The sequence below is a fragment of the Delphinus delphis genome, chromosome 4 (assembly GCF_949987515.2).
Source record: "Delphinus delphis chromosome 4, mDelDel1.2, whole genome shotgun sequence".
Lineage (NCBI taxonomy): Eukaryota > Metazoa > Chordata > Mammalia > Artiodactyla > Delphinidae > Delphinus > Delphinus delphis.
In genome coordinates this window covers 15,491,931-15,613,826 of record NC_082686.1, presented here as the reverse complement: position 1 = coordinate 15,613,826, position 121,896 = coordinate 15,491,931, and the positions used below count along the sequence as shown (strand labels likewise).

Below are 121,896 nucleotides of genomic sequence, written 5' to 3'. Positions count from 1 at the left end.
TCTTCCAAGTTTCCTGGAATAGTAGAGTGATGTTAATGTAGATAGTAAGATGTGTGGTTGCAGATGGTTCCTGGGTTCAGGGGTCAAGATCAGACAACCATTCTCCCATGCTTGTCTGCTACCAGCCACAGCCTTCACAGGTGTGTCTTCAGCTCTGCTCTTTGAGGGTCAGTGTTTCTGACTTTTGGTTGCACACAGAGCAATGATGTCACTAAAAGGAATTCTAGGCCAGATTGGAGGGACAGGTTGTCTCACAAAAGACAAATGAAGAATGGATTTGAGGTTGGAGAAGACACTTCCGGAATCCTTACCTGGTCCCTGGTAGTTCTAAGCAGGGAGGCAGGCTGGGAGACCTCCTAAAGGACACTGCTGTTGGTTAATTGACTAAATATTAAAAGTCATAGAGGCTCTGTGCCCTAGAGCCACGAGCCACAACCACTGAGCCCGTGTGCCACAACTACTGAAGCCTGTGCGCCTAGAGCCCATGCTCTGCAACAACAGAAGCTACCGCAGTGAGAAGCCCACACACAGCAACGAAGAGTAGCTCCCACTCGCCGCAACTAGAGAAAGCCCGTGCACAGCAACGAAGACCCAACACAGCCAAAAATAAATAAATAAATTTATTAAAAAAAAAAAATGTCATAGAGGCTCATATCAATTAAGCAGAAAATCATAAAATAGTCTAAGAACTATGGGATTCCATTGCCTTTACCAAATCCAATCAGAAAATAACATGATTGGATTTATTTATTTAATATGGTTTATCAGAGAACGCTAAGGTTCTTCAAAACCATTCGTTTCTTATAAGACTACACCATCAATTTCTGGGTCTGTTCAGTGTTGCTCACACGGTTCTAGTCCACACTGGGCAAGGGCATTTGGCAATGAGGAGTATACTCGGTTTAGGATAGCAGCTTCCGGGCTTCACTCGTGGCGTAGTGGTTGCGAGTCCGCTTCCCGCCGTAGGGGACACGGGTACGTGCCCCGGTTCGGAAAATCCCACATACCGAGCAGCGGCTGGGCCCATGAGCCATGGTCACTGATCCTGCGCGTCCAGAGTCTGTGCTCCGCAACGGGAGAGGCCACAACAGTGAGAGGCCCACGTACCACAGAAAAAAAAAAAAAAAAAAAGTCCTGAGAGGGAACATAGGATAGCAGCTTCAGTGGTTCTCCTTGGAGATATCATTCTTGTCCAAGTCTGGGGGGCTTTTTTTACGACTTGGGGGGCTTTTTTTTTTTACACTAAATTAATTATTTTTTACTTAAAAACTGGGGTGGCTTTTTTTTAGTGGACTATATTTGGAAGTTAGTTTTACAATTAATAAAACAAAAGATTTTTATTTTGATTTAAAAAAACCAGAAGCAGAATGCAGATAGAAAGCTAAACATTAGCAAATGATGATGATGATGATGATAACTTTCAGAGCTTACGTGATATGGGTCAGGCCCTGGACTCATGAGGAATGTCTGCAGTCCATTCCCTTGAGCTCATAGATTTTAGTCAAAGCAAAACACCCACAGTTCCCTTAGATAGAAGATGATGATGGAAAGGGTCAGGCAGGAAACTGAAAGCCCAAGGATGCAAATGCTTCTCTCAACGGGTTACTTGACCTTTGACTCTTTGACTCGGAGCCCTCAGGCAGTCTTGACTCTTTTCTTTAGTATTTGATCCTTAGCTGACGCAAGCCTTTTATTTATGTTTGTCCATTGGACCACAGGGCAGTTAGGCTGTTTTCACCTCTATAAAAGGAAGCGCAGAGTGTTTCCTTTGATCTGACCCACCCCTGCTGTGGCATCGCCATTCTCAGCTAACTTGGTCTTCCCCATGTAGGGCTCTGGATCCCACTCCTAAAAGCTCTAATTTAGGGATCAGAGCTTGAAATAGCCAAAAGGTATCCTGTTTAGCTGGTCATTTAAATAGCTAAGTCCCTGCCATGGCCATTTAAAACCCTCTCACCTTTCATTTAGCTAAGCAGTTCTTTTTTCAAATTAGGCTTTTTTGTGAAGGCAGCATCTCTTTTTCTTTATCCACTGCAATTCTGCATCTATAAAAAGCATTGACTGAAGGAGGAGAGAGTGAAATCAACATTCCTTTCAGTAAATCACTTTGGTTGGAATTGTAGAACTAGCAGGGAACCGAGCATAATGGCTTCCGATGTCACCCCCCTGAGTTCAGAGGCATGTAGGGTATGAATCCTGGCTCCAGTGATGACCAGCTTTTTGACCGCTGGCAAGTTACTTAACCTCTCTTTGTCTCAGTTTCCGGATCTATAAAATGGGAGTGAGAATAGTGTTAATCCTCTAGACAGGACTGGTTATATAACTTGCAGAGCCCCTTGTTCAAATTCCAGTGTTATGAAAATGCTGTGCCCGTTGATCCAATTTCAAGATGGTGGGAACAGAGCATTAAACCAAGTGTGGGGTCCTTTGGAGCATGAGGCCTGGTGTTGCTTCCCAGGGAGCTGGCCCTGCTCTTAGGACTGTTGTGAGGATTAAATGAATTATTGTGTTTAAAGTCCTTAGAGTAGTGTCTGGCACATATGCAATCTATGTAAATCTTAGTTAAATCTAAAAAATGGCAGTGGGTTGATCTGGGAACTGAAGAGCTTGTTACCAGCTCAGGGAAACAGTGAGTTGGTGGTAAAGTGAGGCTTAGCAGGGTCTGTGCTATGGCTCCCTGCCTAGTTTATTTACATATACTCCATGCTTTCTTCAGTGAAATTCAGTCCTTCAATCAGTATTTTTGAATGCTTTTAATGTTCCATGCACAGTGGTAGAAAGTGACAATATGTAGCTCATGAATTTTTAAAATTTATTGGGTATTTGTTCTTTATTGACAGTGCTGCAGAACTCTAGACTAGACCTCAAGCTATTCTAACTCTGTCATTGGACAAGCCATGAGATTCTTACCTCATTATGCCATAAGAATTTAGAAGAGTCAAGGAAATGACATTGGGATCTTGTCATTAAAATATGAACAAAAGTTGTGAGTATAAATTATTTTAAAAATATAAATATAAACTATGGATGAGTTTTCTCATGGGTTAAACCAGGGGGTAATTTAGGCGATCTAAAAGAAATCTTCCAATTGCATGGCGGCCTGGCCCGGACTCGCCGCCTCTCAGAGTCTTGGCGCTCCTGGGTGTGCGTTTCGCCCTTACCTGCCCAGTTGTTGCCGCCTTGCCCCCTCCCCCTTCCAGGTACCTGGAAACCTCGGGCTGGGGAGCCAATTCTTGCCGGGGACGTGGGCCTGGGAGGCCGCGGGAAGCCAAGGATACAGTATTACATTTAGTCTTCAGGTCTCAATAGGCTCCTCTTGGCTGTGACAATTTCTCATACTTTCCTCATTTTTGATGACCTTGACAATGTTGAGGAGTACTGCTCTGTTCTAAAGCCTCAGAGTTTTCTGCTTCAGTTGGCAGAAAGGGAAAGAGACAGTGGAGGAGCCACTTCAGATTCATAAAAACCCAAGCTTGGAGGTAAAGATCAAGATTCTCCTTATGAATAGCCAATTATTTCTCCTCTATTTGTTGAAAAGGCTTTCCTTCCTCCCATTGAATTGATTTTTGCCTTGATCAGAAATCTTTAGAACATATAAGGGAGCTGTCCTTCCTTCTTTATTTCTGGTATGGAACGATGGAGATCTCCTCTAGCACCTAGTGCTAAGGCAACATTTTCAATTTGAATATTCCATTGGTCAGGCTGCTGCTGGCGGCCTGGCTTTAGAAGACTAGCTGGGTGGCTGACAGAGTCTTGGTGCTCCAGCTGGGTGTCAGACCTGAGCCTCTGAGGTGGGAGAGCCAAGTTTAGGACATTGGTCCACCAGAGACCTCTCAGCCCCACGTAATATCAAATGGCAAAAGCTGTCTCAGAGATCTCCATCTCAAGGCTAAGACACAGCTCCAATCAATGACCAGCAAGCTACAGTGCTGGACACCCTATGCCAAACAACTAGCAAGACAGGAACACAGCCCCACCCATTAGCAGACAGGCTGCCTAAAAAATCATAATAAGTTCACAGACACCTGAAACACACCACGAAATGCAGATATGCTCAACAGAGGGACAAGATCCAGCCTCATCCTCCAGAACACAGGCACTGGTCCCCTCCAACAGGAAGCCTACACAACCCACTGAACAAACTTTACCCACTGGGGGAAGACAGCAAAAACAATGGGAACTAATGAGAACTATGAACATGCAGCCTGCAAAAAGGAGACCCCAAACACAGTAAGTTAAGCAAAATGAGAAGACAGAGAAATATGCAGCAGATGAAAGAGCAAGGTAAAAACCCACCAGACCAAACAAATGAAGAGGAAATAGGTGGTCTACCTGAAAAGGTGATAGTAAAGGTGATACAAGACAATAAATGAAATTAAAAATTCTCTAGAAGGAATCAATAGCAGAATAACTGAGGCAGAAGAACAGGTAATTGATCTGGAAGATAAAATAGTGGAAATAACTACTGCAGAGCAGAAGAAAGAAAAAAGAATGAAAAGAATTGAGGACAGTCTCAGAGACCTCTGAGACAAAATTAAACACACCAACATTCAAATTATAGGGGTCCCAGAAGAAGAAGAGAAAAAGAAAGGGACTGAGAAAATAATTGAAGAGATTATAGTTGAAAACTTCCCTAGTATGGGAAAGGAAATAGTCAATTAAGTCCAGGAAGCACAAAGAGAAAATTCAAGGAGAAACATGCCAAGGCATATATTAATCAAACTATCAAAAATTAAATACAAAGAAAAAAAAATAAAGGCAACAAGGGAAAAGCAACAAATAACATACAAGGGAATCCCCATAAGGTTAACAGCTTATCTTTCAGTAGAAACTCTGCAAGCCAGAAAGAAGAGGCAGGACATATTTAAAGTGATGAAAGAGAAAAACCCTGCAACAAAGATTAGTCTACCCAGCAAGGATCTCATTCAGATATGATGGAGAAATTAAAACCTTTACAGACAAGCAGAAGTTAAGAGAATTCAGCACCACCAAACCAGCCTTACAGCAAATCCTAAAGGAACTTCTCTAGGCAGGAAACACAAGAGAAGGAAAAAACTGACAAAAACAAACCCAAAACAATTAAGAAAATGGTAATAGGAAAACATATATTGATAATTACCTTAAATGTAAATGAATTAAATGCTCCAACCAAAAGACATAGACTGGCTGAATGGATACAAAAACAAGACCGATATATATGCTGTCTACAAGAGACCCACATCAGACCTAGGGACACATACAGACTGAAAGTGAAGAGATGGAAAAAGATATTCCATGCAAATGGAACTCAAAAAAAGCTGGAGTAGCAATTCTCACATCAGACAAAATAGACTTTAAAAAAAAGACTATTATAAGAGGCAAAAAAATGACATTACATAATGATCAAGGGATCAGTCCAAGAAGAAGATATAAACATTTAAAATATTTATGCACCCAACATAGGGGCACCTCAATACTTAAGGCAAAGGCTAACAGCCATAAAAGGGGAAATCGACAGTAACACAGTCATAAGAGGGGACTTTAACACCCCACTTTCACCAATGGACCAAAATGAAAATAAATAAGGAAACACAAGCCTTAAATGATACATTAAACAAGATGGATTTAATTGATATTTGTAGGACATTCTATCCAAAAACAACAAAATACACATTCTTCTCAAGTGTTCATGGAACATTCTCCAGGATAGATCATATCTTGAATCACAAATCAAGCCTCGGTAAATTTAAGAAAGTTGAAATTGTATCAAGTATCTTTTCTGGCCACAATGCTATAAGACTAGATATCAATTACAGGAAAAAAAATCTTTAAAAAACGCAAACACACGGAGGCCAAACAGTACACTACTAAATAACCAAGAGATCACTGGAGAAATCAAAGAGGAAATCAAAAAATACCTGGAAACAAATGACAATGTAAACACAACGACCCAAAACCTATGGGATACAGCAAAAGCAGTTCTAGAGGGAAGTTTAGAGCAATAAAATCCTGCCTCAAGAAACAATAAACATCTCAAATAAACAACCTAACCTTACACCTAAATCAATTAGAGAAAGAAGAACAAAAAAACCCCCAAAGTTAGTAGAAGGAAAGAAATCATAAATATCAGATTAGAAATAAATGAAAAAGAAATGAAGGAAATGTTACCAAAGATCAATAAAACTAAAAGCTGGTTCTTTGAGAAGATAAAAATTGATAAGCCAGTAGCCAGACTCATCAAGAAGAGAAGGGAGAAGACTCAAATCAATAGAATTAGAAATGAAAACGGAGAAGTAACAACTGACACTGCAGAAAAAAAAGGATCATGAGAGATCATTACAAGCAACTATATGCCAATAAAATGGACAACCTGGAAGAAATGGACAAATTCTTAGAAAAGCACAACCTTCTGAGACTGAACCAGGAAGAAATAGAAAATATAAACAGACCAATCACCAGCACTGAAATTGATACCGTGATTAAAAATCTTCCAACAAACAAAAGCCCAGGACCAGATGGCTTCACAGGTGAATTCTATCAAACATTTAGAGAAGCGCTAACACCTATCCTTCTCAAACTCTTCCAAAATATAACAGAGGGAGTTCTATGAGACCAATGTGTTCTATGAGACCACCATCACCCTGATACAATAACCAGACAAAGATGTCACAAAAAAAGAAAACTACAGACCAATATCACTGATGAACATAGATGCAAAACTCCTCAACAAAATACTAGCAGACAGAATGCAACAGCATATTAAAATGTTCATACACCACGATCAAGTGGAGTTTATCCTAGGAATGCAAGGATTCTTCAATATACGCAAATCAGTCAATGTGATACACCATATTACCAAATTGAAGGAGAAAAACCACATGATCATCTCAATCGATGCAGAAAAAGCTTTTGACAAAAGTCAACACCCATTTATGATAAAACCCTTCAGAAAGTATGCATAGAGGGAACTTACCTCAACATAATAAAGGCCATATATGACAAACCCACAGCCAACATCATTCTCAATGGTGAAACCATTTCCACTAAGATCAGGAACAGGACACGGTTGCCCACTCTCACCACTATTATTCAACATAGTTTTGGAAGTTTTAGCCACAGCAATCAGAAAAGAAAAAGAAATAAAAGGAATCCAAATCGGAAAAGAAGAAGTAAAATTGTCACTGTTTGCAGATGACATGATACTCTACATAGAGAATCCCAAAGATTCTACCAGAAAACTACTAGAGCTAATCAATGAATTTGGTAAAGTAGCAGGATATAAAATTAATGCACAGAAATCTCTTGCATTCTTATGCATTAACAACAAAAAATCTGAAAGAGAAATTTAGGAAACACTCCCATTTGCAACAAAAAGAATAAATTTCCTAGGAATAAATCTACCTAAGGAGTCAAAAGACCTGTATGCAGAAAACTATAAGACACTGATGAAAGAAATTAAAGGTGATACAAACAGATGGAGAGATATACCATGGTCTTGGATTGGAAGAATCAACATTGTGAAAATGACTATACTACCCAAAGCAATCTACAGATTCAATACAATCCCTGTCAAACTACCAATGGCATTTTTCACAGAACTAGAACAAAAAATTTCACAATTTGTATGGAAACGCAAAAGACCCCAAATAGCCAAAGTAATCTTGAGAAAGATAAATGCAGCTGGAGGAATCAGGGTCCCAGACTTCAGACTAGGCTACAAAGATACAGTAATCAAGACAGTATGGTACTTGGACAAAAAACGAAATATAGATCAATGGAACAGGATAGAAAGCCCAGAGATAAACCCACACACACATGGTCACCTTATCTTTGATAAAGGAAGCAAGAATATACAATGGAGAAAGGACAGCCTCTTCTATAAGTGATGCTGAGAAAACTGGACAGCTACATGTTAAAGAATGAAATTAGAGCACTCCCTAACACCATACACAGAAATAAACTCAAAATGGATTAAAGACCTAAATGTAAGGCCAGACACTATAAAACTCTTAGAGGAAAACACAGGCAGAACACTCTATGACATAAATCACAGCAAGATCCTTTTGACCCACCTCCTAGAGAAATGGAAATAAACACAAAAGTAAACAAATATGACCTAATGAAACTTAAAACCTTTTGCACAGTAAAGGAAACCATAAACAAGACGAAAAGACAACCCTTAGAACGGGAGAAAATATTTGCAAATGAAGCAATGGAGAAAGGATTAATCTCCAAAATATACAGGCAGCTCAAGCAGCTCGATATTAAAAAAACAAACAACCCAATCCAAAAATGGGCAGAAGATCTAAACAGACATTTCTCCAAAGAAGATATACAGATTCCCACAAACGCATGAAAGAATGCTCAACATCACTAATCATTAAAGAAATGCAAATCAAATCTACAATGAGGTATATCACCTCACACCAGTCAGAATGGCCATCACCAAAAAATCTACAAACAATGAATGCTGAGAGGATGTGGAGAAAAGGGAACCTTGCACTGTTGGTGGGAATGTAAATTGATACAGCCACTATGGAGAACAGTATGGAAATTCCTTAGAAAACTAAAAATAGAACTACCATATGACCCAGCAATCCCACTACTGGGCATATATCCTGAGAAAACCATAAAATCATGTACTGCAATGTTCACTGCAGCTCTATTTACAGTAGCCAGGACATGGAAGCAACTTAAGTGTCCATTGAGAGATGAATGGATAAAGAAGATGTGGCACATATATACAATGGAATATTACTTAGCCATAAAAAGAAACGAAATAGAGTTATTTGTAGTGAGGTGGATGGACCTAGAGTCTGTCATACAGAGTGAAGTAAGTCCGAAAGAGAAAAGCTAATACTGTATGCTAACAAATATATATAGGATCTAAAAAAAAAAAAAAAGGTTCTGAAGATCCTAGAGGTAAGACAGGAATAAAGATGCAGATGTAGAAAATGGACTTGAGGACGTGGGGAGGGGGAAGGGTAAGCTGGGTCGAAGTGAGAGAGTGGCGTGGACATATATACACTACCAAACGTAAAATAGATAGCTAGCGGGAAACAGCCACATAGCACAGGGAGATCAGCTCAGCGCTTTGTGACCATCTAGAGGGGTGGAATAGGAAGGGTGGGAGGGAGTTGCAAGAGGGAGGAGATATGGGGATACATGTTTATGTTTAGCTGAATCACTTTGTTATACAGCAGAAACTAACACACCATTGTAAAGCAATTATACTCCAATAAAGATGTTAAAAGAATTTTTTTTAAATAAAAGAAATCTTCTAGTTCTAACATTAGTAATATACTTACATGTACCCTAATTCTTCTTTCTTACTGCCCATGTAGACACAGTGGAAAGGCCTAGTTGAAATTACTCTACTTTTTGTTCTTAATGTGCCCTTCAAGAAAATTATTATAAACAGATCAATGGCAGATAAAATTTTCTTAAAATCTTAGTTTAAAAACTTAAACGAGGGCTTCCCTGGTGGCGCATTGGTTGAGAGTCCGCCTGCCAATGCAGGGGACACGGGTTCGTGCCCCGGTTCGGGAAGATCCCACATGCCGCAGAGCGGCTGGGCCCGTGAGCCATGGCCACTGAGCCTGCGCGTCTGGAGCCTGTGCTCCGCAAGGGGAGAGGCCACAACAGTGACCGGCCTGCGTACCGCAAAAAAAAAAAAAAGAAAGAGAAAAAACCAAGTTAAACGGAGTAAAAATTACTATTCTGTCGATATTCTTATTTATCTTCATTTACTTTTTCTTGGTAAAAAGGGAATATCATTCTTCTTCATTGTGAATTTCAGAATCTAAATTTGGAAATAGAATTCTAAAGGCATGCTAATTAGACTCTGAAGAGAGTTCTTTAAGATTTTGAATATATAAATAATTTGACCATTCAAAGTGTGAATTGGCTATAGTTAGTCTAGCGGGCTTTTTAAAGTAATAGACTTTTTTCATGTTCAGGAGTGTTTTTCTGCCATTTGTGTGGAACTCAGACCATACAGAGCCCTGTAGTACACACTTGTCTAATGTGAATTGTTTGGATTAATTTGGCAGTCTGTGAAGTACCACTTTGATTCTTATCTTGGTTATGCTCACCTTAAGGAAGGCATTTTGTTGGTTAATAATACAAGCTCTCATTTTATCGCAAAAGCATTTGTGAACTCTGTCCTAACTATTGATAGATTTCTTATATTTAATGTATTCTTAAATCTCATAAGGAGGTGATCTCCTGTCGTTCACTGGGATTTTTCTGTTCCAAGAAAATGTCAGTTTCTATTTGTAGACTCTTATAGGAAATCTTCATTCTCCTTTAGCTGGAGCAATGATGGGAAACTGCCCCTTCTCTGACGGACTTAACAATGCTATTTCTGCAACTCATTTGAGAGGCTGGCCAGCCATTCATTTGTGGTTAGTACTGTAATTCTTAAAATGTATTTTTAAGAAGGGGATGGAAATAACTGAAACTCCATTTTAATTTGAATGCTATCACTGCTCAAGCACATACAGAACTGTCAGCAAAATGTTTGTGTTGAGCAACTCCTATGAATTGAAAGTAGCTAAGCTAAAAAAAGGGAAATTGACAGGTGTCTTATTAGGCCTTAGCTATTAGTCATTTTTGTATCTGCACAAGTAATTGACACTCCACTTCTAAACTAGGAGTGTGCATTTGCATGCTTTCAGGAAGAAGTCCTGCTGGGTGATTCTAATCCACTATTTTAGGATGTGATGGTTTAATTTGAAAAATGTTTTGATGAACAAAACATGATCTCTTCCGTGTCACTCTTCTGGAAGTCCTCGGGGTTCACAGTATAATCAGGGACTAAATGGATTTTGTTCGGGTATGAAATATCTGATGACTAAGGGAGTTCAGCAGTAAAATTGGGGGTGGTGTTGGTAACCGGCTTCAACAGGAAAAGGAAGAAGGATTATCTTCATTCTGTTCTTTTCTGGATGATTGCTGTAAATGTATTTTTGGTTTATTACAAACCATTTGACTCTTTACTAAATCAAAACTAGGGAAAGAATTCTGAGGATAATTCCTTTTTCAATTAGGGGCTGTTCCACCTCCTAAAATGAAAGAGTTTAGAACTGTAAAGAATTTCAGAGCATCAGTTTTAAATCTTTTGCTTCCAGATGAGAAACTGTTGTCCAGAGACATAAAGTGACAATCTCGATGGGGCTAAATGAGTTAGAGACAGAACCAAGATGAAAAGATTACTAAACCAGTTTGATGCCATTTATGGATCTAGACTCCTCTTTCTTCTGTCTTTGTGTTTTGTGACTTTTCCCACAAATAGATGAATTGCTAAACCACATCCCACTCTCCACCCACTGCACTTCTGTGTTGTTTTGCTTTTGACCCTACCTCTGAAAACATGGAGTATATCTAAACTGATAATCAAACGGAAAAGTTTGAGTTAGTGATTTGATGAATTAAATACCACTGCCTCAACGATAAAATGTTTCCCTACCAGCAGCTTCTCATTTAGGTGATTGTTGCAACTCACCATGCTATTGGTCTTTGTGACACTATTCAGGAATCGTGTCATACCTAAAAGTGACTGTGCCCTTTGGGTAACCTCTGTTGTCTCCCCACAACCAACCTATAAGGGGGGTGTGGGGAGACAAAAGAGGTTACTCAAAGGGGGGAAAGGGTTCAAACTATAACGAAATCACCAATGCCCTCTAGGACACATTAATACTGTTGAGCTGACTGATGGCCCTGAACCTTTGTGCTGTCATGCTGTGTGAGTTGGCACAGTGGGCAGTGGGGTAATTTTGGTAGGGATTTCTACACTGGCTTGACCAGCAACACACTCTATATTGAGATAGTGAACCACATAAATATATGGACATTAATGTATCCCCAACTCAACTTCCATTTAGCCAAATTCTCACACCTTCTCCATTTTCACCCAGTGCGGGTGTGGAAGTGTGACAGAGGGGAAGTTGGAATGGTAAGAGACAAAAGTCTTAACCCATGCAATGAAAATATCTTACTTTTGCAAAGTTTACAAAGACATATGACCATATGAACCCACTGTAAGGGTCCCACCCAGGGCTTTGGAAGTGGTCTGTGTGAGTGAGGGTCCCTGAAAGCTGCCTCTGCTCAAGAGATGCTTTCCACAGCGAATGATATTGACCCAGTCCTCTCTTTTTAAAGAAAGGTAAACAGTGGTGGCTGTGGGGAGAATGATCGAGAAGAGAGTCAAGGTAGTTTAGTGATGAAGTCATCACGTGGATGTTGTGAAGATCTTTGAGGAAGAATTCACCCCATTTGGTTGCCAATTCTGCATGCAGAGATGATGGAGAGGAAGTCCTGTTTGAGAAGGATTGGTGAGATTAGGAATTTTTCCTACCTCACTTCTACCTTTCTTTCAAAATCTAAATGTTATAAATCCCTGCCTTCTCAGAGTCTCATTCTGCTTTCAAAGGTATTATTTGGATAGTATTACTGTACTTCTGTATAAATTAAGCTAAAAAACGGAGAATGATGCTGCTGCAACAGGCATAAACTTTTAGCACTAATCTCTTTCCTTTTTGTTCTCCAGTTCAAAGGCATAACAGTTTTGCTGGGCCTGTTTCCTCAAGAAGGAGTTGGATTAAGATCCTATTCTATTCTAATATTCTGTGTTTTTCTGATTGCTAATTATATGGACTTCATATTAATTCCTTGCACAAGGAATAACTCATGGTCTTATTCATTGGATGAGGTGATCAGATTTGTACCTACCGGTATTAAATTACTAAAATAAACAAATCTCTTTGTATTTCCTGAGACTTTGCACCTCATTGCTTTTTGAGACTCCCAGTCTGGCAATAGGAAAAGGTATCTCTTACGAAAGCAGTTTTAGCCGTATGCTTTAAACAGATTTTGGTTTGTAGATGAAGAGATTTATTTTGGCAAACAAATTGGCTCCAATGCTTTATTAGCTCTGGAACTCTGGAGAGATTACGAAAACTTTCTGAATCTCAGTTTGTTCTTCTATAAAACAGGAATGACAGTAGCTATTTTAAAGGGATGTTTTCAGAATTAAATGGTATCATATGTATGAAAAGAGCTTAGCTGAGTGTCTGGCCCCATCAAGGTCATTTTTAATCATCATCTTGGAGCTAGAATATTTTCATGGGACACAGACACATCCTACTTATGAGGATATTAGCATAGGATTTTTTTTTTTTTTCTTGCGGTACTCGGGCCTCTCACTGTTGTGGCCTCTCCCGTTGCAGAGCACAGGCTCCGGACGCGCAGGCTCAGCGGCCATGGCTCACGGGCCCAGCCGCTCTGCGGCATGTGGGATCCTCCCGGGCCAGGGCTCGAACCCACGTCCCCTGCATCAGCAGGCGGACTCTCAACCACTGCGCCACCAGGGAAGCCCTAGGATTTTTTTTAATAGATCTTTATTGGAGTATAATTGCTTCACAATACTGTGTTAGTTTCTGTTGCACAACAAGGCAAATCAGCCATATGCATACACATGTCCCCATATCCCCTCCCTCTTGAGCCTCCCTCCCACCCTCCCTATCCCACCCCTCTAGGTCATCGCAAAGCACTGGGCCCATCTCCCTGTGCTATGCTGCTTCTTCCCACAAGCCAACTATTTTACATTCGGTAGTGTATATATGTTGATGCTACTCTCACTTTGCCCCAGCTTCACCCTCCCAGCCCATGTCCTCAAGTCCATTTTCTGTGTCTACCTCTTTATTCCTGCCCTACAACTCGATTCATCAGTACCATTTTTTTTTTAGATTCCATATATATGCGTTAGCATACAGTATTTATTTTTCTCTTTTTGACTTACTTCACTCTGTATGACAGACTCTCTAGGTCCATTCACCTCACTACAAATAACTCAATTTTGTTTCTTTTTATGGCTGAGTAATATTCCATTGTATATATGTGCCACATCTTGTTTATCCATTCATCTGTCGATGGACATTTAGGTTGGTTCCATGTCCTGGGGCATAGGATTTTTAAGTGGCCTTTTCTTTTCTTCCCTCCCTCCTTCTTTCCCTCTTTTCTTCCCCCCTCCCTCCCTCCCTCTCTCTCTCTCTCTCTCTCTCTCTCTCTCTCTTTTTTTCATATGCCCAACATTAATTTATCAATTTGGAGAATTATTCTCTCTCTACTCATGACACTGTCCAAGTGCTCTACTCCTTTTCCACAGCAATGGACATGGCACTCAAGCTTGACCAGTGACTATTCTAACCAAGTGTTCTGAGGGAAATGATATTCTCCTTCTGTTGGGCTTTTGAGCTGGGGGTATGTAAGTTTAGGCAGCTGGTAGCTACCTCATGGGGACACTCCATCTGAGAACGAAGTTAACATAGGAGAAAGCTGACCCAGGAGGTGGAGAAAGACCGATTCCTGATGTCTTTTTGCCTTTGAATAAATCCATTTCTGAAACAAGAAGCCTTCCGGATTTCCTAGTGATGTGAGCCTGTAAATACTCTTTGTTATTCAAGCCAGTGTTGAATTGGCTTTTGACTCTTGCAACTAAAAGAATCCTAAATCAGATCTAAAACTTTTTTCTTTCCTCTCATTCACACGGGAGGTTTGCCTGGCATTTGGTCCTCTCTTGCACAGAAGGTTTTTGAAGTAAAGACCTACACTAAAAGGGCAGAAAGCCACCATATTTAATGGATCATGCAGCTCAGTATTTGGGATTTTTAGAAATAGTTCAATGAGTTTCCTTAATAATTTTAGTAAAAATGTGACCTTAAAGTTGAAGCTCATTTGAGAAATGTCAGAAAGGCATTTGGGATACATCGCTTTAGGCCTTTTGATTTTAACAGGCTTGTGTTCATGCGTTAATATGGTACAAATGAAGCAGTTGTGGTACATGTGGTACAATAAAGGTACAATAAATACATGTGGTACAATAAAGGAGGCCAACGTTTACAGACCCCAGGTGTTCAGCACTTTCCTTAAACGTGTGCTTGTTGTATGAAGGCCAAGAATGTCATGGGTACCACTCAAACATGGGTTTCAAAGCAGGTCACAGAAGAAAAGTCCCACAAGGAACCAGTCATCATGCCCATGTCAGGGTGGAGAGGAGGAGCCCTAATGTATCAGCACTCGAGGAGTCCTATGTTCAAGCTGTGTGTACTTGCTTATTTTCAGGAAAGCATTCTGTCATGTTACATTAATGTGGTCAAATTCTATTTTAGCTTTGGTGCTTTATTTGTATTCAATTTGTAAACTTGGTTTTATAAGAGCCTTATAAAGTTGGTTTTATAAAAGTTTTGTAAGAAGGTTACACATAGTTTTATGCTGTTCTTACTTAAATAACATTATTATCAAAATCACCTAAGGTCTTCATCGCTGTGCGCGGGCTTTCTCTAGCTGCAGCAAGTGGGGGCTACTCTTCGTTGTGGTGCACGGTTTTCTCATTGCGGTGGCTTCTCTTATTGTGGAGCACGGGCTCTAGGTGTGCGGGCTTCAGTAATTGTGGCTCACTGGTTCTAGAGCGCAGGCTCAGTAGTTGTGGCGCACGGGCTTAGTTGCTCCGCAGCCTGTGGGATCTTCCCGGACCAGGGCTCGAACCCGTGTCCCCTGCATTGGCAAGGGGATTCTCAACGACTGTGCCACCAGAGAAGTCCCCTGTTTTCTTTTAAGAATATTATTCACTGCCTATGAAGTTGTCCTGCAAAAAAAAAAAAAAAAAAAAATCAGGCTTGAACCTGATCAAGTTTCTGGATCTCATTGTCAATTTACAGGTAATCTAGAGGACAGAGAGGCATGTTAAATGACATGATGGGGGTGCAATTGTGGGAAACTCTATGGTTTTTAAAACAAATAAATTTCCAAAAACTTAGTTGGAGGTGGTGCCTATAGATTTTTAAAAATGTAAGAATAGTAGGAATCAATTATATATTTGAAACTTGTTTGGGCCTTGATTGACCTAAATGGTAAGGAAATCCAAAAAACAGGGGATACATGTATACATATAGCTGATTCATTTTGCTGTACAGTAGAAACTAAGACAACATTGTAAAGCAACTATACTCCAATAAAAATTAATTAAAAGCAAAAAAAAAAAATACTAAAAACAAAAACGATAACCCAAAAAAATAATTTAAGACATTTGTGAGAAAACTGGAGGTTTGAATGTTGTTTGGATATTCGATGATGTTGGGGAGAGTTATGACTGTGGTAGTTGTTGTTTGGTATGACAGTGTTTTTGGTTGTGTTAAAGACGGGAGTGGTCTCGCCTGTTGGGGTGCACGATGGGAATTTTACAAATAATAAGTTTATGTTTTCCTTAGGATAACATGAAAACAATAAGCTAAATCTATCTGTACTATAGTGACAAGTTATAAAACTTGGTTTTAGTAATCCTTCCAGATTGTATTCTTGGGAAAGATGCAAATGTTGATATATAAGATAAATATGATTTCTCATAGTCAACAATATTAAAGGAAATTTCATTGTCTCTCCAAGAGCCTGATGTCTAAGTTATTTTAGAAATAGGAACATGTGAGTCAAATCTAATCAACTATATATGATATGCTTATAATATAAAACCATACAAATTCTACATAAGGTTAAAAGGCAAAACAATGGCTACACACACACACACACACACACACACACACACACACACACACACTATATTATTCCAATTTGGGAAACCTTAACTTTTCCTTTGCTTGCTTGTTGGCTAATTCTATAGATTAAGGGTCTGAAAACTATGGACCTTGGTTCAGATCTGGCCCACTATCTCTTTTGGTGTGGTCCATGAGCTAAAAATGCTTTTTAAATTTTTAAACCATTGACAAATATTAATAAGAGAATAATATTTGGTGACATTTGGGAATTGTGTGAAATTCTAATTTCAGTGTCTATAAATACAATTTTACTGGAATACAGATGTGCCCATTTATTTACTATTTTTGTAAATGAAGTTTTATTGGCATCCATCCATCCATTTATATATTGTCTATTGCTGCTTTCCACAATAGAAATGGCAGAGATGAGTATAGTCTTATCCCTCAGCAGTGGATTGGTTCTAGGACCAGCCCCCCCATACCCAAATCCATGGATGCTTTAGTCCCTTATATAAAATAGTGTGGTACAGCATCTGTATCCACGGGTTCTGTGTCTCCTTGTTCTGCATCTGAATCCACGTATGTGGAACCCGGAGATATGGAGGGTCCACTGGAAATGCCACAGAGATTGTACCGCTTCCTAAGTCTAAAATATTTACCCTCTGGCCCTTTACAGCAAAAGTTTGCAGACCGCTGGTATAGATGAAAAAACAGGTCCCAGAGATGTAAAGTGTCTGTTCTAAACTCACACAGCTTTTGAAGGCAGAATCATAATTCAAACCTAGATCTTCTAACTCTTCTAATACTGTTGGGTGTGGTTTTCCCTATGTTTTTTGCCCCCATGAATTCATAATTTCTACTTACATAGTGCTTATTGTCTTTCTGGCATTGTTGTAAGTACTTTACTTAGAAATAGAACTCTTCGAGTGGTTTAAAGGTTCTAATCCTACTCACACCTCTCTTGAGCTTTAGGGCAAAAATGATAGAAAGTTGGTCACTCTGCTATCTTAAGGCTGAAGCAAACTTGGACTACGAAAGTGGCTCCCAGTCACCTTTAAAATGAAAGGCTGTGGTAGTGTATGATCAGAAGTTCTTGGAGGAGGGCTACCTTGTTTTTGCTTTGGAGCTTCAGTCCTCGCTTTGTGATCTTTCACTGTATTACCCTGACAAGGAGGTTTGGGAAGGAATGGCAACACCACTGGAAGTAAGAATTGCAAAGAGACTTCTTTGGGACGGTGGGAAATCTTAGCTGAGGCCTGACTGGGGTCAGGAGGAGAGGAAGAGGCCACTTAAAAGAACAGTGGCATGAGACCATCTCACAGCACACAACAGGTCCTCACAATGCTTTCCCGCCCTTCACTTGCAGTCCCGTGAACAAAGGGAAGCATCTCATCGACTGAATCTCCACAGCTTTATTGTGGTGCATCTCATAAAAGTTTGCCTTCCCCTCATTAGTCCAAGGAAACATGCTAAGTCCTTGTACTTATTTGCTTATTTAAGTATTTATTCCCCTGTGTTTGTTTCAAACAGATGTATCTGTGCTTTATAGAACAGCAGGGTTAAGAAAGAACTTTGGGAAAACCACAATTCAAAAAGAGACATGTACCACAATGTTCATTGCAGCTCTATTTACAATAGCCAGGACCTAGAAGCAGCCTAAGTGTCCATCGACAGATGAATGGATAAAGAAGATGTGACACATATATACAATGGAATATTACCCAGCCATAAAAACAATGAAATTGAGTTATTTCTAATGAGGTGGGTGGACCTAGGGTCTGTCATACAGAGTGAGGTAAGTCAGAAAGAGAAAAACAAGTACCAGATGCCAACGCACATATATGGAATCTAAAAAAATGGTTCTCATGAACCTAGGGGCAGGACAGGAATAAAGACACAGATGTAGAGAATGGACTTGAGGACACAGTGGGGGAAGGGTAAGCTGGGACGAAGTGAGAGAGAGGCATGGACATATATACACTACCAAATGTAAAATAGCTAGTGGGAAGCAGCTGTAAAGCACAGGAAGATCAGCTCGGTGCTTTGTGACCACCTAGAGGGGTGGGATAGGGAGGGTGGGAGGGAGGAAGATGCAAGAGGGAGGAGATATGGGGATATATGTATATGTATAGCTGATTCACTTTGTTATACAGCGGAAACTAACACACCATTGTAAAGCAATTATACTCCAATAAAGATGTTAAAAGAAAGAAAGGAAGAACTTTGGGGCTGTTGTGAAGGAAAGTCTGACATGTAAGAGTTTTTCTGTGGGGATGGAGTTGGGAGGGATGAATAGAAGAGAGGCAACTGAGAGCAGCAAAAAATGAAAAGTTAATTTTCTCCAAGGAGACTCTGCCCTGCCCCTCTGGGAGAGGTATGTCCACTGGAGCTTCAGACTGTGGTGAGGTGAGATAGGAGCTGGTAAACTATGGCTGTGGGCCAAATCCAGGATGCTGTCTGTTTCTGTAAATAAAGTTTTATTGGAACACAGACATGTCCATTTGTTTCCCATTTTTGTAAATAAAGTTGGAGCACCTCCATTCAAATACATCTTGTCTGTGGCTGCTTTTGTGCTACAATGGCAGAGATGAGTAATTCTGAGAGAGATTGTAAGAGCTCATTCAGTGTAAAACATTTAGTATCTGATCCTTTACAGAAAAAAAACTGCTGTTTTTTTTTTTATAAAAACTGTTTTTTTTTTTTTTTTTTTATAAAAACTGATGGTTATAAGGGAAAACTCATTACTTCACCATGGTGAAACATTTCTTTTGGAGATTATAGGCTACCTACATCACGCAGCAGTGGAGAGCTAACTTTAAAGTATTGATGAAAATGTCTTCTAAACCATTCTTTAAATGCTGTACACAAATATTAGCACTTCTTGTTTAAATTTATAAAGCCCTGGACCTACCCCAGCCCTACTGAGTCACCCCCATGGCAGAGCCTGGGAATAGGTATTTTTAAAAGGCATGAACCCACAATGAGGCAAATTTGGGAAATGCTAGACTGGCACATACCAAGTCTTCCCAAGATGCTTATTGAATTGTACCAAGAAATTGAGATCACATTAATTGTGATAACAGTCTGTACCATGAGCTGCTGTGTGTATTATAGACCATAATTCAGAAGCAAGTCAAGGATTCATCATTTAAAAAGCTCCTTGAATTCCATTAAAAATAACTTTCCATGTAACAGTAAAAATCCATTTACTGTTGAAAAGGAGAAAATAAAAAGTTTACATATTGCTTCTATCCAGAGACATACTGTTAATCTGTTAATATTTTGATGTACACATACTGTCCTTTCTGGATTGAATTAGTATAATTCTATTGAATTCTTAAAATACCATGTAGTTATTTTGGGTTACATTTGTGGGAAGGGATTTCACTTGAGTTTCAGATTTGTTATCCTCTTGGAAGTGTTTAGATAAAGAGCCAAGAAATACATCACTGCTCCCATGGGAACAGAAGAACTGGTGAATATTATTATTAAAGCCTTGAATTTATGTGATCAGGCTTGGACAGAGCACATTTAGACTATTTAGATGTATTCTTTTTGTTTCTTTCTTGTTGTTGTTGTCATATTATCCTTTAATGACATCTTTTCCTTTGTATCTCTTTACCAACTGGCATCACCATACCACTGTTGATGTCATGAGGATGCAGCCACTGACATTGCAGCCCACACAATGGATGGTCCCCAGGATTGCTGTAAAGGTGCTGGAGAATCCTCTGGATAAAGATCTATGCTGCATCTGTCAGGTGCTTTTGACAATATCATAAGAGGTGATATTTCCATTGTATTTAATATATAACTGTCGTGTTCTATCTCTGGTTGGTTCGCCAAGGGCTTTTATGATCAGGGCAGAGGAGGAAGGTGCTACCTCATTCTGGGCCTTTCCATTCTGAAGGGTCAGTTTCACTGGAATCCAGATGCTTCCAGTTATGGATTTCCTTGGCAATGTCCTTGTCACCACCAGCTTTTCTGAAGTCACACCCATGGGCTGATTTGGGAGCCAGTGCAGAATTGGTATCCACTTCCCCACCAGCACACACAAGATCCACAACTTCGGTTTCCTTGAGGTTGAATTTAGGTGTCACGGTAAAGATAGCTGGTGTCGGATGAACCTGGATGCTAACAGATCATGAAGAAAGTTATAACTTTGTCTCCTTCACTCCAAAAGTTGAGTGTCAGACATCGATAATGAAACAACTCAATTTGATATTTCATACACAGTGCATCCTGGTATAGTGGAAATAGCATGAACTAAAAATTGGAAAACCTGGATCTTATCTGGGTCATTATTCCGTAATGATCATTTATCCTTGAACCTTTTACTTAAATTGTTTGAGTCTCAGTTTCCTCATCTGTTAAATAGGGCTGACAGTATTGGCCATGTTTATTTCATAGGATTATTGGGAAGATGAAGATAAACTCTTTTGAATAAGACTCTTTCTGGGGCTTCCCTGGTGGTGCAGTGGTTAAGAATCCTTCTGCCAATGCAGCAGACACAGGTTTGAGCCCTGGTCCAGGAAGATTCCACATGCCACGGAGCAACTGAGCCCACAAGCCACAACTACTGAAGCCCGTGCACCTAGAGCCCATGCTCCACAACAAGAGAAGCCACCACAATGAGAAGCCTGGGCACCCCAACGAAGAGTAGCTCCCACTCGCCGCAACTACAGAAAGCCTGTGCTCAGCAATGAAGACCCAACACAGCCAAAAATAAATAAATAAAAATAAATAAATTTATTAAAACAAGAGTCTTTTTAATCAATTTTAATGCAATATGTAAGACGATATTATTATCCATAAAATAACATCAAACAGTAATAATAATTCCTGGAAAGATTTGCAGTTAGAAATGCAAATAGGTTTATATGTGAATGTTTTTAATCATCTGAATCTATGCCCCTTATTACTGTGGATAGCATAACAAATTAACCTTTTATTCATTAGACCAAGGAAACCTGCTAAATCGTTTTACTTATTTAACATTGTTTGAGCAGTTTAAGGTTTACAGAAAAAAAAAATGAGTGAAAAGCACAGAGTTCCCTTCTATTCCCTCCCCCCCACTTCTCCTCCCCTATTTCCCCAATTATTAACATCTTGCATTAGCGTGGTACATTTGTTACAATTGATGAGTCAATATAGACACAGTCTTATTAACTAAAGTCTGTAGTTTATAACTCTTGGTGTTGTACATTTTATGGGTTTTGACAAACATATGACATATATTCACCATTATAGTGTCACACAGAATAGTTTCACTGCCCTAAAAATCCTATGCTCCCTATTCATCTCTCTCTCCCTCTCTTTAAACCCCTGGCAACTACTGATCTTTTTCCTGTCTCCATAATGGTGCCTTTTCCAGAATGTTGTATAGTTGGAATCATGCAATATGTAGCCTTTTCACATTGGCTTCTTTCACTTAGTAATATACATGTAAGTTTCCTCCATGTGTTTTATGGCTTGATAGCTCATTTCTTTTTATTATTGAATAATATTTCATTGTCTGGATGTACTACAGTTTGTTTATCCATTCACCTATGAAAGGACCTCTTGTTTGCCTCCAAGTTTTGGCAATCATGAATAAAGCTGCTATAAACATCTGTGTGTAAGTCTTTGTGTGGACATAAGTTTTAGTTCCTTTGGGTAAATACCAAGGAGTGTGATGGCTGGATCATAATGGTAAGTACATATTTAGTTTTGTAGGAAGCTGCCAAACTGTCTTCCAAAGTGGCCACACCATTTTTCACCCTCACCAGTATTTGGTGTTGTTAGTGTTTTGGATTTTGGCCATTCTAAGAGGGATGTAGTGGAATATCAATGTTGTTTTAATTTGCAATTTCCTCATGACGTGTGGTGTTCAGCATTTTTTCATATGATTATTTGCCATCTCTATATCTTCTTTTGTGAGGTGTCTGTTCATATCTTTTGTCCATTTTTTTTTTTTTTTTTTTTTTTTTTTGCGGTACGTGGGCCTCTCACCGCTGTGGCCTCTCCCATTGCGGAGCACAGGCTCCGGACATGCAGGCTCAGCGGCCATGGCCCACGGGCCCAGGCGCTCCACGGCACGCGGGATCCTCCCGGACCGGGGCACGAACCCGTGTCCCCTGCATCGGCAGGCGGACTCCCAACCACTGCGCCACCAGGGGAGCCCTGCCCATTTTTAAATTGGGTTGTTTTCCTACTGTTGAGTTTTAAGAGTTCTGTTTATATCTTGGATAGCCATCCTTTACCTGGTATGTATTTTGCAAAGATTTTCTCCCAGTCTGTGCATTCTCTGGATACTTGTTTATCTTTAATTATTTAACCTCAACGTCAACATCCAACTCTTTTAAAGTTCTACCCATCTTCAGGTTGATAGCTATTAAAAAGTTTGAACAGTTTGAACTTTCCCTTCCTGTTTACCATTGACTCAGTTTGCGGTCGGTTGCATCGTAGATGGGATCAAGTCATCAAGCCCAACAGCAGCTCAACCTCAGACCTCACGTTCTTAAGCCGAATCATCGCTGCCATCATCTGAGAGTCGGCTTGTGGCCTGTCCAAGTTGGCTGGGTCCCGGGGAGCTGACTGGAGCGGCCGACATTTTTGCTGACTGGAGTCATGCTATCTTTGCCAGTTTGCTGGAATAGACACAGACACCGATTGGGTCACGCTGAAGACATTCCTGTCTTGTGAAGCAAGTCTGTTTGTATTTTAGGTTTGCCAGGACTAATGAATTAAAACATTTGGACTCTCCACGACTTGCTGTTTATCAATGCCTCTGACAGGAGGAGGGATTTCTTTTGCTCTTGCTTTTTCTAGAAGCATGACAACATCCTGGCTGTTGGAGAGACAAGGAAAAGAGAGAGGGGTCGTGGAGGGAAGTGCAACAGGGAGGCCCCGTGGGACGCCGGAGTCTGGGGGACAGCAGGTAGCAGCGAGCCGCCCTCCCAGCTGTCACTGCTCCTCAGATTGTCAGCGGCTGCTATGCGGCAGGTGCAGCCTGCTCTGCCACTAGGTCTGTACTCCACAAAGGCAACGACCGGCCAAGGCAGTGGCTGGCCCTCGATTACACAAGTGCAGACACTCAACTAAGTGAGGTAAGGCGACAGGTGTGAAAACCCAACTAAATGCTCAGAGCACCAGCAACTTAACCAAAGCTCTGCTACCGCCGAGAGGAGGAATCAGTGGCCCATTTCCCCAGGCGGTGTGATGAAAAGGCAAGTTGGTTCAGGGGCTCTTGTGGCTGACACCGTGTGGAACTCAAAATCCACCCAACTTTGCCGCCGCCATCCTTTGGGAGGCGGACAGATGTTCTCTGTTGTGTGGAGGGGAGGGACTCTAATTAGCTGTGTTGATTAATTCCATTTCTCGTGGCTGGAAACACTGCCAGAGATCTATTTACAAAATCCCAGGAGGCAAACTTCCACCTCTTCTGGTTTATTTCTCGGTGCAGGAGAGCATTGGGAGATTTAGCCAAAAGAGGAGTGAAGCTTTTCATCCTTAGATGTTATGATAAAATGGTTTGGTGATGGTACAGGGCGTAACAATAAGATTTTTTTCTTTTCGCTACAACTTTAAGGGGTTTTTTATTGTCTGTTTTGTTAAATTTGAGACAGTCTGTTCTATTCCCTAGGAACAGGTGGCTAACAAGATGGTTGATTCTAAGCAGACGAGACTACACAGAAATGTATGTCAGAGCTAAGATAAAACAAATTTTGAGTCAAGTAACAGTGATTTTATATTACCCTTTTCTTGAGTCGAATGTTTCACATTAATACTTCTTTTCTAACTTAGAATGACATGACTTGGAGTGCTTTATGGTTCATTGCTACTTGTAGTGTTCAATGAATGGGCCAAATATGATTCTAACTGGGTGATGAACAGTTGCTGGTTTTTCTCCAAAGCTATACTAGGTGTTTAATATAAGCATGTTCTTTTTTCATATACTGGTGATAAGATGATTCCATATGTATGTATGTCTAAATATATATATTATATGTATATATGCATTCGCTTTGGCTCTATAAATAATTGTAAAAACAAAATTCAGTGTTCTAGACACTATTTTTAGATAGAGAAAAGTTATGGGAAAGAATCAGAAACCTTGCTGTGAGAAAATGTCCTGCTAAAGCAGTTCCCAGAATCTCGCTAAGGATGGTTAAAGAGATGATTTATATTTTGCCATTTTTAGAGACATTTTCTTTAAAACATCATTCAGAGTTTTTGGTTTACTGTCTCCATGAGAAGGAAAGTAGAAGGCTTAGGGGAAAGCATGACTAAAAATAGAAAAGTTAAATATATGGATTTAAATGACAAAGATATCTTGTGTTTATAATTATATCTTTTCCCAGACCCATTGAACAAAAATTATCAAATATCTTGGTTAAATTATTATACAAAGAAATTTTCATGTATTTTCACCCACCCCAACCCGTATTATCTGTAGCATGCTTTTCCATTCATTCTATCTTAGTTTATTAAATGATAAATTAGTAGGTGATGTAGATCATCAATAGGATGTTTTTAGGATGTGTCTTTTGCTCATATCACACAACCTTAGAAATGTTTGGTAGATTAATAGGTAGTTAATCAGATATTTAAAGCGCATACTATTCATAATATAACTGGGGGATATTTTAAAATAGTCTTTGGTATTCTTGAAATAATTCCATGATAGGTATTTGTTACCACTCCCAGATCAATAATTCAGATCCAATTTAGGCTTTTGAGTGTGAAAAGATGTCTGTTGCCTTATTAAGACTTCTTTATCCCCCTCAATTAAAAATAAAATACTATATAAGACCTCAAAGGGCCAGGGTTGGACTGGTCAGTGTAAGGGATACTAAAAAAGTGAAGTGGGTGGAGATTTTGCCCCATCTTTTATATTTTGTTCTAGATGTATTTCCAAAGCAAATGTTTTTATAAGCCAGAAAAAGAATTATAAATGGGACAGGTGTAGGGAAAGCAAGCTAGGAGCTAGGAATATCTTTAGAATAAGAAAGCAGTGCTTACTAACTTTCCCCTCTAAGTTCCAAAGGCCTCTGAGTATTCGAGGGGTAATGTTGGATAAAGTGACAATGGCTCTTTCTTGTCATTACAGCTGGAAGACCAGGAGGAAGGCCAAGGCTCAGGTGCCCACATGATCAGCACAGCCAGGGTACCTGCAGATAAGCCAGTACGCATTGCCTTCAGCCTCGATAATGCCTCAGGTATGCTCTGCTTTGAGGGAAAGTGTTGCCTCCTCAGCCTGCCGCCTTCTTACCATCATGTTTTCTAGTTCCACAAAGGGCATTTAAAAATGCATGCCTGGGGACTTGCCTGGTGGTCCAGTGGTTAGGAGTCCGAGCTTCCACTGCAGGGGGCACGGGTTCGATCCCTGGTCAGGGAACTAAGATCCTGCAGGCTGTGTGGCCAAAAAAATAAAAATGCATGCCTGGCATGAGCCAATGATGGGGAGAGTGATTCTTCATCATGCATCGTTGGAGAGTGGCTTCCAGAAATGCCTCTGGTGACGCTTCCATCTCCAAACCTTTGGTCGTTTGAGCACATTTCTTCTTCTTCTTTTTTAAAAAAGTATTTATTTATATTTATTTAGGCTGTGCTGGGTCTTAGTTGCAGCACTCGGGACCTTCCTTGTGGCATGAGGATTTTTAGTTGCAGCATGTGGACTTCTTAGTTGCAGCATGCATGCGGGATCTAGGTCCCCCACCAGGGATCAAACCTGGGGCCCCTGCGTTGGGAGCACGGAGTCTTACCCACTGGACCACCAGGGAAGTCCCTCTTCTTATTTTTTTACTTTTTCCATTTTAGTTTTCTTTTATTATAAAATTCATGGAGCTATAACAATTTCTAATGAGAACAAATTATGTCATTGTTAAAACTGCACGAGGAAATGTTTATTAAGAGCTGGCAGTTGGCTAGGTAATATAAAAATATCACTGTCCCGGTTCCAGCAGCATTTCCTGAAGCCTAAGTTCCAAATGCTGGTTTCTCACTGGTGCTCCCACACTTCCGGCTAATAAACAGACTTCAGCGGGAGTGATGAATGAGACAGGTGAGGCAGACCTTCTTGAAATAGTATGGTCTGAGGTGAGGCTGTCATACATAGAGCCCTTTGTCATGGCTTCCTTCAATGACCTCTTAACACACATACTCAGTTCCACCGTCTTTGACAGGGGACCTCAGGTGGTGTGAGGTCACAGCAGTGAGGAAGGGAAGGCTTGGATCTCTTCCACTGGTGTCATCTTTTGCTTTCAGTCTAATGTCATCTGTTAAAATCACATAGTCACACGCTTAAACAACATTATCATTTAAACCTTGCATCTTCTGAGCATTGATTCCCTCCTTCCTTCCTTCCCTCCTTCCCTCTCTCCCTCCCTCCCTCCCTTGCTTCCTTCCTTCCTTCCTTCCTTCCCTCCTACAATGCTCCTGTAGGAAGGAATGCTTTAAAAAGTAATGATTGAAAAGGGACAGGTTCCTCCCCCAAATAATGCAAAGTAAGGATCTGGGCTCTGTGAAGTCTGACACTACACAACCCATTTAGACTTTACTATACCAAGTGATTATGGTGGTGACACCTCTGCCCTGGGGTTCCTGGACTATGCAGCCCCCAGTGGAGAATTCGTTCTAGAGTAGGAAGAGGTGAAGCCTTGACTCTTCATCATCTGTTCTTCTAACACTCTTCCCATGGCCGCTGTTATATTATATTCCCAATCAAGGTTGCCTTGCAAGACAATGATGAAGGGGAAACCTCCCAAAAGGCAAACCAATCCGTCTCAACTAAGAAATGACAACTACCACTAATTGCATTTGTCTTTGCATTAGATCTTCACTTATATTATTTCTGATCTTTAAAATAACCATGCAATGTAGGCATTACTATTTCCAATTTGCAGAGACAGAGATCAAGGTCCAGAGACCCCACTGTTAGTGAGTAACTGAGTTATGATTTAAACTCAGGTCCCTAGACTGGACTGTCTGAACTCTTCATTATGCCATCATGCATCTCTAGGAAGAAAAGGAAGCTATGTTTGTAGGGAAAGAGAGTATGTAAGAACTCTCTGTACTTTCTGCTCAATTTATCTGTAAACCTAAAACTGCACTAAAAAATAAAGTCAATAATTAAAAACAAAACAAAAAAGAAAAGCTCCTTCTTTTTTTTTTTTTGCGGTACGTGGGCCTCTCACTGCTGTGACCTCTCCCGTTGCGGAGCACAGGCTCTAGATGCGCAGGCTCAGCGGCCATGGCCCACGGGCCCAGCCACTCCGTGGCATGTGGGATCTTCCCGAACCGGAGCACAAACCCGTGCTCCCTGCATCGGCAGGCGGTCTCCCAACCACTGTGCCACCAGGGAAGCCCGCTCCTTCTGTTTTTACGCATTTCATAAATACAAGATTTTGAGGAATAATCAGTGCTTGAGTGGCTAGCTCTCAAGACAGATACATGTAAACACAAAATCCCAAGGGAGAAAGAAGATGTACAATTTTCTTCCCTGTGCTCGTGTCCCACATGAGCAGGACAAGTCCTGTCGCAATCAACAGTGTTACAGAAAAAATCTAGTATATAAACTTGTTTATTTCAAACAATATTATTATATCATAATTTTGGGCAACACAAATAAACACATTGGTCCCTCATATTCATTTTAACAAAATTTAATTTATGTACAGAAAAGAACCATGGAGAGGTGGATCTTCTCTTTGGGCTACATGAAAGACTCTTCCTTGAAGTACAAGATGTACAACTTGTAATTAATTTGCCACCATCCTTTGAACCCTCTTGGCCCCTGACTGGGAATTCCTGCATGTTTTTCATCAGTCATTTTCGATTGGTTTGTTCCAGTCTCTTTCAAATGTCCCAAGAATGCTCACTTCTGAAATTCACAGTTTTTGATACAGTAGCTTCAAATAAGGGTTGTCATTTATTTCAAGTTAATTCCTGACTTCCAGTTCTACAGAAAGATGCTCATGAAGCCTTATGAAGAACCTTCTAAAACTAAATTTTGTAAAATGATCAGTGTGTCCCCATATCTCTCGAAAGGGCACCTAACTAGAGAATCCAAGACAGGAGCTGGGGTTCTGTGTTTCTCCATCTTTCTTAAAATAATCACCAGAGAGCACTTATCAAAAACATATGTTCCATGGCCCTACTCCTCCTGCAGTAGGCTCGGACTGAAGCCCAGCAATCTGTATTTTCCCATGCACCTGAGCTTACAAGTGCACAGAAAGATGCCTTGCAGATATCTGGGGACACTCCCTCTGAATTCTCGAATAAGGAGTGTGTGGAGTGTCACACCAAGCAACACTTGCCATCATACACACTATGCATGCCTTTTGAATTCCAGTGCATGTGGTCCATAGACCACACACTTAGGGGGAAAAGAAAGGAAAAATCCTAGACTTTTACAATAAATGGGAAAACTAAGGTAAACTTTTAGGGAGTAATTCCTTATTATTGAATTTATTCTTGAGGAGTAAGCAGAGTCCATGATAAAAGGAGATGTCTTTGCCTGTGAACGTTGACTTGTTCATTTCTTATGAGCCTAATACAGTGCTTATTCCTCTGGTCATGTTAGGACCGTTTCTTTTCTTTTCTTTTTTTTATTTTTTTGCATATTTATCTGAGACAATTTAGTGTAGAGGTTAAGGGAATACGGCTTTGAAATCAGTGAGCTGTGGTTTCTAGATCCATTTCCATCACTGTTTGTATGATCTTGGGTAAGTCACTCAACTTTGCTGAACTTCAGTTTCTCATAAGATGTGTATAGTAATAACTCACAGAGTTCTTGTGAGAATTAAATGACACTATATAGATAAAACATGTAGCATAGCACTTGACATAAATTAAGGACTCAGTTAGGCCCTGTGTTTATGATGACTGATTCTGGAAAATAAAGGAAAGTATAAAGCATGAAGCAGCTTTGTGTTTCACCTACATCTCACACTTCTACTTCTTGTCAAGGTAGGGTTTATAGTATAACTGAGCTGTAATTATTTAGGGAGTAATTATCCAGTTGCTGGATTGTCGGTACCTCTCCTTCTGCTCTTAGCAGTTAGCTGAGCTTTACTTAGTTTCTATATTTCTAGCATTCTGCCAAAGGCTGGTGATATGTGCAAAGAGAAGTACAATATGATCTCTCCTGTGGGGAAAAATCTGTCCCCCAGAGCAGATGGGAACAGCTTCTTGGAAGATGTAATAGTCATCCTGGGCTTGAAGGCGGGTAGTGTAGGAAAGGTGCCATTTCTGGATACCACATATAAGAAAAGGAAGCTACACATCTTCTAACAATTCTTCTTCCTTTTCCCTTCAAACAGAAAGTGTGAGCAAATCCTAAGTCAGGAAGAGCACGATTTGTTCAGGAAATACTAAAACTCTCTTCAGCTGGAACAGAGGTCTGAACTGTGGAAGAGTTCCTGCCATTTACTTGGCCCCTCTCTGAGCTGGGCATTGTGCTGGAGTCTTAGGTAGAATGTCTATTTTAGATAGCAGTAGACTAGAGTTACCAAGTCAATCTTAAAAGTTCAGTGAAAGAGTTTGGATTTGATCAGAAGCAATAGAGTTTCAAGAGTCCTTGAGCAAGGGAGTAATATGATGAAAATGATGAGTGTTCAATTGAGATAGTCTAGAATGTGGGGAGATGAGAGAATGCAAGGGGCTTTTTATCATGGTACACAGACAAAGTGATGAAAGCCTGGATTAGAGAATGGAATGGGATGATTGAATTCAGAGTACATTTGGAAGGAAGGGTTGAAAGGACTTGGTGACAGACTGACCTGGGAGATGGGGAATTGATCATTGATCATTGATAGCAGAATGAGCCACAAGTTTTCAGAAAGACTGGGGACCTCTAGGGGCTTAAATAAAGGAAGCAAGTTGTTAGAGGGAAAAAAAGCCTTCTAAAATACAATCACCATTTCTAGCCTACCATTAGAACCCATCCTTAAGTAACACTTAGCTAGCCATACCTCCCAGAGGCAGCAACGCCTGTCTTTCTTTTTTTAAGAATATATTTTATTTAATTAATTAATTTTTTTGGCTGCACCGAGAGGCTTGCGATATCTTGGGATCTTAGTTCCCCAACGAGGGATCAAACCCGGGTTCTCGGCAGTGAAAGCATGGAGTCCCTAACCACTGGACCGCCAGGAAATTCCCAGCAATGCTTGTCTTTAATAAACTATGATATGACTGGTATTACCTCCAAACTGGGAATTCCAAAGAGTTGACTTTCTAAATTGGGACCTTCATGAAGTTACTTTTCTCAATAGAAAATGTGCAGAAGAGAAATAGGAATCCCACTTCTTGGGTTATTAGAGACTCACTGGCCCTTCTCCAATTAGAGAGAATTTAGAGTTAGACAGACGTGAGGATTTGATGTTAATTACTTGAGAATTTTCTTTATCTTCAGCAGAGCCAAAATCTGGCACATTCTTGTGTAAATCTAGACCTTGGATTTTTTTTAAAAAACTTTTGGTTGTTATTTAGAATCAAGGATAGTGGTATCAGCCTTAGCTGGTAGCTTTAAACAATTTGTTAAAAAATTTTTTTTTCAAGCTATTAGAATTTTTCATATCTGGGCATGAATTAATCATAAGACCTTTAGTTTAAAAAAACTAAAGACCCACTCTGCTTAAGTAATACTATTTTGTCCTCACACATCTGGTGTTTTGTGTGGCAGTGGGAACTATGTGGAATAGCTGAAATAGCTATCCTTGAATCTAGTTTAACTGGGTATCGTGTGAATGTCTTTTTGCATACATGTGCAAAACTGGCTCTCAGCAAAATTGTGATGCAGGTGAAATGTCTCTTGTCATTGTCCCCTTCCTTCAACTTTTTCCTCCCTGTGGTACCTTTTGGTGTTATTTCTCTCTCCCTCTTCAGGGCCCAAAAGTTTCTGTACTCTTTTCTCTTCGCAGTCTCAATCCTTGCTTTTGGGAAAGACTCTGGAAAACCTCATTCACGCTAAGCAATAAGTGTCGAGGTTTACCTTTTTATCTCTCTCAGGGTGTATTTTTGTGTATCAGTAGGAGGTCTAGGGATAAAGTTCCCACTGGAATTCTACCAGCCAACTTGGTAAGGATGGCGTTTGGGGACATGGGCTGGGTGAGCCTCTTTGAACTCTCCCAGGTGGCATTCTGTCCCAACTCTGACCCTTCCTTGAGGGCTGCCTCAGCATGTATTGATAACAATAAGTTGAAAACCACTCAAGAGTGGGGTGGGAGTGGGGGGGTCTTCTATATTTACATCCTTTACAGAGTTGAGAACCACAGTAGAACTTAATTATCAAATACTATAAAATCAATAATACAGTATCTATAACCCCTTTGAGTTTGTTATTCTGGTATCGGGTGAAGATTCTTTGAGATACAACTGGATTTATTGGTTGGAATCTGTTGCTTAAGGCTGTAAAGAAAGGTCAAAAAGGAAAAGAATGGTTATGGAGTCCGTAGGTGCTTTTACTTGTACTATCTCATCAATTTAGTATAGGTGATAACTCTGCAGGAAGATGTTATTATACCCATTTTACAGATGTGGAAACATTGGCTAAGGGAGGTTAAATAACTTGCCTCTAATCAAGCAGTTAATAAATAATGGGAAGGGATTCAAAGCCAGGCTCTTGGGGCTGTTTTTACTTTATTGCCCATTTGGAGGCAGGATCCAAGTAATAAGAGAAAAGAATGATTGTTCCTGTCAGCAAATAGCTTCCCCAATGATCCTGGGAAATGATGGAGGAAAGTTAGTTCTGATATGTTTTCATAGAGTAGGAAAGAAGAAAGGGAGAGGTAAATTTTATTTAGTGGTGTCTGACAAATAAATATACTTCCAACGAGTTCATCTTGAAGCAGATGTTTCTGGGTGAGGGAGTATGTTTTTAAGCTGAATAAGTCAAAATATTCTTACAAAAGGATAAATCAATAAGATTCACCAAATTATAGCTACAATAATAGTGACTAGATGAGTGTTTCAAAGAAACAAAAAATCTGTCTTTAAACTGAATCAGGTCTCTCCATGCAGAGAAATATCATTCAGTCTATTTGATGTATGATCTTGTTTGCCTGATCGTTTTAGGTACTGGTTAAGGTAACATGGTGATTTTTATTAATTATAAACAATTGACAATCTGCTAGGTATCATACGAAAGCTCTCCCTTTATCCATATCCATATCTATAGTTTTAAGTTTATGGGCCCTGAAAATTCAATGTGTATTAGCTTCGCATCTCTAATGTTTAACAAGCAGAAAGCAAAGGTTAAAAAAGCTTTTGATGTGTTTCAAAATGATATGATGCTCTAACAAGAACCAAGGTATCCAGAAAGTTTAAAATAGTTTTTTTGATGTATTGGTAATGTGATTTGCAAACTTATGTCACTTATTTTATTTCTAAAAATAAAATGTGAATCTTGATTTAGATTTAAAGGAAAAGTACTCAAAGACCTTTCATGTGTAAGTTAAAAAAATATTTTTTACAATATTTTATATAGAAAGTGCTTTGATAAGGAAGTAAAAGAGAAACACTTTTAAAATTCAGACTTAAATGAAGAGAGCTGAGGTTATGGCCACACCAGGGAAATCTCCCTTAACTTGGCCTGGGGAAAACTCAGTAATTAGAGTCAGTGATCTTGACCCTAGCTTTTCTCTTTGGATTATTCGGATGAGGAAGATACCCTTAACCCCCATCATTAAACACATACATATGCGCATGCGGACACACACACACACACACACACACACACACACGTCTTGCCTCCCCATTACCACTTGATTGAGTTTATGGTGAAAAGGAATTTAAACTCGATTATATTAAGCATTCATTGTTACTACTGATTATTTCCTAGGTGCCAGGCTTTAGGCGAAATGGTTGACATATGCATTCCTTTACTAATAAGTTTCTGAGACAGAGAATGTCACGTCCATTTTGCAGAGGAGAAAACTGAGTCTCAAAGAGATTATGTTGATTGTCCACATTCACCAATTAAAAAGTGGTCAACCCAGGACTTCCCTGGTGGCGCAGTGGTTGAGAGTCTGCCTGCCGATGCAGGGGACACGGGTTCGTGCCCCGGTCCGGGAGGATCCCACATGCCGCGGAGCGGCTGTGCCCATGAGCCATGGCCGCTGAGCCTGCGCGTCCGGAGCCTGTGCTCTACAACGGGAGGGGCCACAACAGTGAGAGGCCCGCGTACCGCAAAAAGAAAAAAAAAAAAAAAAATAGTGGTCAACCCAGAGATTCAAAGGCAGGTTTATCCATCCTACCAAATGGCACCAACCTGCTGTGTCCTTAGTGGTTAGGAGCCTTCACAGGCAAACAGTTACCAGGAAAGGTTTTTCATGAGTCTCTGCAGTGTAGCCACTGCCCAACTCACTTGCCTCTTAAGTGTCAGTTTGCCCCTGGTGCCCTGGACAGTCTCCAGGAGACCAGCACTCAGGGGTTGTCCTGGAGGCAGGACCATAATGTGTAGAGGCACAGTGCAAACATTCTGGGGCTCTTAAAAAATTATTAAAAATTTCAAGACAGAGTACCCGGATCATTAAACCAAGCGCGGACCCGCCTGCGAAGAGCTCCTGCGACTGCGCAGGTGCATTCCCACGAAGCCGGCTTTGACTGCCGGAAGCGTAGACGGGTTGAACGGATTCTGGGCCAGCTGCCTCTCGAAGTTCCTGGTTGGGGAGTGGAGTGAGGTTTGGGGATGTTCTCTGAGCGTGACTTCTCCCTCTCCCGAGGTCTTCTTCTCTGTGTGGAAACCGACACTCATTCTATCAAGGATTCAGAGTTTCCCAGCATAGACCCAGTTGTACAATATTTAGGGTGGAGGGCACAGTGGGATGGGGAGAGAGTTGACTCCAAAGTCCAGTCAAGATGTTGTCTAGGGCAGTTGTTCTCAAATACTGGTTCCCAGACCTGGTCTGGTTCTGATGAAGTTTTCCTCTCTGATGTAAAACAAAAGAAATAAGGACAGCACAGTGAGGTTGTGTGTGTGTGTTTGTCTATAAAGCTAAATTTATCCATTATGATGGATACACTTGCATTCTCAGATTATATTTGTCTTATAATTTTGGTGTTAAAATGTTCTCTGTCATAAAGAGATGTTAAAGATACGTGGTCGTTGTTTTGGAATCTTCACTAGCTGAATAAAAATTTGGACAGTCTAAGGGCATGATTCCCAATGTTTGGGGGAAAATTTTACTGGCTCATGAAATACAAGTGCACGGGAACCCATGAAGCAGAAGGTGAAGAAGCACAGGGCAGCATGAGAAGAGCCCTGGGCGGGGAGACACCCCTTAGTCTTACGAGACTCTTCCTTTCGCGGGGCCCTTGTCCTCAGCTCTGCTCTGAGAGACTGGGACCAGATGACCAGCAGTTCCTTCCAGCTGTAGAGCTCTGGCTGCATAATTACTAAATAACAGTGAGGATTTGGATTACAGACCCAATGGGCCTCCCTTATCTGATTCATGGAGAAGCACAAAGCAGATAATTTAAGGAAACCTGAAGCAGGATAACCACCAAAGCAACCCAACAGCTGCTAAATAGACACTGAGACAAGCCCATCATAAAATGTACTATGGTATGTCATAATGGTTGGGATACCAATCAGAAAGGTCTATATTAAGTACCATTGACTTAGTCACATTGTGTTTGCAAAACAAGCAGTGAACATCTGCTTATTAAAAAAAAAAAAAATTCCTCTTTCATTCTTTCCTTTATCTTTCGTCCTTTAACAAATTCCTGAGGATACATTTTTCTTGGTCCATCAAGCCCACAGTGTCATTTTGGAAAGGAAGCCTATGAATTATTTTCTTAATGCATTAAAAAGTGTGGTAAAGTGATTTGCCGGTTTGGCATAGAACCTCAGTCCCTGCCTTGAATGTAATAGGCATTTAATAAATATTTGATTGATAAATAAATTTTAACAAAAAAGTACTTGCATTCTGATTTTTTATCACATTATAAACATATCTAGCAACTGCTCTCCTTTTTTAAAAAAAGCCAAATTTTCCAAGGGGGTGTCTTGCATAGCTACTGTACAATTTACTTTGTGCTTCTGGAATTGTCAAAACAAACTTAACTGCTCTTAGGAACTCCGATCTGATATCACTGTCAAAATGTTTTACAACGATTTGGCCAAATGTTTGTGGAACAGCTGTGCTACTAGTCTGCCTAAGTCATTTTCCTTCTTTCTTTTTGGCCCAATCCTGTGATTCATCATTCTGCTTTTAGAATATTTGCCTATTTTTAAAACCAGTCAAAGAAGGCAGCCACTGTTTAAAAGTAAACACACCACACATCAACTTGGAGCAGCTTTGTAAGCAGCTTTGCAAGCCCTGAAATTTCTGGCTGGCAGGGATGCCAGCTAAACCAGATGGCATCAAGCAGTGAAATACCGGACTGGCTTTCAAACTCAGTCATCTCCTTACATCTGTCTTTGGTTTTCTTGTTTCCAATGCCATTTCCTGCTTGGATTAAATCAACTTTAACAAAACTCTTGCTTTTATTTTGCCTTTCTAAAATATTTATTATATGTTTATTTCTATGTCAATCAATTAGACTTTTATTTTTTCCAACTCGAGGAATCTAATCTTAAGCCTTTACTTATCTGCAAAATTATCAGCTTGGTCCCATATATATGCCTTTACATGGTGTGACTATCAATAATGACAGATTTTTATAATGGGCTTTATTCTGGGTCATACCAGATATTTGCTATTTACTATAGTAATGCAAATGAATAACTCTTTTCCTTTTTATTTTAAATTTTTTATAATTAAGCAGGAAGGAGCGTGACTTCATGGGGAACAAGGTGGATTAAGTCCCAGGAAGACTTGAGTTCCATTCCTGGCTGTCCTTTAGAATTCTAGAATGTACTATCTGCTCTGTACTTTGTAGAAGTGGTTTCTCCTTCTAAAAAGTGGCTGCTCATCTGTGACTATTAAGGTTGGGGTGCCAAAGTATAATATGTTCCCATTTACCCGTACCAAGTTGTTCCAGCCTTGAACTCAATGAGTGGAAATAATCATGATGTTTGGGTTGTTGATATTTTATTCAAGTAAATTGAAATGTACCTTAGACCAAAGTCCATTTTGTATACAAACTATAGGTTTTATAATAAAGGCTATCTCCAAAGGGTCAGTAGAAACAAATGGTTATTTCTGTCTTTTTAAAAAAATTTTTCTGTTTTTTTGGTGCAATTCTTTGCAAATGATGGGGTGGATTGAAAAAGCCACAGTATTTGGCAGAAGTTGTCACCTCCGAGTAGAAGAAAGCATTCCAAGGGCCAAGGGATTGACTCTCCTTGTTTCCTTGTGAGATGGCACTTCAACCTGCAGCGAGAGTCTTGGGAAGATTTCCCTGTTGCTACTTGCTCTCTGCAGCTACATAACGTCGGTGAACCTGGGGGCATCCATTGTCTGGCAGGTACAGGAACAAATGGATTCACAGTTGGTGCCCCATTGCCATTGTCTGAAGCCACTCAAGTGGGAGTATTATTACACTACTCTTGACTAAATTATAGCAAAGACCCTTAAGGTGTTTGGAAGAGGTGAATACTGTCCTTGTTTGAATGATATTTCTGGTGATTATCTTCGGTGCCTTCGAAGAAACGTAGTCTCTTAGAAGCCAGGAGCTCCTCGTGTGCTGTGTTTTATTATGGATAGTACTGTCAGTGAGTAGGGAGAGGATGCTTACTTCTGCGTTGTGCATGGCCTGTATTACTTCTTCTCGTTCAAAGAGGACTTCAACAGTTTTTATAAATAAATTTGTTTATAGTAGTGAGAACATAAAAAGCATGATCTTTCTTTCTTATAATTTAAAATAGATTTGGTATTGAAATTATTCATGTAGCCTGTATTTCATCATAGTCTCATAGTCATACCTGTGGTACCTGTTGTTGTCAACAAGGAGAGGATTGGAAATCTATGGCCAGTGGACCCACAGAGCCAGATACAGAGGTTCTGCTGACAAGAGGGCTGTCCTCTAGTACCAGGGCTAGGTCAGCAGTATGTTCTTTTTTTTTTTTTAAACTTCCAAGGACAGTCTTTATTAGTGCTAAAATTACTTAGTTAAACTCCAACCTGAACTGCTACACTTCTATCTTTATCTGTAGAAAATAATGGAATAAACACCAATAGCTACTCACTGCTCTAGATCCCATAACTCTTTAAACTTCCTAGTGAGGGTCAAAATGCTCTACTTCAAGATCATATTATTCTTGAGAAGCACTTTATTCTGACTGTATGCACAGCTTTTCTTCCTTTTTTTTTTATTGCAGCATTATTTATTATTACTAAAAATTGGAACTCAATATTCACCAATAGGAAAATGGACAAATACATTCAAATAATAAATGAATGAGTGAATACTGTATATCAGTTAAATGAACAAACTAAAACTAAGTTTATTTAGTTCAATCTCAAACACATAATGTTAATCAAAAAAAAAGAACAAATTTTAGAAGAATATCTACAATGTGATTCAATTTATAGTTTAAAATCATCCATGCATAGTAATACTATATTACCTATATAGTTTGTGGGTGTATACATACATAATAAAAATATAAATACATACATATACATGATAACCTCTAAAATCAGGATAGTGGTTACTTCTGAACATGAAGAGGTAGAAGGGGAATAGAGTTGTCTCCACTCACCTTATTTCTTAAGCTAGTTTCTTACCTTTTCTTACCATATGAATTCAATTGTCATGAATTCCATTAGAAATTCTGCAGTATAAAAACTCTCCTCCTTGCCAAATAATTGAATGGTACGATTCTCAACATCTTTTTAGTCTAAGGAGGTGAGCCTTATGGCTATGGCAAGGATAGCAGAAGTATGTTCTTGAAGAGATTCGGATAAACTTCTCTCAGGTTTCCTCTGATGCTTCTGTGAACCACCTCTTTTGATCCAGCAACACCTGCCTGTTGCCAGTCAGCCAGATGAAGGCAGCTGAGGACAGAGTTGCGGGCTCTCCCGCATCAGGACAGTGTATAGGCCTCGGGTTGGGATTGCTGCCTGGTGCATTGGGAAGAAACGCCCTGATCAGGTTACTGCCTGTCACCCACTGTAACCCAGAGGAAGCTCTGGTCAACTGCCTGTCAGTGGTGGTTTGTGGTAAGAGCAGAGGGCAAACCCATCAAAGCTTGCCACCCTTGGAGTCTTTCAGAGCAGAACTAACACTTTTTTTCACTAACACGTTCTTCTGTCCCAGTGAGGTTGTTCTGGTCACCTCATTATTACCTGGTTAAATAAAGCACTTTCCTGAATATCATATTTTTTGGTTTTGGCTAACGTAGGAGTATTGAAAGATAAGCAGTACTTTTTAATTGGAGAACTACTAGACTGAACATTTGAGGATTCTGATACTTGTTTGCAAAATTTTGGTCAAACCAACTACGCCTTCTGTGCTTCTGTTTGTACCAAAAAATGAGCCAAATTGCCTCTGCATTCTTTCCGTCCCTAACTGATGTATACTGATGGTGCAAGTCCAAAGATGGTAACAGCAAGAAAACTCTCCTGAGAGAAAGGCCTCTAATAGTGAAGAATCTCTTTATTTTCATGTTTTAGATGATACACCTCCTGAAGACGCCATTCCTCTGGTCTTTCCAGAATTAGACCAGCAGCTACAGGTAAGGATTTTTCTGCAGTCTTTACTCTTTCCTCCTTAGTTTCACAAAATACAGTGAGTGGAAAAGTGGTCTAATTGAGAAAGATTGACCTGGAGACAGAGTGGGGGACATTTCACGTCATCAAGGTTTGCATTTCTAGGGTTTCAAGGTCATGAAGCCCTCAGGTAATGCCCCTGTCTGTTTATGTGGCTATAGCATGAGAATAGCAAGAACTTAGGGGACTTCCCTGGTGGCACAGTGGTTAAGAATCCGCCTGCCAATGCAGGGGACACGGGTTCAAGCCCTGGTCTAGGAAGATCCCACATGCTGCGGAGTAGCCAAGCCTGTGTGTCACAACTACTGAGCATGCACTCTAGAGCCCACGAGCCACAACTACTGAGCCCATGTGCCACAACTACTGAAGCCTGCACGCCTAGAGCCCATGCTCCGCAACAAGAGAAGCCACCGCAATGAGAAGCCTGCACACTGCAACGAAGAGTAGCCCCTGCTCACCACAACTAGAGAGAAAAGCCCTCATGTAGCAACGAAGACCCAATGCAGCCAATATTTAATTAATTAATTAAAAAAAAAAGAACTTAGGGTGTAAGCTCCTACTTTTAAGGAGTTTTGGAGCCTGGGGACAGGGCTGGTCCCTGCTCTCCTTAGCTATGGACGTTTCTGGGCTATTGTAGTTTTGGCCCATTTTGGATTAGTGATTTAGTGATAAACTACAAGGGACACTTGTCATGTGTGGTGAGACTTCAGAATAATCTTCCTTTCTCTACTCCATGCTCACCCTCTCCCCAGTTCTCTGACAATTTGTAGTAGAAGGTAATTATTTTAAGTTAAGCCTTCTGAATCCTGTCTGGTTTGACCTATGAGAAAAATATTTTGTATGTGTAGTCTATGGATGACCTATCAAAGATATCTAATTTTAATACACCAGAATTATTTGAAAGAAGATAATTTATGACCCTTTCATTTTCTTTAGGTGATATATGGTGATCCCAGAAAGATGGCTTTAGGAAGAGGCTCTGCTTAAAATACCTGGATACTGGCCTCGGGTCAAACGTTCCCCTGAGTACTTCACTTTGCTGTCACATTTAGACCAGTCTAATAGGGGTTTTGAATCCTGTGCACAGATGTTTGCTTAATCACCACTTTTTTCTCTAAATACTGATTCTGAAAGCCTTTAGGAGGGGTGTGCCACCTCCAGTTCCCAACTGATGTTTCTTCTTGTCTTACACTTGGTAACATTTCCCATGTGTGGGTGTGCTTGGCGTCCTGAAGTCATTTGAGTTTGGGGCCCCTGGACCAGAACAGCCCTTGACAGAGGTGGGAAGAACCAAGAATGAGCCCTTATGCAACCTAAGATAGAATCCTTTTTTTTTGGCTCCAGTTCTTGTCTCTGTGCCCAGTGCACTGAATTAAAACCTGGAAGCAACTAGGTTGGGTCTGAAGAGCTGGTGTTTCACTGCTGGGGTGGTCCCCTGAAGATCTATCCAATACAACTCAGTTGTGACCAGACCTCTTGGAGGAGCTCTTGTCTCATCTCTGTGCAGGCCTGGGCATCGTCACAGCCCTCCGACAGAAAGCTTGCCAACAGAGCAATATCAGTAATGTAGAGATTTCTGAAGACTGTTCAGGAGGTTATACTAATGACCTTGCAGCTGTCAAAAGACAGCTCTGTTCTCCTGTAAAATTTCCTCTGCAGCTATCAGCCATCGTATCTCCTTCCTCTCCTGTCCCCCATGCAGGGTCTTCAGCCCGGCTCTCTGGTTCGTGCTGTCTAACCATATCCCCCAACCTCTCTTCTTCTCACCATGGAGGACAACTCAGCTGTTCCTCTGCTTTTCCGTCTGGTGTGCTTACATGACGTACAACCTTCCTTGCTTGGGTTCTGTCCTCACTGATGGGCTGTATGTGTGCTGCTCATGGTGTAGTTGGGATTGCAAAATAATAACTATATTTTTTTCCCAGTCACAGTTTTTCCCCTTTATTTTACTGTCACCAAAAGCTATTTTATTATCTTAGGAGTCAGCTGAAAATAAGGAGTTAATGCGTTTTGCAAATAAAAGAGGGAAAGCATGTTTAGATTCATATTCCCCCACCACTATTATGGATCATTAATTCTACTTTCTTGTGCTGACAGTTTTTTTCCTTTGGGAACATTAATGGTCTTCCCTGGCTCATGGATCATTCTTCCCAGGATTCATGGCACCTCTGGCAATTATCCAGATAATTTTTCTGTTAAAGCATTGCAAGATCCCTTTGAATTTTATAGCTTTAATTCCATTTGACATATATTAGAAATTAAGTCTACTTAATTATTTTAATCTAATGAGACTATTTCATCTTCATTGATCCTTAATGAATTAGTCAGTTGAGAAGCTGATTTCAGACTCAGGGGTTATGATACCCCCAACTTCCCCACCCTAAAATATGGTATTGCTTTGCCTCTTCATGAACAGAGAGGACCTTCCCAGCACTATAACTAAAAGCATTTCAGTAAGGGCTTGTTTTTCTGGTTGAACGATATGATTGAGTTTGTTATAAACATTTACCAGTGGCCAAGCCATTTGGTTAGGGTTGCCTCTGTCTAGGGCTGTTGTCAGTTACCTTTATTCTACACTCCAGGGTGTGAGTAACTAAAATATAAGATGGAGGGGATTGAGAGGGGAAAGATAACACAGAAAGCTACATCTAAAAGCAGACTCTTGTTTCCATGCTTAGCATAAGCATATAAATTTAAGACATTCTGCAGCAGGAAGTCTCTATTGAAAGCAATGAAGATGCTTTATGTATGAAAGGAACAATCCATTCCATGGAGCAGGCTGTCTTTACAGTCAATCCAGTGTGCTTTTATCACATAATAATGACTCTTGGGATTTAACCAACCATCATAATCCTCTACAGAAAAATAAAAGTTAGGTTACAAAAGCATATGAAGTGCCTTGTGGTTGTTACTATTTGCTTGAGGATGAACTGACTCTTACTTATCTCTGCTAGAGCCTTAGAAACGTGCCCAGTGAAAAATAATTGATGCCAGTTGATTATTGCTGGCCTTCCTCTCTGAATACCCTCAGATTTAAATCCTACCCATGCATATTGAGTACCGCTAGGCAAGGGGGGTTTCCCCACAAATGACCTCATTTGATCCCCGCAACAATTGTGTAAGCTAACTATTATGTCTCCACTTTAGGGATGAGAAATATGAGGTCAAAGTTTGGTCTAAATAAATTTGCTAATTCAGACTAGATCCCTGATTCTGAATCTAGGTAGCCTTCATTTCCTTACAGCTTTGGTGGAACCTATGGCCTGCTTAAATTATGTTGATAGGTGGAGGGTTTTTGGTTTCTGGCTTGCGAAGTTGCCATAATGTGGTTAATAGAACAACCTAGTAAAATCTATTCTGGCTTCCTGATATCCGTTACACGTTCTTTCATAGTTTATAAAATGCAGCTATAAAGTATCTGTTTGGTAGATACGCTATCACCACTTTGACCCCCCCAGAGTTTTCGGTTGCTTTGCCAAGAATGTGGACATGTTTAAGCATGTAATTCGTGGGGCTTCTATTTTCACAGAAGCCAAAAAAAGCCTTGGGCAAGAATAGCAGTGACAAACATTTTTCTCGATGTCTCTATTAAGGCAAAATGTTGGGCAAGAGACCTTGGGCTAAGGTAGGTGTTAAAATGAACCTCTCCTTATAGGCCTCCGCCCAGGGGCAGGTGGTAGGTTGGTTCTATTTTGTGCGGATTCCTTTCCTGGAATTTGGCTTCTAAATCCTTCATGTCCATTAGGGGCCATGTTTGGGTAGAGCTAGTTTAGACCATACAGTCAAAAGAAAGGAGGTTCAATTCTATGTCCATTTGTAAGAATGAATGAAAAATCACTACTTTTCTTTAGGCCTCCGTTTCCTTCTATTTGAAGAAGAGGTAATGATGGACCTCCCTCCCTTTTCTGAAGGATAGCACAATCCTTTAATAGTCTCAAGGTCTGGGTCAGAACCAAATTTGTCTTAAAATTTAACCACATTGTAATGTTTGGGAGGTTGTGGTTTGACCTATAGATGATCCAAAGCTAAGCTTTGTGGTCTTTGTTGCCTCGGAAAGAATATGTTTTATTTGTAATCAGGTGGAGGACATGCTGATAACTAGATTGTAATAAATCTAATGGGAGTGACAGTGACTGGGGCATAGGCACTGGCATTAGGCTGGCATGAATTTGGACCTCAGCTCCGCACCTACTAGTTTTGTGATTTGGGCATGTTATTTACTTTCTGTAAACCTCACTTTTCTGACCTGCAGAGTGGACATAATATCTCACATCGTTGTGTGAATTAAATGTGATAATGAACAGATAGAGCATGGTGCTTGGCAAAATAATTGCTCAATTAATGTCAATTTCCTTCCCTAGTGAAATTGTTTATTGAATGAAATATTTAAGCACTAGTATCTTTATATGTGTAAAATGAAATGAGAGAAACATCTCTGGATTCTTGGGTTAGGAACAGAGATGCTGATGCCCTCTTCTTTAAGCTAAGGTACTTGGAAAACAATACGACTCTTTTTTCAAACCAAATTGAGCAATAGCTTCAATCCCTCCTAAAGTACTCCCATCTAATCTGAGAAGACAGTAACAGGTGTCTCCGTGGTACACATTGAACTTGCTTTTTTCTCAGACAGAGTTTGGTAAGTCCAGAAACTGATGTCACCTCCACAAATAAACAATTTCGTAGCTTTGGTTGTGTACTATAGTATCTTGTTGTCCGAGCAGTCACTCCAGAAACTTCCTTTAGGTCTTGCATCAGTGTATCACTTGCTATCTGGGAAACAAAAATGGTAGAAAATGGAGGAGTCTTAGCATTCTAAGATTCTACTGCACTAGTCTTGAACATCCAGAGAAAACACTGAAAAAATGTCTGCCATTTTCTCTCTGAGGCACACGTTGAAAAGTATCTTACAGTTGTTTTTCTGGCTGCTGGGACCACACAGAAAACATATATAGATATCTTGGAGCTTAATTTGATCCCTTTAATTTTTTTTTTTTTTTTGAGAAGCCCAGTTCATTAGGATATGCATTGTTAGAAGCGTTTGGGGCGCTCGAGTTCTTGCTCCCTTTAATATTGCCTACATTGATAGAAATGACTTAAATACCTTCATTCCGGGGCTTCCCTGGTGGCGCAGTGGTTGAGAGTCCGCCTGCCGATGCAGGGGACACGGGTTCGTGCCCCGGTCCGGGAGGATCCCACATGTGAAGCGGCTGGGCCGCTAAGCCTGCATGTCCGGAGCCTGTGCTCCGCAATGGGAGAGGCCACAACTGTGAGAGGCCCGTATAACGCAAAAAAAAAAAAAAAAAAAAAAACCTTCATTCCAATATTATATAATGTATAAGATATGTAGTATAATTAGTACTAGTGCTGACTTTGACCATAATGTAGATAGTATATTTTAAAAATATTTACAGTTCTTGATAACAGAGTTTTCAAATATTGCAATTAGTCCTGTCTGTGTTTTTCCATTTAGTTTTAGCAAATTATGCTTGTTAATTTGGGGACATTAAAATGCAACATGAATTTAAGCCAGTCACCCCCATTCTGCCTCCAAAATAAAGATAACACTGAGAATCAAGGAATAAATACAAATACAGTCTGCTCAGCAACTGTAGAATATTTAGCTTCCTAAATATATCTTCTGTGTGGGAAGCTGGGAGAGGAAAATTAAATTCTTACATTTTTGAAGTGGATGGGGCCAGTAGTATTTGAAGAAGCCAAGTAGAAAACGGAAACGCTTAAGCTGGCTTTGCCTATTGCGGAGAGATGCTTGGCTGGGTCTTTTCCCACGGGGCTCCTTCCAGAGGACAGAGTCCATTTCGGGAGGAGCTTGCTATAAACCGGTGGATGGGATGGTGTGGCTCAAGCCTGCATTCTTGGAACAGGAGCCTGTGGTTTCTCTCTTACTTCATCTTGTTAAATTGGTCCAGATGACTGGAGTGGATACCAGAGATAGTAGCGGCTCTCTCACACTGCCATGTAATTTAAAGCCCTTGCAAGCTCCATCCTCAGGCAGTAGCAGGATAAGGGGGGATAGAGGAAAGGGGGTGTGGAGGAAGTGCCTCCTCCTGGGCTCTGACCTCATCCAAACCCCAATCTGTATCTTGGGAAAATGTGTTTCAAAGTTGGCTTGAGACACTGTTAAGGGAAGGTCTTAATTTAACCTTCTTTGAACTGGCTGGGTTGTGAGTAGACCAGATACCATGGCATCGAGTGGACCGGAAAATTTGTTTCTGTGACCCTACAGAGTTTGTCCCCTAGTGCCTGAAGAATACTTTTACCTTTTCATTTTCACATGAAATATCTTTGGCTTCCTTTTCTTTGAAATTCAATATTTCATCCTTTAAGCAAGAGCGTGTAATAAATGCATACAAACCATGGGAGGATGTAGGGTAATTGTGGAGAAAATAACAAGGAAACTTTCTCTTCCTGAAGAGAAAAGAAATTCACTATCAACATGGAGTTTATTTATTGCTTGCCCATTCCCAGCACAGGATTATAAGTATGAAAATCTCTTGGATGAAATAGTCAAAATCAAGCAATGAGAACTGAAATAAAAAGTTTTATAGATAAACAAGGATTTACTGTATAGCACAGGGAAATATATTCAATATCTTTAATAAGCTATAATGGAAAAGAATCTAAAAAAGAATATATGTATATATATATATATATATATATATATATACAACCAACCAGACCACTTTGCTTTACATATCTGAAACTAATAAAATATTATAAATCAACTATACTTAAAAAATTTTTTTTAAAACTGTGTTAATTTTTATTCCAAGATGTTAATAGCTGTTTTCATCTGGGTTATCACAGGCATTCTTTTACGTTATTATTATTATTTTTAATGTGAACACATGTTAAATAGTATCTTAAATCCATGTACAGTTGATTAATTCATGGGTGCCAGTGTTTTAAATGTCACATGATGTAAGCCTACTAGTAGTTCCATTTTTAAATTGGAAACCTGATTCTTGTGCTTGAATTTTAGGAATCTATTTCCTCGGGTAAACACTTTATTCAGTGAACCCTGTTGGTCATATATTTTCTCCTGTTTTCAGGGCTTATAAGAAGGTAAGAGAGAGTCACTCTCAGTGAGGACCTTATGATGCTACACACAAACCCACATTATATCATGAAACAATGAGAGTGTTCTATGTCATGCAGGACAATACATTTCATTACTCTGTAGTTCTACTTTTTATATCAGGTAAATTCCTGTTGGGATGAGAACAATATGTGCTTAAAAAATTCTTTGATGAGTTTCCTGAACTGGAGTAAACATCCAATGATGTCAAATGGCTTTCTAAGAACAGTGGGTCCTGCTGACCAGAGGGCACTTTGATTTGTCCAGCAACGTTTGGGTTTAGTGGTACATGGCTCCGAATTATAAAGGGGTGAGAAATTTTAAGTTTCCTGGGGAGAAATTTGGGAAGGAGAGAAAGGTAGGGTGTGAATGAAGTGAGTCTCAGATAGGGAATCCTGGTAGCAATGCTTAGAAGATGGGCTGGGGGCAGCAGAAGGATCTAATGATACTTATTTTTGCATTAAACTTTTTTTTTATTGTGGTAAGAACACATAACACAAATGTTCTCTTCTTAATTTTAAGTGTACAGTTCAGTAGTGGTAAGTATATTCATATTGTTTTTTTTCTTATTCGTATTGTTGTGCAACCAATCTCCAGAACATTTTCATCTTGCAAAACTGAAACTCTATACCCATTAAATAATAATTCCTCATTTACTCACCTCCCCTCCACCCCCAGCCCCTGGCAACTAATTAGATAATTTTACAGTGTTGTGGTGTGTTGTGCAATATAACTTCCCTTCTTGCTTAAAAAATAATTAATTTTGTTCTTTAATGCTTTCATACAAATTGGAAGAACATGTATGTACTGCTGCTGAGTTACATGTCAGGCTGGGTATAGACAGAGCTTTTAGGAGCCGGAAACTGAAGTGACACCTGGCATCCTTTTACTCCCTGAAACACTGAACACTAAGTATTTTTGGCTTTTTTAAAAATTGGCACTACTTCTTAATTGTGGGCAATCTTGAAAATATTGTGACGTATAGCATGATCTTCCTGCTGAGAACATAGGAGGATACTGAATATATCCTGAAATACTCTATATCCTAATGTCCCCTTAGCATGATCATGTTACCTGTACATAAAAACATCTTCAAATTTCCCACAATTAAATAGTGCCAATGAAAAAAGAAGTCATGAAAAACATTTCCCCCTTAGTAAAAAGCATTGCAGGTTGGCAAGCCAAGGGGGAAAAGAGGACTCTCTCTTTTTAAGAAAATTATTATCTGTAATTTTCAGTTTTTCTTTTAAATTATAGCAGCAAAGGGTATTTCTCCCTTTCCATGGCTGCTCTCATCTGTATCCTCTTAGGCATGCAAACACAGACTCCTAAAATCTTCTGGCTGTCGCATAGGTAACTATGCTGAATTCGTGGTTCAGGTACCTCCATGTGGCAAGTTATGGGCTGAACTGGGTGTAGCTTATGAGTGTTCATGAGGACAGGAAATAGGATACGTTGAGTCTTGGGGCTTATCAGTATGCAAGTCCTTTAACAGGGCACAGGTGGTTTAATAGCAGCTTGGTGAGGGTGCCCAGAGTAAATTGCTTTCATTCCCCTTACTATTATACCTGGTCATTTGCCAGTGTAACAGGTGAAAATTGATGAGGGGGTGGTGATTTCTAGAATTGGAGGACTCAGGAGTTCTGAATGCCTTTGGCAATGTCTTTATCTCCTGCGGTGAGTTGTACTGTAATACTCCCGGGCACTACTTTTTAATTTATTTCACTATAGAAAGAGATAATGGCTCCAACAGGCTCAGTTTATGCTGTGAATATGTTCATGGGGCAGTAGGGAAAGATGCTACATAATATAATTATTAGATGAATTTCCATGGATTAGAACACAACAGATGTTCCACATAAAGGTTAATTTCATCCAAGTCTATTTCAAATTTTATTTCCTTTAGAAAATCTCTACTCAGAGGCTTCATGATAAATAGGAAGGGTCATCTTACTTATCAATCAGATTTTATAGAATTTTGTAGAACTTTCTAGAATTTCTTTTGCATCCTGGGTGAGGTCACTAAATATGACACCCAAAGAAATCCGTGTCCTGGAAGAATATATAGTGAGAGGAGCAAGTAGTAAGAAATTCATTAGTATAAATTAATTAATATAAAATTAGTGAGACTATGACCTAGTCAGACACATAGTTTACATATAAAGACTATTGGGAAGAGAGGATTAGACAGAAGAGCCTATTTAACAATTAAGTCATATTTCTCAGATATTATATAACATTTTTCTATAAATAATTGAAAAAGGTGATTAAAACACTCTTTAAAAGACTATTAGCTAATATTTCTCCAAGTAATGCTTTTAATAATGTGCCACTATAGAGCAGAAACTAACACACCATTGTAAAGCAATTATACTCCAATAAAGATGTTTTAAAAAAAGAAATAATGTGCCACTAATTAGAACTAAGGATTACAAACTCAGGGAAAGCTAGTTCTTTAAAAATAATTTCTGGAAAGAAGATTTTCAACATATTTCGGTTAGAAAGGCTTGAATGCTGGCCTCTGTTTCCCTCATGGATGGGAGAGAAGCAAAGACAGGAAGCCTTGTTCTCTTTGGCCACACGCTTTATAAGCATCGTTTTATTTGGGGTTTGGTCTTTCATATGCTTTGTTAATTCTTGCAAGCATTATTTCCAGGCCAGCATCATTTTTTCAGTTTGGATTCCTTTCATTTTTTAAAAATAATTTTTATTGGAGTATAGTTGATTTACAATGTTTTGTTAGTTTCAGGTGTCCAGCAAAGTGAATCAGTTATACTACAAATATATCCACTCTTTTTTAGATTCTTTTCCCATATAGGTCATTACAGAGTATTGAGTAGAGCTCCCTGTGCTATACAGTAGGTCCTTATTAGTTATCGTTTTTTTTTTTTTTGCGGTACGCGGGCCTCTCACTGCTGTGGCCTCTCCTGTTGCGGAGCACAGGCTCCGGACGCGCAGGCTCAGCGGCCATGGCTCACGGGCCCAGCCGCTCCGCGCCGTGTGGGATCTTCCTGGACCGGGGCACGAACCCGTGTCCCCTGCATCGGCAGGTGGACTCTCAGCCACTGTGCCACCAGGGAAGCCCAGTTATCTATTTTATATGTAGTAGTGTGTATATCTCAATCCCAATCTCCCAATTTACCCCCCCCCCCATTCTCCCTTCGTAACTATAAGTTTGTTTTCTATATCTGTGACTATTTTTGTTTTATGAATAAGTTCATTGGATTCCTTTCTTGTAGGGCTCCTCCACTCTACAAGATTTGATAGAGCTACAGGAACAGAAAACAAGGGGGGGATTGAAACAGATGACTGAACTATTTCCCCATCACTAATTCTCTAAAGCAGAGTCTAAGATTTCTGGGGAAAAGTACAGAATTATTAGGGGACTTATTTTTCCTCCAGCGCATGGCAGGTAACTGATCTGTAATGGGTCTTATGGCTCTGGCTTGGGCCTGAGAATGCCCTGGAATAACACAGAAAGATACATGTGGGGAGGATCAGACCACTTCTCTACTTGCAGTCAAGTAGAATCAGCTGAACTCTGTCCAATGAGGGTTGACAGTGCTATTCTCATGCAAAAACTCTCCTTCTAAAGAACATCTGTAGAGCACGATGGTTGGTAATTTATTCTGCTACAAGGAAATGGACTGATTTCTTCTTCTTGTTGTTTGTGAAGCCTCTGCCGCCTTGTCATGACTCCATGGAATCCATGCAGGTGTTCAAACAGCACTGCCAGATAGCAGAAGAATACCGTGAAGTTAAAAAGGAAATCGCCCTGCTTGAGGAAAGAAAGTAAGTACTGTCCCCCTGAGCACCCTCAGCCCTGAATCCTGACTGCTGGTCATGGACCAGGGGTCATGGATTGGGAGTGGCAGGGGAGGAAAAGGCTGAGCATGGGAGCAAGAGGGAGGGAGACATACAGGGAGGAGAACTGACATTCTGTAGTTCAGAGGTTACACGCATGTCATGTTTGATTCTAGAAATGATCCAAATGGAACGGCGCTAGATGAAAGGCTTTACAGAGTAGTGAGGGGAACCACAGGAGTGCTTCCTACTCAAATTTAATTTTTTAATAAGCATTCTTTAGTTCAGGAAATTAAAGATGCCAAAATACCACCTAGAGCCACATTATGTTCCATGTGAATGTGCCCAAAGGCCCCAGAGCACTTTGTCTTGGGGTGAATTTTAATTAATGCTTGAATGGTGGAGTACCCACATGAAGTAAAGAAGTCACTGTGATGGCACTTTGAAATAATGTAAAAGGATTAGTTGCCTAACTACATTTTAAAGCCCAATAGTCCAGTAAGTTTTTATCTTGATAGCTTCTATTACCATTACAGTTCTGCTATAGGGAATTAGGCAGTTCTATTAATTAAAGCGCTATCACTTTACTTACTCATAACTTTATGCTTCAGAATTCTCCTTTTGATTGCACTAAATTCTGCTGATGTCTACCCAGTGATTCCCATTCTTTCACACTTTCAAAACATCATAGCGCTGGTCGGTTTGTACTTACACATTTATTAGGGAGATCTTTTGATGAATATTTGCATCTCCTGCCAAGTGGTAAGTGTCATAAGAGGGAGGATAGTCAGGTGTCTCTCACCATCATATTTCTGAAGCCTAGCACAGTGCATGGCATGTAGATACTGAATAAATTTTTGTTGAATGAGTGACACATAATCCAAACATACTGTGAGTCTGTAAGTTTCTGCTTCTTCCCTTCTTCTTACTGGAGTGATACATAGTATCACTCCATATTTATATCAGTATTTATACTTTGTATTTATATAAAACTTACTTTTTAAATGAATATAGATGAAATATATTTTGTTTTGAGAGATTTATGAAATTCGTGGGACTCTTTGGAAACTCCCCAGAATAGTGGTTGCACAGTATAATATGCTAGGGAGCAGCATGGGTTTTAGGGTCAGACTTCTACATTCACTGTAAGACCACAGTTAGCATGTTATTTTCTTACTTCCTTGCTTCAAACATAAAGTCTTACCTGGACTTTTGGTTATAGGGCACTGAAGGATGCTTATGAGGAAATCAGAAATACAACTTTTCCTTTGTATGTCTGAGACTTTCTTTTTGGTCTAAGAGTTTTCATAAATTGGTTGGAATGCTTAGATTGTCCATTTACACACAGTATGAGCCCTAGAAACAGTTTCATGAAGGAAGAGAGGAAGCTTACTAATAATGTGACCAGTGATTAAGTTAAAGGAGGACTTGTATAATCAGTAGCCTATAAAGGTATCTTCCAGTGGGTGTACGTGTGTGTGTGTGTGTGTGTGTGTGTGTGTGTGAGAACTGTGGTGTTGTGACAGGAAAAAAAGCCTCAGGTAATTATGTATTTATTTGTAAACACTTTAGGCTGGAAGTACAGTGTTATTTAAATTAACCCCATGTGTAGCTTTTTTGGGTGGGGGCAATGCAAGACTTACCCACTAAATTATATATTTTGTAAGTTTATATTTTTGTATATTGCATTAAAAAACACAATAGGATAACAATATGAGAGTGATTCATCTGCTCTTTTATTAAAACATATTCCTGCTGTTTCTGCAAAACTAATCTTACTTCCTCCCTAAACCTCTTTGAACTTTGGAGTTTTCTTGAAACCATGATGTTGTCTTTTTTTTTTCTTTTCTTCCTAGTAATTGACTAGATAAGAGACAAAGACCAAATTCTTTGATTTTTTTTTCCTTTCTTTTTTATAAAGTCTCTCAAGTTCCTTTTCTTCATTCCCACTTCTGCCATTTGGGATCAGGACTTGTTACTTCAAATCTTGATCAATGTAATATTATAACTGCTTTCCCTGCCTATGGTTTCCTATTGCTAGAGAAGGGCACCCAGTGCTTGGCCTGGATTGAAAGATCTACCTTGGGCCTTAGTACCTCTGCAGAATGTTCTAGCTCATCCTTGGTCTTCAGCTATGTTGACCTATTCACTTTGTCCACCTCGGTGCCCTTGCTCACACCAGGCTCTCAGTATAGTCTCCCTCCTTCCTCTTCACCTGTCCAAATGCTATCCTTGAAAAGAGCTTAGCCTGTATCCCTAGCCCAACCACCCCACAGTGATCAGTGCTTTTCCTGGATGAAGGAAAATTCACTGGAATGATTCTTTGGGCACTTTTTGTGGGCTAGTGTTATCAATAGCTATCCACTGAAGTTTCTGTCCTTTCTGACTATGTATAGTTCTCTGCAGACCTGGATAACCTTTAACATCTCTTTGGATCGTAATCACTGAATAGGGAACTGCACGTAGGGTAAAATACGAATAGGGGTGATTTACAGTAGCTGATGATAGGAAACTGTTATATCCTCCATGTATGCATTTTTTAAATTTGTAATTTGTATTGTCTGTATTTAAAATATGGAGTCAATATCAGCAATAAAGAATTGCTAAGATAAATTGTTAAAATTCAAAGTAGGGTGATATTTTATATCTATAAATAAATGAACTTGGTCCTCCAAGGGTTATGGGTGATCCGTGTTTTCATTAACACTTTACTGAAGCAGAAATTCATCTTACAACAGGTATTTTCCTGAACAGTCTTTGTGTTCAAGCAAGATAAATTGGGCCAAATGGATTTGACCCAAGTAAATTCACTCTTCATTTTTTTGATGATTTGGATGAGAATTTCTTCCCCATCATTTAATAAAGTGTGGCTGATTATGTTGCTTCCAGTGATTGGCTAGCATACGCTGGACACACAGAGAGTCACTAAATCAGGTATTTTAAAAGAGAGTTTTTGAATATTGGAGCCATGTGGGCAAGGTTAAGCTGAACTTCTCTCTCATCTCCAGAGGGGGTCTCCCTGGACCTAGTTTGGGAGACTTCGCAGAGGGGAGGGGAGAAGAGTTGATTATAACTATTGTTTTAAATCATGTCTGTTGGGTGGATAAAGACAGTCAAACATTATCTGGGATTACAAATTCAGCATGGGATGAATTTAATTTAAAGAATAGCTTCTGGCTTATTGACCAGTGATATGCAAAAAGCTTGTTCTTACTTTCATTGGAAATTTCTCTCTTCTTAACTGAAAAAAAATGACAATTTTATTGAAAGCTTTAAAAATTTACCAAGAATTCTGACATCTTTACAGAACTCCTACTATCATTTTTGTCTATTTTTTCTAGGCCTTTTGGATGTGAATAGATATTTTTTATATAATTGCTTATATAGTAACATAAAATGTATACATACTTTTTTCAATAAATATTCTAAGCATTTTTATAGAACACATATAGGTTTTGTGTATGTAATGGAAACTCATGGAAGTGAAGTACAGATATTTTATGGCATTTGATATTTATCACTGAATTGTCTGGCAGTTTAAAAAATACGTGGTTAAACTATAATTAGTTCTACAAATAGATTTACCATTAGTAAAACTTGCTTTGTGTTTTAACTTGTTCAGAGGAGAGACCACTCTTCTGCCTTATATGTGAAAAATTGTGCGAGGTGTTCCGGTGTTTAAAAGATTGACTTAGACTGTCAGAAAAAGATAAAATCTTAGAAAAGTCAGGTTGAAAAATGTTATATAACTTAAAAGAAATAATTCAGGGGCTTAAAAAATAATTCAGTGGTTTTCAGTAGACTCACAGAGCTGTGAAACCACCATCACGATTTTAGAACATTTTCATCGCCCCAGAAACAAACCTTGTACCCCTGAGTGGTCACTCCCCATTCCCTCCCGCCGGCCACTGGCAACCACTAGTCTACTTTCTGTCTCTATGTATTTGCCTATTCTGGATATTTGAGATAAATGGAATCATGCAGTATGTGGTCTTTTGTGACTGGCTTCTTTCACTTAGCATAATATTTTCCAGGTTCATCCTTGCTGTGGCATGCATCAGTGCAGGCAGACCTCAGAGGTACTGCAGGTTTGGTTCCAGACCACTACAATAAAGCGAGTATTACAACAGAGAGTCACACACATTTTTTGGTTTCCCAGTGAATACAAAAGTTATGTTTACACTATACTGTAATCTATTAAGTGTGCGATAGCATTATGTCTAAAAAAAACCATACAAACTTTAATTAAAAAACACTTTATTGCTAAAAAATGCTAGTCATCATTTGAGCCTTCAACGAATCGTGGTCTTTTTCCAATAATAAAATCAAAGATCACTGATCACAGATCACCATTACAAATATAATAATAATGAAGAAGTTTGAAATATTGCAAGAATTACTAAAATGTGACACAGACACATGAAATGAGCAAATGCTGTTGGAAAAATGGTGCCAAAGACTTGCTCATTGCAGGGTTGCCAAAAACCTTCAATTTGTAAAAAAACACAATATCTGTGCAGCACAATAAAACAAAGTGCAATAAAATGAGGTATGACTGTACTTCATTCCTTTTTATTGTCAAATAATGTTCTGTTATATGGTTATATCACATTTTAGTTAGCCATTTGTCAGTTGATGGACATTTGGGTTGTCTGTACTTTTGGCTATTATGAATAATGCTGCTACAAACATTTATGTATAAGTGTTTGTGTGGATGTATCTTTTCAATTCACTTGGGTGTGTACCTAAGAGTAGAATTACTGAGTCATATGATAACCCAATGTGTAACCTTCTGAGGAGCTGCCAGACTGTTCCTAAAGTGGCTGCACCGTTTTATATTCCCAACAGAAATGTATGAAGTTTCCAATTTCTCCACATTTTGCCAACACCTATTATGTCTTTTTGATTATAGCTACACTAGTGGGTGTAAAATGATGTTTCTTTCCGGTTTTCATATACACTTCCCTGATAGCTAAAAATGTTGAGCACCTTTTCATGTGCTTTTTGGCATTTCTATGACTTCTTAGAGAAATGTCCATTCAGGTCCTTTGCCCATTTTTAAGTTGAGTTATTTGTCTTTTTATTATTGAGTTAAAAATGTTGTATATAATTTTAGTTGCAAAACATTAGAAAACTGTTTTCATATGAGAGTACCACAATCAGTATAAGACCTGTATTTTCATGCCTTTTTTAAGATACACAAAATGATGATTGAGGGAGCAACATCTCATCGAGGGGAACATATCAGGATGGGGGAAAAGGGAGCATAAGTAATTTGTAAAGGCATAGTCTAGAAATAGCCTCATTCTGATTTGTTTTTAGTCATGGTATTTACTTTATCCTGAAATTTCCAACAAGAGGTTTTTATTATTAATCAGAAACATTTATTTCTTTATGGGCATTTCTGAAGGCAGAGGCTTTTAAACTGGGTTCTAGGAAACCTCTCAGAGATTGGGGATGGTGAGGGTGATGGGGGGGCAGGGTACTGTACAAGGGCCAAACAGGGAAGTTCAATTTTATGTGTTTTATTTGCTTCACTTCAGGGTACAATTTTCTTTGCAAAACGATACCGCAGTTAGAAAACATTGAAAACCAAACCTCACTTTTTTATTCCAGGCACATTTTTCTTAAATTTTTACACAGCCCTCAGAAAGCAGGTTTCTACTGTCATAAAGAAACAATAAATTGAGGTATTTCTCCACAAGTGTTTGCAGGATATGTAGTAATGTGTGGAAAGTTCTATCCTCATTCCTAAGATGTCTAATATGGATAAGATGCCTTCTGTATAATTTATAGGTTTTGAGTTCATTTTCCAACAGTGGAGATACACTCCCCGAGACTAACAGTCTATCAAGAATTGGTTTGGTTTGCAATAGGATTTCAACAAATACTTGTCAAGTGAATGAGTAGAAGGACCAAAGAACTGTCTTGGCTCTTCACTCAGAGGCAGAGGTGTGGACAAGGGGATTCTTTTTATTTTTTAACATCTTTATTGGAGTATAATTGCTTTACAATGGTGTATTAGTTTCTGCTTTATAACAAAGTGAATCAGCTATACATATACATATATCCCCATATCTCTTCCCTCTGTGTCTCCCTCCCACCCTCCCTATCCCACCCCTCTAGGTGGTCACAAAGCACCGAGCTGATCTCTCTGTGCTATGCGGCTGCTTCCCACTAGCTATCTATTTTATTTGGTAGTGTATATATGTCCATGCCACTCTCTCACTTCATCCCAGCTTACCCTTCCCCATCCCCGTGTGGACAAGGGGATTCTTTTGTTTGAGGATTTAATTTTATGTGAAATCCCAATATACCAGATTTCATTAGACTGTGAGATTACACTTTCCATTTATGCCCCAGTCATAATGATTTGGGCATTTTATACCTAATTATAGGCAGTCCAGTCTTTTAACTGGAATCTCATTCCCAGGTATCTCTCCACCTAATCCTCTCTGCCTGGAACCACATTAAAAGGGACAGAATATTTACCTCTCTTCAGTGAGAGTGCCTTTAATTTTGTCTCTCTTGCTAAGGAAAGAAACTCCAATCTTTAGGGGAGCAGAATGAGGAAACATTTTTCCCTCAGCCAGTTTCCCCAGTCGTTAGCATGTTACATTACCATGGTACATTTGTCGAAACTAAGAAACTGACATTGATATATTACTATTAACAAACTCTAGATTTTACTTGGAATTCATCTAATTTTTCAATTAATGTATTCTGTTGATATTTTTGGTAGACTCCAGTCTTCTATTGAAATATATCATCTGTTCTTCTATTTCTTGAATATATTAATCATAGTTATTTTAAGTCTATGTCTAAGAGAAAGACAAATACTGATGATATCACTTATATGTGAAATTTAAAAAAATACAACAAACTAGAGAATATAACAAAAAAGAAGCAGACTAGCATATATAGAGAATAAACTAGTGGTTACTAGTGAGGAGTGGGAAAGGGGAGGGGCAGTATAGAGGTAGGCACGTAAGAGCTACAAACTATTAGGTATAAAATAAGCTACAAAGATATATTGTACAACACAGGGAATATAGCCAATATTTTATAATAACTATAAATGGAGTATAACCTTTAAAATTTGTGAATCACTGTATTGTACACCTGTAACTTATATAATATTGTACAGCAGCTATACTTTAATAAAATTACTTAATTAATTAAAATAAGGAAACAAACAAAAAACAGAACGAGGAAAACATTTTGCCTTTCCCCTTATTCCTAACCCAGAATTTAACTCTTTTTCGGGTGATTGATAGTGGAAATCTCCATTTGCTATAGAGTAGGGGTTTTTAACTAGACTGATTCCTCAGCCTCCTACCCCTAGGACATTGGCGATGTCTAGAGACATTTTTGGTTGTGATGATGTGGGGTGAGGGGAGGTGCTACTGACATCTGGGGAGTAGAGGCCAAGGATACTGCTAAACCTTCTATAATGCCAATGTCTGGGACAGCCACCAACAACAAAGAGTTGGCCCAAAAGATCAATTGTGCCAAGGCTGAGAAACTCTAGAGCAAATCTTACTTCTTCCTGCAAAGGTAAGGTGTTGCCCTTTGGCTCCCAGAAGATAGGGTAAATTTATTCTTCCTGCATCATTCATTTGTAGGGCTTCAATACCAAAGTCTAGACTGCGTTTTGGAAATTCCATTTCAATACCATTTATTGTTCCTTCACCTGCATAAGATGAAGGTGAACTTTCACATCCTTTATGTCATCTTGAAGCATCTACTCCTCTCCTGTGTATAAATGTTGGTGCTAGAACACACATCTTTCAAGAACCACTAACAGTACAGGCTAAATCACAATTTAAGCTAAAATTCTCCTATGATGAAGATAGTATTTTATTACACTATTATTTTTTTAAATTAATTAATTTAAATTTATTTATTTTTGGCTGCATTGGGTCTTCATTGCTGCACGCAGGTGTTCTCTAGTTGTGGCGAGCGGGGGCTACTCTTCATTGTGGTGCACGGGCTTCTCATTGCGGTGGCTTCTCTTGTTGAGGAGCACGGGCTGTAGGTGCGTGGGCTTCAGTAGTAGTGGCTCGCGGCTCTAGAGCACGGGCTCAGTAGTTGTGGCACACAGGCTTGGTTGCTCTGAGGCATGTGGAATCTTCCTGGACCAGGGCTCGAACTCATGTCCCCTGCATTGGCAGGTGGATTTTTAACCACTGTGCCACCAAGGAAGACCCTTTGTTACATTATTATTCAAAACGCTTTAGCTCCTGGGGACTAAACTGCCTAGGATTTTGTCTTTTCCAAATAAAAGTCTTTAGTTAACTTAGAAAGTTCCAAGAGTTCTGGTCTTTCCAGAAACAGAGAAATACTTGTACCAATGATGAATCCATTTCCCAACCTCCTACAACATAAAGAATCTCCTTAATTTTGAAATTAGTTTGCAGAAAGTTTTAGTTCTCTTTACCGACTCACTTGGATTTCCCCTTCCCCCATTTGTTTTAGCAAATAAAAACTTATCCAGGCATGTGGCTTAGGATGGGGCCAGCAGATGATCTATGGTGGACCCAAGGTTATGACCTTTTCACTGTTGAGGTACATCATCTGGAAAACTATGGTATAAATAAAATTCCTGTAATGATGATCTTCTACACCTTTATCACATTACGCTGAAGGGAAATGATAAACAAGAAATCAAAGGCAGGACCACATTCTAGCCAATTGTACATATTGACTTGCTCCCCAGATCATCTATTTATAAGATTATCTTTGTAGGTTGATGTGCTGGGGTTTAATTATGAATTGCTAATGAATGAGCATCAATTTTTCTATATAAATAGGTCTTGGACAGGAGGCAACAGACGTTTTGACAGTATTCATTAAATAGATGTGTAACTGCTTATCAAATACATGAAATTAATTTAGAAACCTATCAGTTGAGTCTTCTTGATTCCAGCAAGGAAGAAATTATTATTGACTTTCTCCAATGCAAGAAAATTGGATTAGACAATCATGACCATTCCTTTCAGTTGTAAAATCTGTGATTTATTTTCCCTGTTAGTCAAAACTAATAACAGATATCCTCAGGAATTTTAAATGAGGTCAGATATGGAGCCTGGACAGTAGCCATTATTTGTGTGACACAGTTAATTTGAAAGGAAGAAAAGAACAGGAGTAGATGATCTGATGGGTGAGGGATTTAGAGGCATGTCTCTTTTTACTTACATAAATTTTCCTAATCAATTTCTTTAAGATAGTTATGTAAGAAACTTTACTAATATTTAATTATTGACATTTATTGCTTAAACTATGTTTAGAGGCAAAGAACCTTAAGCATTTAATCAGAAGGATAGGTTCGATTCATGGCTGCTTCTTATTAGGTGTGTGACTTTTTCCAATTATATTAAGCACTTTGAGTTTCTGTTTCCTCATCTTTAAAATATACGTTGTCTCTGAGGTACCTTACTCTTCAATTATATTTATTCAATAAGTATTTATTGGGAGACTTTATATTCTTTTTTTTTCCCCCCTTTGGCCGCACTGAACCTGACCAGGGATCAGACCCATGCCCCCTGCAGTGGAAGAGCGGAGGCCTAACCACTGGACCAGCAGGGAATTCCCTATATTCTTTCTTTAAACCATTTTAAAAAATTGAAGTATAGTTAATTTACAAGGTTGTGTTAGTTTCAGGTGTATGGCAAAGTGATCCAGTTTTATACAAATATATATATATATATATATATAAAAATTCTTTTTTAGATTCTTTTCCATTATAGGTTATTACAAGATATTGAGTATAGTTCCCTGTGCCATATAGTAGGTCCTTGTTGTTTAACTATTTTATATATGGTAGTGTGTATATGTTAATCCCAAACTTCTAATTTATCTCTGGGAGCCTTTATATTCCAAATACTATGGAAGATTCAAAGATCAATAAGAGCCCAAAGGAACCTTGTGTATATGCATATGAATGTTCCAGATTATCTTCCCTTTGTCCCTGTTGGGCACTTTCTTTCCCGTGCCTGGTTTTGCTCAGTGGTCACCAAATTGTGTACACAAAGCAGTCTGTTGAATGCAGGAAGAAAATACTAGAACTTCTATTCTGATTTGCTTTTTATCCTTTTCCTGGGGCAACTGTGTGATAGTTTCAAATTTACAGAAAAGTTACAAAAATGGTAAAAAGAACCCTCATACTTCCTTTACTGCATTCATTAATTATGAAGAATTTCCCCAGTTGTGCTTTATTCTCCCTCTCCCAAAGCTACATACTACTGGGGCTCTCTCTCTCTTTCTCTCTTAGAGAGATGGGGTGTCTATCCATCTATCTATATCACATGCACATATACAATTATATATATGTGTGTATATATATATATATATATCTCATGCTCCATTGCCCTAAATACTTCAGGGAGTATTTTCTAAGAACAAGGACATTCTCTCACTTGACATCAATACAATAATTAAAATTAAGAAATTTAGCGTTGATTCAGTAGTATTATCTAATTCACAGGCCATATTTAAATTGCATCACTTTCCCAATAATTTCCTTCACAGCTTTTTTCTTTCCAATCCAGAATTGCACATTGCATTTCATTGCCATTTCTCTTTAGTTTTTCTAAATATGAAGCAGTTTTAACATTTTGAAGCATACAGGCTTCAAATGCTTTTGTAACATTTCCCTCAATTTGAGGTTGTCTGATGTGTGCATTTTTTGGCAGGAATACCACAGAAAAGATGTTGTGTCTTTTGTGATGCATGGGGCATCTATTGGTCTCATTACTAATGATGTCAAGTTTAATCACTTGGTTCAAGTGGTCTTCCAGGTCTCTGCACTTTTGCATACAGAGGAGAAAGAAATATGACATACCCTTATGTTGAGGCAAAGGAAAATTCAGTTAAGTCTAGTTTAGGATTAACTGACACATATAAGGGGAATGGACCTGTTTTGGGTTGTCATGTTTATTAAATCTAAATATAGACTGCAAATCTTTAGTTCCTTATTATGTGTATTTACATCAATGAATTATTTACAAATATTTATTGTTTTAGGCGTTATCACTACAAGTTCCCTCCAATAACCTTAGCTTACTTCCTAAATTCAGGAGTCAGGACAGCACCAAACATAGAGATATTGCTTTGTTAGTTAGGGCGACAAGATATATATAAGGGCTAGGGAAAGACATGGAAAATAATATCTGCAGGAGGCAACTGGAATTTCTTCATAAAGATTTGTTACTTTGCCTAGTAAAGATTTGTTAAACTCAGAAATAGAAAACAAAAGAAGATAATAACTGAATTTGAAGGACAAAACTTAGGTAAGGGACAAACTATGATTCACCTACCTGTAAGACAATAGCATCTTAAATTATAAACAAATTTTTCTGTTCTTTTCCTACAAAATAGTCATAATTTTTTATAATTTGTTGTACTCTTTAAAAGATCACCCCTTTTGACTGTCAAAGGACTTATTGAGCTTTTGCTGGTATATGTTTATTTTATTTCTATTTATTTATTTATTTTTAATTGGAGTATATTTGCTTTACAATGCTTTGTTAATTTCCACTGTACAGCAAAGTGAATCAGCTTTATGTGTATTTATATCCCCTCTTTTTTAGATTTCCTCCACATTTAGGTCACCACAGAGCATTGAGTAGAGTTCCCTGTGCTGTACAGTAGGTTCTCATTAGTTATCTATTTTCTACATAGTATCAATAGTGGATATATGTCAATCCCCATCTCCCTATTCATCTGATGCCCCCCTTCCCCCTTGGTATCCATACATTTGTTCTCTGTATCTGCGCTGGTATATGTTTAATATTTTGGATATATCTAGACGAGGTGCTGGAATAAAATAAAGGCATCTAACATTTGTGAAGTTGGAAAAATAAAAGTAAGGAGGCAAGCAGAGATGGGTAAAATTTGGAAGAGTAGAATGACATATTCGACTTCCATTATGCTGTTGCTGTATAATTCAATCTGTTTGCATTATGTTTTATGCTTCTTCCTCACCTGCCCCCCTGAATCTTCAGAAAGGAGCTCATTGCCAAGCTGGATCAGGCAGAAAAGGAGAAGCTGGATGCCGCTCAGCTGGCTCGGGAATTTGAGGCACTGACAGAGGAGAATCGGACATTGAAGCTGGCCCAGTCCCAATGTATAGAACAACTGGAGAAACTTAGAATACAGTATCAGAAGAGACAGGGCTCGTCCTAACTTGAAATTATTCAATGTGAGCATAAGAGGTTGGTGGCTGCTATGCACTGGCCAAAAGATTTTTATTTTAAAGGGATAGTGAATAAAATCTATTGCTTCTCCTTATTACCCACATGGCCAACGTCTATACTAACGAGTTTAATGCTTGCCTGATATAGTTTGAGAGAAGGGTTATTTTATTTTAAATAAGGTAATTGAAACAAACCTATTACCAGATGTTTTCAGAGATCATAATTCGTTTCCAAAGATATTTTTTTTTCTTATTTAGCAAGATACGATCATACTGTAGATCTCGGTAGAAAATGATAGAAATAGAACATTGACTGATTCTACTAAGAATCATGAACAGAATTCAGCCATGAAACAAACTAGTAAGATGCTCACTGCAGTTTCTTATCTGTGTATTTTAAAATTTCACATCTTCAATATTTCTACGGTGCTCTAATCTGAACTGTCAGAAACTTCTCCAAATATATTTATGTTCACCAGTTAGGTTTAATCCCTCAATGATTGATTGTACTAAGAATAAATGGTTGCATATCATAAAAGCTTTCTCATGAAAATATTAGCGGAAAGCATGTTTGTGCCAGAAGCACATTTGCCAGTGCTAACTTGCTGTTGTAATAAAAAGCTGATAAGGCTGTATTTTCTCCATGCCACGTTACCTCGTGGTAAACATCTCTGCCTTTGCTTGTGTGTGTTCTGGGAGAAATGGAAAAGTATTGTTTGGACATTACCTTGGTGAGTTCCCATGAAAACAGCCCAGTAATTTGAACAGTAAAATTCTAACTATTACTCTGTTTTGGATTTAAGGAGATGTTTTGGATCAATGATTAATAAGAATATATGAGTAAATTTAAGATTAAAATGATTTTTTCCCTTGTTCTATCTATCACCATAGTTTTCCAAATTGATCTCTTTGTTTTATGTCTATTTCTATTCCTGTAACTTCTTTTTCATTAAACATAGATCAAAACCCTCAGTCTGTATTTTGTCTCTTTCTTAACCTCAATTTATGCTAAAAGTTGGGATGGGTTAACCCTAGTCAGAATTTGTTCTTAGTTGTATTTGGAAGTGCCAAAAAAGCGGTGAAGTCCCTTTTCTTGTAAGACTGTGGTTTCTCATATAAATAACTCAGAGCTCTATACTGAATATGGTCATTAGTGTCTTAAAGTATTTGCCCAGAAAACATAAAAGAGAATAGCTGATTAAAGCAATAAGATGGCCTGGGATAGACCGGTTGTTATCAACTGGGGGTGATTTTACCCTCAAGGGACATTTGGCAAAGTCTAGAGATATTTTTGTTGTCACGACAAGGATGAGGGGGTGGGTGCTACTGGCATCTGGAGAGTAGAGGCTGGGGATGCTGCTAGACATCCTGCAATACGCAGGACAGCATCACAACAGAGAAGAATTGTTTGGCCCAATATGCCAATGGCACAGAGGTTGATGCACCTTGGGTTAGACTAATCACTGGGCAGCTGGGCAAATGCCAAGCGGAAACATGATGCAGGGCCATGGGTTTCTTGTCATGTGGTGTGTGTCCATAAGGTCCTTAGCATCCTTAACCTCAGACTCCTCATTTGTAAAATGAAGCCTTTTCAATAGCTCTCAACGTTTGAATGTTATGTGAGCCTATTCACCTTTCAGCTGCTTTAACATTTAACTAAAGGTGAAAGTCCCTATTATCCTGGTAGCGCCTTCTTTTTAAAAGAACCCCAAGGCTTATATATACTAATATAAAGAAGAACTTGTTGACTAAATTTATATAAATCTAAGGCCAATGGAATGGAAGGATGAAGGGTAAGTTACCTAGCTTTAAATACAACGATTAGTTGTTGATCACTGCCCATCTGAAGAGGGTTACACGTATTTACAGAATTCAAGCAGTCATGGCACCTTACAGAAAATGGGAGGGGAGGGCATGGAAATATAGTTGCAAAATCTCTCTGCTCTACTAGAATGAAAATAATTTTACAAGGTCAAAATATTTGAACACTCTGTTATTATGTCAAGGAGACACTGAGTAAATAGTTTTCATATCTGTTCTAGTTTCAGCCTGGAATTTTACTGTTTCCAAAAGATATCTATTCATAACTCAAAAGTAAGCATTTCTATAGGTGTGTGTGTGTTTTAATATTTTTTAATTGAAGTATAGCTGATTTACAGTATTATATTAGTTTCAGGTATACAGCATAGTGATTCAACATAGGAGGGTGAGTTTTAAGCAGACTTTTATTCATTAAAAATATAAAAACATCTACTTTTGTAGCATTGTCAGAGAAACCTAAAGGCAAAATTTCTTATATTGTCAGTTTCATCTTTTCATTCATTTGACAAATTTCCTCCAATCTTATTTACCGCTGCCTATCGTCTGTATAACACAGAATCATTTAAGAATTTTATATCTTCAAATATATTTACAATGTTCTTGCTATTAGCAATAATGAAAAATTTATAGAGCATTAAAAATGAGCACAGAGGTTCTATTAGTATTAAGATGAAGTGCTTGCTTTAGAGAATTTAAGAAAATGTAACCCACATTATACTGTGTAACTGCTCTGTTAAAGAATTTGCTATTTGTGGGCCATTTAGTTTACATAGACATAAAAGAATGTGGTTACAGGTGACTAAAAGCCCACTCTCTTCTCATTGATGTTGGTATCTTGATGTCATTCTGGTACCTGGGCTTGGATGTATCATTAACTCAGTACAAACAAGGAACTAAAAGGGATCTGGAATTCAAATTCAATTCAACAGAAGTTTACTATTTACTTACCAAGTGCAAGGCAGAATAACAGCAAAAATGAATGACACAATCCCAGTGTTCCACAGTTTGGGAGGCAGTAGATAGTCTTCTCAGAGGGTATATGTAGGGGAATAGTGACAAATTAAGTTGAGAAGTTCCACTGGGCCCTGGTTGTGGGAGAGTTTGGACAAAATAAACATTTTGAAAAGAGGAGTGAATGGTCAGGGCTGGTCTTGAAGACAATGAATAGGGTTGTGGTGTACAGGATGGATGGATACCAGAAATTGTCAGGCTAATAGGAAGGACTGTGCAACAAGGGAGAGTGGCAGCAACTGGATTGGAGGAACAGACTAGTAGGGTTGGGAGAGACAAAATGAGAAGGAGAATCCATGTGCCTTGGGATGGATGGCAGGTGTCATTGAAGCAAAAAGATGAATAAAAGTAATGTTTAATGAGCTCTTTCTGTACCAGAAAAATCCAGGTTCATCATATAGGCTGTATTATTTAACTCTCAGAACAGCCTGAGAGGTAGCTATAATTATCCCCATTCCCCAAAGCCAGAAACTAAGGTTACATAATTTGTACAGTGTTTTGCAGGGCTGGGATTCAAATGCAAATTGACTTTTTACCTTCCCTCCCTGCCTCCCTTCCTTCCCTCACTCTGCCTTTCCTTCCGTCTTTCCTTCCTTCCTCCCTCCCTCCCTTCTTTCTCTTTCTTTCTTTCTTTCTTTTTCTTTCTTTCTTTCTTTCTTTTTCTTTTTCTTTCCTTCCTTCCTTCTTTCTTTCTTTCTTTCTTTCTTTCTTTCTTTCTTTTTCTTTCTTTCTTTCTTTTCTTTCTTTCCTCCCTTCCTTCCTTCTTTCTTTTCTTTTCTTTCTTCCTTCCTTCCTTCCTTTCTTTCTTTCTTTCTTTCTTTTTTCTTTCTTTCTTTTCTTTCTTTCTTTCTTTCTTTCTTTCTTTCTTTCTTTCTTTCTTTCTTTCTTTCTTTCTTTTCGTTCTTTCTTTCTTCCTTCCTTTCTTTCTTTCTTTCTTGCTTTCTTTCCTTCCTTCCTTCTTTCCTTCTTTCCTTCTTTCCTTCTTTCTTTCTCTGAATGCTTGTACTTTGCCAGGCATTCTGGAAGATGTCAGAGACACAACAGTGCACAACAGGAATGTGGGTCTAGTAGTCAAGGAATCCTTAGTCTAGTAGGGAAGGTAAACATTTACTTAACTACCTACCTGGGGTAGTTTTAAATATATCCAAAAATCCCCTCAAAAGGTAGAGCTTATTTCTCTTCCCCTTTAGTGTGGGGTGAACTTAACTTGTTTGTGACAAACAGAATAAAGCAGAAGTGGCAGTATGTGGCTTCTACGCCCAGGTCACAAAGACACAGAGCTTCCTTCTCCTCCGTTCTCTCTTGGATCACTTGCTCTGGATGAGCTGGCTGCCGTGTTCTGAAGAGGCTCCAGCAGGCCTACGGAGAAGCCCATGTGGTAAGGACCTGAGGCCACATGAGTGAACTGTGAAGCAAGTCCTCCAATCCCAGGTGAAGCTGCAAATGGCTGCAGCCTCGTGAGAGACTCTGAACCAAAGCCACCCACCAAGCTGCTCCTGTTTCTGAGTCTCAGGAACTCTGAGATAATAAATGCTGTTTTAAGCCACTAAATTTTGGGGTGATTTGTTATGCGGCAATAGATAAAAAAATACAACAAATAAATGAGGTAAGTGCCAAACAGAAAAGAAATATAGTCTATGAGTTCATATACAAAAGAGAATCTAACTGAGATTTAGAGTCTGGGATGACTTTCTCAAGGTGGTGACTACTGAGCTGAGATCTGATGGATGAGTAAGAGCTAAAGAGGCAAAGAAGGCAGGAGGAGGAAGGTGTCTAGACAGAGTGAAACATGTGCAAAGGCCCTGGGGCATGTTCAAAGACTTGGAGGGAGGCCCATGTGGCTGAGCATGAAGAGGTATGGAGAGTGTGGTACAAGATGAGGTTGCAGGATAAGGCAGGACCTTGAAGATCACATTAAGAATTTTGGCCTTAATCCTAGAAACAATAGGAAGCCACTGAAGACTTTCAAGGACAGGGACAACATGTTAACACATTATCTTCTAGGGTAACATGTTTCAAGGGTTTTCTTTGTTAAGTTACTTCATTTTAAGTTGCTTAGAGTGCTATACTGTATGGCGTTATTTATACTATACAGATTTAGCTAGCTATACAGTTGATAGGGTTATTTGTATAGGGTATTATATACATTTTACTTGAGAAGTCATTTTAGTGACTATTTTTCTCCTTAGAGAGAAGGTAAACCCTTAATTGTATCATGTGGCCTGGCTTAGAATAGAAGACAGAATTTACCTCCGCTGTCATCATTAACATATTTAATTGAGTGACACTAATAATCCTGCCTTTTAATGAAGATTTCTATGATCTGTTTTTTAATGTTTATTTCATGTTTCAAAGTTGCCAAACTCACAGCTCGTAAGAGAATATTCTTAAGCAGTTAGAACTTTTGAGACAATATTTTCCACCTGTCCATGTTATTTTTAAAGAATGGTAATAATCAAAGATGGACGTGCAGATCACGTCACACATGTGAAATGTTCACAAGGCAGAGATGAAATCACCCACAAAGCTGATAGCCTTAAACTTTAGCTTCTTTGAACACCCTTCCAGTTCTAACCTTCTATGTTTTAATTAACAGGGAATATATTATTTCCCATGGTTAGAAACAAATGCTCCCCAAAAGAAAAGTGTCTTATATACTCAGGGGGGTTTTAAGTTCTAGTGTTAAAATCATATCGATTTCAATTTGCTCCCTGAAACTTTGAAAATGTTCCTAATCAGTCCTCCTATTTTCACATTTCTCAGACAGCTCTGGGGAAGGGAGATAAAAGAAGAAGCTTTTATGAGAGTAGATTATTGAGGCTACAGTAAGTAACGGCCATGAGGTGATGGTCTGAGTCACACAAGCTGGAAAATAAAGTTTTCCCCAAGGAGTTTCTCTTTTAAAAACTTTTTGTTCTTTTGGACTAAGAAGTTTAAGACAAGAAATTCTGAGCAGAAGGACTGAGCTAGTGTGAAAAAAAGGAGGAATCAAGTTTTTTAACAGCCAAACAAGGAAGAATATGTGTCTGCCATCTGCTACACTAACATATTGTATCTGTCACTGGACGTGTCTGGGCAGTGGCAGTTCTCTCAGGTCTGAGTCTTGAAAAGGGAAAGATAAAGAAATAGTAGGACAAGGTAAAATTATGTATTAAACAGCTTTCCTCCTGCCACCCTGAGCTTTTTAATTCCTGTTCACTTCTCAAAAATGGAGTAAATGCTGAAGTGCTGACTTTCCCCCATCATTCCTGTAAATAAGGATATGACTCACAAGCCCTGTAATCTCCAGAATGCTATAGAGACTATGGTGATTTGATTATTTAAAAATAGCTGGGAAAAAAGGTAAGAAATCGATTATGGGTAAGTTGGGGTGTTTTCTTTTTTTAAGATTAAAAAAAATATTAACTTGTTCCTGTGTCCAGCCCTAAGTATTCTTAGAACATCTGGTCAGTCAATCAAGTTTTGGGGTTTTATGATTTCTAGAAATTAACACGGTGAACACAGTGGTCAATTCCCAGATCCCAGGCAAGAAAGAAGACCCAAGACTTACCACGGGGTCATTGTGGTCTGTGTGCAAATCTCTATTTGGTGGTCTGTTCTCCTTTTCTCTAAAGTAGAGAGATGAGTGTTGATGGCATTTGAGTACACTGACTCCCACCCCCAAACCGTTACACAACCATTGCAATATTGTCAATACAGATATTTAGGGTGCTAATAAGAATAATAGTTGTAGGGATTGCAATAGCTTATATTAAGCCTACTGAACGGCATGCATTGACCTATAGCTAGCTGGTCCAGAAATAAGAAAAAGGGCACCTCATTATTGTTGGTGCGAAAACCCCCAAAGCAAGACTTTCTGCAAACCTAGGTTTGAGTTTGAGATTTAGGATTAAGGCTCAGGCAAGGCATCTCCATTTGTCCTAAATCTTAGTCTTACAGGATATTACTCAGGGTCCTTGTAAGGAAGCGTAGCACAAAAAGAGGCCGAAATAAGAGAACTTCATGGAGAGACTGTTTACAAACTTGGAGGCAGAGGCTTGTGATTTGACTCCAGCACTCCTTCTTAGTCATAAAGCCCCATTAAATGCCTCGAAATATGAACCAGGACGACCAGAAGCTCCTCCTCCCTGGCGATGGATTAGGAGTAGGGTTGCCAGACAAGGTACAAGGTGCCCAGTTAAACTGAATTTCAGAAATCAGGTAAACAATGAATAGATTTTTGGTATACGTAGGTCCCAAACATCACATGGGACATACTTATACAAAAAAAAATTCATTTTTGCTGTTCATCTGAAGTTCAGTTTTAACTGAGAATCCTGTATTCTTATTGGCTAATACTGGTAATCCTAATTAAGGAGGGTGGTATGGAGAAAAATCCGCAAGTGCAGCCACGTAATCCTCCGTCCCCTGCCCCCTCCAACCCTGTCCTACCCTGCAGTATGTTTAGTGAGAAGAAAATGCCCTCAAAGTAGAAAGTGGTATAGTGCTTCCGAAAACACGCTCTTGCAACACCAGTGTTTGAAATGTAAAGTATTTATAAAAAACAAAACCAGAAAAGAAAAAAGCAATAAAAAACAAAAAACTGATTCATGGTCACACAAGTTTGAGAAACTCTGGGCTCAATTAAAGAGTTCTTGCAGCTGTAGGATTTCTCCCAGGATTTAAGGCTAACATGCACTGTGACACAAATAATAGTGTTCCCTTGCTTTATCTGCAAACGATCACAGCAAACAAACAACAGGCTCAATACCCTTTGGTTCCACAGTGACCATGGGTTTCCATTGAAATGCAGTTTAAATTTAGCAAAGTCATTTTGGTGTCCATCAGGTTAAAACAGAATTTCACTGTTATAATCTTGCTTTAAGACTTAATTTGCATTTATAAAGAAGTTTTAAAGCTCCCCATAAATGTTTGTAAAGGGATAGAATTCTATTGAATAAGATATTGTTGCCCACTTGATACTGCATGGTTTTGCTTAGCTTAATATGAAGAATTCAAAACCAAATTATCATCTAAGCAAGGACAATCCTAGGTTTTTCAGAGAGAAAAATGAGGATTAAAACATAAGGCTTCTCTGCCTCACAAGGTTATTTTTGGAAAGATATAATGTCATGAAAAGCTGCACAAAAGCTTTACTGTGCTGTATAAAGTTTGATTGTTACCTTCACTGTAGAGCTGAGGGCTACACAGGTCTTAGGGTTTTCTCTCTTTCTAGTCATAGGTATTTTAGCTAATTTGTTGCCCAATCCATCATTCTCTCCTGCAGTGTGAAATGGGAGAAAAAGGGAGATATATCAGTTAGGATTAGCATCAGCTTTCACAGATCCCCTCCTTCTCCACAAAACATCATCACCAAATAACAGCAGATTAAACGAGGTGCAAGTTTCTTTCTTCTCTGATGTAGAAGACTGGGGATATAGAGTCCTGGGCTGACATGGTGTTTCTGCTCCATACAATCTTCAGGGCCCCCAATTTTTCTGCCGTTATTTAGGTATGTCCCTTGTTGTCATGGTCCAAGATGGTGGCAGCTGGAGGAGGAAGAGACAAAGAAGGGGAGCAGCCTAGGAGTGGACTGATTATCCTGGGAGCTGCCGCAATATGCTTCCAATGACCTTCCTGAGATGGTCAATTTTATGTGTCAACTTGACTGGGCCACAGGGTGCCCAGATATTTGGGCAAACATTATTCTGTGTGTGTCTGTAAGGGTGCTTTTGCATGAGATTTATATTTAAATTGGAAGACTGAATAAAGCAGATTGCCCTCCCTAATGTTGGTGGGCCTCACTCAAGCAGTTGAAGGCCTGAATGGGGCAAAAAGGCTGACTTTTTTATGAGGACACTTCCTGCCTGCCTGCATTGAGCTGGGACAACGGTTCTTTCTTGCCTTCAGAGTAGAACAGAAACATTGGCTCCTTCTGAGTCTCAAGCCTGCTGGTCTTCAGATGGGAGCTACACCTTTGGCTTTCCTAGGTCTTCAGCTTGCAGATGGCAGATTTGTGATTTATCAGTCTTCATAATCACTTGAATCATTTTCTTTTAATAAATCTCTCTCTATATGTATGTTTATTAGTTTTGTTTCTCTGCAAACTCTGACTAATACAATCTTATTGCCTGGAACTTAGCATTGAAGAAGGAGAGAAGTATAGAGGGTGAAACATGTAGGGTACAAGTAGGATATTCTGCCAAAGGAGGGAAACTCAAACCTTCAGGACAGTTGTGAGTCAGCAGTGATGTTGGTGCTGTCTTTTATTTTGGTAGCTGGTCAGAAGTATTGCCAAATCAGCAGGCCAAGTTCTCCATTTATCCAATTGGGTGGCAGTGCCATCCTCTGTCCCACCAGATGAGAGTTCTTGGAAGATATTAATCATATACAAATTCCTTCACTTTTAATGCCTATGCAGAGTATGTTAAATACAAATGCTTCAACAAATGGAAAGCTCTGATGCACATTTGTGTTTATATGAATGTGTTGTCTAAAACCTGGAAATACGATATTTGGTCTCTTTTAATGCCTGAAATGGAAGTCAGGGTGATTATTTTTGTATAGCAAGTAATACACTTGCAGATTGTAGGCAGTTCTTTTTTCTTACACCGAGGGAAGTTTGTCAAGAGTGAAGGATGGCAAAAGAAGGTTTTGACAATGGTGCCAAATTATTTTACTCAGTTCCTCGACTGGGCATTTTGAAGCTATTTCACTGGCGGGGGGCCAATATCATCCCATTATTGGAGGTTCAGTCCTTGATTTTAGAAGCAGTTATCCAAGCTCTTGTAAATACTGCTAATTAACTTGCATCTCTTCTCAAGCTCTGCATGAGGACTGGTTGTTACGTAGTTCCTCATGGCTGTTGCTCAAGGCCTTTTCTTGCCTGCTGTTCTTTCCGTCTGTGGGTAGAGCATGGGATGATGGGATTTCAGTTTGGTTTGCTATTATTCTTAGATCCTAACATAAGACCATTAGAATAATCAGTAGGTGGAAAGTTGAATAAACATTTACTTTGAACTTATAACTGGTTACCAAACTTAAAGGAAGATTTACTTAGCATCAGGACCAATTTTGTAATTTGAAAGACCAAGTGCAAAATGAAAATTTGGGGCCCCTTGTTTCAAAACTTATTAAGAGTCTCAAGATGGTGACAGTAGAGCACTAAAGTCAGTGCAGGGCCCTTCTGAGCATCTGTGCAGACAGCACTTCTGTGATGTTGGCCCTGCTTAGCATTGTACGTTTAGCACTTTGATGTCCTTGAAGTCCTCACTAAACTCTCACCTCATCCCCTCATCCCATGTCCTTGCATCTTCTATTACTTCTGCAATCTTTACTTTTGTATAACAGTATGGGACAGAAGAGTGTCTGATGAGAAAGCATTACTTGGTTTTAACCTAGTTTTTTACCTTCTATTCCTGAATATCAGAACTCACAGACATTTCCCTGTCTTCTGACCACCCCTTATATGATGCGGTAACTGAGGCAGCTTTATTGTCATGGATACACAAGTGGCAAACATTGTGGAGCTGTTTGTAAGGGATCGATTCCTGCCAAATAAACTAAGAATATTCTTCAAAGGATCTTGACATTTAGTATGGAAAAATGGCCTATAAGAATCAAATCACCCACATGTAGTAAAGAGTGATCTAATTACCCAGGGAGAAGGGATGTACCTGGATCATGAAAAATTTATAAGACAAATTAGAGGCAGGTATTATAATCAAAGTAGCTTCTGATTACCTTATTTCCTGTGATACTGTATTAGGGCCCTCCAGAGAAACAGGGCCAATAGCATATATATATATATACATATATATATATACATATATATGTGTGTGTGTGTGTGTATATATATATATATATATATATATATATATATATATATATATATATATACTCATGCAATTATGAAGACAGGTAAGTTCCAAGATCTTCAGGGTGAGTCTGTAAGCTGCAGACTCAGGAGAGTTGGTAGTGTACATCCCAGTCTGAGTCTGAAGGCCTGAGAACCAGGAGAGCCAGTGGTGTAGTTCTTGTCCAAGGCCAGCACATTTGAGACATAGGAGGGGCTGATGTCCCAATTTTATAACTTTCAGGCAGGAAGAATCTCTTACTTGGGGGAGGGTCAGCCTTTTTGCTCTATTCAGGCCTTCAAGTGATTGAGCGAGGCCAACCCAATTAGGGAGGGCAATCTCCTTTACTCAGTCTACCAATTTAAGTGTTACTCTCATCCCCAAACACCCCCATAGAAGCACCCACAATAATGTTTCACCAAATATCAGGGCATCCTGCGACCCAGTCAAATGGACACATAAAATTAACCATCACAAATACCGTGTCATCACAAATTCTATATTCAAATTCCTAGCTTCACACTTATACAGACAGCTAGCTACTGTTCATCATATTTGTTCAATTCTACCACTTGCCATAACTGAAGATTTAATTAGAACAAGGTAAATTAGAGAATTAGAAAAAGGTAAATTCTCACATCAACAGTTTACTGAGTGCTTGCTTTGTGCTACAAGCTAGGGTTGTGGAAATGCCTAAGAACAGCTGATTAATCCAAAAGGCATTGTCAAGAAGCAGCTTTACTTCAATGGGTTTCACCTGAAAACTTCCTTTCTTCATTTTTTTTTTATCCCTCTCACCTGGGATGTGATTTTCTTTTCTCTTGTGATTGCACTTTTAGTGTTGGAACCCTACAAATGTCTCACCACTACTATATGGAGTACGGTCGGGTTATGTAGAAAAGAGAGAATGAGGGGCGAGTGGAATCACCTAAAGAGGATTAGAAAGTAGCATGGTTACAGGCATCAGTCTCCATGGGAGAACAAGAGCTGGAAGGAGTAAACAGAGGGAAAAAGAAGAAAGAACCTTGGATGGAGCAGGGAGAGTGAGACTGATGAAAGGAAGGTGAGGAAGCCAAGACAGTTGGTCACTTTTAGCTCTACGGTACTGAACAAAATGCTTGGATTACAAGGAGAAAAGAAACCAGCCTAGAGGTGATGAGGTAAGAGAGAAAGAAAAGCTGTCATCATTGAATTCCTTGAGAAAACCTGTTAAGAGGCTTGAGTCCTCAAAAGACAGTGGTATCCATGGGTCAGAAAAAACTTGAACTAAAAGGAAGATTTAATTAAGTGATTAAACATTGATGCCATGTTCTTTCTTACTTTCAGCTTTTGTTCATGCCACTCTCTCTGTCTGGAAAGCCTTCTTTGCCATCCCCTGGTTAACTCTTATTAATGATTAGGTCTCCGCCTCCCTGCTGTTTCCTCTCAGACGTCTCCTTGGACCCCTGAAGACTGGGTTTGGTGCCTTTCCCCTGTGTTCACATCTTACCCTATTTTAGAATTTATCGTACTGATTGAAATGGCTTCCTGACATGCCTGTCTGCCTGAATGAGCTGGGAGCTCCTTGAGGACAGTAGTTGTATCTTGTTTAAAGTTGTATCTGCAGAATATACTTCAGTGCTTGGCAGCTGGTAGGTATTTAATGGATATTTGTTAACTGAAGGAAGGAATGAAAGAATGAATGAGGACCCTAGTCCTGCTCTCTCAGTGGCATTTAAGACACTGGTGTGAAGCATCAGGAAGGGTGAGGTAAAAGTGGTGGTGACACAAAGGAATTGGACACTATTCCTGGCCTTCAAGAGCCTGCAGCCTGGATAACACTTATGACTCATGGTGTGATACAAGACAAGTGACATAGTACCATACTATAGTGCAAGACAGGAGAGTAGGGGCACACAATTTACTAAACAAATATACAGGGTGCCCGATTAAAATTGAATTCAAGATAAACAACAAATAGTATATATACATCTCATGGAATATTGGGGACATACTAATACTAAAAGTTTTAAATTGTTTATTAAAATTAAGATTTGACTGGACTTCCTGTATTCTGTCAACACTACGAGAAAGGAATATGGCCTACAAGAGATTATTTTTGTTTCTTGTGGTGGGGTGGGGAGTGCAAGGGGGTTATTAGAGAAAGGGAGATAATTCAGGAAAGATTTTCTAGAAAAGATGGAAAGTAAGTTGAGCTGCAAAGGACGCAGGCCGAAATGTGAGGAAATGGAGTTCAGGTAGACGACATCTCAGGGGAAAAGACAGTGGCAGGTTCAGGACTGGCTGGAATCTGGTTTGACCATTATGAGAATGCATGAGCTGGGTGGTGAGACACCACCCAGCTAGATGGCTGAGTCAGGCTGGGTGACTCCTCACATGTCAGAGTCTCACTCCTCTGACCACCCCTGCCCCCTTCACCTAGGCCAAAGTTTGTGAACAGGCAGGATGGAGCCTGGGTGAAAGTTTCATCCTTACCCAGCTCAGCAAGTTGGGCATTAGTCTCTCTCTGTAAATAATGAAGAAGAAACACCAGGAGCATTTTGCAATGATCATGAATTTCTCAACCATTTTCATTTGTTTCAAACACTGGTGTCAAAACACCATTTCTAGTGAAGGCGAGGAAAAAATGAATACTAATGATGACTTATCAAAACAAGAGGGATGGTGTGAGAAATACTAACAATACTAACAACGTTAGTATTGTAATGCTGTAATGTTAGGTTTTTCCAATTTTCTATTATAATATCTATTTAGCATTTTATAGTAAATATGGTAATACGCTCTATGGAAAATATATAATGAAACAGACAAAAATAGCTTATTTATGATGTAAATAAGTACGGTGGAAATACTTGTATAATCTTATTGAGCACTCACTATGCTCCAGGTAACAACATATGTAATTTCCCTTAATCTTGACGATAATACTATAATACTATTGTATATATGTATATATGTATAAGTATACACAATAATACTATAACAATTGTTATGCACATCTTGCTGAGGTTCATAATGTTTATTTGCTCATCTATGATCACTCAACTAGCAATTATTTTGGAATTCATTCTGACTTGACTCCAACTTCTATGTTGTTTCCATTATACCACGCTTATAGATATAGACCCACGTATAAATAGCAATTACTGAGCACTTGCGGCATATACACTGTGTGAGCAGAAAGGAAAGAACATTTCTGTCTTGTAGACATCAAGGATTATTTTGCAGGGGAAGTGATGCCTGAGTAGTGACTGACAAAATTATTTCACCTTCTAATAAGTTTAATAACAGGCAATGCATGAAGAATACTCACAAGTAAAAGAAGTATTAATAATTTTAGAAACAGATATTGCAGCTCATTCTAAAAAGCTCTCTCTAGGTTTCTGTAATCTTTTTTTAAGTGCTCCACATCGATGACACACAATTAAATTCTTATACTTTCTCCCTTTTTCTATTAAACACCCACTAATATCATTAGTCATAATCATTAAAAGGTCATTATTTATAATCTTCAGCTACTCATATGATTATAGTTTGATACCACTTTTGTTAGAAACACTACACCTTCCCATAGAAATATGTTTTAAATGTCTTTACAATTCTTTAACCTACAGGAATAGTTATATAGTTGGGTTGACCAACTTCCTCCCATATAATTATTTCAATTATATAAAATGTTACTTAACTGGAATTGTATTATAGTTGTAAAATATTCAATTCTGTAATTATGTAAGATTAAAATAAGTAAAAAGAAAGGTCTGAAGTTTTAGCAACCTATTTCCTAGAGAAAGGCTGAAGAGTTCTATTCTTATATTAAAAAAATACAACTATAATAATAAAATATGAGAACAAAATGTTTTCAATGTTTTTCTATCTCAGAAGACACTAATTAAAATTTAATTTAAAACATCAAAGAGTAGTAGCCTTGAATAAAGTCTTGTGAGATGGGCAAATATTGCTGTCCTCTTTTAACTTACATGTAGCTTCCACATCTTCTCTCCAGGAAGTCCTTTAGACAGATCTTAACTCATTTTGGTTAAACTATTTGTATGTTGCCTTAGAAACTTTGCAGGTGTGTGTGTGTGTGTGTGTGTGTGTGTGTGTGTGTGTGTGTAGAAGAAGCTATCCCAAAATGCCCAGAGCACTGCTCTTTACTTAGTAAGCTCAGACAACCATGTTTGACTTACTGATTTTCTAACAATGACTGTTCAGGAACCACAAGAAGATAATTCTGACCTTGGCTAGCCAGTTTGCAAGGGAGGTAACTTGATTGAATTTCAGATGTGCTCCTCAGAGAGTCATATAAATTTGAAGCTTATACATATTAAAGGATAAATTTTCAATGAGGATAAAATCATGACTTTCATACAATATAAAATGTACATGTATCAAATATTAATTCAGGAATTAATGAGAGACCAATAGCTTCTACAAGCAGTGCAAAAGAGAAGCACCCATTTATAGTCAGATGAAGAATGTGAATTTATAAATAGATGCAAAATTGGTAAAACTGGTCAATATCCACAGGAACACAATTTGCATTTCTATGGACAGGCATTCCTTGCACTACAATTAATTTTCTCTAAGTTAACTTCTGTATCTAAAAGGTTGTGAAATAGCCTAGTTAGAGGCAAACAAAGGCTTAAATAACCCAGATATATGAGTTGGACAGGACACTTAGTAAAGTTCAAAATCTTTCACAATTTTTTTCTCATATTTTTTCTTTAAAAAGTGCTTTTGGTGCATCTTACGTATTTGTATTTATAAATAATTCAAGATTCAGAAACTAGCTAGTGAATACAATTCATTATTGGGGGCGGTCAAAGATTCACATACAGGAATTTGGCACTGAAACTCATTTTGGATAATAACATGAACATTAAGGATTCTTTTGAGGGTCTGGTATCAACTAATTATACTTTCAAATACAAACTGAAATATCATTCTCTTTTCTGTACATGGTCCATGAGATACAACACAAGCATTCTGAATGATTTGGATCAGTCATCCATTTACTGCAGGCACTCTGTCACTCTCAGATCCACCTCTATAATAATAACAATGAGTAAGAACAATAAAAGTAAAAACTATGACAGACAAGTCTTACTGATACATGTGTCAGACACTGTTTTATCTGTAGTTTTTTACCTATAATTTTTAAAATTTAATTTTTATAACATCACATACAGTGGGTGTAATTATACCTGTTTTATGGAACAGCAATTCATGCCTTCCTTACTCTGTCTCTCTTTTTAATAAAGAAGAAAAAATGTTAAGCAAACATTTCTTTCACTGAATGATCTGAGTTATAGTATTTCAAAACCAGTATGGTTCAATGAACAAAAGGGCAATCATTTTTTGGCTTTGGTTTCTTCAACAGCTTGGCTTCTTTCCCCTCAGTTTTAAGCTATGGATAGCATTATATAATTGCTGATGTTTAATCTCTGTGCAATACTTTGAGAAATCTCTCAAGGTATAAAAATCTCTCAAGGTATAAAAACCTCAATCTCTCAAGGTATAAAAACCTCTTTTTATGAGTGGAGTGACCTAGAAAGGACAGGAGTGCTTTACTTTAACAGACAGATTTAGAGTCTGGAACTGTGGACCTCTAGCCATCTAGAGAGAAAACATCTGAAAGACTAATGCAGTGAAATTACAAAACAAACATCGTTTGGGGAACTGAGATACTATCTAGACTACCCACATTGGAAAGCTAATTTATGTTCACACTTATCCTCTTCTTTGCACTCCTCTCTCTTCTTTTTTCCTCTTGGTCTCTTTTCTCTTTATTGGCTTTGTATGATTCAAGAGTCATTTAGTACCTGACTACACACACACACACAAAAATATGTTGAGTTTGCCTTTCTTTTTTGCATACACTAGGGAATTAATTTTAGTGTATGTTGCATTTATTTAACAGATGACTCTTCTTGTCATCTTAAACTCTATCTTGTTCTGCATTTTAATTTCCCTGCTTTGCATTGTGGCAAAAGGAAAACAAAAAGCAGTCATGATACAAAGGGCACCCTCTAAATAAAGATGGCTTCCCCCAGGCCTGACTGGGCTTTCTCCACCCCACTGATGGAAAATGTTAGAATAAGGAAGTAGCATGAGTCATTACTATTGCCACACCCTCAGGAAAACCCCTGCTCCATCTTCCTCTTGTGCTCTCTCTGGCCAAGTTTTCAGAACATATATTCAGGAGTTTCCTGTAGAACTGCAGCATCAGTTTGCTTACAAACAGAAAGAAGGTCAGACATAAAAAATCTTTGGCTGAAGAACAGAAGAATGAGTTTGATCTAAACGTTTATTTATAGACTGGTTGTTTGGAAGTGGAAATGCAGTTTCTGTTTCTTACATATCCTCTAAGATTGTTAGGAGGGCTCCAGGGTTAGCCCACCAAGCGTATCCTACTGCCAAGTGGCTGAAGTACGTGTAGTATTATTTCTGTGGGGAAGATACATTCAGTGTTCCAGTTTGGTTAACAGGGACATGTTCAGCAAAATAAAAAGGCAACATATAGAGTAGGAGAAAATATTTGCAAACCATATATCTGATAAGGGGTTCATATAAAAATATATAAGGAATTCATACTACTCAATAGCAAAAAAAAAAAAAAAAGAAAGAAAAAGGGCAGAGAAACAGAATAGACATTTTTCCAAAAAGTGTCATGAAAAGACGCTCAACATCACTAATCATCAGGGAAATACAACTCAAAACCACGATGAGGTATCACTTCACACAAGTTAGAGTGGCTATTATCAAAAGACATAAGATATTAGCAAGGATGTAGAGAAAAGGGAATCCCTCTGCACTGTTAGGGGGAATGTAAATTGGTGCAGTTACTATGGGAAATAGTATGGAGGTTCCTCAAAAAATTAAAAATAGAACTATCATATGATCCATCTATCCCACTTCTGGGCATATAACCAAGGGAAATGGATCTTGAAGAGATACATGCACTTCCACGTTCATTGCAGCGTTATTCATAATAGCCAAGATATGGAAACAAGTGTTTGTCTACAGATAAATGAATAAAGAAGCTGTAATATATAGTATTATTTATCCAGAGAAGGGAGGAAATCTTGCCATTTGTGACCACATGGATGGACCTTGAAATATGTGTGATCTCACTTATATGTGGAATCTAAAAAAAAAAATCAAACTCATAGAAACAGAGAGTAGAATTGTTGTCAGGGGCAGGGGGCGGGGGAATGGGGAGAGTTTGGTCAAAGGGCACAAACTTTCAGTTATAAAATGAATCAGTTTTGAGGAATCTAATGTACCATACAGTGATTATAGTTAACAGTATCATTATATGCTTGTAAGTTGCTAAGAGAGTATATCTAAGTGTTCTCATCACCAAAAAGAAATGACAATTATGAGGTGATGGAGGTGTTAACTAAGCCTACTGTGGTGATCATTTCACAGTACATAGTTGTATCAAATCATGACACTGTACACCCTGAATTTAAACAATCCTATATGTTAATTATATCTCAATAAACCTGGAAAAAATAAGGTGTACAATTCAGTGATTTTCAGTATATTCACGGAGTCATGCAGCTATCACCACTACTCAGTTTCAAAATGTTTTTACTACCCCCAAAAGAAACCTGGTACTCATTAGCTGTTACTCCCCCTTTTTCAACCCTTGGCAACCACTAATCTACTTCCTGTTTCCATGGATTTTCTCATTCTGGACATTTCATATAAAAGGAATCATATAATATGTGGCCTTTTGAATCTGTTTTTTCACTTAGAAAAATATTGTTTCATCCATGTTGTTGCATGTATCAGTACTTCATGCTGAATAATATTCCATTACATGGATATACCACATTTTATCTATTCAACAGTTGATGGACATTTGAGTTGTTTCTACTTTTTAGCTATTACGAAAATGCTGTTATGGATATTAATTTATAAATTTTGGGGGGAGCCTATGTTTTCAGTTCTCTTGGGTAGGAGTAGGAATTGGTATATAGCTAGGAATTGCTGGGTCAACTTTATGTTTAACTTTTTGAGGAACTACCAAACTGCTTTCCAATGTGGCTGCATCATTTTACATTCCCTCCAGCAATGTCTGACAGTTTCAACTTTTCCACATATTTCTCAATAGTTCTTACTGGTCTTTTTGATTACAGCCATCTAGTGGGTATGAAGTGGTATCAAATTATGATTTTGATTTGCATTTTCCTAATGACTAATAGTGAGTATCTTTTCATGAGTATCATTTACAAGGAGGAAATTCTTCCTCCTTTTTTTGTTGTGTTCTTTTTATTGTTGAGTTGTAAGAGTTTTGTTTTGTTTTTATTCCAGATATAAGCCCTTTATCAGATATATAATATGATTTACAGATATTTTCTATAATTCTGTGGGCTGTCTTTTCACTTTCTTTACTGTAAAATAAAACCACAAAAAGGTTTTACTTTTTATGAAATTGAATTAATCTATTTTTTCTTTTGTTGCTTGTGCTTTTAGTGTCATATCTAAAAAACCATTGCCTAACCCAATGTCATGGTCAAATTTATGTTAATTTTTATATATGGTGTTTAGGTAGGGGTTCAATTTTATTCTTTTGCATCCAGTTGTTTCAGCATCATTTGTTGAAAGGATTATTGTTTATCAATTGAATTGTCTTGCTGAAAACCAATTGACCATCAATGTAAGGGTTTATTTCTGAACTCAGTTTTGTTCCATTAATCTATATGTCTATCCTTACACCAGCACCACATTGTCTAAATTACTGTAATGTTGTAGTAAGTTTTGAAACTGGGAAGTCTAAATCTTACAATTTTCTTCATCTTTTTCAAGATTGCTTTGTGTAGTTCAGTTTCCATGAATTTCCACGTAAATTTTAGAATCAACTTGTCAATTTCTGCAAAAAAGAGAAGATGGGATTTTGATAGGGATTGAGTTGAATTTATAGATCAATTAGTGGAATATTGCCATCCTAAGGATAGAGTCTTCTGATCCATGAATATAGGATATTTTTGCATTTATTTAGATATTAATTTCTTTCAATGATGTTTTACAGATTTTCAGTACAAGTTTTATGCTTCAAAAAAACTTATTCCTAAATACTTTATTTTTTATACTCTTTTAAATGGAATTGTCTTCTTAATTGTATTTTTGAATTATTATACTTTCATTTAATTCTTTAGACATGCTTTCCTTTAGTTCACTAAAAAAAATCATCTTAAAGTCTTTGGTTAGTAAGTCCAAATCTGGACTTTGTCAGGGAGAATTGACTGATTATTTATTTATTTTTTTTGAATGGGCTATGCATTTGTATTTCTTTGTGTATCTCATTTTTTGTTGTTGTTGAAAACTGAACATTTAAAATAATGTATTGCTGTGACTCTGACAATCAGACACTGTCTTGTCCCCAGGATTTGTTGTTGTTGCTAGTTTTGTTTTTGTTATTATTGTTGCTGTTTGTTTATTCATTTGTTTGTGACTTTCCTGGACTAATTCTATAAAGTCTGTATTCTTTGTCATGTGTGGCCATTGAAGTCTCAGCTAATGATTAGAAGAGATTCTCATAAATGCTTTGAACCAGTAACTCTCCCAGCTTTTGTTGATTGGCTATATGTGTGTGTTGGGGTATGTCTTCAATGATCCTACAGGCAGTTTACAACTCTACCTTAGTCTTTACTTTCTGCTTGTGCAGAGCCTCAAGGCAAGCTAACAATGAGAGTTTAGAACTTTCTTTGGTCTTTCCTGTGCAAACACACAGCCCTATGATGGTCTTCTAGATTCCTAAGAATATGCGTGAGCTTTTAAAAGTCCTACATGGACCTCTCATTCCCCAGTTGTTCTTTTTAAGTGTTTTGGTTAACTCTACCCAGTAACATCATCCCAGGCAGCTGCACTGTTAAACAATTGTCACTGATTGTTTTCTTCCAGCAAATTCCCCAGAGATGGGACTGTTGGCCCGGAGCATGTCCTGAGTCAGGTCAAATAAATATAAGCCCTGAGAATGGGGATTTTCAATGAGCTGCTGCACTGGTCAAATCTTAACAACTACAGGGCTTTTGGGAAGCTCTAAATCCGTTCTACCCTGTCCAGTGGTTGCTAGACTGCTAGTTTGCACAACTACCATAGTTGTGATGCCTTTTGTTTTCAAGGCTACCATGGAGATGGGGAGAGGAAGATGGGATTAGGTCAAGTTAAAATGCCACAAAGCAGCTAGCTGTTCTTACCAAAATTCAACGATTTTTCTCGATAAACACTCCTTAGAATTTTGCAATCCTTTAGTTAATTTCCAGACTTCCGGAAAAAGTTGATTTGGACAATTTTTGCCACTGCTTTTATTGCTTTTATGAAGTAGTTTATTTTTGAAGATCCTTAATCTGTCATTCAAGAGGACTCCCCCTTTTTAGGATGTTAAAAGATTTTTTTTAAAAAAAGTAAAATTGTGATACACAAATCATACAAATATGAAATGAGCACATGCCAGTGATTTTACTTAACTCATTACTTAATGTGGGACCCAGTAAGGTGTTACAGAATCAAGAGAGAATTAAAAGACACACACACACACACACACACACACACACACACACACACGCACACACACACACACACACAGGCAACTGAGAATGCTGAAATAATTTTACAAATAGAGGCATATCTGGTTAATAACACAATGATCAATTTTATTTCACAAGGCCCAGTTCACTTGCATTTTTACAGACAAGAATCATTTGCATTATCATCAGTTTTCTGCAACTTTTAGAGTCATAAAATAGCAGAAAGACATTAAAAGGCAAAGATAGACTAGAAAGGTAGATGAACAGGACACCCAGTAATTTTTTGCCCACATCAAAGTCTTTCATAATTTTTCCTGATACAGGAATGGAGAGAAGGAGAGTGTAGGCAGGAGCTGTGTGACGTTCTGAGAAACTGGACATGACTGAAGCAGCAGAGATCTGGGTATACTGCAGGGATGGCACACATGACTTGTGGTCAAGGGGATGGTTTCTTGCCCCAGCTTGGGTGCTAAGTTCTTCTATGTTCCTCAGACTCTGCATCTGTAAGGTAAAGGGGATGGCCCAGGTGATCACTAAGGCTCCTTCCATTCCAACAGTCTTCTTCAAAGTGTGGGTCTTGGACCAGCAGAGCAGCGTCACCTGAGATCTTGTTATAAATTCAAATTCTCAGGCCCTATCCCCGTCCTGCTGAATCAGAAACTCTAGGGTGGGCTGCAGTACTCTGTGTCTAAAAAATTTTCCAGGTGATTCTGATGCAGTTAAATGTTGAGAATCATCACATTCTAGTCCCATATAGATGAGACTTTGACATCAGGGATCCTCATTAGCTATCATGAGAGTATATTTGCTACTTCCTCCTGAAGTTTGAAAGCATAAAATTCTACATACACAGAAAAGATAAAGCCAGTTTGGTTGAAGCTCTTTTCATTTTTTATGTTAAAAGGAACAAGTTCATTATTGGCTTACTCAGAATTCATTGAAGGAAGTGGCCCATCAGCACCCTGTGTCCATTTGTTGTAGGCAAACCCTCAATCTACCATTTAGTTCAACATGACCAGTCCAAGAAAATGCCAGAGGAGTATTTCTTGAAGCTTTGGGTTTCACATATTTTATATAGTTAGAAGCTTCTTATCCAGTCATCATAGTGGGCAGGGGTGAGATCAGACTTCCCAAATCTCGTGCTGCAAAGCGTTTGCTCTTAGTCTTCGCTTGCAAAGGCAATGATTACAAGGCACTATGCAGCACAATTGGAAAACTTCTGTTTAAACCATATCCCTGGGTTGGGCACTTCCTGCCTTACTTTTCATGAGTCAGTCCATTTCTGTTTGGTACACAGAAGACTGGTCTGTTCTGTTTGCTACCATCATTTCTTCACAGGTTCTAGCTATGTTGTACCCTATGAAATGGTAACATCCTAATTTTGTAACATGTCTTCTGTACATTCTCAGCATCATGCTCTTTCCAGTATTTTCTACAGAAGTCGCTCTCTGCTCAACCTCATCTGATTGATTGCAAAGATTGCTCTGACTGGCCCGAAGGTGATCATTATTTCTAACCTGATGCTTTGGTCATCTTTGAAAACTCTCTTATCAGTGACTTTCACTTCAGTATAGGTCACCACTTGCACTGAGCAAAGTAGTATCTACGAACTTAAGAACCAATGAGACCTCAGAACTTGTATTCAAAACCTCATTATTCACAGCATAGGGAAGCTACTCCATGAAGTATTAATAGCCTTACGATGAAGAAAGCATTATGTGTGATCAATTTTCTTTCTTGAAGATTCATAATGTACATTTGTGTTTAAGGCTCTGAAAGGCTTGTAGTGAGGGAACTTATCTAACTGTGTTTAACTCAACGTTTTTCAAACTTCTTTGAGTGTGGAGCATTTTTATTGCCGGTATATCTAATCACATCCAGTTTGGGAAAGGCAATGTAGAAGATTTGAGGTGACGTATAAGAGCAGATACTCACAGAATCCTGTTTCATTCATTTAGAATCAAATGAAGTAAAACATGTGAAAGCCGATCTTAGACAACAAAGCATCAATATAAATGTGAGTTATTTAGTGACTGTGGTAGTTGAATCTATCACAGTTTTGTTACTCAAAATGTGGTCTATGGAAGCAAAGCACTGGATTACCTGGGAGTCTGTTAGAAATGTAGACTCTCAGGCTCTAAACCAGACTTATTTTATCAAAAGCTACATTTTGGAAAGATGTGATTCCTGTGCACTCTAAAGTCTGAAATCACTGATGACAGCATTTTGCATTATTACTCTTCCTGACAGAGGTTAGCTCATTTCCTGTCACCTCCTTCTCTCCCTGCCTACTCCATCTAGAATTCATTGCAATGCTGCCCTTCCTGGAAATTCAAAACCTTGACCATTCATTTCAATCCAAACTTTTGATACTATTTCCTTCCTCTGGATTCTAATATCATTGGTGGTTTATTTTATATAGAGCCATGCCGGGTCTGCGATAATACTAACAGGACTGCAGTAAACTTTAGAAAATTAATAAACATTTTGCAAATTGTTGAATATTGTCCGTTAGTTTTCCAAAGTCAGTCTCTCTGTCTTTCTTTAACTGTAAGAAACGGGGGTGGAGGGGTGTATGAATCATCCCTTTCCATTTAAAAAATTTCGTAAGAGTTAAAAAAAATTCTGCATATATGAAAAATAACATTCTTCATCACAATTTATTTATTTATTTTTACATCTTTATTGGAGTATAATTGCTTTACAATGGTGTGTTAGTTTCTGCTTTATAACAAAGTGAATCAGTTATACATATACATATGTCCCCATATCTCTTTCCTCTTGCGTCTCCCTCCCTCCCACCCTCCCTATCCCACCCCTCCAGGCGGTCACAAAGCACTGAGCTGATCTCCCTGTGCTATGCGGCTGCTTTCCACTAGCTAACTACCTTAGGTTTTGTAGTGTATATATGTCCATGCCTCTCTCTCGCTTTGTCACAACTTACCCTTCTCCCTCCCCATATCCTCAAGTCCATACTCTAGTAGGTCTGTGTCTTTTTTCCTGTCTTACCCCTAGGTTCCTCATGACATTTTTTTTTCTTAAATTCCATATATATGTGTGTTAGCATATGGTATTTGTCTTTCTCTTTCTGACTTACTTCAGTCTGTATGACAGACTCTAGGTCTATCCACCTCATTACAAATAGCTCAATTTCGTTTCCTGTTATGGCTGAGTAATATTCCATTGTATATATGTGCCACATCTTTTTTATCCATTCATCTGATGATGGACACTTAGATTGTTTCCATCTCCGGGCTATTGTAAATAGAGCTGCAATGAACATTTTGGTACATGACTCTTTTTGAATTATGGTTTTTTCAGGGTATATGCCCAGTAGTGGGATTGCTGGGTCCTATGGTAGTTCTATTTGTAGTTTTTTAAGGAACCTCCATACTGTTCTCCATAGTGGCTGTACCAATTCACATTCCCACCAGCAGTGCAAGACTGTTCCCTTTTCTCCACACCCTCTCCAGCATTTATTGTTTCTAGATTTTTTGATGATGGCCATTCTGACTGGTGTGAGATGATATCACATTGTAGTTTTGATTTGCATTTCTCTAATGATTAATGATGTTGAGCATTCTTTCATGTGTTTGTTGGCAGTCTGTATATCTTCTTTGGAGAAACGTCTATTTAGGTCTTCTGCCCATTTTTGGATTGAGTTGTTTGTTTTTTTGTTATTGAGCTGCATGAGCTGCTTATAAATTTTGGAGATTAATCCTTTGTCAGTTGCTTCATTAGCAAATATTTTCTCCCATTCTGAGGGTTGTCTATTGGTCTTGTTTATGGTTTTCTTTACTGTGCAAAAGCTTTGAAGTTTCATTAGGTCAAATTTGTTTATTTTTTCTTAATTTCCATTTCTCTAGGAGGTGGGTCAAAAAGGATCTTGCTGTGATTTATGTCAAAGAGTGCTCTGCCTATGTTTTCCTCTAAGAGATTGATAGTTTCTGGCCTTATCTTTCGGTCTTTAATCCATTTTGAGCTTATTTTTGTGTGTGGCATTAGGGAGTGATCTAATCTCATATTTTAACATATACCTGTGCAGTTTTCCCAACACCACTTATTGAAGAGGCTGTCCTTTCTCCACTGTACATTCCTGCCTCCTTTATCAAAGATAAGGTAACAATATGTTTGTGGGTTTATCTCTGGGCTTTCTATCCTGTTCCAATGATCTATCTTTCTGTTTTTGTGCCAGTACCATACTACCTTGATTACTGTAGCTTTGTAGTATAGTCTGAAGTCAGGAAGCCTGATTCCTCCAGCTCTGTTTTTCTTTCTCAAGATTGCTTTGGCTATTCGGGGTCTTTTGTGTTTCCATACAAATTGTGAATTTTTTTGTTCTAGTTCTGTGAAAAATGCCAGTGGTAGTTTGATAGGGATTGCATTGAATCTGTAGATTGCTTTGGGTAGTAGAGTCATTTTCACAATGTTGATTGTTCCAATCCAAGAACATGGTATATCTCTCCATCTGTTTGTATCATTTTTAATTTCTTTCATCAGTGTCTTATAGTTTTCTGCATACAGGTCTTTTATTTCCTTAGGTAGGTTTATTCCTAGATATTTTATTCTTTTTGTTGCAATGGTAAATGGGAGTGTTTTCTTGATTTCACTTTCAAATTTTTCATCATTAGTGTATAGGAATGTGAGATTTCTGTGCATTAATTTTGTATCCTGCTACTTTAGCAAATTCATTGATTAGCTCTAGTAGTTTTCTGGTAGCATCTTTAGGATTCTCTATGTATAGGATCATGTCATCTGCAAAGAGTGACAGCTTTACTTCTTCTTTTCCAATTTGGATTCCTTTTATTTCCTTTTCTTCTCTGATTGCTGTGGCTAAAACTTCCAAAACTATGTTTAATAAGAGTGGTGAGAATGGGAAACCTTGGCTTCTTCCTGGTCTTAGTGGAAATGCTTTCAGTTTTTCACCATTTAGGACGATGTTGGCTGTGGGTTTGTCATATATGGCCTTTATTATGTTGAGGAAAGTTCCCTCTATCCCTACTTTCTGCAGGGTTTTTATCATAAATGGGTGTTGAATTTTGTCGAAAGCTTTCTCTGCATCTATTGAGAGGATCATATGTTTTTTCTCCTTCAACTTGTTAATATGATTTATCACATTGATTGATTTGCGTATATTGAAGAATCCTTGCATTCCTGGAATAAACCCCACTTGATCTTGGTGTATGATCCTTTTAATGTGCTGTTGGATTCTGTTTGCTAGCATTTTGTTGAGAATTTTTACATCTATGTTCATCAGTGATATTGGCCTGTAGTTTTCTTTCTTTGTGATATCCTTGTCTGGTTTTGGCATCAAGGTGATGGTGGCCTTGTAGAATGAGTTTGGGAGTGTTCCACCCTCTGCTGTATTTTGGAAGAGTTTGAGAAGGATAGGTGTTAGCTCTTCTCTAAATGTTTGATAGAATTCGCCTGTGAAGCCATCTGGTCCTGGGCTTTTGTTTGTTGGAAGATTTTAAATCACAGTTTCAATTTCAGTGCTTGTGATTGGTCTGTTCATATTTTCTATTTCTTCCTGATTCAGTCTTGGCAGGTTGTGCATTTCTAAGAATTTGTCCATTTCTTCCAGGTTGTCCATTTTATTGGCATAGAATTGCTTGTAGTAATCTCTCATGATCTTTTGTATTTCTGCAGTGTCAGTTGTTACTTCTCCTCTTTCATTTCTAATCCTACTGACTTGAGTCTTCTCCCTTTTTTTCTTAATGTGTCTGGCTAATGGTTTATCAATTTTGTTTATCTTCTCAAAGAACCAGCTTTTAGTTTTCTTGATCTTTGCTATTGTTTCCTTCATTTCTTTTTCATTTATTTCTGATCTGATATTTATGATTTCTTTCCTTCTGCTAACTTTGGGTTTTTTTTGTTGTTTTTTCTCTAATTGCTTTAGGTGTAATGTTAGGTTTTTATTCGAGATGTTTCCTGTTTCTTAAGGTAGGATTGTGTTGCTATAAACTTCCCTCTTAGAACTGCTTTTGCTGCATTCCATAGGTTTTGGGTCATTGTGTCTCCATTGTCATTTGTTTCTATGTATTTTTTTAAATTTCTTCTTTGATTTCTTCAGTGATCACTTCATTATTAAGTAGTGTATTGTTTAGGCTCCATGTGTTTGTATTTTTTACAGATCTTTTCCTGTAATTGATATCTAGTCTCATAGCTTTGTGGTCGGAAAAGGTACTTGATAAGAATTTCAATTTTCTTAAATTTACCAAGGCTTCATTTGTGATCCAAGATATGATCTATCCTGGAGAATGTTCCATGAGCACTAGAGAAAAATGTGTATTCTGTTGTTTTTGGATGGAAAGTCCTATAAATATCAATTAAGTCCATCTTGTTTAATGTATCATTTAAAGCTTGTGTTTCCTTATTTATTTTCATTTTGGATGATCTGTTTATTGGTGAAAGTGGGGTGTTAAAGTCCCCTAATATGAATGTGTTACTGTTGATTTCACCTTTTATGGCTGTTAGTATTTGCCTTATGTATTGAGGTGCTCCTATATTGGGTGCATAAATATTTACAATTGTTATATCTTCTTCTTGGATCAATCCCTTGATCATTATGCAGTGTCCTTCTTTGTCTCTTCTAATAGTCTTTATTTTAAAGTATATTTTGTCTGATATGAGAATTGCTACTCCAGCTTTCTTTTGGTTTCCATTTGCATGGAATATCTTTTTCCATCCCCTTACTTTCAGTCTGTATGTGTCTCTAGGTCTGAAGTGGGTCTCTTGTAGACAGCATACATATGGGTCTTGTTTTTGTATCCACTCCGCCAATCTGTGTCTTTTGGTGGGAGCATTTACTCCATTTACATTTAAGGTAATTATTGATATGTATGTTCCTATTCTCATTTCCTTAATTGTTTTGGGTTCGTTATTGTAGGTCTTTTCCTTCTCTTGTGTTTCTTGCCTAGAGAAGTTCCTTTAGCATTTGTTGTAAAGCTAGTTTGGAGGTGCTGAACTCTCTCAGCTTTTGCTTGTCTGTAAAGGTTTTAATTTCTCCATCAAATGTGAATAATATCCTTGCTGTGTAGAGTAATCTTGGTTGGAGGTTTTTCTCCTTCATCACTTTAAATATGTCCTGCAAGTCCCTTCTGGCTTGCAGAGTTTCTGCTGAAAGATCAGCTGTTAACCTTATGGGGATTCCCTTGTGTGTTATTTGTTGTTTTTCTCTTGCTGCTTTTAATATATTTTCTTTGTATTTAATTTTTGACGCTTGATTAATATGTGCCTTGGCATATTTCTCCTTGGATTTATCCTGTATGGGACTCTCTGTGCTTCCTGGACTTGATTAACTATTTCCTTTCCCATATTAGGGAAGTTTTCAACTATAATCTCTTCAAATATTTTCTCAGTCCCTTTCTTTTTCTCTTCTTCTTCTGGAACCCCTATAATTCGAATGTTGGTGCATTTACTGTTGTCCCCGATGTCTCTGAGACTGTCCTCAGTTTTTTTCATTCTTTTTTCTTTCTTCTGCTCTGCAGTAGTTATTTCCACTATTTTATCTTCCAGGTCATTTATCCGTTCTTCTGCCTCAGTTATTCTGCTATTGATCCCATCTAGAGTATTTTTAATTTCATTTATTGTCTTGTTCATCATTGTTTGTTTCATCTTTAGTTCTTCTAGGTCCTTGTGAAATGTTTCTTGCATTTTGTCTATTCTATTTCCAAGATTTTGGATCATCTTTACTATCATTATTCTTAATTCTTTTTCAGGTAGACTGCCTATTTCCTCTTCATTTGTTAGGTCTGGTGGGTTTTTATCTTGCTCCTTCATCAGCTGTGTATTTCTCTGTCTTCTCATTTTGCTTATCTTACTGTGTTTGGGGTCTCCTTTTTGCAGGCTGCAGGTTCATAGTTCCCGTTGTTTTTGGTGTCTTTCCCCAGTGTCTAAGGTTGGTTCAGTGGGTTGTGTAGGCTTTCTGGTGGAGGGGACTAGTGCCTGTGTTCTGGTGGATGAGGCTGGACCTCATCTTTCTGGTGGGCAGTTCCACGTCTGGTGGTGTGTTTTGGGGTGTCTGTGGACTTATTATGATTTTAGGCAGCCTGTCTGCTAATGGGTGGGGTTGTGTTCCTGTCTTGCTAGTTGTTTGGCATAGGGTGTTCAGCACTGTAGCTTGCTGGTCGTTGAGTGATGCTGGGTGCTGGTGTTGAGATGGAGGTCTCTTGGAGATTTTTGCCATTTGATATTATGTGGAGCTGGGAGGTCTCTTGTGGACCAGTGTCCTGAAGTTGGCTCTCCCACCTCAGCGGCACAGCACTGACTCCTGGCTGCAGAACCAAGAGCCTTTCATCCACACAGCTCAGAATAAAAGGGAGAAAAAGTAGAAAGAAAGAATTAGTAGAAGTAGAAAGAAAGAAAGAAAGAAAGAAGGAAAGAAAGAAAGAAAGGAGGGAGTGAGGGAGAGAGGAAGGAAGGAAGGAAGGAGGGAAGGAAGGAAAAAAAGAAAGAAGATAAAGTAAAATAAAAATAAAATAAAGTAAGATAAAATATAATAAAGTTATTAAAATAAAAAAATAATTATTAAGAAAAAAAATTTTAAAAAAAAAGGACGGATAAAACCCTAGGACAAATGGTGGAAACAAAGCTATGCAGACAAAATCTCACACAGAAGCTTACACATACACACAAAAAGAGGAAAAGGGGAAAAAAATCATAAATCTTGCTCTTGAAGTCCACCTCCTCAATTTGGGATGCTTCATTGTCTATTCAGGTATTCCACAGATGCGGGGTACATCAAGTTGATTGTGGAGCTTTAATCCGCTGCTTCTGAGGCTGCTGGGAGACATTTCCCTTTCTCTTCTTTGTTCTCACAGCTCCCAGGGGCTCAGCTTTGGATTTGGCCCCGCCTCTGCATGTAGGTCGCAGGAGGGCGTCTGTTTTTCGCTCAGACAGGTCGGGGTTAAAGGAGCAGCTGCTTTGAGGACTCTGGCTCACTTAGGCCGGGGGGAGAGAGGGGCACGGAGCGCGGGGCTAGCCTGTGGCGGCAGAGGCTGGCGTGACGTTTCACCAGCCAGATGCGCGCCGTGTGTTCTCCCGGAGAAATTGTCCCTGGATCCCAGTACCCTGGCAATGGCGAGCTGCACAGGCTCCCCGGAAGTGGGGTGTGGATATGACCTGTGCTTGCACACAGGCTTCTTGGTGGCGGTAGCAGCAGCCTTAGCGTCTCATGCCCATCTCTGGGGTCCGTGCTGTTAGACCCGGCTCGTGCCCGTCTCTGGAGCTCCTTTAAGCAGCACTCTTAATCCCCTCTCCTCGCGCACCAGGAACCAAAGAGGGAAGAAAAAGTCTCTTGCCTCTTCGGCAGGTCCAGACTTTTCACCGGACTCCCTTCCGGCTAGCCGTGGTGCACTAACCCCCTGCAGGCTGTGCTCAGGCCGCCAACCCCAGTCCTCTCCCTGCGCTCAGACCGAAGCCCGAGCCTCAGCTCCCAGCCCCACCCACTCCGGCGGGTGAGCAGACAAGCCTCTCAGGTTGGTGAGTGCTAGTCAGCACCGATCCTCCATGCGGGAATCTCTCCGCTTTGCCCCCCGCACCCCTGTTGCTGTGCTCTCCTCTGTGGCTCCAAAGCTTTCCTCCTCTGCCACCCGCCATCTCCACCCACGAAGGGGCTTCCTAGTGTGTGGAAACCTTTCCTCCTTCACAGCTCCCTCCCACTGGTGCAGGTCCCGTCCCTATCATTTTGTCTCTGTTTTTTCTTTTGTCCTACCCAGGTACGTGGGTAGTTTCTTGCCTTTTGGGAGGTCTGAGGTCTTCTGCCAGCGTTCAGTAGGTGTTCTGTAGGAGTTGTTCCGCATGTAGATGTATTTCTGGTGTATCTGTGGGGAGGAAGGTGATCTCCGTGTCTTACTCTTCCACCATCTTCCCCTCGTCCTCCCACAATAATTTATTTTCAGAAGTCTGGCGCCAGAACCGTGCAGTGGTAGCCACAGTAAACATCACACAAGTACATTTGTAGAATTCTCTAGCCAGATTGTTTCCCTGTGGGCTTCAGTGCTCCAGGAGGACATGGAAGTGTTGCTCTGTGTTGGCGGCCATATTGCTTATAAAGAAGCTATGTCTTTTCAGTCTCCCTATAATCTGCTGACAGTTCAAAAAAAATCATAATGAGACTTTATAGGTTAAACACAGATTTTCCCACTCTGGACAGATTAAATAACATATTCTGGCTAAACATTAGATAAAATTTCTGAGATTTGAACATGTCTTCCTTAGACAACGAATGTTGTTTTTGATGACCCAATCTTCCAAGTCTTTCCGGAGGAAGTAATTAGAGAAAAATTTAAACTCTGACAAAGATTTCTTCAGCTTGTTCTTTGGTGGAGAAGAAGAGCTGTATAATGAACTCTAAAATATTCAAAACTCATAATTTTTCTTGTTCCAAGCAAATAAAAAGTCTCTAGTTTTATCAGACTCTAAGATGACAGAATTCCAAAAATGTTCCTGAAAGTTCTCTTTTCTGTAATATTCACATGAATATCTATCCACATCAGCAAATAATGTAGCATTAATACATTAAAATATGTATCATGCAAAAGGGAAGTGAAAGTGACCAATATGGGAAAAGAATGTAATACAAAGATGTGCATTGTATGCTTAGTAGAGAAGCCATGAAAACTTCTGAGAAAAAGCTGAATGCATGAGGTTATTAATTCAACATTTTAAATCTCCCAGTGCTGAAATTTTATGGTTTGTAAGCAATGTGAAAGGCATTAAGGCTTCTAGGAAAAAGTTTTGCAGCTTTGGACTTCTACATGTCTTTTGGCCCTAGTAAGGCTGTTTAAAAATAGAGTTATCAAGGGAACTTGGCCTGTCTCTAAAATAAGAAATAATATTCTGTTCTTACAAGCTTCTGATATCATGTACCTTCATATTTTATAAAAGCTCAATTCACTGAGGATTAAAATATTAAGAATCTAGTCTTGCAAAGGAGAAAGGAGTGTTTTCTCAGTGTCAAAAATGATTGGCTCTGAAACTCCAAAATAGCATTGTCCAATAGAACCTTCTGTAATGATGAAAATGTTCCATATCTACACAGTCCAATGTGGTAGCCACTAGTCGCATGTGGTTTGTGAACACTTGAAACATGACTTGTGCGACCGAAAAACTATTTAATTTATTGCTTTAAATTGAAATATAATTGAATATAATGTAACATTGTGTTAGTTTTAGGTGTATAACATAATGATGTGATATATATATATATATATATATATATATATATAAATGATTACCATAATAAATCGAGTTAGCATCCATCACTGCATAGTTACAATTTTTTTTTTTTACAATAGGAACTTCAAGATCTACTCTCTTAGTAACTTTGAGATGCACAATACAGTATTGTTAACTATAGTCACCATGCCATACCTGACATCCCCAGGACTTATTTGTCTTAAAACTAAAAGTTTGTACCTTTCGACCACCTTCACCCATTTTGCCTACCCCTCCCACATTCTGCCTCTGGTAACTGCAAGTCTGTTCTCTGTATGTATGAGTGTTTTTTTTTTTTTTAAGATTCCACATATAAATTTTTGTTTTAAGATTCTACAGTCATATAGTATTTGCCTTCCTCTGTCTTATTTCACTTAGCATAATGCCCTCAAGGTCCATCCATGTTGTGGCAAATGGCAGGATTTCCTCCTTTTTTATTGCTGAATAATATTTTATTGTGTATATTACATCTTTATGTATATCTATCTATCTATCTATCTCACATCTTCCTTTCCCATTCATTTACAGATCCATGTCTTGGCTATTACAAACAACACTGCAATTGAACACAAGAGTGCAGATATCTTTTTGAGACACATTTCATTTCCTTTGGATAAATACCCAGAAGTGGAATTGCTAGATCATGTGGTAGTTCAATTTTATTTAATTTTTTAAACTTTAGTTAATTCAAAATTAAATAGCTACATGTAATATGTTGAACAATGCAGCCCTAGGAATATTTTCTTTCCTTTGTTAAATTAAAATTTACAGCAACATTTTAATTTTTTAATGCTATTCTCTAGTTTATGTATCGATATGTAGGGAAAAAGCCCTTTTTTACCTCAGATGAGAACAAATTTCATAATATTTGTAGAACCATTGTTTAAAGTTATATTCTTGGAAATAATAACATAAGTGGTCCATTAGATGATGCTATACAAATGATAGAAGTGCTTGACATAAAGTCCAAGACACCCTCACACCTGTAGTCTCTAGGGAACACTTTACTGTTGTCCAGAGAAAGGACGGAGGAAAATCTGAGTACACTGAGAATCACACGAGCGCGGTGATGGGAAATCACTGCTGCTACCATAACTCTTCCATCTTCTGCTTCTGTTTATACTACTTTTGAACGACTTTACCAAGACCTTTGGTATATTTTGTCCTTTTCTAGCTGGCATTTAAAATTTGAAATTAGACTAATTAAGAGACTCAGTTTTCAGATGTGTACACTGCTTATTGGCCCCCCAGTAAAGACCTCAGAAAATGAACTAGCAGGAGTGGTTGGCTCCTTGCGAGTTCTTTCCTTACTTTAAATGGAACGCTAATGGTGTTTAAACATCATCTTCCTTGGGCCTTTCCTTCTGGATTAGTTTATATACCACATAAGGGGACCTGTCCCATTGCTTGATAATTGTGCTTTGGATATAGAACCCGTTTTGAATGGGCTGGACTTTTCAGGAGGCAAAGTAGAAAATAATCTTCTTTCAACCCCTGCCCCCTCCCCCGCCCCCCCTTAGCTCAGGTCTGTTGGGCCTGGAGGTCTGCAGTTGGGGCAGGGCTGTGTGGTCTGCTTCCACCTCCACCTTATCTTTCTCTGACTACTTGCTGTTTCTTATGCCTCCAGGGTAGGATGCAAGAGGGTGGGGAGTGCCAGAGGAGAGGCAAAGCTTAGCTGGCAGGCACTGCTGCAGTTTGGTGTTTTGGGCCCTCTGGGGACAGATGCCCAAATGCACACTCAACACTTTCTCTCCTGCAGTGGTTTGTGAGAATGTCCAAAGGGCCCTCAGGCACTGCCTCATTCTCTGGCTTTGAGTTCAAGACCTTCCGGTTATGAAGTAAACCCTGTGTCTGGATGACTGCTTATGAGCTGTGCTTAGCAACCTCTCTGATGAAGCTCCTCCCACAGCCTCTTCTACAGAGGTTTCTTTGCTCTGTCAAGCAGACTCCCTTCATAGGGTCCACTCAAGTCTTCTCAAGATGGTTACCTTCCAGAATGACCATTTAATGCATAGAACACTCCTCACCTGTCTCCAGACGGAGTCTGAAGGTGTGGGCTGTCTCTTCACTTCACTTAGGAGGGAGCCCTAGCCCAGCCTCTCATTAGATGTTGACAGGTGTGAGTCAGTCACCTGTATCCCTCCCCACAAATCCAGGAAACTCTAGTTCATTTTTCCCTGAGAAACTCCACTCAAGACCCATGCCATTGTGGGGTCCAGGAGTTGCTCCAACTTAGTTGGCATCAGCTGTCAGGGGGTGGGGTTCAGTGGGGAGAGAGTAGTGGTGGTGAGATGTCATAATCCCTCCTGCAAGACACCCCAGTCTCTATAAGTTGTTCTTTTGTGTGCTATGGACTAAATGTGTCTTCCCCAAATTCATCATGTTGAAGCCCTAATCCTTATTGTGATGATATAAGGAGGTGGGGCCCTTGGAAGGTGAATAAGTCATTAAGGTGGGGTCCTTGTGATGGGATTAATGCCTGAATAAAAAGAGACACAAATGAGTTTTCTTCCTGTCTCTTTGTCTACAACATAACTAGGAGGAGAGCTTTCACCAGGAACTGAATTACCTGCCACCTTAATCTAGGAATTCCCAGCCTCCAGAACTGTGAGAAATAAATATGTGCTATTTAAGCCACCCAGTCTACAGTATTTTTGTTATAGCAGCCAGAACTGACTAAGACAGCTTGAGAAAGAGAGAGAAGCACTCTCCCATGGAGAGGTAGGACAAACATGCAAGGACATCCTTATTAATCTCCTTACTCCTCCTGTAGAGAAGCTGAAAGAATGTGGGGTAGATGAGTTTTGAGTCATTTCTCAGTGACTCATTTAACATTTCTCTTTAGGACTTGAGACATAACACACTGTGATAGCCCTCACGAAATGGAGAGAGTTAAAGGGCATTTGGTGGAAGCAATCCCAAAATTATGGGGTACATGATTCATAAAGAGCAAGAACTATAAATGCATAAAAAAACTTTTCCTAACCCTTGGCGAATGATGTTCAAAATGGAAAAATACTAATATTCATCTCTTGTTAACCATGAATCACCTCCAAATAGTCCATGTTGTACACTAATATGTGGAAATAGCTTCACTAGGCTTAGGATATATTTATCCACCTTCCTTCCCTCTGTAACCTCTACCCCTGCCAAACACAGAGACACAGAAGCATAAACACACAGACACGTATTCACAGACACTCCATATAGAAAAACAAGCCCTTAGTCTTTATGCTTACTATTTGTTCTCTGGTCCTTTTTCTATAATGTATAATCCATTTACATCTTCCAATGCAGTATCTCAAGCTACAGATATTTCTAGCCTCCTAAACCCTGTCAGGATTTGTGTGTCTTTTGTCTTTGGTTTTCCTTTTCATTTGCTAATCAGAAAAAAAAATTCCCACTAGTGTTTTTGGTGAAAAAAGACATTTGTATGTGATGCCTCTTGGGTACCAAATGTACACACCTGAACAGTAAACGGCCTTTGGAAATTTACTGTGTTAATCCACAGGAGTGCCTCTAATAACCAGAATTTAAGGCACTATGGTGGCTGGTGGAAGAGATACTTTTGGTGCTTAGGACCTTCTTTGTTCTCTCCAATTCATACCATGTAGACAAGTTTACAAAGAATTTCTTCTAGAGGTTTTGTGTCACCTATTGAATTGGTTTTGGGGGCTTGGGAAAAAATGAGGTAGAAAAAGTTTTATTTCGTACTCCGTTACAATAGTGGATGTTGTCCAGACTTTTGCACATTAAAAAAATACGCTGTTTATATTTTTTGCAAGTAGAATTATTTATCAATAAGTTCTAAGTGGCTTTTAAAAATAAAACTAGAGTTTTGTGGAGATAAGAGCTTCTTTTTACACAAGTTTAATATTAAAGCTTTTCATTCATTCTTCTTCGTTAGTCTTTAAGTAGTCATTATGATGTCAACTATGCAAACTATGAAATGTACAAGACACCTCCCACCCACTTCCAGCCTGGGGTATCTATTATCTCAGTAAAGATTGTTACAGCAGAAATGCAAAGAGACAAATTTTGGCTTTTGATGGTCACAATAGGCTCTTGTGCTGTCTGTTTCCTTTTAGCCCTTTCATTGGCTAACTTCTACTCATCCTTTGTCATTTGGCTGAGGTCTGATGTCTCCAGAATTCCTTCTCTAGTTTCTGGTAAGTTCTCCTCCTTTTTTGCCTTCATAATATCAGCACATATTTCTATCTCAGTACTTAGCACACACTTTGAAATAACTCATGTTTCTCAGCCTTTAGAGTGTTCCTGGCTGGAACCTTTTCTTTTTCATCCTTGTACCCCTCTCCCTGAAGTGTCTATTTCACTGCGTATTACAGAATAGGTGCTCAATAATGTTTATTGGGGAGAGGAAAATAAGTAGAATCGGGATGTATTCCTAATCACATATTGCAATCAACAAATCTACGACTCACCAGGAGCTGGCAAACTCTTTGGTAAAGGGCCAGGTAGTAAATATTTTATGTTTTGCAGGCCATCCAGTCTCTTTCACAACTACCGGACTCTGCGATTGTAACAGGAAAGTAGTTACAGACAATACATAAATGATTGGGCATGGTTGTGTTCCAATGTAACTTTATTTACAAAAACAGGTGGCACACAGATTTGTTCTTAGGGATTTCAAGTTTGCCAGCTCCTGCACTAAACTAAGAGTGGTTTACTGACTTGACTTAATTCCACACCTAGAGTTTATTTGTATATGGCTGTTCTTCCCCAGAACTCAAAGTATTTTTACAGATTTAAATGATAGTATATTTTGGTGGAATATTAATTTTCTCAATAGTTTGCTAGTGGTCTAGCAGATTTGATGTTCAATCAAAGATGTGTAATTTACAACCAAGAGGTAGCTTCCCCTCGAAGAGAGAGCAGTTTAAGTCCCACTAACTCTAATGTGCTTGTGAGTAGAAGGATACAATGAATATCAGCTGTTCAAAAAAATAGTACATTCTTAAGAACAATTTGTTCCCCTAGGGTCTCCCAGGTCATCAAGAGATTGGACTCATTAATGGACAAGAATTATGTACTTAATAAAATTTTAACACTGGCTCTGTTTATCAAAGGAAATTCTCATTATTCACAGATTTATACTTCTCTGAGTCCTCCTGTTCTCCCACCATTTCCTGACATTTATGACATCTTTTGTTAGGTCGGCCTCCTCCCAGGGCTCCATTTGGTCCAAGCTGGCTCTTTGCTTATGTGTCTGTTCCCATCAGGTCAAGATGCAAAGGTGACAGGAGGACAGACTCCCAAGATCTCTCAGGTCCCATCCAGTCCTCAGAGTTATAAGCTTCTTTCTCCTTTCCAAATGCCTCTTTTCCATCCCAGCCCAGCTCTGGTCTTGGCACATTTCCTAAGTTTAAATTAGCTGTTCCTTTTCTGATCTCCAATTTCCTCTGTAGGCTGCAACAAAAATGAAGAGGTTATTTTGAATATTAACCTGATATCTGTGTATTTCCCTTTCCACCTGTCTTACCTTCACTTAAACCCAGGGGCACTCCCAGACTAATCAAACACCCACGTAAACAGTTTCAGATGCTTGCTTGTAAACACTGTGTAAGTCTGAGACTGAGACCATGAAGAGAACATGGCAAAAGGGCAATTGGTACATGAGAGGAAGGTCTGCAGGCCGCAGAATCATCAGAGTGGAACCAGGGAGTAGAAGGAAGGACCAGGACGTGGAGCGTGTCAATGCCACACTCTTCTTGAGATCAACTTGCCCTCAGTAATCTGTTGTCCCTGAACAACCCACCATCCAAAAGTTCTGGATTTGTCCGCTGAACAGAGGTGGAGTACTTGCAGGGGAGGGGAATTTTTTTTTTCTGTGCTACTCTCCTGGGTTTTCTGGCTGGAGCTCTGTAAATTGGACAAACAAAAGACAGATTAACAAGAGAACAGCAAACAGATTTATTTGCATGTGTTTCACACTTACACATGGGAGTATTCAGAGATGAGTAAGTCAAAAGGCTGGTAGAATTTGGGCTTATATGGCATCTTAGCAAAGGAACATTAACTGCATTTTTAGAAACATGACAAGACAAAGGAGAAGGACTTTAAGCTTCTAGGGCAGTAAATTGTAGGAAGGCAAATATATGGGGAACTGATGGTAGATAAAGGCTAATTAGTCAAGTTTGTTATGTGGATTCCTCTGATGCCTTCTCCAGGCTGATAAGAACCTAACTTATCTCTGGTGATTAACTTTTGTCCTTCCTGGTAGAGAAGGGAGAGGGGATACCTTTGTAAATTTATGTCCTGCTTTTAGGCAAACAGGAGGATTACAGAGAACTTTTCTTATATCTGCTTCTTCTCAACTGCCTTCAGCTCAAAATAATCCTTATGCCAGAAGTGGCATATTTTGGGGTGGCATATTCTGCCACCCTATAGTCACCTTGTCAGAGCAGGAAGAGTGAAAGAAAAACATGGTGTCCTGGCCTAGATTCACAACTGACCAAAACAGTGGTGAATTTCTCTGTGAGCTGGAACTACTGTGGACCCACTACCATGATAACACACATTTGTTTTTAATTACTTTTCTGTTAATAAATTTCTTCACCTCAAAATGGGTAGAATAAGACCAACCTTGCAGAGTTATTGTGGGGATAAAATAAGAGAATGTGTGTAATGCTTGTAAAATGTTTATGGTTTACCAAAATAAAGAATTATTACCATATGATCCAGCAATCCCACTCCTGGGTATATAACCAGAAAATACAAAAACTCTAATTTGAAAAGGTATATGCACCCCAATGTTCATTGCATCTCTATTTACAATAGCCAAGACATGGAAGCTACCTAAATGTCCATCAACAGATGAATGGGTAAAGAAAATGTAGTACATATATACAATGAATTATTACTCAGCCATAAAAAGAATGAAATAATGCCACTTACAACAACTGGGATAGACCTAGAGATTATCATACTAGTCAGACAGAGAAAGACAAATATTATATTGTATCACTTATATGTGGAATCTAGAAAAAAAATGACACAAATGGACTTATTTACAAAACAGAAAGAGACTCACAGATATAGAAAAGGAACTTATGGTTACCAAAGGGGAAAGCGGGGGGGAGGGGGAGGGGGAGGGATAAATTAGGAGGTTGGGATTAACATATATACACTATATATATAAAATAGATAATCAACAAGGACCTACTGTATAACATAGGAAACTATACTCAATATTTTGATAAGGGAAAAGAATTGGAAAAAAATATATGCATAACTGAATCACTGTGCTGTATACCTGAAACTAACAAGATATTGTAAATTAACTATAATTAAAAATATTAAAAAGTGAAAAAAAAGAATTATTATTACATTAGAAGCTCCCTGAGGGTAAAGCTTTATTCTTCACTTACACAGCATGATGACTCATATGACAGAATATCACCACTATATGATGTTCATTGGAAGTCTTCCTGAAACAACATCATATTGATGAGCCTTTGCAGTTACAAAATTCCTTCTGCCTTGAATGTTCTTATTCTTCTTTCAAGGTTCAACTCCAATGTCTTCTGTAATGCCTTTGTCTACACCCCTCTGCCCCAGCCTCCATAGTGTTCTCTTTGTACCTCTCTTATATACATAACATTGTGTAATAATTATTTATGTTCATGTCTCATTCTCTTGTTAGTTTGTGAGAACTTGGAGGAGAGAAACACAGAGCTCATGTTTTATTTCTCTCTGTACCCCCAATATCTGGAAAGTTTGAAAGCATAAGTGCTCCATGTGTGTTAAAACTGGGAGCAGTCCTGCAGCTTCTGGGGCTCTGCTGGTGCTTGCAGGGCAATCCAAGTTTGGAACTCTGGTTAGCATATATGAATGTTCCTTGGGCCTGTAAATTCAGCTTGGAACTAAAGACATATGGTCTACTGTAAAAAACCCTCTGAGTAGTCTCCATTTTTTCATTCTTATCTCCCTTCAAGAATTCTCCAATTACTGCCGAGAACATTCTAAAAGAAATCTATTCATTACTTTCTTGATTAAAACTTTTCGAAGTCTTCCCTTTGCTAATGGGTAAAGTTAAACTTTTTAGGATGCCATCCAAGACCCTGCATAACTTGATCCTGTCCACCTCTCAGGGGTTATCTCTTGAGGCATCTTCTCCATTTTCCCCCATCCACTCCCCCACCAGTACACAAAATCACCCCATATCTCTCTACTCCCCACTCACCTACCCACTTTAGAGGTGCTGAGTTCCAAGTAATTATCTAAAGGGACCATGCTGCATTAACCTCTGCTTTTTGTCTTTTTTCATCATTATCCTGTTCTCTCAGTGTTTCTATCCCTTCTTTTATCTCCTTGGTTATTTAAAACATACTTATTTTAAAGTCTTGCTCAGATCTATTATATCTAGTCTTTGTGATGTGAATTTTCCATTTGTTACATTTACTGACTCTCTCTTGTGATGAGGGATTGATTCCTAGTGTGTCTCTGTGTGATATTTTATTTTTAATTAATTAATTAGTTTTTGGCTGCATTGGGTTTTTGTTGCTGCGTGCGGGCTTTCTCTAGTTGTGGTGAGTGCGGGCTACTCTTCCTTGCAGTGTGCAGGCTTCTCACTGCAGTGGCTTCTCTTGTTGTGGTGCATGGGCTCTAGGTGCGTGGGCTTCAGTAGTTGTGGCACGCAGGCTCAGTAGTTGAGACGTGAGGGCTCTAGAGCGCAGACGCAGTAGTTGTGGTGCATGGGCTTAGTTGCTCTGTGGCATGTGGGATCTTCCTGGACCAGGGCTTGAATCTGTATCCCCTGCATTGGCAGGCAGATTCTTAACCACTGCGCCACCAGGGAAGTCCCTGTATGATATGTTTTATTTTTATTTTATTTTGAGATCATCTTCAGTAGGGGTTGATTTTTCCCCCATGGGAGTAGTGCTTTAGGCAGTGGAAGTACCCATTTGTCCAGTTTTCTAGTGGTTTCTTGGGTCCTAGACCAGCTTTATGCTAATGTCTTAGCTTGGGATTTTGATACCATGGGGAAAATATAAATTGGACCCTCACATACATGTGTAGCTTGGGTTTGGGGTTTTCAAATTTTTCCCCACTCTGACTTTCAGGCAGATGGCAAATGTACTTGCTACTTCTCTAGGCTTGTGGGTAGAGTATTTCTAGTTGCCTTTTCATAGATGGCTCTGGCTAAGTGCAGAGATCTCAGTTCAGCTCTCCACCTCACATGGGCTGTATCCTTTTCTTTTTCTTGCCTGGACATTAAAGTTCAGTCTCCATTCCTCAGGAGGGCTGACAACCCCTTGGGAGGCTGCTAAGTCAGCTCGATTGACTTCTTTGCATTTGATTTACCTCTCATGTCTTGAACCTATGGGTTTGTTCCCTTTTCCTTCTTTCAAGCTGGGCTATGTTTTTTTATTTTTTAAGACTACTGTATTGAGCATGTAGAAGAATCTGTTCTCAAACTGACCCATACCCCTGGGAAACTTTGCTCACCTTTCAGTACTCAGCTCAAAGGACCCTTCTTCGACGGAGTTTTCCTAAACCTTCTCCAGGGTAGAATTTTTCTTTCCCTCACTCGTACCTCCACTGTGCACTGTTCATTCTTCTATCATAAGACCTGTGACATTGATGTGCTTAGTAGCATACATGCCTTGCTCTTGTTCCCTGAAGATTATATTTTATTTGCCTTTGTGTCCTCAGGGTCCTACACTCTACAGGGTTCATAATAGACGTTTGATACATGCCAGATGAATAAATGAGTGAACACATACAGTGAGTGAATAAATGAGGAATAATAGAATTTAAGAATTCACCTCTCTTTGCCTTTATGTCAGGTTACCATAGTAGGCTACATCTATAAAAACATTAAACAAATTAAATTTAAACCAAGTATTTTATCCTGGTGAGAAGTGAAAGGTGAGATGTGCAATAAAAATATAGCAACCATCACAGGTAATGCTCACCATGCACCAGGCACATTAAATTAACACATTTAATTTTTACAACAGTCTTTTGAGGTGGATACTTTTACAGACAAGGAAACTAAGTCACCAAAAGATTAACTTGACCAAACTCATAAATGGCAGAGCTTGGATTTGAGCTCAAGTAGTTTGGCTCAGAAGCCGTGCTTGTAACCATAGTATTAGAGAGATTGTCAGTACTAGTGAGGGAGACATATTAAAGTTTTTGGACCCATGATTTTTTTTTTGAAAGTGATTATTTGTAAGTCCAGAGTAAATGGTTGTTTTCTAATGACTGTTCAGGATCTTAAAACACTGCCATGTGGGAAGTTTACAAACTCATCCAGTAAATCATTTCTATATTTAACTGATGGATCTAAACATCCTTCCAGAATTGAATCTAGATCTCAGATGTTGCTGTTTAAATACCTGTGTTCCTTTTTATTTCCTTCTTTATTCATAATTGAAAAAAAAAAAAAGAACAAATACAGCAACTTCTCCTTGTCTTCCTGGAACAAAAATTTGTTGAAGCTTGATTAGAAATTATTTAGTAGTTCATCCGTTTTCTTTGGAATCCAGAAAGCACCTACCAATATTTTGGTTATATTAATACAAATTCACCATGGCCCTTACTCACTTCTCTCCTCATCACTGACTAAGATGTAAAAATCAAGACATCCTGCAGCTAAGCAGCGGGCTTCATTGGCCCAGCCATTCTGACTCTCATATTGCCTTCGGGTGGTTACCGCAATGCTACTCCTGTGGATGCAGACACTGGTGATTCTTACTTTGCTAATACAATGTCATATCTTATCTAAACTCCTTTAATGGAATTTTGTGGAGAAGTGATAAACTCCTCTGAGTTAGAGCATGGGTGAAAGAATATCAAACCAAAAGACTCATTGACTCTAAGCAAAATGGACAAACATTTTGAGAGTGGCAGAAGTTTCTTACTTAGGATTATTAAGGAATATGCTAAAGAAAGATAAGCAACTTGAACGGTTACTAAATATACCAGGCATGCATGGGGCTGAGATAGGTGGGGTTATGTGCAGCTGAACAAACACAATGACTATTTCTGTAGGGACCCTGAATGTTTGGCACTTTGGGTTTGATGATGTACCTTACTATTTAAGGAGTGCAGGAGAATTATCCTATCTGAAGTCCAGAATAGATTTTTCTCTTCAAGAGTGAATTGTTTTTAAGTATTTGAATGATCTTTGAGTAAATATATCTATCATAAAAATTTACAATACACAATATACATTGTCACTAAGACGACAAAGCCTAGGAACCATGATGAGATCAGAAGAAAATAGATATAATTGGGATAGTATGGGTAACTTCATTTTTCTTCTTCTACGATAAGCTGGTTCTATCATAGTGAGGGCGATTTTCAGAAAATCGATGGTTATTGAGATGAGATTACTTGTGAGGGATTATTGGGATTATTCAGGTTAAAAAGATTTCCTTTTTTTATTTTTAGGCCTGAACCATTGTATTTGGATTAATGTTCAAATACATGGTAGAAGTTATTAAAAGCATTAACATTTAAATAGTTAGCATTTAATTAATGATTGGCAACCTTGCTCAAGTTGCTCTAGCCATGCATAGAATTGTAGTAAGATTTTTCAAGTATTAAAAAAAGAAATTATCCTGAAAGACAGTATCTGATAAAGGGTTCAGGCAGTTTGAGTTCATGTTTGAACAAGTATCAGACAAAAGATTTATCGTTTTGGAAATTAATCTCCCTTGTAAAAGATATCTGAGTTGTTTATGAGTTACTGGCACTTTCTTATGAAGCTCCAGTTGCTGTTTTTCTCAGAGAACTGGGAAGTCCCTTTTGCTTTTAGGTGTGTTCTATGAACAGGACTCTACCATCAGAGAATGGGCTTTTTTTTTTTTTTCCTAACTAAAGGACAAAAACTACAGCAGAAATGGTGACCGGACACAATGGTCTTGATGAAATGATTTTCCCCTCAGTGGTCCTCATGCCCCAAATTCCACTTGTTATAATTCTTTAGTTTAGGAATTGGATACCTGTCACAATGACTTGAAGAGAAAAACACATTCTTTGACTTTGGAGGGATATATTTTTAGGGTCAGATGATATGAGAGGGGATCACAGAGTATCAGGATATTTGACCTGAGATGACCAATGAGCCTAAGCTGAAAAAACAAAAACAGTGGCTTATTTTAAAGTATAGCTAACACTTTACAGAAAAACAGTATGGAGCTCAGAGAAAAAGCAGGGGGGGTTCTGATGGGTCAAATCTGGAGAATGTTAAACCCACATGGCAGATCATAATTGTAACACAATTGCTTATTTTATACTCTGAAATTTTTCAGTTCCAAGTGAAATTGATGGGTAAAAATATTTTTCAATGACCATTTTAAAGAAATGTAATCATACTCATTGTTTGGGATGTGGTTATAAAAAAAATTAAACAGCAACAGTGAAGGAATAGATTAATCCTGTGACATAGAAAAGAATCTGTGAGTAATTTTTTTAAATAAGAAATTTTTTTCAACGTTATTTGAATTGAACTGATAGATAAAATCAAACTTAGGTGAAACGGAGGAAATAAATGAATTTTAGACTGATTTCTTAATCTCCAAAGATATTATTTTCTGTAAAAAGTCCTCTTTAAAGCAAATTATATAAAATTGAAAAATGGATTTTATGTGTTTAAAAAAACAATATATTTCAATTTTAGATGATAGTTTTTAAACACTCACTATGAAGATGGGGATTTTATTGTACCACATTTCTTCTCCCTTCCCTCTGTTATAAGGTTAGGAAACTACAACCAAATCTGGCGGTCTGCTTGTTTTTATAAATAAAGTTTTATTGTAAGTTGCTCAAATGTTATACTCATATTTTATTGTATTGTCTAGCCTCACTTTTGGGTTACAGCAGTGAAACTGAGTAGTCTTGATGGGGACAGATGTCCCTGTTTTTGTAAGTAAAGTTTTAGTGTAACAGCCAAACCCATTTGTTTATATATGACCCATTCCTGCTTTTGAGCTACAGCAGTGAAATTCAATAGTCTTGACAGAGACCATATGGCCCACAAAGCCTAAAATATTTACTATCTGGCCCTTTTCAGGAAGTTTGCTGACTCCTGTTATATTGTTATTTTTTATATTATCAAGATTTATAATACTTATAATTTGCTTTGTAACCATAATTCCTGTATTTTTGGGTATTATTACATTTAAATGGATACAGTGCTCATCACTAGCCCTCTTTACCATGACTTCTTCAATTTTGAGTCCTTTATTTTGATTCTTCTCTGAATTTCATCAAGGAGTTTCTTCAGTAAAGTTTTATAAGATCTGAATTTCCTTTTTTATATTAAAAAATGTATGCCTGTTAAAATTTACTTTGAAACATCTTGGGTGGTTATTATATACTTTCCTAAAGAACTGTGTAGGTCAATGTTATCTGATAGACATATAATGTTAACCACATATATAATTTAAATTTTTCTAGTAGTCACATTAAAAATAATGTGTAGTCCCAGCTTACCCTTCCATTCTCTAAGTCTGCATCTTTATTCCTGTCTGCCCCTAGGTTCATCAGAACCATTTTTTTTTTATTCCATGTATATGTGTTAGCATACAGTATTTGTTTTTCTCTTTCTGACTTATTTCACTCTGTATGACAGACTCTAGGTCCATCCACCTCACTAAAAATAATCCAATTTCATTTATTTTTATGGCTGAGTAATATTCCCTTGTATATATGTGCAACATCTTCTTTATCCATTCATCTGTCGATGGATACTTAGGTTGCTTCCATGTCTTGGCTATTGTAAATTGTGCTGCAATGAACATTGTGGTACATGACTCTTTTTGAATTATAGTTTTCTATTTTTAGTTTTTAGTTCTATTTTTAGTTTTTTAAGGAACCTCCATACTGTTCTCCATGGTGGCTGGGACAAAGTCAGAGAGTAGCATTGACATATATACACTACCAAATGTAAAATAGATAGCTAGTAGGAAGCAACTGCATAGCACAGGGAGATCAGCTCGGTGCTTTGTGACAACATAGAGGGGTGGGATAGAGAGAGTGGGAAGGAGAGGTTATGGGGATATATGTATACATATACCTATTCACTTTGTTATACAGCAGAAACTAACACAACATTGTAAAGCAATTATACTCCAATAAAGATGTTTAAAAAAAAGAAAATTTAATGAGAATAAAACAAATTGCTATTGAAAAAAACCCAACAAAACAAAACAAAAATAATGTGTAGAACAGGTAAAATTAGTTTTAATAATAAATTTTATTCAACCCAATATGTCAAAATGTCATTTTAACATGTAATCTATATAAAACATTATTAATGAGATTTTTAAATTCTGTTTTGCACAGTAAGTCTTTAAAATCAAGCATGTATTTTACACTTACAGCACATCTCAGTTTGAACTAGTCACATTTCAAGGCTCAAAGGCCATGTGCAGATAATAGCTATCATATTGGACAGCACACTGCAGACAATTCTCATTTACAGTTGAGCATGAAATGTCGACAAGTCTGAGGCTTGATTTTTTTTCCCCTTGGAGGTGATTAGCTTTTACTGATGCCTCAGTAATTATTTTTTCATTCTTGAAGTTCATTAACTTAAAGGGACATATATCAATGTAAAGAATGCTATACCTAATTTTCATGTTCATTCATTGTGCAGATTTCATTCTCCATTTCAGGGATACTGTCTTGTAATAATATCTCTGTCATTCTTTTCTTGTTCCACTTGTTATTATTCTTCTAGGACACCAATTATACATTTGTTGGGGGCCTATATAGAGAAACTATATTAGCAGTTTCTCTGTGTTTCTTTAAGTACCCCATTCTCCTTTACATTATTGTGGTGATCATAACATTTTTCTAAAGATAAGTAAGTTGATTTTGTTTCTTGCTCTTTCAGTCTTATTTATTTGTTTCTTGTTCTTATCTTGCTTATATTTAATGACATTGTTTTTAACCTCATTTTATTTCCAAGAAAAGCATTTTCCGTTTTCATATTATACTGTTCTTTATATTCTAATCTTTGTGCTCTTATATTGTCAAATTCATGTTGTTGTTGTTGACTTATTCATTACTTAAAGCTCTTCTGAAAAATTTCCCTCTGTTTCTTATTTGCTTTGCTTTCTCTAGGTTAGATTCTTTAATATTTACATATTATATTTTCTTTCTTCTTCTCCTATATGATAGTTTCTTTTCACTGTTGTCATACCATTTCTTAATTTTTAAAAATATCATTCATTCTTTTTGTTGGCCATGAGTTTCAACTCCTCTAGCCAGAAGATGCTTTGCTTTCCCTTTTTAAAATTTTTTAAAAAATTTTAATTTTATTGGAGTTTAGTTGATTTATAATGTTGTGTTAGTTTCAGGTGTACAGCAAAGTGATTCAATTATACATATACAAATATTCATTCATTATTAGATTCTTTTCTCATATAGATTATCACAGAATATTGGGTAGAGTTCCCTATGCTATACAGTAGGTCCTTGTTTTCTATCTATCTTATATATAGTAGTATGCATGTGTTTATCCTGAGCTCCTGATTTATCCCTCCTGCCTCCCATATTTCTCCTTTGGTAACCATAAGTTTATTTTCAGTATCTATAAGTCTGCTTCTGTTTTGTAAATAAATTCATTTGTATTTTTTTAAACTTTTTATTTTATATTGGAGTATAGCCTATTGTACTTTTTTCTGCATATGAACGTCCAATGATCCCAATACCATTAGTTGAAATGACTACCTTTCTATACTGAATTGTCTTTGAAATTTTGTCAAAACTAATTTGTGTAGGTTTAATTTTGCATTCTTAATGGAAATTTATCCTTCAATATGTATAAACTTTCACTAGTACCACGTTGTCTTGATTACCATAAATTCTTAGGAAATATTAGAATAAAGTAGCGTGATTGAATCTATTGATCAATTAGGGAGAATTTACATCTTTACAGTGTTGGGTCTTCCAATCCATGGACATAGTAAGTCTTTCAATTTATTTAGGTCCTCTTTGATTACTTTCATTAGTGTTTATAGTTTTTAGCAAACAGATCCTGCACATGTTTTGTTAGATTTATACCTATTTATATTTTGGAGCTATTATAACTGGTGTTGTGATTTTAATGTTGGCTTGTGATTGTTTATTGCTAGAAGATAGAAATCCAATTGATTTTTGGGTGGTGATCTTGTATCATGTGACAATGATAAATTTACTTATTACCAGGAGTTTTACTGTTGTTGCTGTTGTTGTAATTGTTGCTGTTGTTTTTGTAAACACCTTGGGATTTCTTATGTGGACAATCATATCATCTGCAAATAGGGACAGTTTTATGTATTTGTTTCCAATATGTATGCTTTTTTGATTATTACCTTATCGTACAGGTTAGTCTTCTAGTATAATGTTGAATAAAAATGATAAGAGTTTATATCCTTGGCATATTTCTCATCTCAGGGGGAAAGAACTCATTCTTTTACCATTAAGTGTGATGATATTTAAAGGTTTATTGAACATGCCCTTTATTTTTAACATCTTTATTGGAGTATAATTGCTTTACAGTGTTGTGTTAGTTTCTGCTGTATAACAAAGTGAATCACCTATATGTATAAGTATATCCCCATATCTCCTCCCTTTGGGTCTCCCTCCCACTGTCCCTATCCCACCCCTCTAAATGGTCACAAAGCATGGAGCTAATCTCCCTGTGCTATGTGGCTGCTTCCCACTAGCTATCTATGTTACATTTGGTAGTGTATATACGTCAATGCCACTCTCTCACTTCATCCCAGCTTACCCTTTCCCCTCCCCGTGTCCTCAAGTCCATTCTCTACATCTGCATCTTTATTCCTGTTCTGCCCCTATGTTCTTCAGAACCATTCTTTTTTTTTTTTTTTTTTTTTTTAGATTCCATGTATATGTGTTAGGATACGGCATTTGTTTTTCTCTTTCTGACTTATTTCACTCTGTATAACAGTGTCTAGGTCCATCCACCTCACTACAAATAACTCAATTTCATTTCTTTTAATGGCTGAGTAATATTCCATTGTATATATGTGCCACATCTTCTTTATCCATTCATCTGTTGATGGAGACTTAGGTTGCTTCCATGTCCTCTCTATTGTAAATAGTGCTGCAATGAATATTATGGTACATGTCTCTTTCTGAATTATGGTTTTCTCAGTGTATATGCCCAGTAGTGGGATTGTTGGGTCACATGGAAATTTTATTTTTAGATTTTTAAGGAACCTCCATACTGTTCTGCATAGTGGCTGTATCAATTTACATTTCCACCAACAGTGCAAGAGACTTCCCTTTTCTCCACACCCTCTCCAGCATTTATTGTTTGTAGGTTTTTTGATGATGGCCATTCTGACTGGTGTGAGGTGATACCTTATTGTAGATTTGATTTGCATTTCTCTGATTATTAGTGATGTTGAGCATTCTTTCATGTGTTTGTTGGCAATCTTTATATCTTCTTTGGAGAAATGTCTATTTAGGTCTTCTGCCCATTTTTGGATTGGGTTGTTTGGGTTTTTTTGATATTGAGATGCATGAGCTGCTTATAAATTTTGGAGATTAATCTTTTGTCAGGTGCTTCATTTGCAAATATTTTCTCCCATTCTGAGGGTGGTCTTTTCATCTTGTTTATGGTTTCCTTTGCTGTGCAAAAGCTTTTAAGTTTCATTAGGTCCCATTTGTTTATTTTTGTTTTAATTTCCATTTCTCTAAGAGGTGGATCAAAAAGTGTGTTGCTGTGATTTATGTCATAGAGTCTTCTGCCTATGTTTTCCTCTAAGAGTTTTATAGTGTCTGGCCTTACATTTAGGTCTTTAATCCATTTTGAGTTTATTTTTGTGTATGGTGTTAGGGAGGGTTCTAATTTCATTTTTTTACATGTAGCTGCCCAGTTTTCCCAGCACCACTTATTGAAGAGGCTGTCTTTTCTCCATTGTATATTATTGCCTCCTTTATCAAAATTAAGGTGACCATATGTGCTTGGGTTTTTCTCTGGGCTTTCTATCCTGTTCCATTGATCTATCTTTCTGTTTTTGTGCCAGTACCATACTGTATGGATTACTGTAGCTTTTTAGTGTAGTCTGAAATCCTGAAGCCTGAATGCTCCAGCTCCGTTTTTCTTTCTCAATATTGCTTTGGCTATTCGGGGTCTTTTGTGTTTCATAAAAATTGTGAATTTTTTTGTTCTAGTTCTATGAAAAATGCCATTGGTAGTTCGATAGGGATTGCATTGAATCTATAGATTGCTTTGGGTAGTAGAGTCATTTTCACAATGTTGATTCTTCCAATCCAAGAACATGGTACATCTCTCCATCTGTTTGTATCATCTTTAATTTCTTTCATCAGTGTCTTATAGTTTTCTGCATACAGGTCTTTTATTTCCTTAGGTAGGTTTATTCCTAGGTATATTATTCTTTTTGTTGCAATGGTAAATGGGAGTGTTTCCTGAATTTCTCTTTCAGATTTTTCATCATTAGTGTATAGGAATGCAAGAGATTTCTGTGCATTAATCTTGTATCTGGCTACTTTACCAAATTCATTGATTAGCTCTGGTAGTTTTCTGGTAGCATCATTAGGATTCTCTTTGTATAGTATAGTATCATGTCATGTGCAAACAGTGACAGCTTTACTTCTTCTTTTCGGATTTGGATTCCTTTCATTTCTTTTTCTTCTCTGATTGCTGTGGCTAAAACTTCCAAAACTATGTTGAATAACAGCGGTGAGAGTAGATAACCTTGTCTTCTTCCTGATCTTAGAGGAAATGGTTTCAGTTTTTCACCATTGAGAATGATGCTGGCTGTGGGTTTGCCATGTACAGCCTTTATTATGTTGAGGTAAGTTCCCTCTATGCCTACTTTCTTGACAGTTTTTATCATAAATGGGTGTTCAATTTTGTCAAAAGCTCTTTCGGCATCTATTGATATCATCATATGGTTTTTCTCCTTCAATTTGTTAATATGGTGTATCTCATTGACTGATTTGTGTATATTGAATAATCCTTGCATTCCTGGGATAAACCCCACTTGATCATGGTGTATGATCCTTTTAATGTGCTGTTAGATTCTGTTTGCTAGTATTTTGTTGAGGATTTGTGCATCTATGTTCATCAGTGATATTGGCCTGTAGTTTTCTTTTTTTGTTATGTCTTTGACTGTTTTTGGTGTCAGGGTGATGGTGGCCTCATAGAATGAGTTTGAGAGTGTTCCTCCCTCTGCTACGTTTTGGAAGAGTTTGAGAAGGATAGGTGTTAGCTCTTCTCTAAATGTTTGATAGAATTCACCTGTGAAGCCATCTGGTCCTGGGCTTTTGTTTGTTGGAAGATTTTTAATCACAGTCTCAATTTCAGTGCCTCTGTTTGGTCTGTTTATATTTTCTATTTCTTCCTGGTTCAGTCTCAGAAGGTTGTGCTTCTCTTAGAATTTGTCCATTTCTTCCAGGTTGTCCATTTTATTGGCATATAGTTTTTTGTAGTAATCTCTCATGATCCTTTGTATTTCTGAAGTGTCAGTTGTTACTCCTCCTTTTTCATTTCTAATTCCGTTTAGTCTTTTCCTTTTTTTTCTTGATGAGTCTGGCTACTGGTTTATCAATTTTGTTTATCTTCTCAAAGAACCAGCTTTTTGTTTTATTGATCTTTGCTATTGTTTCCTTCATTTCTTTTTCATTTATTTCTGATCTGATATTTATGATTTCTTTCCTTCTGCTAACTTTGTGTTATTTTTTTGTTCTTCCTTCTTTAATTGCTTTAGGTGTAAGGTTAGGTTGTTATTTGAGATTTTTCTTGTTTCTTGAGGTAGGATTGTATTGCCATAAACTTCCCTGTTAGAACTAGTTTTGCTGCATCCCATAGGTTTTGGGTTTTCGTGTTTTCATTGTCATTTGTTTCCAGGCATTTTTTGATTTCCTCTTTGATTTCTTCAGTGATCTCTTAGTTATTTATTAATGTATTGTTTAGCCTCCATGTGTTTGTATTTTTTACAGTTTTTTTCCTGTAATTAATATCTAGTTTCATAGTGTTGTGGTTGCAAAAGATAGTTGATAGGATTTCAATTTTCTTAAATTTACCAAGGCTTGTTTTGTGACCCAAGATATGATCTATCCAGGAGAATGTTCCATGAGCACTTGAGAAGAAAGTGTATTCTGTTTTTTGGATGGAATGTCCTATAAATAACAATTAAGTCCATCTAGTTAAGGTGTCATTGAAAGATTATGTTTCCTTATTTATTTTCATTTTGGATGATCTGTCCATTGGTGAGAGTGGGGTGTTAAAGTCCCCTAGTATTATTGTGTTACTATCGATTTCTCCTTGTATTGCTGTTAGCATTTGCCTTGTGTGTTGAGGTGTTCCTATGTTGAGTGCATATTTACAATTGTTATATCTTTTTCTTGGATTGATCCCTTCATCATTATGTAGAGTCCTTCTTTGTCTCTTCTAATAGTCCTTATTTTAAACTCTATTTGGTCTGATATGAGAATTACTACTCCAGCTTTCTTTTGATTTCAATTTGCATGGAATATCTTTTTCCATCTCTTCACTTTCAGTCTGTATGTGTCCCTAGGTCTGAAGTGGATCTCTTGTAGACAGCATATATACGGGTTTTGTTTTTGTATCCATTCAGCCAATCTATGACTTTTGGTTGGAACATCTAATCCATTTATATTTAAGGTAATTATCAATATGTATGTTCATATTACCATTTTCTTAATTGTTTTTGGTTTGTTATTATAGACCTTTGTTATTATAGGTATTTTCCTTCTCTTGTGTTTCCCTGCCTAGAGAAGTTCCTTTAGCATTTGTTGTAAAGCTGGTTTGGTGGCTGAATTCTCTTAGCTCTTGCTTTTCTGTAAAGGTTTTAATTTCTCCATTGAATCTGAATGAGACCCTTGCTAGGTAGTGTAATCTTAGTTGTACGTTTTTCCCTTTCACCTCTTTAAATATGTCCTGCCACTTCCTTTTGGCTTGCAGAGTTTCTGCTGAAAGATCAGCTCTTAACCTTATGGGGAGTCCCTTGTATGTTATTTGTTGTTTTTCCCTTGCTGCTTTTAATATTTTTTCTTTGTTTTTAATTTTTGATAGTTTGATTAGTATGTGTCTTGGCGTGTTTCTCCTTGCTTTTATCCTGTATGGGACTCTCTGCACTTTCTGGACTTGGTTGACTATTTATTTTCCCATATTAGGGAAGTTTTCAACTATAATCTCTTCAAATATTTTCTCAGACCCTTTCTTTTTCTCTTCCTCTTTGGGACCCCTATAATTTGAATGTTGGTGCATTTAATATTGTCCCAGAAGTCTTTGAGACTGTCTTCCATTGTTTTCATTCTTTATTCTGGTCTGTGGTAGTGATTTCCACTATTTCATCATCGACGTCACTTATCCTTTCTTCTGCCTCAGTTATTCTGCTACTGATTCCTTCTAGAGAATTTTTAATTTCATTTATTGTGCTGTTCATCACTGTTTGTTTGCTCTTTAGTTCTTCTAGTTCCTTGTTAAACGTTTCTAGTATTTTCTCCATTCTATTTCCAAGATTTAGAATCATCTTTACTATCATTAATCTGAATTCTTTTTCAGGCAGACTGCCTATCTCCTCTTCATTTGTTTGGTCTGGTGGGTTTTTACCTTGCTCCTTCATCTGCTGTGTATTTCTCTGTCTTCTCATTTTGCTTAAGTCACTATGTTTGGGGTCTCCTTTTCACAGGCTGCTGTTTCATAGTTCCCATTGTTTTTGGTGTCTGCCCCTAGTGGGTAAGGTTGGTTCAGCGTGTGTAGGGTTTTTGGTGGAGGGGACTGGTGCCTGTGTTCTGCTGGATGAGGCTGGATCTTGTCTTTCTGATGGGCAGGACCACGTCTGGTGGTGTGTTTTGGGGTGTCTGTGAACTTATTATGATTTTAGGCAGCCTCTCTGCTAATCGGTGGGGTTGTATTCCTGTCTTGCTAGTTGTTTGGCATGGGTTGTCCAGCACTGGATCTTGCTTGTCGTTGAGTGGACCTGGGTCTTAGCGTTGAGACAGGGATCTCTGGGAGAGCTCTCACCAATTGATATTATGTGGGGTGGGGAGGTCTCTGGTGGTCCAATGTCCTGAACTCAGCTCTCCCACCTCAGAGGCTCAGGACTGACACCTGGCCAGAGCAGCAAGACCCTGTCAGCCACACTGCTCAGAAGAAAAGGGAGAAAAATTAGAAAGAAAATAATAATAATAATAATAAATTAAAATAAAATAAAACAGAGTTAGTAAATAAAAAATATTATTACAATAAAAAATTAAATGTAATAAAAAAAGAAAAGAGCACCCAAACCAATAAACAAATCCACCAATGATAACAAGTGCTAAAAACTATACTAAGATAGATTAAAAATCAGAAACTAGTCTGTCTTATACAGCAAACCCCAAGTCTACAGTTGCTCCCAAAGTCCACAGCTTCAATTTTAGTATGATTTACAGTCTATTCAGGTATTCCACAGATGCAGGGTACATCAAGTTGACTGTGGATATTTAATCTGCTGCTCCTGAGGCTGCACGGAGAAACTTCCCTTTCTTTTCTTTGTTCGCACAGCTCCTGGGGTTCAGCTTTGGATTTGGACCCGCCTCTGCATGTAGGTCGCCCTCTGGTGTCTGTTCTTCATCCAGACAGGACGGGGTTAAAAGAGCGGTTGATTAGGGAGCTCTGGCTCACTCAGGCCCAGCGGGTGGGGGTGTGGGTACAGAATGCGGGGCAAGTATGTGGTGGCAGAGGCCAGTGAGACGTTGCACCAGCCTGAGGTGTGCCGTGTGTTCTCCTGGGGAAGTTGTCCCTGGATACTGGGACCCTGGCGGTGGTGGGATGCACAGGCTCGCGGGAGGGGAGGTGTGGACAGTGACCTGTGCTTGCACACAGGCTTCTTGGTGGCGGCAGCAGCAGCCTTAGCGTCTCATGCCCATCTCTGGGGTCCGTGCTGATAGCCGTAGCTGGTGCCCATCTCTGGAGCTCCTTTAGGTGGTGCTCTGAACCCCCTCTCCTCGCGCACTCCGAAACAATGGTCTCTTGCCTCTTCGGCAGGTCCAGACTTTTCCCCGGACTCCCTCCTGGCTAGCCATGGCGCACTAGCCCCTTCAGGCTGTGTTCACGCAGCAACCCCAGTCCTCTCCCTGGGATCCACTGAAGCCTGAGCCTCAGCTCCCAGCCCCCACCTGCCCCAGCGGGTGAGCAGACAAGCTTCTCAGGCTCGTGAGTGCCGGTCGGTGCAGGAATCTCTCTGCTTTGCCCTCTGCACCCCTGTGGCTGCACTCTCCTCCGTGGCTCTGAAGCTTCCCCGCTCTGCCACCCGCAGTCTCCGCCCGCGAAGGGGCTTCTAGTGTGTGGAAACCTTTCCTCTTTCACAGCTCCCCCCCACCAGTGCAGGTCCCATCCCTATTCTTTTGTCTCTGTTTTTTCTTTTTTTTTTTTTTTGCCCTACCCAGGTACGTGGGGAAGTTTCTTGCCTTTTGGAAGGTCTGAGGTCTTCTGCCAGGGTTCAGTAGGTGTTCTGTAGGAGTTGTTCCACATGTTGATGTATTTCTGATATAATTGTGGGGAGGAAGGTGATCTCCACGTCTTACTCCTCCGCCATCTTGAAGGTCCTCCAAAGACGCCCTTTATCAGGTTTAGGAAGTTTGATTATATTCCTAGTTTGCAGAGCGGTTTTTGTTTTTGTCTTTTTAATCAAGAATGGATGTTGAATTTTTTCAAATCCTTTTCTCATCAGTTGATAAGATCATGTGGTTTTTTTTTTCTGTAGGCTCTCTATAGAATGATTGCATTGACTGACCCAGATTTGCATTTCCAGGATAAACCCCACTTAGTCATATTATATAACTCTTTTTTTATATATTGCTGGATTTTATTTGATAATTTTAAAAATTTATTTGGTTTGCTTGCATATTTTCATTTAGTTCTTATAGTAACCCTGTGAATTATGAGGTATCTACAATCTACAGAGTAACATAGTGGGGCTTGTTAGGGTTAGCAGTTTGCCCCAAATCACACAGCTAATAGGTGCAGAGCCAGGAGTTTGATATTTGATTTTCTGAATCCAAAGTTGTTTTCTTTCCTCTTTGTCACCAAGCCTGGGATTTAGAAAGAGAGAGGAAGAGAGCCTCAAGTGATCTTAAATGTGGTCATGCCTCCAGTATAAATTGCCTCTCAGAGTATAAAGGTCTTCAGGATGTATTGTCAGAGACATTAGGGAATTGGAGAAGGGAGAGAACCTGGCAATGTGCAAATGTTTACAAAATAGATTTGAGAAGTCTAGAACCATTTATTAGATAGATGATTGATGAACTCTTGGAACAGAAGATGGTAATCAATAAAAGACTAACGTATGTTTACTAAGAATAGGTCAAAGTAAACTCCCATTTTCTTTTATCCCAGATTTTATGATCATCATAAAAATAGCAGACAAAGTATATACTTATTAGCTCTGGGAATTCCAGTTGTCATCATTGGATCAAAATCCACATAGAAGAAGATAAAGTAAGAAACAAGTTCAAATTAAAACTGCCTTTGATAACCAAAAAGGACAAGTCTCAGTACTGTCCAAAAGAATGATCAGCTCCTGTCAGAGTCCATGAAGACTATCTTCCATGACCCAGGCAGGTGCCCTTCATGTCTATAATCATTTCATCTACATCCTATAACATTTATACCATGTGTTCCTTTCTCACACTCCAAATTATTTCACAATATTCCTGGGAGAGTGAAGAAGCATGTTTCCTAGAAACATGGACATTTTCTAATGGGATAAAGATTTCTGCATTCTCAGGACCATTTACACATGATTTGGTGGTGTGCCCCACTATTGGAGCCCTGTGGTTTCTTTATGGACTGTTTCTGCTGTTGTTTGTGTGGTTGAGTCCTCCTTTGTCTTTCTTATCAGTTAGCTATCTGTACAGTTCTTTTTCTTCTTCCGATAGAAGTAATTATAAATAGCACAGATAAACCCTTAGCAATCTTTATTATTGTACTGCATTGGATAAAGGCTATCTGAATAATCTTAAGAACAAGATGGAGGCATGCAGGATGGCTGATGCTACAAATAGATGCCGTTTCAGGTATTTGGACAATCACATGGGAGGCTATAAATCAAGGGAGTTTAACCTGGCAGTAAATTTCTCCAGGCATGCCACTGTTCTTTGTTCTTGGACTGTTCCTGTGAAAATTTTTATCAGTGACTTGGACATCAACATAAAAGCCTTATGTATAAAATTTACAAATGTCCAGTTTACAAAGCTGGGATGAGAGGCTTGAAATGATCTCAACAGGCTGGACAACTGGCTATAAAATGACATGAAATATGTTAGTTCCTATTGTCAGCTTCAAACGGTCAGTTTTACAGTGATAAGATACACAAACCTTTTTTGACAGCAGTTTTTGAGAAAACAAAAATAAAACATGGACAAATCAGTCAACTGTGAATTTTCTGTGAGACCAAAATACCACATGGCTGCCAAAAACTTAACCCTGTCTTATACTGCAGATATTCCCCAGAAGATCTGAGGTGTAAATGCTGTGTTTTATACCCCTTTATATTCCCAGTGTCTTGCATTTAATAGATTCTCACTTATTGTTTGCTGAATAACAACTATAATGGTCAAGACATAGCTGTAGTATTGTGGTAAAATTTGACCATCACATTTTAAGGGTCAGTGGCTAAGCTGGAATGCACACAAATAATGATGGCCCAGCAGGGAGGGTCTGAAAACTATGTTTTAGTAGATCAAATAGAAGAATTAGGAATGTGCAGAAGAGGAGGTTAATGAGAAACAGGCTAATTATTTTGGTCCAGACTTGTTTTATCTTGTCTCTAAGGAAGAATTTGATCGATGTTATAGGGAGGCAGCTTTAAACTCAATATTAAGTAGAACTTTCTATAATTAATGGAGGCAAAGATATGGACTGTTGAATGACCATTTGTTAAGAATGTAGGAGAGGGAATTCCTGCTGATATATATGTTGTGCTGATTTAGCTTAAATGACCTTTCCAACTAAGAGTTTCTATGTTAGGTAGTAAGATTTAGTATAATTATTTTGAAAAATGACAATAAATGTGTGGAATATATGTATTTTTCTATTAACAACAATACTTCACTAAAATATCTTTTCTCTTCATGGATTTAGCCAAGCCACAGGGTTTCTATATTTTTCTTAGTAAACTACAGCTTTATTTTCTCAATTAGGGATCACTAGATATTTCCATTACTAATATACATTCTCTTGTCAAAATGTAACTATCTTTCTGTTGGTTTTTTGAGCCCTTAAATATTTTTCTGAACTTAAAAAGTGATTTTACAGCATTCTTTCATATTCAGATCATTGTGATTATTTGCAAGGCCAACAGTATGTTTCTGTTTCTATGTATTTTACATTTTTTCATACTTAAGAGAACACTGACAGCTGTTTTAAAAAATGCTTTTTATCATATAGCAACCCAAATAACTCAGTATTAGAAAGTTGAGTCCAATCTATTGCCTGCCGTCATAATAGTTTAATGTAACACATTTCAATGTGCTAACAACACAAATCGTCGGTTTGCTATTTCATGTATTTACCATGTATTCTTAACATTATTTTACCCTTGATCTCTGGTTCTGCTCTCCCTCTCTGGCTTCTTCCCAGATGCCTCTTTTTCATTCTCACCTTAACTGTGGCCCTACTCAGATGAAGTCCTTGTCATTTTCCTGTCTCTTCATGATCTTCTTCGAGGTCTTATCTACTTCCACACCTTCTGTGGAGGAGCCCCATTATTATTATTTTTTTATTGAAGTATAGTTGATTTACAATTTCAAGTATACAGCAAAGTGATTCAGCTTACATATATATGTATATATATTTTTCTGATTCTTTTCCATTATAAGTTATTAAAATATATTGAATATTCGTCCCTGTGCTATACAGTAAATCCTTGTCATTTATCTATTTTATACATAGTGGTGTGTATCTGTTAATCCCATACTCCTAATTTATCCCTGTCCCCTTTTTCTCCTTTGATAACCACAAATTTGTTTTCTGTGTCTGTGAATCTGTTTCTGTTTTGTATACAGATTCATTTGTATTACTTTTTAGATTCTACATATAAATGATATCATATAATATTTGTCTTTCTCTGTCTGGCTTACTTCAATCAATATGATAACCTCTAGGTCCATCCATGCTGCTGCAAATGGCATTATTTTGTTCTTTTTATGGCTGAATAATATTCCATTGTATATATGTACCA

The 121,896-nt window shown here is 38.4% G+C and overlaps 1 protein-coding gene and 1 pseudogene across 1 annotated transcript; one reads left to right on the top strand and one right to left on the bottom strand.

The window, feature by feature from the left end:
• Window positions 1-20,119: 20,119 nt before the first annotated feature.
• On the bottom strand, window positions 20,120-23,121 carry LOC132424341 (large ribosomal subunit protein uL11 pseudogene; annotated as a pseudogene).
• A 2,523-nt stretch (window positions 23,122-25,644) lies between these two features.
• MAP3K7CL (MAP3K7 C-terminal like) lies at window positions 25,645-62,255 on the top strand. The gene is made up of 4 exons (XM_060010110.2): window positions 25,645-25,729; window positions 39,074-39,135; window positions 49,942-50,057; window positions 62,075-62,255. Exons 1-4 carry the CDS (start codon window positions 25,660-25,662, stop codon window positions 62,253-62,255), a joined length of 429 nt encoding a protein of 142 aa, XP_059866093.2. The 5' UTR covers window positions 25,645-25,659.
• Window positions 62,256-121,896: the final 59,641 nt, after the last annotated feature.

Excerpts from the sequence above, each read along its gene's own strand:
- MAP3K7CL (XM_060010110.2), top strand. The coding sequence starts at position 25,660 with ATGATCAGCACAGCCAGGGTACCTGCAGATAAGCCAGTACGCATTGCC. Across the intron at positions 25,730-39,073 it reads CAGCCTCGATAATGCCTCAG|ATGATACACCTCCTGAAGAC; the intron begins GTATGCTCTGCT and ends TTCATGTTTTAG. Across the intron at positions 39,136-49,941 it reads AATTAGACCAGCAGCTACAG|CCTCTGCCGCCTTGTCATGA; the intron begins GTAAGGATTTTT and ends TTGTTTGTGAAG.